Source organism: Oreochromis niloticus, linkage group LG20, assembly GCF_001858045.2.
Source record: "Oreochromis niloticus isolate F11D_XX linkage group LG20, O_niloticus_UMD_NMBU, whole genome shotgun sequence".
Taxonomy (NCBI): domain Eukaryota; kingdom Metazoa; phylum Chordata; class Actinopteri; order Cichliformes; family Cichlidae; genus Oreochromis; species Oreochromis niloticus.
Window position 1 is genome coordinate 1,801,737 of NC_031984.2, and position 116,847 is coordinate 1,918,583.

The following is a 116,847-nucleotide window of genomic DNA, read 5'->3' on the forward strand; positions in this document are numbered from 1 at the left end:
ACCTTGGACAAATATGACACATCAATAGTTTATTAGTGTTGTCACATCACATCCTGTAAGCATCTTCTGTCTGTGTCTTTTCTCTGGAAATGAATATTTCCAGCCAACATAGGCAATCCATCAACATGGCTGGAGAGTTGGTAGTTATATACAGTCTGTATAAGTGTGGTTAATCTAATGAACATTTGTCACAGATGACACATTTGGCGTTTTTTTTTTTGCTGGTTTGTCGGTAGCAGCTCCTGAAACGCAAGACTGCCACACATCTGTTCAACCAACGCCAGTTGATCTAAACGCCAGTTGATCTGGAACACCGGTGCTTAAAGAATGGAGAACACAAACTTTGTCCAAAAACCTCTCATGTTCAGCTGTTTTTTTTGTAAAAAGATAACAATGTTAGCCTTTTCTGCAGCTATAGGGCATATATGGTCTCACTCTTGGCTGGAAGCAGTGCTTAAACAATGGATAAAACACAAACTTTGTCCAAAAACCTCTCATGTTTAACTGTTTTCCACTTTTTCTTTGGTCATTTTAGCCTTTTTGGCCAGGGTGAAGGGAGCATCTGCCATCAAACAAGAAGACAGCCGCATGTAACTACGACGGTGTTTGCTAGTTCACCTTACATGCATTAATGTAATAATGTGGTTAGCCTACTCAAGGTTAATTACACACGAACAACATGAAGCTACTCACGCAGAGGAGAACGGCTGCTGCTGCCATCATCATCCTCATCATTCTGCTACGCTGACAGGGCTAGGGGCCAGGACTCTACTCTTCGGGTTTTTGGGGGATGTTGCTAACTCCGGGTCCGATAACAGGCACCACACCCGCAGTAGATGTGCTCGGTGTGAGGTCTCGCAGCAAGCTATCAAATACGGTGCATTTCTCGGCTTTTAAAAAACCGCTATGCGTCGCCAGGTGTTTCATCAGATTTGAGGTGTTACCTCCTTTGACAGCATCACAGTATCAGCTTAAAGCACTTGTTGCAGGCTGCTGAGTTTGCATCTTTTGCTGTGAAGTACAGCCAGACTTTTGATCGCTTCGCCTTGGGCATTTTTAATCCGTAGCTCTGCTCTAAAAGAACGCACGTACCTGGCCCCGCCTACTATCCTCGGAAACGTAAAATGATTGGCTAGAATTGGCTCAGGAAAAAAAAAGCACCGAAATAAAGCACCGAAATGTGCGCTGCTTTTCGGTCTGGTTACTACCGTTTATGTCAGATGGCACCGGACACGGTACCCATCCCTAGTCGTGGCTAACTGACTCACATTTTTTTTTTTTTTTTTCATAAATTTGTTAAATTTATGCACACATTTACAATCTCTCGTTGGGAGACAATATTGGTGCAACAACATCTTGAAAAAGTTGAATAAGAAACCAAACGAAATAGGAGCAGACTAAAAGAAAAAAACAACAACAAAAAAAGACAAACAAGAACAAAAACAAAAAATATATATATAAATATATGAAGGCCATTCTTATGACATTTAACAGTTTCCTTTCTGTGAACACTTTAACATACATGTGGCTTACTTAGTACACCAAAACAAAAAAACACATTCATTAAAAGGATAGAAATTGAGTCCCATTGTCACATATCAAAGCAGCCTCTTTACATGAATCCCTCAGTAATTCTAAAGATGACAAAAAAGATTTTAATTCAATCTTCAATGCAGTTAGGGAAGGTCTTTTACTTTGCCATTTACATTTGTGTATGTGGTATTTGCCCATAATTATCACCACCTTGTGGAGCATGGATAGTTCCTTAGATGAATCACCATTATTATATAAAACTTGTGTTAGAGTCAGTGGGGTCATCCCATCTATTCTTATACTCAACCAGTCTACCAAATCCTGCCAAAAGTCAGTTGTTACTGAGCAGGAAAAAAACAAATGATCAATACTTTCCACATTTTGTGAACAAAATCCACATGGCTCCACCTCAAACCCAAACCTTTTTTTAAGCATTTCAGCTGCTGGGTAATATCCATTAATTATTTTAAATTGCATTTCTTTGACCTTGGGGGGGATAGGCCATTTTAAAAAGTGTGTATATTTGTTCATTATTTTAACATTACTCCCTTTTAATTTTGTGTTACTGTTAAAGTCGTGAAATAATTTGTTTTTAAATATTTTGTTTATGGTTTTATTATTACAATTTTTATCAGTCAAAGGAATCTGATTTAGATGTAAAGAAGGTAAACTAATTTGTGCCTTAGAGTAATATAAATAGCCTTGAATCAAACTCAACAGAGGTAAGGGGATTGCCTTACAAACCTTGTCATATTCTCTAAGGGAACACTGAATGTTAAACTTAGCATTAAAAACACCCACTGAGAGAAAGTGACCCCTTTCATCAAGTACGTCTGTTATAAAGATTATGTTTTTTTCATAAACAATGACTTCTTATTAATTGTAATTGTCCTGTTATTCCACAAGGTGGAGCAATGTGGCGTAAAGTTATGGGCAAAAACCATCTTCCAATAAGACAAGACCTGCTTATGATATTCTGACAGTTTCACAGGCAACTTTAATATATCAAAATCACATTTCAGGAGAAAATCCAACCCTCCCACCTTTTTGAAAATATTTTTAGGGATATGGAACCATATGGAGTCAGGTTTCAAGAGGAAGGCTTTTATCCAGTTTATTTTAAATACTCCAACCACTGATTGAAAATCAATTGTCTTTATACCACCTTTAGCGTAATCTTTGACAAGTTGTGATTTTTTAATGTAATGCGTTTTATTGCGCCAAATGAATTGACAGATTATAGAGTTAATCTTTTTAATACTTTTCGGGGTAATGTATAATGAGTAAGCTGGATAAACCATCTTTGAGACGCCCTCTGATTTGGATAATAGATTGCGTCCAAAAATTGTGATATCTCTCGTTAACCAATGATTTAGTGTTTTGGACATGCCATCAATTTTGTCTTTTAGGTTTTTTGATTCTCTAGTGTTGATGTCTTTGTTTAAATAGATGCCTAGATACTTGACTTCATTTTTCACTGGAATCGTCCTCATGCTGTTTTCCAAACAATCATAAAGTGGCAAAAGTTCACACTTCTTTAGATTCAGACACAAGCCTGAAGCTTTAGAAAAAATTGAAATGACATTCAATGCTTTCTCAAGTATTGATTTATCCTTTAAAAATATTACTGTGTCATCTGCAAACTGACTTATTTTCAGTTCAATATCAAAAATATTTATTCCTTCGATGTCTGAATGGTTCACAATGAGGTAGGCCATTAATTGAGTGCAAAGAATAAATAATTTTGGAGAAATTGGGCAACCCTGTCGAATTCCACGAAATACGTCTATCCTAGATGTTATGCCTGGATTGAGCGAAACATAACTATAAATCTGCTTGTAGAACAGTTTGATCACTTTGCAAAATTTGTTTCCAAATCCAAAAAGTTCTAAAGATCTAAATAAAAAATTATGGTCTATTGAATCAAATGCTTTAAAAAAGTCAATAAATAGTATTAAACTTTCTGAATTAATAAAGGATCGATAGTCAATCATATCTAATATTAATCTTATGTTATTATGAATCTGCCTTCCTTTAATAAATGCTGATTGGCACTCATCAATCAATTTGGTTAAGACGCTCTTAATCCTATTTGCATATACTAAGGCTAATAATTTGTAATCGTTACATAAAAGTGTTATGGGTCTCCAATTGTCTAGCACTTGTAAATTTTTGTTTGGTTTGGGTAATAAGGTTATTAATCCTGTTTTCATTGTTGGGGATAGTTCTTCATTTTTTAAACAATCCAAAAAGCCATTAAATAACAAATCTTTAATGTCTTGCCAAAAGGTTTTATAAAACTCAATCGTTAGACCGTCAATTCCAGGCGATTTTCCATTTTTCATTTGTTTTAGAGCTGTATCTAATTCAGATATATTCAAATCTTCTTCTAACCATGTTTTATCATCCTCTTCCAATTTTTTTGTGGAGCATTGGACTGCCATTACCTCATACACTCAAAAAAATGAAACGTTGACTTTAATTAAAAGTATTTTGTCAACAGGTTCCACGAAATTGTATTGTGTTAGTTTAAAGCAAAATCTTTAGGTCATCTAATTTAATAAACTTGCATTAAAGTAACACAATCCTTTTGAAGTGAGCCAATTTTATAAATTATTTAGGATTAATTAACAAGCAATATTTAAGACCACCTAAATCAAGTTATGTTGTATGGACATAAATTATGTATTTACAGGTTAGATAGATTAGATTCGTTTTGTGAACACATTTCTTGTTTGTGGTATTTAAATGTTAAATTTAAGTTAGATTAACTAAAATATTATATTTTCAGCAAACTTGTGCTTTACTAATTAGTTTTACACAAATCTATTTTGTCAACAGGTTCCACACAAATGAATTTAGTACAAGCCACTTATTTTCTTTAATTTCCTTTATTGCCAAGACATTTATTGAACATTTCTTTAACAAAACAGCTGCACCACACATTATTAGCCCATTAAGGTTAGTAACTAATAGTATGCACACAGATGCAGCATAAAAGTAATGATTTTAAATTAAATGTCTCTGCCAGAAACAGAAGAAAAAACATTTAAGATCACATAATAGGTTGACCACAAAACTTTTAACAATGCAAAATGAACTGTTCACCTTAACAGCCACAATCCTGGACGGCATCCCATGACAAATTTGTGAAGAATAGAATAAACAGGTTCCAGTCACCAGGTTAGATTAAAAAAAAAAGTAATAATAACAATAATAATAATAATAACAATAATAAAAATAAAAAACAAATAGTCTACTAATATTCCCAAAATGATATCACCATCCCAAATAAAACTTTAATAAAATATGCAAACATTATGATCTGACAATAAAACAGCTTGCCAGTTTTCAGTTTTTTTGCAGCAGCTTAACAGAACTCATTTAACACTTGCCACTGTCAGCATTTATTTTACCACTGTATAGGGAAAAAACTCAAGTGGCAAACATTTTAACATGGAAAGAATTGTTCTTTTTTAAAAGGCGGCAAAATACACATTCATCCTGTATCCTCTCTCAATGAAATCCTTTAAATCTCAATACTTTGAATAATCTTTTAGTAGGCCCTAAACCCCCCCCCCGCCCCCCAAAAAGAGTAAAATCTCTGTAATTGCAATTGTTTACAAACAAATGTTTTAAATCGCTCTCAAATTTAGGTTCCCCCCTCAAATACCATTTTCAACCAAATTACCATTTTATTCGCCTCCCAAAAACTTCTGTCCATCTGACAGAACATTCATCATCCAAATAAAGGGTTGGATTATTCATACAATTTATTCTTGAGCATCTGTACCTTTGTTGAGAGTCTGCTGGCATCCAGATGAAGGAAGAGCTTCTGAAGTACTTCAAAGAAAGCTTTCAGTTCCCGAGGATAACTGAGATTCAGTGCATATATCACACCCATTAAGAGTGCACATGCAGAGGCCATGTCTCCCAGGTCATGCAGAACTTCAACACCCTCGATGGTTATACCCACATCAGCTGGAGGAGTGCTGGCATCACCTCCTTCAACACTGATGGTGAAGATACCAAGGGTAATTTGTTCCAGCTCCCTTTGAACAGCTGCAGCATCAGAATCCTTTACAACAGAGAGTAAAAAAACCCCATCACATTGGGAATTAGACACAAAAACACAGAAAAATGCATCCTTAAAAAAAAAATAAAAAAATGCCAAAGTCACTGTTTAATGAAATAAACACAATATCAGGAAGACTAATGATTCTGCACTCTAGTGCGCCACTATTTTCGACTACAGTTTTAACAAAAAATGTTAAATAAATAAATACTAAATAGAATCACCATTATATATATAAGCATCCTCCGCTAACTTTTTGTATTGGATTGCATTACATTGCATAACTCTTCCTGAAATGTGTGTATACATAAAGATTCCCCAAAGCATTTAAACAGATTCCATGCAAATTATAACAATGTGACAACATTAGTTATTCAAGATTTGGTTTAATACAGATAAAGACTACGCTAAAATTACCAACCAGGTATTCTTTGAAGAGGATGCTTGGGTCTTCATTCAGGTAAAAAGGTAGTGCCCTGAGGACACACTCCCTCCTCTTTTCAATAGTTTCATTCTGGAGAGAGTGACAGAGGTACAGAAAGAGAAAACAGAAATACTTTAGAATGACACAAACTGACAGTATATGCAAAATGAATGACATATCCACTGCAGAGATAGACATGTAAACAGACCAATTAATGATCACATGGACATGAATATTTAACATGTGGGCAGGGTTTCCACCACATTATATATATCCATATTAAGCAACGGAGGGAAAGACAAACTAATACACCATCTTTTTTTGCATTCCAAAATTGAACTTACAGCTACTATACACTAGCTGTTTAAATTTGAAAGTGATTTTATTAGCCATAACATTTTGCTACGAACAGAAAAACGCACCTGTGTGGCTGGGGCCAAAATTTGTCTCATTTTCCTCCCTGCAGCGCCTCCTTTTTTCTTGAAGACTTTTATGAGTTGGTCAGTGTATTGGTCAAGTTGTGCAAGAAACCTCGGAACAAGTGGAGCAGTAGTAATCCTCACAAATTCTGCTTCCACCTAAAAACATGTCAACAAACACAACATACTGTACTGTAAATATATTTATATATACTATACGTACACATATACATACTACTGGCTACTGGAGCCATTACAGCTTTTATTGTTATTTATAAAGATTCATACCTCAGCCACACTAAATAGTCCTGGCCATCTGATCTTGAAGTCGGCGATCATGGGATTGTTTTTGACAAGTTCCTGCCTCCTGTATGCAAAGGTCCTGGCCATCTTCTCTTTGATAACTATCTCATTATGCTTCTTCTTGACCTCAGTTAGCAATGCCAATCTCTCACTTTCAAGGCTGTCCTGGGTCTCTCCAGCCGGATAAGGAGGACAAAAATTTACCTCTGCCTTTCTAGGTTTTTTGACAGCATATGCTGGGTGACATCGATCAGTTGGTTTGTGCTTGAGGGAATTAATGCTCAGTTCTGGGCACCCCAAGTTTCTAAGCTTTGTCCTATAATTTGCCATCTTGTACTTGAGGCTAATCTTCCATCCATAGAAACCACTGAAAGATCCTTGTTCTCTTAAGCATGGATGTGCTTTGATTAAAGCTTCAGCAACAGATTCTATTTCCAAGTTTGAAGGATATGCCTTAAACGTCATGATTTTCTCAGCTAGAGCTTCTAAAATGTCTGACTTAAGTTTGTGTCCTGGGTTCAGAGGAATTCCATTTGATATGAAAGCCTGGTTTGCACTTTGAAGTTGCATCTCCACGTCATACGGAAACTTTGGCATTTGGAATTCTGCAGGCCACTGAGATCGAGCAGTTTCTGAGTCAGAGGATGAAAGTAATAGTGTGTCAGAAGATGATAGTGATGTTTCTTCCCCACTTTGGTTCATCCCAACTTCACCAAAGTCTGAAGCATCAGTCAGACGGATGACTTTCACTGTGCTCTTGTCCTGAATATCAGCCATTCGTTTAAGGTTGATAAACTCATTATCAAAGTCACTATCCATGTACTGGAGTCTAATGTCCCCCTGAATATCAAATTGACGTTTGATCTCATCTGAAAGATCCTCCACAGACTTTGGCATGCCCGATGCTATCGTCAGTTTTTCAGTATTGTTGGAACCAAGGATGATCCGCAGTTTTACTGGTTCAGCCATCATTCGATTCCGTGCTTCAGTCTAGAAAAGAAAAAAATATATACATGAACATAAATCCAGTAACTATGTACAAAATTCAAAGCATTAAAATTGAGATGTCAACATGTTTCACAACGGTACTTAGCAGAGAACTGAGAAAAATTCTGGCTAATCTCAACAAAAACACAGATTAAAGGTTTTCTTGTCTAGAAGATGTACGGATGGGCCTAACAGACTGTTAGATTCAACAAGTCACAAGGAGTTAGTGGCTGAACATCACAATAAAACCAGATGCTACTTTAGGTGCTTATGCCAGTGAGATTAAAGTGCATATTGAGTAAGCTATTAATTACAGCTGTTTACTCACATATTTATTGTGTGCTTTTGATGTAAGGATATCTTTTCAATGTAACCATTCGAAGGGGACCAATGAAGTAGTCATTTAATGGGTACTTCTCTGCCAGTTCATCATATGTTATCAGGGACATTTTGCCACTTGTACATGGTTGCAGTTCAAAGGCTCCCTAAACCAAGACAAAAACTTGCTGACAATGAAATTCAGTGTACCCTGAACAACACATATTCTTATTATCTCTCCAAATTCAGGCAGCCCATCAGTAAAACCACAGATAACTATCATTCTATTTCTGTAGTTGATCCCTCTATAGTCTGCACTTTTAGTCATGTTTACTTCTGTCATGTCAGGATACATCTGTTTGATAGGCAGAGAAATGTCATCTTTCAGAACCTCAAGAGGAACTCTTGATGCACTTGACACTTCAACTCCAGCTTTCTGTGGATGTAATGAGTGTAAGTGATAGGCAATCAGCAGTTGATGTTTCCTTGATAGTGTTAGAGCAACATTCTTGAAACACTTGGTATGATGAGCCACTTCCTTGAAAAAACTGTGTTTTCCCTCAAATCGCATTGTCCATAATCCAACAAGAGGACCAAAACATCGGATCATCTGAGGGTAATGTTCCAAGTAGTGATGCTTTGGCAGAAGTTTTTTGTTGGGAAATGCTTCTTGATATTTCTCTCTGTGATCAGAAATTTTGAACTGAAGATATCCAATTGATTCTTCTGTATGGATCTGGGCAACAGCAAGTTCCACTATCTCCTTTAAATCCAAAATGATTGCCCACACTGGATCACCGTCAGGTATAACATCTCCAATCAAGAAGGGCAGCAGTCTTAACAGAGTCCAATTTTCAGCTGCATTGCCACCTATTGTATTTTTTCTTAAAAATGTTCGTGGAACAATATGTGGACGGTTTGTTTTATCTTTTCCCTTATAGGGAAAACTGACAATCACTTTATTTAAAGAGTCCAAAGTGATGTATTTTTTGGATATGAACATACCCAGACACTGTGCAAGTTCCACTGGAACAACACCTTCCAAAAGATCGTGGAGTATGTCAGGTGGATATCCAGTTGTCACATGAAAATGAGAAAGATTTTCCGTCAGCACACATGGCCTTTTTACTCCAACACAATGCTTTCCACTCTCTACTGCATGTTTGACATGTTCTTTGTGCAGGTCTTTGGATCGAAGAGTAAACTCTCCAGAAAGTACCGGTTTGGTCTGAAAGTCGCTGAAACGTCCTGTGCAAAATCGACAAACATACTCTCCTGAAAAGCTCTCCACAAAACCTGCAATCCCATGAGCACCTAGATTGTCTGCAGCTACACACTGTACTGTGCCTTTAATATTTTTTCCAATCTGTGGGACAAATACCCCATGCTCCTCCAAGACAGCCAAATCACACAAAAGAGGTTCAAGCACTTTTTCATACCCATATTCCTTGACGTAGCTGCTTTTACACAGTATTGCCAAGTAGATGGATGACAAAGAGGAGTGTTGGTCTTGGGATAAGTTGCTTAATATCCAGTACACTGCACAAAGTTTGTGCTTCTTTTTTGAAGTACCGAGAGGGTTGCATACTTCAAACTCATCAATGTAAAGCATCACGGTAATTCTCAATTCATCAGCAGACAGGAACTGATTTTGTTTGAAAAATTCTCCATCTTGAAATGATCTGTATTCTTGTTGCATAGTTTCAGTTTCCTTGGATTGAGCATTGTAGTTTTCTACTATGTCATCTACTATACCATTCTTTGTTAGGAGCTGTTGTAGGGTCTGCAGTAATGGTATATATTGGTAGGTATGGTTGCTCTCCTTATCCAAAATATATTCAATTGGTTCAACGACATGGAACTTTTTGCTGAAGTACTGTTTCCGCTTAAAAGCAGTTCCAAGTGTACCCATATGTCCAAGTGTTTTTGTCAGCGGGTTATAGATGCAGACTGCAGAGGCCAAATCCTCAATTTCTTTCATATTAAGATTACTATGACTTTGCTTTGTACAAAAATCTGTAACTATGGCATTTATTGCAGTCAGGGATGCAGAACTCATCAGGAAGTGCAAGTCCTGCAAAAACTCATCCACTGCACTGCTTGGAACATGGAGTACATTTTCCAGCTTAAGCAACATCGCTGCAAATTTCTCTTCTATCATCCTCTCATCACTTTTAGAGATCCCTGCCTGAGACAAATCTTGCGCTTCCACCTGGCCTTCATCAAATACTTCACTGTCTTCATGTTCCCCTTCAGGAGCTGGCCTGTTAAAACTGTCTCTTACTGTTACTATTCCACCTTTAAAGTCACTGTAAGAATAACCAAGATGTTTTCTATTTTTATGTGATTTGAATGTTCCATAGATGTTTGTCATAAATGTACAACCCTTGAACACGCATGGGACCGTTTCATTTGCTTTCAGATGCAAATTTATGTGAGTAAAATACTCCTTTTCAGAGGTAACTTCAGAGAATCCACAAACATGGCAGCTGAATGTGGCCAGTGACAATGTTTGCTGTGATTTCTCTCTGTTATGAACCCTACAAAAATGGGACCTGAGTGCATTCCATGACTTAAATGTGCATGGACAACTAATATATGGGCAAGGATATGGGCGCCAGTGCCCATAATCTGGATGTTTTAATCTATAATGTTTAAGTAACTGGCCCCTAGTTGAGGTCTTTGCACTGCAACCTTTACACTGCCACATTCAGATCTGGAGAAGACATAAAAGGGGTGGGTCAGTAAAGAAAGCTTAACTCGTAAAACAGTTTTCTTTTGAAAAAGTATGACAGTTCACATACCACATGCAAGCTCAGGAATACTACATACACCACATCAGTATAAGAGGGAGCAAGTAAATGCCAGGATCTGAAATTTATAAAGCAAAATAAGAAATTACAAAAACTTAAAAATTATTGGTTGAATTACAAGTAAATAAATTCTTACTTAGAAGAAAAGCAAGAGATCAACACTGCCATGTGCCAACTTTCTATAGAAAAAAATTATCATCAGGTCTGTTGACCTTCTGTCTGGCCAGTTATTTTTCATCAATAATTTCATTTAAAAAAAAAAATGTAGTGTTTATTTAACAAAATGTGATTTCTAACTATGTTGATATGTATAACTCTGCTAGGAAACATGCTGTCTTTACAGACCATTTTCATATAATACAGATGACTGATCGAGCACAACAATGGTGTCACAGTGGCTTTTCGCCCTCAATTTTTGGATTTTAAAATGTCACAACTTCATGCTATCATTGTTATGCTATTAGATATTTGTGTGATTCTCAAATTACAATAAAGCAATCTCAATAAAGTAAGTGGAAAAATATCCTAGAACCCCTTTAGCTAATCACTTTAACAAGCAAAAAAAACATTAAAAATGTGTCTTACACATTCCGCAAAGTAAGGATATTAACATGTTAGCAGTTAATATAGTTGTTTACAATAACCTGGGATAAACAGGCACACTAAATTTTATCATTTGTACTATTATATCTCATCTTAAAACCCAGGTTTGCTCTATGAGGGACATACTTCATCTGTGCCTCTATTCTGAGTGCACGTAAAAAAAAAATTGCAAGCGCAAATGTTGCATTTTGTGGAGAAAATTATTTTGATTGTAGAAAAGTTTAATTTGAGCGAACAAATTTCATTTCTCCATGCAAGAAATGTATTTCAGTGTTTGCTATTATCCATATACACACACAATAACAGCCCCTCTCGCTCAGTTGTTTGCATTTGCTCTTGCTCAGATCCGCTCAACTCTGTTTTAAATGTGCCACAAAACCAACCAATCACAGACTTGGATGCTAAAATTCTGATTGGCTGCTACAGTCTCCAATCAGCTTGCTAGCTACTACTTTCCAGAAACACGGTCCAGAATCTAGCTAAATCTAGTTTGGAGAGCAGAGATCTGAGCAAGAGCAAATGCCAACAACTGAGTGAGAGGGGGTGTTATTGTGTGTATATGGATAACTGCAAACAGAATACATTTCTTGCACGCAGCAATGAATTTGGTTCGCTCAAATTAACATTTTCTTCACGCAAGAAAATTTTCTCCTCAAAATGCAACATTTGCGCTTGCAAATTTTTACATTTTTTTTTTTTACGTGCGCTCAGAATAGAGGCACAAAAATACTGCCCTAGATGTATACCTATACACACCAACTTTCCAATGGTCTCTCGGTTCCCTTGTTTGGATGGCAGGATGAAATATCTGACATATCTAACTTGTCTAAGACCTAGTAAAACTAACGCAGCACAAGCATAGACAACATATTTAACATGTCTTGTACGACAAACACAACATATAACCATGCTCAATATGTAGATACTAGACTACATAGTCAAAGAAAGAAGTGGTCTTACCTCTCAAAAATGAAAATCCAACTGCAGCTTGCCGCCAAAACAACGTTTTTTTGGTAAATTTCAAGTCTTGCGCATGAGCAGGCCCAAGCCTGTTATTCTTTGGTTTTTTATGACCTCTGTTGTTGCATTACTGCCACCTTGTGGATATATGAAGTATACCAATCCTAATTAACTTAAATTAAATGTTATGTCTTCAAGTAACACAATAGTCTTCTGTACAGACAATAATCGACACAATTATGTAGACTTTATTAGAAAAACATATTCTAACTCAACAAAGACATATATTTTAAGTAAAATGAAAATAAATAATTATTTTAAACTGAACAATTCATCCTGTTCATTTTTTTGAGTGTAAGACTTTGTTGTTACACTATCTCCTACCGTACATTACTAAATCTCCATTTGCACTATTTGCCTATTTGCACTACTTGCCTGGTTTACACTCAATGTCATTTACCCTTACTTGAATATTGTATATTGTATATTGTATAGCTTTTTTTGTTATACGTAAAATTGTATTGTATTTATTTAAATTTTTACTTTTTAATTATTTTACTTGCATTTTTTAATCACTCTCTTATATTTAAATGTTCATTTGTTATTTCATCTAGGGTTTGAGAGTAACGAAATTTCTATTCTCTGTATGTCCTGTACATGTGGCAGAATTGACAAATAAAGCTGACTTTGACTTTTGACTTTGACTTTGACTTTTACCTGGTCTTTAATCATATCAAAAAAGATGTCTGCATTTTCTTTTTCAGTTCTTGGTTTATACAGATTACTATAGAATATGTTAATTTCCTCACTAATTTGGTTTGGTTCCTCTATCATAGCGCCATCCTTACTCAATTTAGTTATTTTTTTCTTTGTTTGTCTGCGCTTCTCTAGACTATAGAAATAAGATGAATTTTTTTCCCCATGCTCAATCCACTTGGCTCTAGACCTTACATATGCTCCTTTAGCCTTAATCAAGTACACCTCATCTAGCTGATTTTGTAAAGATTGTAAGTGTTCTGACTCTTCTGCAGTCATACAAGGCTTACCACATAATAAATGAATTTGTTCAATTAGATTTTTTCTGTTCACGTATGCGTAGGGCAGACACTTGCTTTCCGTTTTGTCAAGAGGAGAAATATTTTACTGCTATTATTTGCTGCTATTTTTATAATCATCATTACCATTTCATTATTAATAGTGATGTTGCATTCAGATGCATTCAGATGTTCAAATATATTGGTATCATATCAGTCTTTATTACAGGTGCAGTTATAACCACTTTAAACTGTTGAGTTGAATCTATAACCCGAAATGCTTTTGAATTTATAATCTTAAATGTTTGTATGCAGACTGCATTGTGAAAGAAAAGGCCCCACGTAGAGTAACTGTGCCAAAATGAGACAGGAAACACTTCTGCAAGGCATGCTTCTGCAGAAGTGAAACCGAAACCAGAGTCTAAGTGCAAGTTAAGAGTAGGGTGTCTTTTATGCATTTATCTTTGATTAAGCTTTGATTAAGCTTTAAGTAGTTGTATTAGATTGAAACATTTGTTTTATATATTTTACATGTAAGTCAAGATCATTACACACAGGATGGCCTTAGCCTGGTTGCCTAAGTTGAGGTCAACTAAGGTTCAGAGAGCACATGCAAACTCTGCACGCACAGACAGACGAGACATACACACACAGAGTTTCAGTTGTGCTGGCCTTCGCTCTAGTGGAAAGGTTACAAGGTGTAGCTGATGAAGTGAAGGGTGAAACAGAGGGCAGCAGAAGCTGACACACATACACATACATATAAGTAGACTCATTTAGTAGGTAAGAGTTTAATTATGTTTTGCTTGCGACTGCAAAGTTGGGGTGCGTACGTGTTAGTCTGTTCCAGGAAGTACACCAGATGTCCCAGAGATAAGCGACAGCAGAGGCGAGCGTCCGAGGATGGAGACAGGAAGCACCTGGCTTCGACGCGAAGATGATGTTCTGTTTAAAACTGTGTTCAAAGTTAACTGAACGTTTGTGGTTTTGGAGTGACGTATGCTTTGTTTGAGTCTGCCTGGCAACAGGAAGAGTGCCAACCCTATAAAGCCTTTGTTTGACTATTGTACGATAGTTCGACGCTGAAATCTGCACAGCATTCGGACTCCGCGCGCGTGTATTCATTAAAATGTCGTCTAATTGCACCAGGCTGGATCTGTGGTTATTTTTGAATTCCTCCTCAATATCTGAACCTTAACAGTTTCTATAGCTAATTGTTTAACACTATATTTAAACCATTCCCATTTACTGACATTAGTCATGCTCATATTGTTAATTTCTGATTTAAGTTTTTTAACTTGTGTACAGAAGTCTTTGTTTTGTAATAAACTATTGTTAAACTTCCATATGTTTTCAGATCTTTGTTGTTTACGTAGAGATAATAAGAGACTTATCAGACAATGATCAGTAAGTGGGGTTGACTGGGTCTCACATTTCGTAACATATGATGATACTGTTTGGGAGACAAGCCAATAATCTAATCTTGAACATACGTTTTTATTTGATGGACTAAACCAAGTGTATTTCTTCATATTTGGGTTTGTCATCCTCCAATAATCGATCATATTAGTTGTTGTACAAAAGTCACAAATAATGCTATCGTGTTCTGGTTGTTTCCCTCTCTGTGGTTGCCTGTCAAGCCATGAGTTAGGAGCCAGGTTAAAATCGCCTCCAGTTATTACCTGGGTAGAACCATATGTAGTACTCCAATTTGCAATTAATTTACTTAAGTTTGACATCATGTTTCTATTTAGAGACCTGTTATTGTATCCATACACGTTAATAAGAATAATTTTCTGTTCACAGACTTCTACCAACACCATGATCCAATGTCCCATTCCATCGCTTTTATGATCAATAACTCTCCCTGCAAATTTGTTAAATAAGATCATCACTCCTGCTGAGTGAGCAGTACCATGTGAATAAAGAATACTATCTCCCCATTGATGTTTCCAAAATGTTTCCTCTTCCTTACCAGAATGCGTTTCTTGTAAAAACAAAATGTTTGCCTTAATTTCCTTGCAGAATAGAAACATGGCCTTACGTTTGACATTGTTTTTTAAACCTCGAACATTTAAGGAACTTAATAGAACAGCCATATATAAGATAAACAAAAACAAAAACAAAAACGCAAGAACAAAATACAAAACAAGAACAGTAACGGCTTCTTTGGCACTTACTAGAAGAAAAAAAGTGCTTGAAGCAGGAATAAGCCTAGTGTCCTACCTATGTAATCATAACAGTACTCCGAGCCTATCACAGTACTACCCCTTATATATGTGGCAATTTTAGCTCTGCATAGCTCACATTTAACTACGACTTTGCTTTTTGACCCTCTCATATTTTTTATTTATGTATTTTTAATAAATATGTATATATAAACATATATATATACACACATACATACATACCCACATTTTTTAGTTAACTTGTAGTGACTTCTTCAAGTGCATCTCACGGATCAATCCTTTTACCGTCTATTATTGCATAACCCTCCTTTAGGAATGCTCTTCTGCCGTTGTTTCGAGCTTCCTGCACCTTGGGCCACAGCTTGATCCGAGCTTCACGGTCTTCTTTGGAGAAGTCCTCTTTAAATTTTATGTTCAGTTCTTTGCAGACCCTGGCCTCTTTGGATTTCCTCCATACTTCATCCCTTGCCGTCCTCATGCTGAACTGTATGATGATTGGTCTTGGCACCTTGTTGCTCACCGCATTGTCTTTCTTCCCCAGTCGGTGTACTGTATCAACCATGAGCTGCAGTTTTTCCACTGACACAGGAACCACTCTTGTTAGAATGCCGATCACTGTTTCACGTGTATTCTCGTTTTCTTTCTCTGTCAGACCCAAAATTCTGAGGTCCCATCTTCTGCGGTACCGTGCACTCTCCAGACAGCTCTCCTTTAATTCTTTGTTTTCCTTTATCAGCGACTCCACCTTCGACTTCAGCTTGTCAATTTCCTCTCTATTTTTTTGGGTCGCCTGTGTGTTTACTTCAATGCGTTGTTCGAAGGCTTCCAACTTCTTTTCAAGCGAATCAAACCTTTCCTCGCATCTCTTTGTGAAGCCAAGTAAAACTTCATATATATTCTCGATGCTCACCTGCTTCCCGGTAGTTTTGCTTTTCATTTTTTTGGGATTGGGACTTGGTAACGGAGTGTGGTCACCCATGGGTCTTTCGATCTCTTTCTGAAGTTCCATCTCTTCTATATCTTCCTCCTCACATGCTTCTTGCATAGCAGCAAGGTTGTAATCGTGGTCGGAAAGGCTACCTGCTAGCTTGGGGTTAGCCATTTTTATCGCTCTAAGTTTATCTTTGTGTCTGTCTGAGGGTCTGTCAAAGTAACTTCCAGGGGGTTTCGCTTCAATTCAATTCAATTCAATTCAATTTTATTTATATAGCGCCAAATCACAACAAAAGTCGCCTCAAGGCGCTTTATATTGTACAGTAGATAGCACAATAATAAATACAGAGAAAAACCCAACAATCATATGACCCCCTATGAGCAAGCACTTTGGCGACAGTGGGAAGGAAAAACTCCCTTTTAACAGGAAGAAACCTCCGGCAGAACCAGGCTCAGGGAGGGGCGGCCATCTGCTGCGACCGGTTGGGGTGAAAGAAGGAAAACAGGATGAAAGACATGCTGTGGAAGAGAGACAGAGATTAATAACAGATATGATTCGATGCAGAGAGGTCTATTAGCACATAGTGAGTGAGAAAGGTGACTGGAAGGGAAAAACTCAATGCATCATGGGAATCCCCGGCAGCCTACGTCTATTGCAGCATAACTAAGGGAGGATTCAGGGTCACCTGGTCCAGCCCTAACTATATGCTTTAGCAAAAAGGAAAGTTTTAAGCCTAATCTTGAAAGTAGAGATAGTGTCTGTCTCCCGAATCCAAACTGGAAGTTGGTTCCACAGAAGAGGGGCCTGAAAACTGAAGGCTCTGCCTCCCATTCTACTTTTAAATACTCTAGGAACAACAAGTAGGCCTGCAGTGCAAGAGCGAAGTGCTCTAATAGGGTGATATGGTACTACAAGGTCATTAAGATAAGATGGGGCCTGATTATTTAAGACCTTGTATGTGAGGAGCAGGATTTTGAAATCAATTCTGGATTTAACAGGAAGCCAATGAAGGGAAGCCAAAACAGGAGAAATATGCTCTCTCTTTCTAGTCCCTGTCAGTACTCTTGCTGCAGCATTTTGGATTAGCTGAAGGCTTCTCAGCGAGTTTTTAGGACTTCCTGATAATAGTGAATTACAGTAGTCCAGCCTGGAAGTAATAAATGCATGAACTAGTTTTTCAGCATCACTCTGAGACAGGATATTTCTAATTTTAGAGATATTGCGCAAATGGAAGAAAGCAGTCTTACATATTTGTTTAATATGTGCATTGAAGGACATGTCCTGGTCAAAAATGACTCCAAGGTTTCTCACAGTGTTACTGGAGGCCAAGGTAATGCCATCCAGAGTAAGAATCTGCTTAGATACCATATTTCTAAGATTTTCAGGGCCGAGTACAATAACCTCAGTTTTATCTGAATTAAGAAGCAGAAAGTTAGCGGCCATCCAGGTCTTTATGTCTTTAAGACATTCCTGCAGTTTAACTAATTGGTGTGTGTTACCTGGCTTCATGGATAGATAGAGCTGCGTGTCATCTGCATAGCAGTGAAAATTTATGCTATGTCTTCTAATGATGTTACCTAGGGGAAGCATGTATAATGTAAATAGAATTGGTCCTAGCACTGAACCCTGTGGAACACCATAATTGACCTTAGTGTGTGAAGAGGACTCTCCATTTACATGTACAAACTGGAGTCTATTAGATAGATATGATACAAACCACTGCAGTGCAGTACCTGTAATACCTACAGCATGTTCTAATCGCTCTAATAGGATATTATGGTCAACAGTATCGAACGCAGCACTGAGGTCTAGCAGGACAAGCACAGAGATGAGTCCACTGTCAGAGGCCATAAGAAGATCATTTGTAACCTTCACTAAAGCTGTTTCTGTGCTGTGATGAGCTCTGAAACCTGACTGAAACTCTTCAAATAAGCCATTCCTCTGCAGATGGTCTGTTAGCTGTTTGACAACTACTCTTTCAAGGATTTTTGATATGAAAGGAAGGTTGGAGATTGGCCTATAATTAGCTAAGACAGCTGGGTCTAGAGATGGCTTTTTAAGTAAAGGTTTAACTACAGCCAGCTTGAAGGCCTGTGGTACATAGCCGATTATTAGAGATAGGTTGATCATATTTAAGATCGAAGAATTAATTAATGGCAGGACTTCTTTGAGCAGTTTTGTAGGAATGGGGTCTAAAAGACACGTTGATGGTTTGGAGGAATTAATTATTGCGTTCTACTTCCTTTTGGAGTAACTGTTTGTCAGTAAAGTATTTTTCAGGACATCAAAATCACATTTCTTAATCAGACCCGCAGATTGTACAACCGCTTATTCCGCCATCTTGGCCCCCCCTCCCAAACTCCGGACTCACATGTAAACATAGGTTTTCATCTGATCCGGGCCGACAGAGCAGCGGAGAGTGGTAAGAAGAGAGGAGGGGGTCTGGCTGTGTTTGTGAAGGATAGATGGTGTAACTCTGGGCATTTATCTATCAAAGAGACGCTATGCTGTAAGGACATTGTGCTGCTAGCGGTTAGCATAAGACCGTATTATCTACCGTGAGAGTTTACACACGTGATTATGATAGCTGTGTATGTCCCGCCCTCTGCTAACGCTGCAGCAGCCTGTGAGGTCCTGCATAGGGCTGGGTATCGTCACAGATTTCTAGAATCAATTCGTTTCCGATTCGATTCGATTCGATTCAATTAAATTCGATTTGAATCTGGGAAATTTTGACAGTCAGAAATATTATAATTCAGATCAGTACATTTACATATTTTTGTATCTATAAAAAGGAAGCTGACACATGCAAGACTTTATCAAAGGTGTGAGGTCACAGCAGAGGCCTTTGTGTCAAAGTAGCTGAAGATAAAACAGAAAAACATGAAGGTGGTTTTCCTGGCCTGGGATTTTATAAAAATATTCTGCAGTACATCAAAAACGAAAGAAAACCATTAATCAACATATGAACGTTACCTCTGACGTTACAGCGGTTTTATTAGAGACACTAAGCGTTTTACATTTTGCATAATTTTAAAAAGTTTAAATTTGTTCAGTATTGAACGGCAGAAATTAGGTTTTCTTTTCGGAAGTAAGTAAAAGGGGAAAAAAAGACAGCGTCCGACAGCGCTGTAAACAACAGTAGACTTGTGCGTAACAAGCAAGCGAATAATGCAGAAAACAGATTTTTAGACGGGAAACTGTTCTTGAAGTACAGAGAGAGAGAGAGAGAGAGAGAGAGAGAGCTGTGCATGAAGTGTGATTTTTATCCTGGTGGAAGCAAAACAGTAAAAGTCAGAGTGAATTCATGACGATGTTTATGTGAAGCGTAGTTTGGATCTTCTTTTGCTGCTAGTTCGGTCAATATTGTTCGGAGAGAGATCAAACTAACAGCTTTAGAATCAGCGCAAAAAGGGCGTGAACACAAAGCGCGGACCCGCCGAAACATCAGAATCAGCAGCTGTCGGCTTTCAGCCCCGACCGTGTCCGTGCAGTTGTTGTGCCAGAAAGTGATTGTCTGCCAGAAAGTGATTGCCGTCCGCGGGAGCGCGCGCAGCCGCTTAAAGCTGCAGCGCCCGTCGGGTGAGAAAGGCGACATCTCACTGATTCTGATCCGCGGGTCCGCGCTGTGTGTTTACGTCCTTGTGCAGAATCCGTGTTCCTGCTCTCATTTACTGTCTTAGCTGTTTGGTGGTTGTTGAAATTTTGTGAGGTTTCACCTGAGATTCTGGCGTTTCGGGCAAAATAAATTTATATTAAAAAATCTATTCAGGATTTTAATGAATCGATTTCACGTTATCCAAGACAGAATCGATTTTAATCGATGAATCGATTACTAAAACCCACCCCTAGTCCTGCACACTGTAACCAGCAGACTCCAAACACAGCACCCTCAGGCCCTTTTCCTGATCTCTGGGGACTTTAATCACATCTCCCTGTCCTCCACTCTCCCCACCTTCACCCAGTATGTTACCTGCCACACCAGAGACAATAAAACATTGGACTTATTGTATGCCAACACCAAGGAGGCATACAGCTCATCACCTCTTCCTCCCCTGGGGGGCTCAGATCACAATCTGGTTCATCTCCAGCCTGTGTATAAACCTCTAGTACACAGAGAACCAGTAGTGAAACGCACAGTAAGGAAATGGTCGGCAGAGACTGAAGAGGCCCTGAGAGACTGTTTCCGTTCTACTGTGTGGGACAACCTCTGCAGCCCCCTGGAGGATGACCTCAACAGCATCACAGACTGCATTAAGGATTACATGAACTTCTGTGTGGACAACACCGTACCCAGCATCATCAGAGTCTTTAGATCTGGAGACAAACAGGAGCTGAGAGTTGTCCAGAAGAAGCTGAAATGGAAGATAAGGCAAGGAAAGGAAAACTACAGGAGGAAGATGGAAGAGCAGCTGCAACAGGACAACATCAGAGGGGTTTGGAACAGCCTGAAGACAATCTCAGGACAAAAACCAACCCCCCAGGCTGCAGGAGACTTGGGGTGGGTGAATGACCTAAATAAATATTTTAATAGGTTTGATCAACCACCCACCCCTCCCCCAGCATCGTCCCCCCTGCTGCAATCTCCCTCATCTTCAGGGCCTGCCTGTCTTTTATATCAGGACTTCACACCTCCCAGCTCCCAGTCATTACACCCACCCCCAGTTTCTGTGGACTCCAACTTACACCCCTGTCCCCCAAAATCCACTTTTTCTATCTCAGCACTTCAAGTGAGGAACAAGCTTCGCAAGATCAAGGTGCAGAAGGCTGCAGGTCCAGATGGCCTCAGCTCCAGGCTCCTGAGGTGCTGTGCAGATGAACTGTGTGGCATCCTAGGATTTCTGTTTGTTACGCCCCGGCTCTGCTAGGTGACAGGGGAGGTAACATAAATGAGCTCAGAGACAGGGTCAGCTTAAAAACCCCCCCCACAAGATTTATTACCACAACTGACCAGGCCAGGGGCCGTAACGCTGTTCAACCTGAGCCTGTCACTGGGGAAAGTACCACAGCTGTGGAAGACCTCCTGTGTGGTACCGGTACCAAAGACCTCCCATCCCAAGGACCTCAGCAGCTACAGGCCGGTAGCCCTGACATCGCATCTGATGAAGACCCTCGAGAGGTTGGTTCTAAACCATCTGCGCCCCCTGGTGAGGTCTTCATTGGATCCACTACAGTTTGCTTACCAGCCTGGCATTGGGGTGGAGGACGCCATCATCTACCTCCTGCACCGAGCTCTGACTCACCTGGAGAAGCCTGGAAGCACTGTGAGGATCATGTTCTTTGATTTCTCCAGTGCTTTCAACACCATCCAGCCACGACTTCTGAGAGACAAGCTGGAGCTATCGGGAGTGGACCACCACATGTCCCAGTGGATACTGGACTACCTCACAGAACGTCCACAGTATGTGAGGTCACAGGGCTGTGTCTCTGATACGCTGGTCTGCAGTACGGGGGCCCCACAGGGAACTGTGCTGGCACCGTTCCTCTTCACCCTCTACACTGCAGACTTCTCCATCAACTCCCCACGCTGTCACCTACAGAAGTTCTCTGACGACTCTGCCATTGTCGGCCTCATCACAGGTGAGGACGACTCAGAGTACAGACAGTGGACTCTGGACTTTGTTGACTGGTGTCAGCTGAACCACCTGCTGATCAACGCCGGGGAAACCAAGGAGTTGGTGGTGGACTTCCGGAGACGCAGACCCACCACACTGACACCGGTGAACATCCAGGGAGTGGACATTGAGATAGTGGACTCTTATAGGTACCTGGGTGTTCACCTGAATAATAAACTGGACTGGAGCCACAACACTGATGCTCTTTACAGGAAGGGTCAGAGCAGATTCTACCTGCTGAGGCGGCTGAGGTCATTTGGAGTCCAGGGAGCGCTTTTAAAGACCTTCTATGACTCTGTGGTGGCATCTGTCACTTTTTACAGTGTGGTATGTTAGAGCAGCAGTTTATCGGCAGCTGAGAGGAAGAGGTTGGACAAACTCATCAGGAAGGCCAGCTCTGTTCTGGGATGCACCCTGGACCCAGTGCAGGTGGTGGGAGACAGAAGGACTCTGGCCAAAATAACATCTCTGATGGACAGAGTCTCCCACCCCATGCATGGAAATGTTGCTGAACTGCAGAGCTCCTTCAGTGACAGACTGCTGCATCCTAGATGCATGAAGCAGCATTTCCGCAGGTCCTTCCTCCCTGCAGCTGTCAGACTGTACAATCAGAACTGCTCCCAACAATCATAGATGTTTACATCTGCGCTGTAACAACTTCTACTGTTATAACTGCACATTACTTTTCTCAGCTTAACTCATTGGAAGTTACATGTCTATTTTTTTATGCACAGGTACAATACACAATCTGCACTTTTCTAATTATCCTAAATATTAACTATTTAAACATCTTTCAGTATCCTGCTCTGTTTGCACACTACAACCTGGGTTTGCCACTTACCTGTACTCTATTTTTAATAACTATACTGTGAAAAGATTTTGTTTATTATTCAAATATGCTTTGCTTGTGATTGTGTAAACTCTGAATGACGATTCACCCTGATAAAACATGAAACCTTGCCTATGCTTATCAAATGCATGTGAAGACAAGTTCCTGTGTAAAGAAGAACGGAAAATGCCACTTAAGCAGACGTTTAGTATAGTACGGACAGAATGTTTAGTAAGATATGCATTTGTCAGTCAAGCAATATATTCTGAGAACAGGCGGAGACTGCCTCCGTCTGCTGTGTAAACTACGTGCCTATATAACCTGCAATAAAGAAGAGTACTGTGTGACTCTCCCGAGAGTTCACCCATTGTACATATGATTTTTTATATTGTCTCATTGTGTCTCTGTTTTACTTTGGCAGCCTTCTATTTGGGAATTTTCCCCTGACATATACAGTACTCTGTTTTGGTAACTAAAACACTAAAAATTGTGTTTCTCTTCTGTGTCCTGTTCTGTTTGTATATGTGTGGGGTTTTTGTTTGGGTTTTTTTTGCTGCTGATACAACCAAATTTCTCCTTGTGGGACAATTCCAGGATTATTCTATTCTATTGTATTATTGAATTAGGAACCAGCAAATTGGGACAAGGTTATCTGAATCATGCTATAAACACAGATACACTGAAAAGTGTTTAAGTTTCCAAATAGCTTCATAAATGAACTGTTGTTTGTTTGCTCTGATTTTCTTTCCCTAAAACCAGACTGCCTGTTTTCTGTTTGATGTAATCAGAGGACCACCTGCTCGGTGTTTGTGGGCAATTGTCCCAGTTTCATGTTTCATGGTAAAAAAAGTTTCAACCATAGTTCAGTATGATTGAAACTGAATTGATAATGACAGGAGACCTACAGTTTAATGTTGTTTAAGCATATTTATTATGAATTTTATGAATCAACAGATGAAGAAACAAATCAAACTCATTCTAAATATTCTACAAGCTCTCGCATTTCTCACCATTGTTACCTTCAGACTAATGTACTAGACTAGCTATTAGCTCGTGCAGTCTAATGTTGATATTGGTTAAAGCAGTTACTTAGAATTTATCACCCAGCTGGTGTAGCCTTAACACACAAGTTAGAAAAAAACAACCAGACAGTGAACTGAGAAAAAACACATCTGTTAATGTCTAAAAGAAAGAAGACAAACTCTGATTTGTCATCAGTTAACTCACCTCCTCAACAGAGAAACCACTGACAGGCTGCAGAAAGATGGAAAGCTGCAGCATCTCACTGGTCTGAGTGAAAATAAAGCTCTTTCTCAGTTTGAGACAAATTTCCCAGACAGGTCTGGCCCACTGTTCTTACTCTTATTTCAGGACAACTATTATGGAATCAAAAACTTCAGAGTGCTGACTGGTGCTAAATACATCTGTAAAATCTGTCATAGGACCTCTAATTTCTTTTATTTGCATCAGTGTGAAGGGAACTTCTCTGCATGTAATGAGCCTGTCTGTAGCCAGCAGCCCGGCTTAGCGCCTGTTTACTGTGTGATGAATCACTCCACCCTGTCTTTCTGTAGCCCTGCTTGTGTGGCAGGTCTAATGTGCAGGTACTGGAGGGCTGGTGCAGCTCGATTTCCACCAGTGATACTGACACCACCTGGCTGGTTCCCCTCCCTGAGACACTTTTTGGGTTTTGGTTTGGGTTCTTGAATCAAACAGCACTGTGTGCAGCGTTTCTTCACCCACACACTCATTTACTGCTGATTATACTGCCCTGACTCACCATGGCTACTTTACATTTTCTCCTTTTTCTTTCACTCAAAATAAAGGATAGTAGAACTCAACATTCCTTTATCCTCAGAGAATAACCCAGAGCACCCGCTTCAGATGTTATCAGTCTATCCAGTGGCTGTTATTAGCAGTTATCACTCCCAAGTATGGCTCAGATTGGCCCTCCTGTTCTGCAGCCTCATCCCAGTACAGTCTATCCTCCAGTTCCTGGGGCCTCTCCTGAACCTGCTCCTTCACCCATCCCTTCTCCCAGGGTGAGGGCGACCAGGGCCCGGCCTGTCCCTGTACCCGCGCCAGTTCCTCTGGTGGGGACAGCTGTAGGGCTGCAGCTATTGATTATTTTAGTAATCGAGTAATTATTTTTTAAATGTGCTGTTCAAATAAAGCTGACTTGACTTGAATAATAATACTGAGTTGACAGAATCCATGTGTATTGCATAAAGACACATAAAAAGTCATAGACTTTACAAATATACATGTATCTGATAACAGAAGTTCTAAACTAAAACTCCTCCAGGTGACGGTGTGACGGCAGCTGGCCTGGAGTAAAACACAAAATACAAGATTAGAGCCTGACGTTGGGGCGGTGAGGTGATGTAAGCACTGCTGCCCAGATTCAAGTCTCCAGGTTCAAGGGTCTTGGTCAGCTGGGGTCTTTCTGTGACATTAACATGTTCTCCCACGGTCCAATGAGACGCTTCTTAGGTTATGCCCAAAAACATATAGGTGTGTAACTGAGAGAGTGGGGTTTCTGTCACTTGGCCCTGTGAAAGACTGGCTACCTGTGCAGGTGGACCCGCCTCCCTCCCTGTGACAGCTGGGACAGACTCCAGCCCTGTGACCCTCAGCTGAATAAGCAGTTAACAAAAATGATCCACAGATGATCAGAAATTCCCCCGTTTACAGTTGAGTGGGTAACGTGCTGATCACATCCACTGACTGTGTTGTTGTTGTAAGTTAGGGTAACTGGAACAGCTGTTCTTTCACAGACTGGACACCACATCAGCTCCCTGCTCCATCCTGTTGTACAAACTGGTGTGACACTAAAGTCTGTTCCATACAAATAATCTGATTCAATACAAACACCAACATTGTGCTGACCTAAAGAACACAAAAGTCACAGGAACGATCTGGAAATGTGGGATTTGCAGCAGGACTGATGTGGATCACACAGTGAAGGCAGATTTATTATGTTTCAACCACTGTAATAATGATAGAATCTGAGTGTTTAATGAGGGGATTAATGACATACTTTGATATATGGAGTAATGCCCAGATGTCTGTTTTGCATGTGCTGGTCTTTACTGGCTCTCAGTCTCCACTGATGGATGTTTCTGGACTCTGGTGCTGCAGACATGGGGGGAGCGATGAGAGCTGAAGGAAACAACCAGCTGACACTTTGATGACGTCCCTCCTAAAGTTCACCAGATGAGATCCAAAGACAAAAGCAGCAGGAAGCAACGCTCTGCCATCGTGCTGATGAGCAAGCTACATAAACCCTACTGAATCCCTCTCTGTGTGGATCTCACAGAGAGGTGGAGCACAGGTGCAGCAATGCTAAGTGACGTGCACTACGTAGCAACTCCCACTACTCACACAGCACAAATACATCGACAACACATGTGTGAGCTGGATGGAACGAGATTCACTGAACATGTTTCTGTAATACTGACATCTGAAATAGTGAAGCTGCTGATTTCATTTTGTGTAAATCTAAATATTCTTGTAACCATATCACACACCATCCTTGTAGCTGCTGCGTGCTACGTATGCTAAGGTTTTATATGGTTTGCTGTTAGCTCTGTGCAGCTAACCAGCTGATTAACTTCAGTTATGTCTGATGTAGATTCATCATTGATTCCAAATTAACATTTACTGCAATTGATGAACACTAAAATAAAATAAAAGAATCCAAAGCTACGATCGTCTCTGTGTAAGGATTAGTAAAATATGAAATTCATAACATTTAATCATTTTTCTAAATGTACAAAAAACAGACTGATCAGGAGAGTTAATGTTTTTTGTTGTTTTTAATCACATATATTGGCCGTTTCATGATACAGAGGGGAGCGACTCAGAAAGTGTCTGTCCAGGGTGGGAGGGGTCACTCTCAGGGTCCTGGAGGTGTCCAGGTGTTGGAAAGAAGGGAGACTGCAAACACCTTCTCAGCCAAATGGATGACACACTGCAGCAGAAAGACTTCACAGTCTCCACTCATGTAGGATGATGGAGGCTGGTGGGGCTGGTTCCTCCTGCAGACGTTCCAACAGCTGCAGTTCCTCTAACGGCCACTTGAAGCTGACTCCAAATGTGAGTGAATATTTACAGTTTTCAGGGTCTGTGTTCAAACTTTAAACCTGAAGCACTGAAATAAACCCTGGTGTGAATCCAGAGAGTCTCATGTGTGGTGTGTGAGTGTGGAGTAGGTCTGGTCCTGGTCCCTGGCGGCTGGATGGAGGCTCTGGTAGGTCGAGTCTTCACGTGTAGAACCTGGAGTACAGTTCTCGTAGTGGACGTCCTAAAACAGAGACAAACTGTCTTCTTCACATAACAAGAACAGACTCTGACTTGGTGAAATCATTTGTGCTGGTAAATATTTCCATGTTGCCTCGTTGAACCTCTCAGACAACAGTGTCTCTGTTTGTTGTTGGAGTCTCCGTCTGGGCGGCCATTTTTGTCACCTACCTGTTTGAATTCACCTTCTTGGATTGTAATTTCTGGAACAGTCTACAAACTGAACCATCACACTGTGACTGCTTTATTTCTTTGTTACAGTAGCAGTCTGTCAGCAGTGAGAGGAAACAAAGAGAAAGAAAGTCACCTCCATGTTTGTGCCCTCTGAGTTTCCTCTGGTCCTCAAACCTGTGGAACAAACAGGATGTTCCTCTGTTAGAAGGACCAACCATTCAAAGTGCACATGAGGCTGGAAGATCACGGCTGCCCCTCCTGTTCTTTCATTCTGCTTAGTTGGACTTTATCAAACTTTTTTACAATTTTCATGGGTCTTGTAGTCGGTATATTTTTTTCTGTTTCATACTTTGTAACGTATTACTTCACATGTGAAAGGTAACCTTCCTTGTCCCTTTGTTACGCGTGGGATTGTGGATGGAATCCAACAAAAAGACGTAACACATATTCCAGCCCTAACCCTAACCATAACCTTTATCGAGTTAGTGTTTTCCAATGCGATTATTGATTAGAAAGTAAAATAAATGTACATCAGGGTAGATGTACATTGTAGATCCAGTCCAATCGGTTGTCATATTTCCTCCTGTTTCTGAACGTGTATTGTGTACCGATAATTTGTCACATAGTGCAATATGTTACGCTTTGGAAGTCAGAACATGTTGGTTCAACATCATCTCTACAAGTCACTCCACTCTCCTCTTAGAGCCCAAAGCGAAGCGTGCAGGATGAAATATTTTGATGTTTGACTGCAGCTGTTTGACAGACTTCAAGTGAAGTGAAAATTTCCTCTGAGTTTTTGGTTATAAATGAGACGCTCTGTGTGTTTCTGTGTCTCTGTTATCTTACCTCTGTTGCTCTTCCTCTTAATGCAGATTATTAGAACAGCCAGTGATGAGAGGATGATGATGATGAGCAGAGAGATGATCACATACAGCAGCACAGCTGTGACAGCAGAACAAGCTTGTTTTACTCTGATTTACTGATTGATGAGTTGCACGTGTCGTGTAATAACAGACATGAAATGAATAAATAAACAGATAAATGTTCTACATGAACACGAGGAGCTCACAGAGAATTTAGAAAAAGCAAATGTGTTTGGCACAACATCACATTCACATCATAATTCTGATTAGAAAAGCTGCCACACAGGACAGGCTGATTAAAATCATACTGTCTCCTCTCAGACTCACAGATGGATGTACCTGATGCTGCTCCTTCAGGCTGCTCAGTGCTTCCAGTCCAAGTTAATGAAGGTGTGGAGCTTCCTGTAGTTGTGGCTGATGGTCCAGCTGCTGAACAAGAGCAGAGAGGAAAGTTTGACTTATAAATGTTTGGAGCTGTGAACAAGAAAAACACAAAGATAAAGAAAAATGACGGAGAAATCAAACGAGCCTTAAATGGATCCACTGACTGAAGAAACAAATGATTGGCTAATTTAGTTTTAGATAAAAATGCACTAAAATAGTTTAAAAAATGAAATAAAACATGAATGTATGTTGAGATATCAGGTTCTTTGAAACAGCTGCAGTGACCAGTAAAGACATTTAGGGACATTAATGGTCACCAGTTCAGCTCATTTCCAGCTCCATGTTCTTATTCCTGCTCTCGATCACAGTAACTTTACTTCAGAATAATTCTTGTTTCTAAATAATTCTGTTTATATGTTGAGATAAACTGAGTGCTGAGAGCAGTCTGCAGTCTGAGCTGTTGGCTCACAGGGATTACTGTACATACACTCAGCTCAGTATTAGAAGCTTTGCTCATGTTTAATATGAACATCCACCACTGGAACAGGAGATATATGACAGGAAATAAGGAACAGCTGAACAGCTCCACTCTGACAACATTTGATTAATGTCAGTAAAAACTCACCATCTGTGACAGTGACCTCAAACTCTCTGGATGAGCTGCTGGAAGATCCAATCAGTAAACATCTGTACCGTCCTGAGTCAGACTTGGTCAGCTGTGTGATGCTCACACACAGAACTCCTGATTCTGAAACATATCCAATGTTGTATCTGTCTCTCTGAGCTTTGACGTCATTTGTGTCAACAAGAATGTTGTGTCCTCTACATCCTCCCCTGCAGAACATCTTTCTGTATCCAGCTTGTTTAAAGGAACATGCGACTGTGAGAGAGCTTCCAGTTTCTTTATTGAAGTGTTTCAGCTGAGCAGGATCATCGTTTCCATCCAGCAGTGCTGTTAAAGAGACAAACAATCAATAGTTACTATCTGTGCTGAAAATGATGCAGTCTGATCACAATAACTCCAGTTTGATCCACAGTTACACTGGGAGCTGCCCAGTTCAACCAGTCTGACAGAGGAACTGTTGAACTAACTGAGATTTAAACGGCTTCATAATCAGACTGATGGATTCATGAAAAATCAGCTTTTATGATAAGTATAGACTCTAAAATGTGAACACTTCATGGTTTTTAGACTTTTGTGTTATGAATGTTTTTTTCACATATTCATTGAGGAATAAAACATTTAGTTGTGACGGGAACTCTTGGAAAGATCAAACTGATGACACAGAAGCAAAAACTCATGAAAGAAAATCAAAGTTACATCAGAAAATCTTCCTTCATTCATCAGCGTCTGTTTCTGACATCAACATTTCATTCACATCATTATCAGCTGACTCACTGATATTCACACACACTTGTGTCCCAGCTGCAGTTCATCGGTTACTTAGAGGAGTCCAAATGTAATGAAGAGTTTACAGAAGAACAAACTTCAGCTTCTTTAAACCATCAGCAGCTGTCAGTGAAAACTCAAACTTTGCTTCACAAACAGAAACTAAACATTTCCACAGCTGAAACAGAAACTCACCTTCAGCAACAACGATCACAAACGGTGTGAATGGAGCTGATGATGGAGATCCACCCAAACCACAGCTGTACTGTCCAGAGTCAGACTCAGTCAGCTTTGAGATGCTCACAGATAAAACATTGTTTTCATATTCAATGCTGTATCTGCCTGTTTGAGCTCTGACATCAGTTGTTTTAATTAGAATATTTTCTCCTTCACATTTTTCTCTGCAGAACATCTTCCATGTTCCTGGAGAATTAAAGGTGAATCCAGCTTTAAAATCTCCTCCAATGACTCCATAGTGAAGAATCTGAGCATTGGTGACTTCAGGGTTTCCATCCTGCAGAGCTGTTGGAAACATGAACCATCAATAGTTACTGTTTGTACTTCCTGTAAGAAGCTGCAGTCTGATCACAGCATCCACACACAGACACACTGAGACTAAAGTCTGAATAACAATAATGATTCATGTCAAATACATTTTATTGTCTACAATGGTGGAAAATCTTCTTTCAGTCGACGTGACTCAAAATATATCTGAACATGTTTCCTGTGCATGAATAAAATTACAATCAAAGATGAAGATAAACAAAATATGACATGTAAATGACTCAGAACTCCTCTGTGTGGTACTCGTAGGAATTATATGTTGAGAGATTGAAGCAACAGCTCAACATGCAAGTTTTTCATGTGTTTTATCCACAGGAAGTGATGTCATCATTTAGTTTAAATGTACTGCTGGTGTCAAAGTTCATGAAGCAACAACAAAAACAGTGATGAAGTTTTTCTTTGCTGTAACTTTGTTTTACTGAATAAATGAATGAATCTGATGATTGAAAGCAGCAGTTTGTTCCCTTTATTTCACCGACTGCAGTTTGTTTGAGGAAGTAACAAATACTTGCAATGAACAACATGTTATTGAGTAATTTATGACTATTTTAAAGCTCTAAAGCCAAACTCAGCAGCTGCTGTGTGTCAGTTACTTTGTGTAAATGATTTCAGTTCATTCCAGCATTTAAACTCTGTGCAGTCGTATTTCTGTTCAGCTCTAACAGGACAAACAGGAAGAATTAGGAAATAACTTTTCACAGAACTCTGGGTTTGAAAATGCTGACAGATTTAACTCACGTGACTCACAGGTTTATATTTGTCTGCAGGAAGTGATGTCATTTTGTCAAATCTATATGCACTGTGGGAGTGAACTGTGAAGAGTCACAGTGAAGAAACATCAACATGTAACAGGAAAAGCAACAAAATGTGTTTTTGTCTTTCAAATAAAAATTCATTGACTTGATCAACAAGTTTGTGTTTTCAAATAATAACTGAAAGTATCAGGTGGAGTTTTTACTTTTATATTACAGGTTATTCTGAGGAAGTAACAAATACTTGTAAGAAACCGTCTTTGAAAGGACGAATCCTAAAGCCAAAGTGAGCAGCTGACATGTCCATGAATGTGCTCACTGTGATGGTTTCTTCTGTCCATACTGGCCACAAACAGATCCATGAAATCATGAATAAAAGCAGTTTGAATGGAAGAAGCGTCCATGAAAGTGACTCATAGCTGACTCTGATCATCATGTTTAACAATAGAAAGAAACATGTTGGAAGAATGAGAGCGACAGAAAGAAAAAGTGAATGTACTCACAAAGGAAGAAGAAGCAGATCAGAGTGTGATGGACTTTCATGATGAGGCTCTGATGGTTTACTGCTGCCTCTCTTCTTCTTCACTGGAAACCAGGAACTTGTGACGCCTCACTTCTCTAACTGAAGGAGTCCCTCCTCCAAACACACAGCACACACCTCCACACTCCTCCCCTCTGCATCCGTCTGTGAGTCTGCTGCAGGGCCTCAGGCTTCCTCCTTATATTTATAGTATTATGTGCAAAGTGCTGCAGGAAACACAGTGATGACACTTGACTCTGCTAAATTCAGCACAGTGACCAAAACCTCCAACAATGATCATCATTCATCATGAAATCATTTCTCTTACTGTGTCTGAAGATAATGAGCTGAAGTTTGGGATCATTTAGACAAACAGTTTGGGTCAAATGTTAGAAAAGAGTCAGACTTTGTTTCTTCTCACAGTTTGTTTAACATGAGTAGGGATGGGTATCGTTTAGGTTTTATCCGATACCGGTGCCAAACCGGTACTTTTGAAACAGTGCCAGTGTTCCAGATCAACTGGCGTTGGTCGAACAGATGTGTGGCAGTCTTGCGTTTCAGGAGCTGCTACCGACAAACCAGCAAAAAAAACGCCAGATGTGTCATCTGTGACACTTGTGAGGTTATCTCAAACACACTCCGTCAGTCTTGATGCCGTCGAACAACAAAATGTTTAAAAATGTCACGAGTTTACCTGGTGATATCCTCATGCGCCACGCGATCGCAAAAACGGCAAACAATTAACACCACGTCGGTGTTGTTCACAGGACAGGAAGAGTAAACGATCGGGAGACTCTTGTCGTCGTTATCGTTCCCCTCGCACGTTTTATTTCTCCGGTTTCAGCGTTTTTGCTTCACAACTAAAGCGTGCAGTTTACTTTGTGCACTAACATGGACTCGAGTCAACCAGCGCCACCTCTGGCCAAGTGCCACAGCCTACAGCCAGATCAACTTGTGACACACATCTGCACCACGTTTGAATTCGTTTCATGCACAATTGTACCTTTCAATTGTGTCTGTTTGTGCGTCATGCAAATAAACCTTTGAAAAGAATGAAATGATATCATATATTTATTGTGGCCTACATTTGTACAAAATTCCAAATTATATACACAAAGTCATAGAAATCACCACTCCAATTGATCATCATGATTTTAATATTCTCTTTTTCCATAACAATGAAATACGCCTTGGACAAATATGACACATCAATAGTTCATTGGTGTTGTCACATCACATCCTGTAAGCATCTTCTGTCTGTGTCTTTTCTCTGGAAATGAATATTTCCAGCCAATATAGGCAATCCAACAACATGGCTGGAGAGTTGGTAGTTATATACAGTCTGTATAAGTGTGGTTAATCTAATGAACATTTGTCACAGATGACACATTTGGCGGGTTTTTTTTGCTGGTTTGTCGGTAGCAGCTCCTGAAACGCAAGACTGCCACACATCTGTTCGACCAACGCCAGTTGATCTAAACGCCAGTTGATCTGGAACACCGGTGCTTAAAGAATGGAGAACACAAAATTGGTCCAAAAACCTCTCATGTTCAGCTGTTTTTTTTGTAAAAAGATAACAATGTTAGCCTTTTCTGCAGCTATAGGGCATATATGGTCTCACTCTTGGCTGGAAGCAGTGCTTAAACAATGGAAAAAACACAAACTTTGTCCAAAAACCTCTCATGTTTAACTGTTTTCCACTTTTTCTTTGGTCATTTTAGCCTTTTTGGCCAGGGTGAAGGGAGCATCTGCCATCAAACAAGAAGACAGCCGCATGTAACTACGACGGTGTTTGCTAGTTCACCTTACATGCATTAATGTAATAATGTGGTTAGCCTACTCAACGTTAATTACACACGAACAACATGAAGCTACTCACGCAGAGGAGAACGGCTGCTGCTGCCATCATCATCCTCATCATTTCTGCTACACTGGCAGGGCTAGGGGCCAGGACTCTACTCTTCGGGTTTTTGGGGGTTGTTGCTAACTCCGGGTCCGATAACAGGCACCACACCCGCAGTAGATGTGCTCGGTGTGAGGTCTCGCAGCAAGCTATCAAACACGGTGCATTTCTCGGCTTTAAAAAAACCCGCTATGCGTCGCCAGGTGTTTCATCAGATTTGAGGTGTTACCTCCTTTGACAGTATCACAGTATCAGCTTAAAGCACTTGTTGCAGGCTGCTGAGTTTGCATCTTTTGCTGTGAAGTACAGCCAGACTTTGATCGCTTCGCCTTGGGCATTTTTAATCTGTAGCTCTGGTCTAAAAGGACGTACGTACCTGGCCCCGCCTACTATCCTCGGAAATGATTGGCTAGAATTGGCTCAGGAAAAAAAAAAAGCACCGAAATAATGCACGGAAATGTGCGCTGCTTTTCGGTCTGGTTACTACCGTTTATGTCAGATGGCACCGGACACCGGTACCCATCCCTAGTCGTGGCTAACTGCGCTAACTCCGACTCACATGTAAACATAGGTTTTCATCTGATCCGGGCCGACAGAACAGCGGAGAGTGGTAAGAAGAGAGGAGGGGGTCTGGCTGTGTTTGTGAAGGATAGATGGTGTAACTCTGGGCATTTATCTATCAAAGAGACGCTATGCTGTAAGGACATTGAGCTGCTAGCGGTTAGCATAAGACCGTATTAGCTACCGCAAGAGTTTACGCACGTGATTATGATAGCTGTGTATGTCCCGCCCTCTGCTAACGCTGCAGCAGCCTGTGAGGTCCTGCATAGGGCTGGGTATCGTCACAGATTTCTAGAATCAATTCGTTTCCGATTCGATTCGATTCAATTCGATTCGATTTGATTCAATTAAATTCGATTTGAATCTGGGAAATTTTGACAGTCAGAAATATTATAATTCAGATCAGTACATTTACATATTTTTTTATCAATAAAAAGGAAGCTGACACACGCAAGACTTTATCAAAGGTGTGAGGTCACAGCAGAGGCCTTTGTGTCAAAGTAGCTGAAGATAAAACGCAGAAAAACATGAAGGTGATTTTCCTGGCCTGGGATTTTATAAAAATATTCTGCAGTACATCAAAAACGAAAGAAAACCATTAATCAACATATGAACGTTACCTCTGACGTTACAGCGGTTTTATTAGAGACACTAAGCGTTTTGCATTTTGCATAATTTTAAAAAGTTTAAATTTGTTCAGTATTGAACGGCAGAAATTAGGTTTTCCTTTCGGAAGTATGTAAAACGAAAAAAAAAAAAACAGCGGCCGACAGCGCTGTAAACAACAGTAGACTTGTGCGTAACAAGCAAGCGAATAATGCAGAAAACAGATTTTTAGACGGGAAACTGTTCTTGAAGTACAGAGAGAGAGAGAGAGAGAGAGAGAGAGAGCTGTGCATGAAGTGTGATTTTATTGTGGTGGAAGCAAAACAGTAAAAGTCAGAGTGATTTCATGACGATGTTTATGTGAAGCGTAGTTTGGATCTTCTTTTGCTGCTAGTTCGGTCAATATTGTTCGGAGAGAGATCAAACTAACAGCTTTAGAATCAGCGCAAAAAGGGCGTGAACACAAAGCGCGGACCTGCCGAAACATCAGAATCAGCAGCTGTCGGCTTTCAGCCCCGACCGTGTCCGTGCAGTTGTTGTGCCAAAAAGTGATTGTCTGCCGCTTAAAGCTGCAGCGCCCTCAGGTGAGAAAGGCGACATCTCACTGATTCTGATCCGCGCTGTGTGTTTACGTCCTTGTGCAGAATCCGTGTTCCTGCTCTCATTTACTGTCTTAGCTGTTTGGTGGTTGTTGAAATTTTGTGAGGTTTCACCTGAGATTCTGGCGTTTCGGGCAAAATAAATTTATATTAAAAAATCGATTCAGGATTTTAATGAATCGATTTCACGTTATCCAAGCCAGAATCGATTTTAATCGATGAATCGATTACTAAAACCCACCCCTAGTCCTGCACACTGTAACCAGCAGACTCCAAACACAGCACCCTCAGGCCCTTTTCCTGATCTCTGGGGACTTTAATCACATCTCCCTGTCCTCCACTCTCCCCACCTTCACCCAGTATGTTACCTGCCACACCAGAGACAATAAAACATTGGACTTATTGTATGCCAACACCAAGGAGGCATACAGCTCATCACCTCTCCCTCCCCTTGGGGGCTCAGATCACAATCTGGTTCATCTCCAGCCTGTGTATAAACCTTTGGTACACAGAGAACCAGTAGTGAAACGCACAGTAAGGAAATGGTCGGCAGAGACTGAAGAGGCCCTGAGAGACTGTTTCCGTTCTACTGTGTGGGACGACCTCTGCAGCCCCCTGGAGGATGACCTCAACAGCATCACAGACTGCATTACGGATTACATGAACTTCTGTGTGGACAACACCGTACCCATCATAAAGGCACGTTGTTTTTCTAACAACAAGCCATGGATAAATCCTGAAATTAAGGCTCTCCTCAAGGAGAAGAAGAGAGTCTTTAGATCTGGAGACGAACAGGAGCTGAGAGCTGTCCAGAAGAAGCTGAAATGGAAGATAAGGCAAGGAAAGGAAAACTACAGGAGGAAGATGGAAGAGCAGCTGCAACAGGACAACATCAGAGGGGTTTGGAACAGCCTGAAGACAATCTCAGGACAAAAACCAACCCCCAGGCTGCAGGAGACTTGGGGTGGGTGAATGACCTAAATAAATATTTTAATAGGTTTGATCAACCACCCACCCTCCCCAGCATCGTCCCCCCTGCTGCAATCTCCCTCATCTTCAGGGCCTGCCTGTCTTTTATATCAGGACTTCACACCTCCCAGCTCCCAGTCATTACACCCACCCCAGTTTCTGTGGACTCCAACTTACACCCCCGTCCCCCAAAATCCACTTTTTCTATCTCAGCACTTCAAGTGAGGAACAAGCTTCGCAAGATCAAGGTGCAGAAGGCTGCAGGTCCAGATGGCCTCAGCTCCAGGCTCCTGAGGTGCTGTGCAGATGAACTGTGTGGCATCCTAGGATTTCTGTTTGTTACGCCCCGGCTCTGCTAGGTGACAGGGGAGGTAACATAAATGAGCTCAGAGACAGGGTCAGCTTAACCCCCCCCCCCCCCCCCAAGGTTTATTACCACATCTGACCAGGCCAGGGGCCGTAACACTGTTCAACCTGAGCCTGTCACTGGGGAAAGTACCACAGCTGTGGAAGACCTCCTGTGTGGTACCGGTACCAACGACCTCCCATCCCAAGGACCTCAGCAGCTACAGGCCGGTAGCCCTGACATCGCATCTGATGAAGACCCTCGAGAGGTTGGTTCTAAACCATCTGCGCCCCCTGGTGAGGTCTTCATTGGATCTGCTGCAGTTTGCTTACCAGCCTGGCATTGGGGTGGAGGACGCCATCATCTACCTCCTGCACCGAGCTCTGACTCACCTGGAGAAGCCTGGAAGCACTGTGAGGATCATGTTCTTTGATTTCTCCAGTGCTTTCAACACCATCCAGCCACGACTTCTGAGAGACAAGCTGGAGCTATCGGGAGTGGACCACCACATGTCCCAGTGGATACTGGACTACCTCACAGAACGTCCACAGTATGTGAGGTCACAGGGCTGTGTCTCTGACACGCTGGTCTGCAGTACGGGGGCCCCACAGGGAACTGTGCTGGCACCGTTCCTCTTCACCCTCTACACTGCAGACTTCTCCATCAACTCCCCACGCTGCCACCTACAGAAGTTCTCTGACGACTCTGCCATAGTCGGCCTCATCACAGGTGAGGACGACTCAGAGTACAGACAGTGGACTCTGGACTTCGTGGACTGGTGTCAGCAGAACCACCTGCTGATCAACGCCGGGAAAACCAAGGAGTTGGTGGTGGACTTCCGGAGATGCAGACCCACCACACTGACACCGGTGAACATCCAGGGAGTGGACATTGAGATAGTGGACTCTTATAGGTACCTGGGTGTTCACCTGAATAATAAACTGGACTGGAGCCACAACACTGATGCTCTTTACAGGAAGGGTCAGAGCAGATTCTACCTGCTGAGGAGGCTGAGGTCATTTGGAGTACAGGGAGCGCTTTTAAAGCCCTTCTATGACTCTGTGGTGGCATCTGTCATTTTTTACAGTGTTGTATGTTGGAGCAGCAGTTTATCGGCAGCTGAGAGGAAGAGGTTGGATAAACTCATCAGGAAGGCCAGCTCTGTTCTGGGATGCACCCTGGACCCAGTGCAGGTGGTGGGAGACAGAAGGACTCTGGCCAAAATAACATCTCTGATGGACAGAGTCTCCCACCCCATGCATGGAAATGTTGCTGAACTGCAGAGCTCCTTCAGTGACAGACTGCTGCATCCTCGATGCATGAAGGAGCGTTTCTGCAGGTCCTTCCTCCCTGCAGCTGTCAGACTGTACAATCAGAACTGCTCCCAACAAACATAGATGTTTACATCTGCGCTGTAACAACTTCTACTGTTATAACTGTACATTACTTTTCTCAGCTTAACTCATTGGAAGTTACATGTCTACTTGTTAATGCACAGGTACAATACACAATCTGCACTTTTCTAATTATCCTAAATATTAACTATTTAAACATCCTGCTCTGTTTGCACACTACAACCTGGGTTTGCCACTTACTCTATTTTTAATAACTGTACAGTACTCTGTTTTGGTAACTAAAACACTAAACACTAAAAAATTGTGTTTCTCTTCTGTGTCCTGTTCTGTTTGTATATGTGTGTGGGGGGTTTTTGTTTGGGTTTTTTTTTGCTGCTGATACAACCAAATTTCTCCTTGTGGGACAATTCCAGGATTATTCTATTCTATTGTATTATTGAATTAGGAACCAGCAAATTGGGACAAGGTTATCTGAATCATGCTATAAACACAGATACACTGAAAAGTGTTTAAGTTTCCAAATAGCTTCATAAATGAACTGTTGTTTGTTTGCTCTGATTTTCTTTCCCTAAAACCAGACTGCCTGTTTTCTGTTTGATGTAATCAGAGGACCACCTGCTCGGTGTTTGTGGGCAATTGTCCCAGTTTCATGTTTCATGGTAAAAAAAGTTTCAACCATAGTTCAGTATGATTGAAACTGAATTGATAATGACAGGAGACCTACAGTTTAATGTTGTTTAAGCATATTTATTATGAATTTTATGAATCAACAGATGAAGAAACAAATCAAACTCATTCTAAATATTCTACAAGCTCTCGCATTTCTCACCATTGTTACCTTCAGACTAATGTACTAGACTAGCTATTAGCTCGTGCAGTCTAATGTTGATATTGGTTAAAGCAGTTACTTAGAATTTATCACCCAGCTGGTGTAGCCTTAACACACAAGTTAGAAAAAAACAACCAGACAGTGAACTGAGAAAAAACACATCTGTTAATGTCTAAAAGAAAGAAGACAAACTCTGATTTGTCATCAGTTAACTCACCTCCTCAACAGAGAAACCACTGACAGGCTGCAGAAAGATGGAAAGCTGCAGCATCTCACTGGTCTGAGTGAAAATAAAGCTCTTTCTCAGTTTGAGACAAATTTCCCAGACAGGTCTGGCCCACTGTTCTTACTCTTATTTCAGGACAACTATTATGGAATCAAAAACTTCAGAGTGCTGACTGGTGCTAAATACATCTGTAAAATCTGTCATAGGACCTCTAATTTCTTTTATTTGCATCAGTGTGAAGGGAACTTCTCTGCATGTAATGAGCCTGTCTGTAGCCAGCAGCCCGGCTTAGCGCCTGTTTACTGTGTGATGAATCACTCCACCCTGTCTTTCTGTAGCCCTGCTTGTGTGGCAGGTCTAATGTGCAGGTACTGGAGGGCTGGTGCAGCTCGATTTCCACCAGTGATACTGACACCACCTGGCTGGTTCCCCTCCCTGAGACACTTTTTGGGTTTTGGTTTGGGTTCTTGAATCAAACAGCACTGTGTGCAGCGTTTCTTCACCCACACACTCATTTACTGCTGATTATACTGCCCTGACTCACCATGGCTACTTTACATTTTCTCCTTTTTCTTTCACTCAAAATAAAGGATAGTAGAACTCAACATTCCTTTATCCTCAGAGAATAACCCAGAGCACCCGCTTCAGATGTTATCAGTCTATCCAGTGGCTGTTATTAGCAGTTATCACTCCCAAGTATGGCTCAGATTGGCCCTCCTGTTCTGCAGCCTCATCCCAGTACAGTCTATCCTCCAGTTCCTGGGGCCTCTCCTGAACCTGCTCCTTCACCCATCCCTTCTCCCAGGGTGAGGGCGACCAGGGCCCGGCCTGTCCCTGTACCCGCGCCAGTTCCTCTGGTGGGGACAGCTGTAGGGCTGCAGCTATTGATTATTTTAGTAATCGAGTAATTATTTTTTAAATGTGCTGTTCAAATAAAGCTGACTTGACTTGAATAATAATACTGAGTTGACAGAATCCATGTGTATTGCATAAAGACACATAAAAAGTCATAGACTTTACAAATATACATGTATCTGATAACAGAAGTTCTAAACTAAAACTCCTCCAGGTGACGGTGTGACGGCAGCTGGCCTGGAGTAAAACACAAAATACAAGATTAGAGCCTGACGTTGGGGCGGTGAGGTGATGTAAGCACTGCTGCCCAGATTCAAGTCTCCAGGTTCAAGGGTCTTGGTCAGCTGGGGTCTTTCTGTGACATTAACATGTTCTCCCACGGTCCAATGAGACGCTTCTTAGGTTATGCCCAAAAACATATAGGTGTGTAACTGAGAGAGTGGGGTTTCTGTCACTTGGCCCTGTGAAAGACTGGCTACCTGTGCAGGTGGACCCGCCTCCCTCCCTGTGACAGCTGGGACAGACTCCAGCCCTGTGACCCTCAGCTGAATAAGCAGTTAACAAAAATGATCCACAGATGATCAGAAATTCCCCCGTTTACAGTTGAGTGGGTAACGTGCTGATCACATCCACTGACTGTGTTGTTGTTGTAAGTTAGGGTAACTGGAACAGCTGTTCTTTCACAGACTGGACACCACATCAGCTCCCTGCTCCATCCTGTTGTACAAACTGGTGTGACACTAAAGTCTGTTCCATACAAATAATCTGATTCAATACAAACACCAACATTGTGCTGACCTAAAGAACACAAAAGTCACAGGAACGATCTGGAAATGTGGGATTTGCAGCAGGACTGATGTGGATCACACAGTGAAGGCAGACTTATTATGTTTCAACCACTGTAATAATGATAGAATCTGAGTGTTTAATGAGGGGATTAATGACATACTTTGGTATATGGAGTAATGCCCAGATGTCTGTTTTGCATGTGCTGGTCTTTACTGGCTCTCAGTCTCCACTGATGGATGTTTCTGGACTCTGGTGCTGCAGACACGGGGGGAGCGATGAGAGCTGAAGGAGACAACCAGCTGACACTTTGATGACGTCCCTCCTAAAGTTCACCAGATGAGATCCAAAGACAAAAGCAGCAGGAAGCAACGCTCTGCCATCGTGCTGATGAGCAAGCTACATCAACCCTACTGAATCCCTCTCTGTGTGGATCTCACAGAGAGGTGGAGCACAGGTGCAGCAAGTGACGTGCGCTACGTAGCGACTCCCACTACTCACACAGCACAAATACATCGACAACACATGTGTGAGCTGGATGGAACGAGATTCACTGAACATGTTTCTGTAATACTGACATCTGAAATAGTGAAGCTGCTGATTTCATTTTGTGTAAATCTAAATATTCTTGTAACCATATCACACACCATCCTTGTAGCTGCTGCGTGCTACGTATGCTAAGGTTTTATATGGTTTGCTGTTAGCTCTGTGCAGCTAACCAGCTGATTAACTTCAGTTATGTCTGATGTAGATTCATCATTGATTCAAAATTAACATTTACTGCAATTGATGAACTTAAAACACTAAAATAAAATAAAAGAATCCAAAGCTACGATTGTCTCTCTTTAAGGATTAGTAAAATATGAAATTCATAACATTTAATCATTTTTCTAAATGTAGAAAAAACAGACTGACCAGGAGAGTTAATGTTTTTTGTTGTTTTTAATCACATATATTGGCCGTTTCATGATACAGAGGGGAGCGACTCAGAAAGTGTCTGTCCAGGGTGGGAGGGGTCACTCTCAGGGTCCTGGAGGTGTCCAGGTGTTGGAGAGAAGGGAGACTGCAAACACCTTCTCAGCCAAATGGATGACACACTGCAGCAGAAAGACTTCAGTCTCCACTCATGTAGGATGATGGAGGCTGGTGGGGCTGGTTCCTCCTGCAGACGTTCCAACAGCTGCAGTTCCTCTAACGGCCACTTGAAGCTGACTCCAAAAGCGAGTTAATATTTACAGTTTTCAGGGTCTGTGTTCAAACTTTAAACCTGATGCACTGAAATAAACCCTGGTGTGAATCCAGAGAGTCTCATGTGTGGTGTGTGAGTGTGGAGTAGGTCTGGTCCTGGTCCCTGGCGGCTGGATGGAGGCTCTGGTAGGTCGAGTCTTCACGTGTAGAACCTGGAGTACAGTTCTCGTAGTGGACGTCCTAAAACAGAGACACACTGTCTTCTTCACATAACAAGAACAGACTCTGACTTGGTGAAATCATTTGTGCTGGTAAATATTTCCATGTTGCCTCGTTGAACCTCTCAGACAACAGTGTCTCTGTTTGTTGTTGGAGTCTCCGTCTGGGCGGCCATTTTTGTCACCTACCTGTTTGAATTCACCTTCTTGGATTGTAATTTCTGGAACAGTCTACAAACTGAACCATCACACTGTGACTGCTTTATTTCTTTGTTACAGTAGCAGTCTGTCAGCAGTGAGAGGAAACAAAGAGAAAGAAAGTCACCTCCATGTTTGTGCCCTCTGAGTTTCCTCTGGTCCTCAAACCTGTGGAACAAACAGGATGTTCCTCTGTTAGAAGGACCAACCATTCAAAGTGCACCTGAGGCTGGAAGATCACGGCTGCCCCTCCTGTTCTTTCATTCTGCTTAGTTGGACTTTATCAAACTTTTTTACAATTTTCATGGGTCTTGTAGTCGGTATATTTTTTCTGTTTCATACTTTGTAACGTATTACTTCACATGTGAAAGGTAACCTTCCTTGTCCCTTTGTTACGCGTGGGATTGTGGATGGAATCCAACAAAAAGACGTAACACATATTCCAGCCCTAACCCTAACCATAACCTTTATCGAGTTAGTGTTTTCCAATGCGATTATTGATTAGAAAGTAAAATAAATGTACATCAGGGTAGATGTACATTGTAGATCCAGTCCAATCGGTTGTCATATTTCCTCCTGTTTCTGAACGTGTATTGTGTACCGATAATTTGTCACATAGTGCAATATGTTACGCTTTGGAAGTCAGAACATGTTGGTTCAACATCATCTCTACAAGTCACTCCACTCTCCTCTTAGAGCCCAAAGCGAAGCGTGCAGGATGAAATATTTTGATGTTTGACTGCAGCTGTTTGACAGACTTCAAGTGAAGTGAAAATTTCCTCTGAGTTTTTGGTTATAAATGAGACGCTCTGTGTGTTTCTGTGTCTCTGTTATCTTACCTCTGTTGCTCTTCCTCTTAATGCAGATTATTAGAACAGCCAGTGATGAGAGGATGATGATGATGAGCAGAGAGATGATCACATACAGCAGCACAGCTGTGACAGCAGAACAAGCTTGTTTTACTCTGATTTCCTGATTGATGAGTTGCACGTGTCGTGTAATAACAGACATGAAATGAATAAATAAACAGATAAATGTTCTACATGAACACGAGGAGCTCACAGAGAATTTAGAAAAAGCAAATGTGTTTGGCACAACATCACATTCACATCATAATTCTGATTAGAAAAGCTGCCACACAGGACAGGCTGATTAAAATCATACTGTCTCCTCTCAGACTCACAGATGGATGTACCTGATGCTGCTCCTTCAGGCTGCTCAGTGCTTCCAGTCCAAGTTAATGAAGGTGTGGAGCTTCCTGTAGTTGTGGCTGATGGTCCAGCTGCTGAACAAGAGCAGAGAGGAAAGTTTGACTTATAAATGTTTGGAGCTGTGAACAAGAAAAACACAAAGATAAAGAAAAATGACTGAGAAATCAAACGAGCCTTAAATGGATCCACTGACTGAAGAAACAAATGATTGGCTAATTTAGTTTTAGATAAAAATGCACTAAAATAGCTTAAAAAATGAAATAAAACATGAATGTATGTTGAGATATCAGGTTCTTTGAAACAGCTGCAGTGACCAGTAAAGACATTTAGGGACATTAATGGTCACCAGTTCAGCTCATTTCCAGCTCCATGTTCTTATTCCTGCTCTCGATCACAGTAACTTTACTTCAGAATAATTCTTGTTTCTAAATAATTCTGTTTATATGTTGAGATAAACTGAGTGCTGAGAGCAGTCTGCAGTCTGAGCTGTTGGCTCACAGGGATTACTGTACATACACTCAGCTCAGTATTAGAAGCTTTGCTCATGTTTAATATGAACATCCACCACTGGAACAGGAGATATATGACAGGAAATAAGGAACAGCTGAACAGCTCCACTCTGACAACATTTGATTAATGTCAGTAAAAACTCACCATCTGTGACAGTGACCTCAAACTCTCTGGATGAGCTGCTGGAAGATCCAATCAGTAAACATCTGTACCGTCCTGAGTCAGACTTGGTCAGCTGTGTGATGCTCACACACAGAACTCCTGACTCATATCCAATGTTGTATCTGTCTCTCTGAGCACTAACATCATCTGTATGAACAAGAATCTTCTCTCCTCCACATTCTCCTCTGCAGAACAACTTTCTGTATCCAGCTTGTTTAAAGGAACATGCGACTGTGAGAGAGCTTCCAGTTTCTTTATCGAAGTGTTTCAGCTGAGCAGGATCATCGTTTCCATCCAGCAGTGCTGTTAAAGAGACAAACAATCAATAGTTACTATCTGTGCTGAAAATGATGCAGTCTGATCACAATAACTCCAGTTTGATCCACAGTTACACTGGGAGCTGCCCAGTTCAACCAGTCTGACAGAGGAACTGTTGAACTAACTGAGATTTAAACGGCTTCATAATCAGACTGATGGATTCATGAAAAATCAGCTTTTATGATAAGTATAGACTCTAAAATGTGAACACTTCATGGTTTTTAGACTTTTGTGTTCTGAATGTTTTTTTCACATATTCATTGAGGAATAAAACATTTAGTTGTGACGGGAACTCTTGGAAAGATCAAACTGATGACACAGAAGCAAAAACTCATGAAAGAAAATCAAAGTTACATCAGAAAATCTTCTTTCATTCATCAGCGTCTGTTTCTGACATCAACATTTCATTCACATCATTATCAGCTGACTCACTGATATTCACACACACTTGTGTCCCAGCTGCAGTTCATCGGTTACTTAGAGGAGTCCAAATGTAATGAAGAGTTTACAGAAGAACAAACTTCAGCTTCTTTAAACCATCAGCAGCTGTCAGTGAAAACTCAAACTTTGCTTCATGAACAGAAACTAAACATTTCCACAGCTGAAACAGAAACTCACCTTCAGCAACAACGATCACAAACGGTGTGAATGGAGCTGATGATGGAGATCCACCCAAACCACAGCTGTACTGTCCAGAGTCAGACTCAGTCAGCTTTGAGATGCTCACAGATAAAACATTGTTTTCATATTCAATGCTGTATCTGCCTGTTTGAGCTCTGACATCAGTTGTTTTAATAAGAATGTTTTCTCCTTCACATTGTTCTCTGCAGAACATCTTCCATGTTCCTGGAGAATTAAAGGTGAATCCAGCTTTAAAATCTCCTCCAATGACTCCATAGTGAAGAATCTGAGCATTGGTGACTTCAGGGTTTCCATCCTGCAGAGCTGTTGGAAACATGAACCATCAATAGTTACTGTTTGTACTTCCTGTAAGAAGCTGCAGTCTGATCACAGCATCCACACACAGACACACTGAGACTAAAGTCTGAATAACAATAATGATTCGTGTCAAATACATTTTATTGTCTACTGATAGGTTTGTAGCTTGAACCTATTCGCTGGAACGTTGAAGGCAATGTGATCACACAGCAAGCAAGACACGAGTAGGCAACATTCTTTATGTTTCACGTGCACGGGAGAGAACTGGACAGGCGCCGTTCCTTCGCTTGACCCCAGTTGCTCTCGTCCATTCCCCCGTAACACTGCTCTTTTATTGTGGTTACATGAATATGCATAGGTTCATTAACATATGACATCTTATAGGTATACATGTGAACAAAGAATACCTTGTGTGTGTGTGTGTGTGTGTGTGTGTATATGTGTATCTGTGTGTGGGGGTCAAACTGTGACCCCAGGAAGACTCCCCAGAGCCGTCCATCTAAACAAAAGGCACTTAGCCTAGAACAGATATAGATACGTTTATCCTACCATAAAACAATAAGACAAGGTACGACCTCCCATGCTCCTAAAATGTGGGTGTGAAAGTCAGAGAGCTCTGGAATGCACACAAAGCTTGCAGACTATTAAGGATCAAACCTCCTATCACTACACAATCAATTATATACTTCTAAGCATATATGAGTAAATATTTGCTAAGCATAAATGGCAATAAACAATACAAATCTAACATCTACAATGGTGGAAAATCTTCTTTCAGTCGACGTGACTCAAAATATATCTGAACATGTTTCCTGTGCATGAATAAAATTACAATCAAAGATGAAGATAAACAAAATATGACATGTAAATGACTCAGAACTCCTCTGTGTGGTACTCGTAGGAATTATATGTTGAGAGATTGAAGCAACAGCTCAACATGCAAGTTTTTCATGTGTTTTATCCACAGGAAGTGATGTCATCATTTAGTTTAAATGTACTGCTGGTGTCAAAGTTCATGAAGTAACAACAAAAACAGTGATGAATTTTTTCTTTGCTGTAACTTTGTTTTACTGAATAAATGAATGAATCTGATGATTGAAAGCAGCAGTTTGTTTCCTTTATTTCACCGACTGCAGTTTGTTTGAGGAAGTAACAAATACTTGCAATGAACAACATGTTATTGAGTAATTTATGACTATTTTAAAGCTCTAAAGCCAAACTCAGCAGCTGCTGTGTGTCAGTTACTTTGTGTAAATGATTTCAGTTCATTCCAGCATTTAAACTCTGTGCAGTCGTATTTCTGTTCAGCTCTAACAGGACAAACAGGAAGAATTAGGAAATAACTTTTCACAGAACTCTGGGTTTGAAAATGCTGACAGATTTAACTCACGTGACTCACAGGTTTATATTTGTCTGCAGGAAGTGATGTCATTTTGTCAAATCTATATGCACTGTGGGAGTGAACTGTGAAGAGTCACAGTGAAGAAACATCAACATGTAACAGTAAAAGCAACAAAATGTGTTTTTGTCTTTCAAAGAAAAATTCATTTACTTGATCAACAAGTTTGTGTTTTCAAATAATAACTGAAAGTATCAGGTGGAGTTTTTACTTTTATATTACAGGTTATTCTGAGGAAGTAACAAATACTTGTAAGAAACCGTCTTTGAAAGGACGAATCCTAAAGCCAAAGTGAGCAGCTGACATGTCCATGAATGTGCTCACTGTGATGGTTTCTTCTGTCCATACTGGCCACAAACAGATCCATGAAATCATGAATAAAAGCAGTTTGAATGGAAGAAGCGTCCATGAAAGTGACTCATAGCTGACTCTGATCATCATGTTTAACAATAGAAAGAAACATGTTGGAAGAATGAGAGTGACAGAAAGAAAAAGTGAATGTACTCACAAAGGAAGAAGAAGCAGATCAGAGTGTGATGGACTTTCATGATGAGGCTCTGATGGTTTACTGCTGCCTCTCTTCTTCTTCACTGGAAACCAGGAACTTGTGACGCCTCACTTCTCTAACTGAAGGAGTCCCTCCTCCAAACACACAGCACACACCTCGACACTCCTCCCCTCTGCATCCGTCTGTGAGTCTGCTGCAGGGCCTCAGGCTTCCTCCTTATATTTATAGTATTATGTGCAAAGTGCTGCAGGAAACACGGTGATGACACTTGACTCTGTTAAATTCAACACAGTGACCAAAACCTCCAACAATGATCATCATTCATCATGAAATCATTTCTCTGTGTCTGAAGATAATGAGCTGAAGTTTGGGATCATTTAGACAAACAGTTTGGGTCAAATGTTAGAAAAGAGTCAGACTTTGTTTCTTCCCACAGTTTGTTTAACATGAGTTGTACAAGTTAAGTTCAGGAGGAGCTATGTTCATGGTCTCTGTCTTGGTTGTGTTTAATACAAGATAGTTGCTAGAAAGCCAATCAGAAACCTGAGTCAAGCACTGGACCAAGGTGGACAGCCTATCCAGCGGATGAGGCTTAAAGGACATATGCAGCTAAATGTCATTGGCATAGAAATGATAAGAAATGTCACTAAACGATTGAATAATGCTAGCTAAAGGAAGCATGTAGAAAGAAAATAATAATGGACCCAAAACTGAACCCTGTGGAACACCGCAGTTTAGCGCAGCAATGTTAGAGGTAAACCTTTCAGTCCTAACAGATAATTTCTGTCTGATTATTAGGAGGAAAACCAGTCTAGGGCAGAGCCAGATATACCAGCCAAAACCTTCAGCCTGTTGAGTAGGATTTTGTGATCGATGGTGTCAAAGGCAGCACTAAGATCAAGCAAGATGATCACAGAACAATTCCCTGCATCAGAAGCATTTAATGAATCATTATAGACCCTTAAGAGAGCCGTCTCAGTGGAGTGCTGCTTTTGAAAGCCAGACTGAAAAGGGTCAAAAATCTGTAATCTGCATAGTAAGGACTTGAACTGATTGTCTACAATCAGTAATATACTTAAAAATGGCAATTTTTAAATAGGCCAATAATTACTACTAGAGCTAGGATCTAGATTCTTTAAGTGGAGTTACCTCAGCATGTTTATAATAAGATGGAACACAACCTTGCCTCAGTGAACTGTTGTTGATGGATAACATTGTGGGACCAATGATGGTGAAAGTACCAGACAGGACAGAGGGAGGTGATATATCTAAAGAGCACGATGAGGATTTCATTTTACCTAATACTGTAATTAAGTCATTAAGTGTGATTGGAGAAAAAGAAGTAAATGACCTGGGACAACAAGGGGCATCTTCATAAGGGGAGGCACTTGAGGAGATTTTGGATCTTAGGTCCATCACTTTGTTTAGAAAGTGGTTGAGGAAAGTATTACAGTCTTCATCAGAAAGTAACACAGCATGCTGGGTTGGAGGAGAAACAATACTGTTGATGGTATCAAATAGAATTCTTGGGTTATTTTTATTATGGTTTATAAGATTATTGAAATAAGAGGATCTGGCCTCTTTGGCTGACTCATTATATAAGTGAAGAAGATCTTTGAAGTGCTCACGATGAAGAACCAGACCAGTGGACTTCCAGAGACACTCTGCTTTTCGACAGGAGCGTTGAAGACCATGAGTTTAATTGTTTAACCAGGGTGTGCACTAGTGATGGGATTTCCGGCTCTTTTTAGAGAACCGGCTCTTTCAGCTCGGCTCACTAAAAAGAGCCGGCTCTTTCGGCTCCGAACCGGCTCTTCAGGTTGTTTTGTTGCTTTAATTAATTTATTATTAACAATAATATAAAATTATGCACAAAAGGAATTACTAATGTAAAAAAAAGTGGTTTTATTTATATGTGTTTATATATAAATATATGCGGTGGCCCCTAGAGACAAAGCATGTAGAAACTCCAAAACACATTTCTAGCATTAACTGAACTTCCAAAACAGAGCTACCTACATCACTTAAATTACACGATTGAAAGCATATGTGTAAGTTTGTGCATTTATACACAAGCACTCATATATATTCAAATAATTAAAAAAATGTTCATTTACCTGTTACTACCACACACCAAATCCGGTCGTTGGTACTTCCTGGCTGGTGTAGCCACTAGGTAACAAAAGCTCAACACTGCGCCGAGCATCCTGGAGCACTTCTGTTGGGTTTTTACGTGTTTTGGAGTTCAACGTGTTTCGGAGTTTGTACGTGCTTTGTCTCTTGGGGCCACCGTAAATATACTTTTATTTATTCACTCCACATAAAATGTAATAAATAAATAATATAATACAAAAACCAACTATTTACATTTCAACTTTAACTATTTAAATTTTCAGCTTTTCCCTTTTACAAATTTAAAGTGAAACAACACAAAACACTGTAAATCAAATCAAATCAAATCACTTTTATTGTCACGTCACATGTGCAGGTACACTGGTACAGTACATGTGAGTGAAATTCTTGTGTGCGAGCTTCACAAGCAACAGAGTTGTGCAAAAATACAATAACGTAAAACAAGCAAAATATAAAAATGGTTAATCTAAAAAGTTATAAATATATGTACAATATATAAAGGTATATACATTACTGAACGTGTGTACTAAATATGTTTTTCTACGTGTGTGTGTGTGTGTGTGAGAGTGTGTATATAGTGTGTATATACATGTTTTACAAATGAAATAAAGTAAACAATAAAATAAGATATATAAAATATACAGAGGTTGGTATGTGCAAAACAGTGGCATTAATGTACAGTATGGAGTGCATAATGTTGAAGTTCCAGTAGTGAGGGTGAGGTGTCTATGACGTGTTCAGCAGTCTGATGGCCTGGTGGAAAAAGCTGTCTCTCAGTCTGCTGGTACGGGACCGGATGCTGCAGAACCTCCTTCCTGATGGAAGTAGTCTGAAGAGTTTGTGGCTGGGGTGACTGGAGTCCTTGATGATCCTCCCCGCTTTCCTCAGGCACCGCTTCCTGTAGATGTCTTGGAGGGAGGGAAGCTCACCTCCAATTATCCGTTCAGCACACCGCACCACTCTCTGGAGAGCTTTGCGGTTGTAAGCAGTGCTGTTGCCGTACCAGGTGGTGATGCATCCAGTGAGGATGCTCTCAATGGCACAGCAATAGAAGGTCCTGAGGATGCGGGGGCTCATGCCAAATCTTTTCAGTCTCCTGAGAAAGAAGAGGCGCTGCTGCACCTTCTTCACTGTTTTGTTCATGTGTACTGACCACGTAAGATCCTCAGCCAGATGTACACCGAGGAAGCGGAAGCTGCTCACTCTCTCCACAGCGGCGCCGTTGATGGTGATGGGGGTGTGTACTCCTCTGCACCTCCGGAAGTCCACTATCAGCTCCTTTGTCTTTGTGACGTTGAGGGTGAGATGGTTGTCTTGACACCAGTGGGTCAGAGCGCTGACCACAACACAATTAAATATAAATTAAAATATGAAAACAAAAAGAAGATGCACATTCTCTGTCATATGGGCCTGCATGAATAAACTTTCTGAATCCTTTATCATCTGCAACTGAAAATAGTTGTGGATGATTACTATACCTTTCTAATGTGACGTTGTTGTCCCTGGCTCTCTTTCTCTCTCTCTCCCTCCCGCTCTGTTACTGTGCTACTGCGAGTGTAACTATTGCCCCTCCCCCCTCTGCCCAGCGCAAAGCACAAGGCTGGCGTGCGGAGTGAAGTGGAAAAAAGTGCAAGAGAGAGGGTGACTGAAAAAACAAACAAACCACGGCTCCCAATAAGGAGCCGTCTCGCGTTGTTCACTTCAAAGAGTCGGCTCTAAGAGCCGTTTCGTTCACGACTGACACATCACCAGTGTGCAGGAACTAACAGAGCAATGACTGGTTTTGAAAGGAGCAAGATTAAGAATGGCAAGACAGTGTTTGTTAAAAGAATTAGTAGGGAGGAGGAGGTTTTAAAATCAAAAAGAGAAGAAAACTTATAAAAGATAGAGTGATCAATAAAGTGCCTGCGCCTAATAAAACCTCGGGAAGGAGACTGAGCTGACAGATACATTAAAAGAGACTGACTTATGGTCGCTAAAAATGATGTCATTTAAGTTTAAGTGGTCAAGGGACACAATAGGTGAAGACCAAGTCCAGAGTGTGCTCAGTAGTGATGGGTCGTTCGCGAACGAAATGGCAGTAAAGAAAATGAGTGAAGCAACCAAGAAAAGAAGCAAAATTTGGAACCACTTCAATTTTATTGACAGTACAAAGGCAGAGAGTAGAGTCTGCAAGAAAAGAGAAATGCCCAGAGAAATGAACAGTCTGCGAGACATCGCTCTAAAAGATGTGAGACTTCATTCTCACGCTGCCACATCTCAGGAATAAACACAAAATCAAGCTTCTCTGCGCAGAACAAGCAAGACTTGTTGGCAATTGAGCGGGCATTAATTAACATCATTCTAATGTTGCGACCCACCGGGAGAGGTGTGGAGTAGCCTGGAACAGAGACTGCACAATGCGGTAAGGCGCACAGCAAATCAGGGTTCCTGCTGCTTCCATGCGTTCAGATGACAGCTCGGGTGGTAAACATCGGGGGTTGTGGGGATTAATCCAGCTCTGACAAATCTCAGGCGTATCTTACGGGCAGCAGCCAGGGAATAAAGCCCCCGAGGATCCGCTTCTCTTCAAAGCCGACAAAGCCGCACAGGAAAGCCTGCTCTCTTTCCCCGCTTCCTCCGATGAGGCCTCTGAAGCAAAAGGGTGCTGCGCCGCACTCAAGCGGTGGTGGGAAAACAACCTCATTTCGTTGACTCTGAAAGTTATCCATGGCAGACTTGATCGCGAGTAACGCATGACGATCATAAATCTGAATGGAGATGACGCCGGACAAAACTGTAGCAAAAATACATACACAACATGTAAAGTAAACAAACACAAGGGCAATGGCAGCATCACAGCCAAACACAGGCGCCATCTTGCCTCTCCAATCACATGGAAAGTGACCAATGTAGCAGCTTTACAGTTTACAGTATGAGTGAATTAAAGTGACCAGCATGAGCAGGATTGTCCATAGAGCAACATCTGTATTTACAAAGGCAGAGGTATGTGGAGTGCAATAGAATCAGTTAATGGTTTGTGTGGGTGTGTGTGGAGGTGGGGGGGAGTGTGGGAGCTGGTAGTGAGTTCAGGAGTCTGACGGCTTGCGGAAAAATGCTATCTCGCAGTCTGGAGGATCAGGCCCGATCCTGTGGTAGCGTTTGCCGGATGGGAGGAGGGAGAAAAGTCCATGTGAGGGGTGTGAGGGGTCAAGCACGATGCAGGAGGCCTTACTGATGCAGCGCTTGTGAAAGATATCCTGTAGCAGAGGGAGCGATGTTCCGATGTAGCTGGCTGATTTTTCCAGTGAAGAAGAAGAGAGGCAGCAGTAAACCATCAGAGCCTCATCATGAAAGTCCATCACACTCTGATCTGCTTCTATTTAGATTTTTTTAAAAGATAATTTAAGTTTTGTGGTTGGAAGAAACATGTTGCCTAACTTGTTTAGATCGGGGGTCTATTCCAAAATCATGTTCAAACAACTCTGAGTTCAAAAATAAAGTCTGACTTCATTCACTCTGAGAGTGGCAATCTTTGCTGTTCCAGAATAGCTGATCAGAGTTCGTTCAATCAACTCTGAGTTAAACACATGCATGAATAGAGAAAGAAGGAGAACATCAGTGGAGCCCTGATACTATGATTCACCATGGCAACAGATAAATACAAAGCAGGGGTTCCATTTTAATAACATGGCCCAAGGAATATGAACACATGTCAGTGCTGACCAAGTTACAAAAACAAGAGGAAAGAAGAGTCATTTAAATCAGTTTTGGCCACTCTATCATCATCCGAGAGAAAAACAAGTTTAATATTAAATACATCATTTTATTTTTTTTATTTTTTTTTGTCCATGCTCATCAGTTATCCAGTTGATTTTACAGTTTATTGTAAATCCAATGATCAGCTGTAACCTGACAGGACAAAATGTTTACTGCTACCAGATTAGTTCCTCAGACAGCAACAGACTCAAGAGTGGATCTGCTCTCAACTCAAACATAAAAATGTTTAAAGACAGAAAACTTTGCATTAATGTTCTTGTTGTATTTATAATTTGATCTCATAACAGCTTCACTTATAAGTGATGGTTTCCTGACAGTCACTGTTTCACATTATGGTAAAAACTGCAAGGCAGCTTTTGAAGTTATTAACAATATAAACTTCCATCCATCCATTTTCTTCCGCTTATCTGGGGCCGGGTTGTGGGGGCAGTGGCCCAAGCAGAGAAGCCCAGACCTCCCTCTCCCCAGCCACCTCCTCCAGCTTGTCCGGGGGAACACCAAGGCGTTCCCAGGCCAGCCGAGAGGTATAATCTCTCCAGAGTGTCTTGGGTCTGCCCCGGGGCCTCCTCCCGGTGGGACATGCCCGGGAAACCCAGGAGGCGCCCAGAGGGCATCCTTGTCAGATGCCTGAACCACCTGAGCTGGCTCCTTTCGATGTGGAGGAGCAGTGGCTCTACTCTGAGCCCCTCCCAAACTTCTCACCCTATCTCTAAGGGAGAGGCCAGCCACCCTTCGGAGGAAACCCATTTCCGCCGCTTGTTCTTTCGGTCACTACCCACAGCTCGGGACCATAGGTGAGGGTACGGGCGTAGATTGACCGGTAAATTGAGAGCTTCGCTTTTACACTCAGCTCTCTCTTCACCACAACAGACCGGTGCAGCGTCTGCATCACTGCGGCCGCAGCACCAATCCGTCTGTCGATCTCCTGCTCCCTTCTCCCATCACTTGTGAACAAGACCCCGAGATACTTGAACTCCTCCACTTGGGGCAGGAACTCATCCCCGACCCGGAGTGGGCACTCCACCCTTTTCCGGCTGAGGACCATGGCCTCAGATTTGGAGGTGCTGATTCTCACTCCCACCGCTTCACACTCGGCTGTGAACCGTTCCAAGGCGAGCTGGAGGCCATCACCCGATGAAGCCAACAGAACCACATCATCTGCAAAAAGCAGAGATGAGATTCTGAGACCACCGAAGTGAAAGCCTTCTGCCACTTGGCTACGCCTAGAATTTCTGTCCATAAAAATTATGAACAGAATCGGTGACAAAGGGCAGCCCTGGTGGAGTCCATCACCCACCAGGAACAAGTCCGACTTATTGCCGGCTATGTGGGACCAAGCTCTTGCAACAGTCGTATAAGGACTGAATGGCCCGTAGCAATGGGCCAGACACCCCATACTTTAATCATACATAAAATACAAATCATACATAAAATGTTAGAGATGTCTGAGCTTTTATGGATCTGTGTTGTGAGATTTTACAGATTTCACTGTTGTTTTGGAAGAATGAGACATTTTAAATAAGGAGCACAAATCATGTCAATAAGCTGCTTTGAAAGGATCCAGATGGTATTAAATGAGAAATGAGTGGAGCTGAACTGGATCCTGATCTGGTCTGAATCTGTGATCAGTGTGTGTTTTGGATCCGTCCTGTCATGTTAGTGGACTCAGACACTGTGTGCTGATCCATTAAGGAGCCTGTGATATCTTAAAGTGAGTCTGGTTCTGAGTCGACCCAGTATGTCTGATTTCTCAGGTGATTTTAACTCTTTAGGTGATTTTGAGTGAGAAATGTGTTAAACTTTTGGTTGTTTGACATCATTTAATGACTGAATCTTAATCTGTCAACACATTTCAACATGAAGTGTAATCAGATTACAATCAGACTGTTTGCAGCTGCTTTTAAAAGGTCACTTTAAATCATTTTTCCCTTCTCAGAGTCTTTACCATTACAGCCTCATCTTTACTGAAGTACTCACATCCAGCTGTGGCAGACATTTTTCCATCATATCACCAGTCAGTTGCATGTGGGATGTTACAGCTTTGATAGTTAGATCGAGGGTGGGGGGCAGTTATACGTGACCCTAGTAAGACTGAGAACGAGCAACGTCTGTTTTTGGACATATCTGCCATATTTTGAAGTGTTGCTGGATTCCAGTGTTAGGATGAGGGCTTATCTGTTCTGTTTATCCTCATCTGTGTTCGCATTATTTATCAAGCTTGACATACCTGATGTTTGTCCCAGAACCACACCCACTGTTATGCACCCTTAATGAGACAATAAAGTGACCAAGCGTATGATCTGATCCCTCAGGACATGTGACACTGCTGCTTCTAATCCAACGCTCTGTAGCGATCCAGCCTTTCACACCAGGGGAATTGATGATGTGACTAAATCATTATTTTAAAATGAAACTTCTCACAGTCTTGATTTGTTTTGTTTTTTTCCATTCTTTGCACCTAAACCTTCTTACCCTGCTTGCTCTGATATGAAAAAATCTGAGTGGCCTTGCAGGTCGAGACTCATCCGTCTGATCTTGTGACTTGGGGTTTGCTGTGGCTCACCTCTTAGGTCTGTGATTGAAGAAATGGTGCATACGGTGTTTTTTGGTGGAAGAACCCAAACCAAAACCCAGAAAGGTGTTTTCTTTTTTTTTTTTTTTTTTTTTTTTTTTTTTTTTTTTTTTTTTTTAAACCTGTCCCGTTTGGTTCTTTTGCCATCAGAATTATTGTCTAAAGGCGAAGAAAGATGCCCAACGGATTTACTTTACCAAATGGACCATCCCAGCCTTGCCGTAATGGTCCATTTGATTCACCTTTTATTGTTTATTTTATTTTGACTTGCTGAATACGGGACAGACTTGACTGGTGGAAAGAAAGGGGAGAAAGAAAGAGGGAAAGAAAAACAGCTGAGAAGAGGGACGGGGGAGAAGGGCAAAAACCAAAAACCAACAGAATAAGCAGACAAAAAATACATATATCGATCACCTGGATCACCTGTTGAGAAAGAAAAAAAGAAAGCAAGCAGAAGAAAACGAGAGTAATAAACAACATCACAATGATATATGGGAATATGACAGTAAATACTAAATATTAAACATTATTGTGCAGCACGTAGGATCGACAGCGCACAGTGTGCTTTGAGGTAGGAGCCAAAAAGGGTGTAGTTTGTGTGTGTGATCACCCGTGTGTGCACCTGTGAGCATGAACGCGCTTGTTTTTAAAAGGTTCCTTCATGTAATGATCTGCTAGAGGGTGTGGGGGGCCACTGCCCCGTCCTCCAGGGCATGAAGCAGGTATGGAGGAGATCAAAACTCCAGACATCCAGAGGCCCCCAGAACACAAGAGACCAAGGAAGACCAACAGAGGGGCAGCCGCGCCACTATCCCAGAAAGAGCTGAGGAGAGTCCCAGATGAGGGGTCACTCAGCAGCCGCGGAGCAGAAGCCGGGGGGGTTGCAGTGACGTGCCCGTGAGCTCCGCCGGCAGCCAGCTGTGCCTGAGTGACCGAGCCCCGGGCTGAGAGGCCGAGGGCACCCCATCCCCGAAGTGGCCCGAGCGAGCCCCAGGCTCCAGGCCCCGATAAGCAGCCGCCAAGGAGTGAGCCGGTGGGTACCTGGGCGCCCACCCCCGGACACAAAGAACCACCAACGCACCGATGTCTGAGGGCGTCTGCCACCGGCAGGGGAAGTGGTGGGGGAGATGGGCCTCCAAACCTTGGAGGGCCTGAGATGTCCCCAGAGAGGTGGCGTCTGATACCCAACCTGACATAAAGACACAGACAAACAGGCACACACAGATACAAACATCTATTCCCACCCTCATGCTCTCATATACAATTACTCAACACTCACCCAACGTGGAGACGGACATAAAGAGACGCTGTACACACAATCACACTCCCCAAGCGTACTCTAAGCCCCGGGTCTAGGTACCCTTGCCCCTGGAGGGGGAAACTGCGCCCAGACCCAGGTGATGTTACCCTTTTCCCTGCGGTGGGGAGAAGCAGACTGCCCCGACTCCGCAGAAAGGTGTTTTCAATGTCACTGATGAAAAACAGCCCTCAATACCAACAAATGAGTTCATCATTTATACCTGCAGAGTTTGTCTTCTTTATTTTCTTCAATAAACAGATTATTTTTATCAGATAACTGTCTGCTGTTCTTTCTAACTGGTGTTTTATGGTTACACCAGCTGCGTGATGAATTCTACGTCAGTGCTTTGAGCAATATCAGCACTGGACTGCACGAGCTACTCCACCAAGCCCTCAAAGCAGGTGATATCTCATCATCATCATCTTGAATGGTGAAGGTGTATGAAATTATATCAAAATAAATGACTTGTCCATAAATTCAACAATCTGTTCGTGTTAAATTCAGCATCCACAAGCACAAACAAGTCATCATGCATGTGTATGTGCTTTAGCAGCACTGTGGCAGATTCACACTGTTGCAGGTATTTGTGCTCCCTCGAGTCATCCTGGCTTTGAGAGTCTGGAGGGTGGAGCCCAAAAGAAGAAGCATTCAAATGCGATTGGTCCCTTTCAAAGCAGTGATGCACACAGCCTCTCTGTGATGGACAGGCTCAGTTTACTGCATTAAAGTGAGTTACAGTGGCTGCAGTGCTCCACTCATTGTGGCTTCATGCAGTTCTCTGAACAGGCAGGCTGTGGCATGCACAGAAGAAGAAGATGTGACATGCTGTATTTTTACAACACCTGATAACAGTCAGATAAAAGTCATAGGCTTCACAAGTATACATGCATCTCATAACAGTACAACGGGTTTACTCAGATTCTACTTAAACTGTGGATAACATCAGGGACATGTGATCATCCAAGACTGGGAATTCATCTAGGCTGAAGAGTGACTCCTCCACAGAATCCAGTTTATTTATTGTATTATTCTTTTATTTCATATGAATTTTACCACCAACACTGAGGTAAAGTTAACGGAAGTAATTGTAATCAGAATGCACAAAGTTCAGCTGAAACAAACAACCTTCTGTCATGATTCGGCTCCGTAACGGAGGCAGGTGACGACCCAAATGCAAACTCATGGACACACGAGGAATTAACTGAAAAGCACTGCTTTATTGCAGTACATGGAAAACAGAGAACTAAACTAAACTAAACTGGGACATGATTAAACTGAGACATGACGAAACACAGGGAAATACAGCCATGAACACGACACAGAATGGAGGGAGACGTGGACATGAATACACAGAAGGATAACGAGGGACATGGGAACACACGGGGAACACAGCTGACACAGATAATCATAACGAGACAGGGCAGGAGCAAACGCAACATGACGCATACTGACGGGAGACTATCAAAGTAAGACAGGAAGTACACAGAGGCGCAGACAGGAGGGGAGGAGAGAACACGGGGAGAGCACAGACATAACGGGCTGGGAAAACATGGAACAAAACGCAAGGAGAAGCGAGGCATGGGGACTCACAGATACTTGGAGGGAGACACGGGGTAAAGACACGAGGGGAAATCTAATAAACTAAACTGAACAAGCTAGGAACCATGGAATAAATAAAGACCAAAATACAAAAACACAAGAAAACTAAGAACGCTGGGTCAAAATGACCCAGGACCATGACACATTCATACAGAATACAACATGTAGTGAAATGCTTGTCTCCTAGCTGCAGCTGTGCCATTCCAGGGTTTTAGCATATGGGGGTCTAGCCACAACCTTTACTGGACACCAGTGGCAATCAAACTTGCAACTCCCACTGGATAGTGCAGTAGTCTTACCACTGCACTATCCAGCTGCACCACTTCTCCAGGTGTTGGTGTCACAGCAGCTGCCCTGGAGTATAAAACAAAATGCAGTCTGACGTCGGGGCGGTGAGGTGATGTAAGGCATTGTTGGACATCATGAAGTCTCCGGGATCAAGGGTCTTGGTCAGCTGAGGTCTTTCTGTGACATTCATATTCTCTCCCACAATCCAATGAGACGCTTATTCGGTTATGACCAAAACATATAAGTGTGTATATGTGAGAGTGTGGTTTCTGTCATTTTTGACTGGCTACCTGTGCAGGTGGACCCGCCTCCCTCCCTGTGACAGCTGGGACAGACTCCAGCCCTGTGACCCTCAGCTGAATAAGCAGTTAACAAAAATGATCCACAGATTTATTGTGCTATCTACTGTACAATATAAAGCGCCTTGAGGCGACTTTTGTTGTGATTTGGCGCTATATAAATAAAATTGAATTGAATTGAATTGAATAGATGATCAGAAATTCCCCCGTTTACAGTTGAGTGGGTAACGTGCTGATCACATCCACTGACTGTGTTGTTGTTGTAAGTTAGGGTAACTGGAACAGCTGTTTTTTCACAGACTGGACACCACATCAGCTCCCTGCTCCATCCTGTTGTACAAACTGGTGTGACACTAAAGTCTGTTCCATACAAATAATCTGATTCAATACAAACACCAACATTGTGCTGACCTAAAGAACACAAAAGTCACAGGAACGATCTGGAAATGTGGGATTTGCAGCAGGACTGATGTGGATCACAAAGTGAAGGTAGATTTATTATGTTTCAACCACTGTAATAATGATAGAATAAGAACACCATCCGTGTAGCTGCTGCGTGCTACGTATGCTAAAGTTTTATATGGTTTGCTGTTAGCTCTGTGCAGCTAACCAGCTGATTAACTTCAGTTATGTCTGATGTAGATCCATCATTGATTCAAAATTAACATTTACTGCAGCTGATTAACTTAAAACACTAAAATAAAATAGAAGAATCCAAAGCTACGATCGTCTCTGTTTAAGGATTAGTAAAATATGAAATTTATAACATTTAATCATTTTTCTAAATGTAGAAAAAACAGACTGACCAGGAGAGTTAATGTTTTTTGTTGTTTTTAATCACATGTACATAATATTGGCAGTTTCATGATACAGAGGAGAGCGACTCAGAAAGTGTCTGTCCAGGGTGGGAGGGGTCACTCTCAGGGTCCTGGAGGTGTCCAGGTGTTGGAAAGAAGGGAGACTGCAGACAGTCTCCTTCTCAGCCAAATGGATGACACACTGCAGCAGAAAGACTTCACAGTCTCCACTCATGTAGGATGATGGAGGCTGGTGGGGCTGGTTCCTCCTGCAGACGTTCCAACAGCTGCAGTTCCTCTAACGGCCACTTGAAGCTGACTCCAAAAGCGAGTTAATATTTACAGTTTTCAGGGTCTGTGTTCAAACTTTAAACCTGATGCACTGAAATAAACCCAGGTGTGAATCCAGAGAGTCTCATGTGTGGTGTGTGAGTGTGGAGTAGGTCTGGTCCTGGTCCCTGGCGGCTGGATGGAGGCTCTGGTAGGTCGAGTCTTCACGTGTAGAACCTGGAGTACAGTTCTCGTAGTGGACGTCCTAAAACAGAGACACACTGTCTTCTTCACATAACAAGAACAGACTCTGACTTGGTGAAATCATTTGTGCTGGTAAATATTTCCATGTTGCCTCGTTGAACCTCTCAGACAACAGTGTCTCTGTTTGTTGTTGGAGTCTCCGTCTGGGCGGCCATTTTTGTCACCTACCTGTTTGAATTCACCTTCTTGGATTGTAATTTCTGGAACAGTCTACAAACTGAACCATCACACTGTGACTGCTTTATTTCTTTGTTACGGTAGCAGTCTGTCAGCAGTGAGAGGAAACAAAGAGAAAGAAAGTCACCTCCATGTTTGTGCCCTCTGAGTTTCCTCTGGTCCTCAAACCTGTGGAACAAACAGGATGTTCCTCTGTTAGAAGGACCAACCATTCAAAGTGCACATGAGGAAGAAACACGAGAGATCATTCAGAATTATTCACTTTGGTTATGAGCAGTCTGATATCTGGATTTTTATATATCTGTTTATTTATTGTTTCTCCCACTCTCTGCTCCTCTGCTCTGTTTCCATTTTCCTCTCTGACTTTGCTCCGTGTATATTTTGTTCTTTTCTGCAAGTTTCCAGCAATGAAGCTGAAGTGATTTCACATCCTGACTCCTGAATATTGGAGCCAGAACCTGCCTCAGTGCAGAATCACATGACATGTATTTGCTAACACACAAGCCTGAATCAGTCAGTTTTCACTCTGTCAGCTCAGTGGTAAAAAGCATAGCCTGTATATTAAAGATGGAATTATCTGCTGTAATGTCAGCTGTTGCTTAGTGCACTCCTATTATAAAAGACACAGTTCAGCTTGTTGGCTGCAGCAGGAAAGTGTTTACTGAGGTCACAGTGAGCAGTCAGCTCATAGATACAAGCAGCCATAACCAGGTCACTGTTTCAGCTCGTTTAGTCGTCTGTGGTGAACGCCTGTGTTTAACTGAATGAGCTGAATGTCAGATCCTGTTTGTCTTCCTGTTTTCTCTGTGATGTTTCTTTGACCTTGAAGTTTCCCAGATATGTACTAATCATGTTGACCTCTTTCTTCTTCACCTCTCTGCTTTACTAATTCCTGAGTCAATATCTTATTTTAAACTCATGAAAACTGTGCACGGTCTCCTCTTCTATAGGAAAAGACGAATACATGATGCATTCTTAAAGGGATTTTTCATTTTTGTATTTTTTGTGCTTTCTAACATGTTTCTTAACATCATTGGACCATAACATAATTCATTTATATAGCACAGTAAAAACAACACATGGTCGACCAAAGTGCTGTACATCAGTGCAGCAGATCTGCCTGAGAAATATTCTGCTATTGTGTTTCTCTCTTTCCTTTCTCTCCCTCTGTCACCTGGGCAGAGTTCACTGTGGGCTCCCACCTTTGGCCTACATACCTGGGAGACGAGTAACACCTGCGTCTCATTAACTGGCCTCTACTTGAGTGAGACTGCTCTTCACTGGATTGTTGCTTGACTTGTGTCAGTGAAATCCTGTCTAGGACACTGCTAATCTAGTTCCCTTGTGTACAGACCTTCCCTTGTTCCTTACGGAGATTCTGGTGTGAGAGAGGAGTGAGAGTGTTCCCCTGCTTTCCCCTGCAGATTCCCTGGAGCCCTGATCCCTGATCCCTGCACTCTTGTATAGCACTTTGTCACTGTGGCACATTTCACCTGGTGTTAGTGAATAAAGCCTCTGTTCTTCCTTTGAGCAAAGGAGTCCTGTGTTTGAGTCCCTCCAGTTACCGTAACAATAAGTATCAATAAAATAACAGAGTCAGTTACGCACCGAGTCAAAAGCCTGTTAATAGAAATGAGTTTTTAACCTGGATTTAAAGGCCAACACTGAAGCAGATTGCAGTTCAAAGCTTCGGGGCCACGATGGAGAACGCTCGGTCTCCTCTCAGCTGTTATTTAGGGACTGAGAGCAACAGCTGAGCAACTGACCGGAGTGATTGGGGAGAGAAGGAGCAGATCTGACAAATATACAGGCGCCAGACCAGTTAAGGATTTAAAAACCAGTAAAAGGATTTTAAATTAGATCCTAAATTCAACTGGAAACCAGTGTAAGGACGTCAGAACCAGAGTACTATACTCAAATGTTCTTTTACCAGTTAAAACTGTGCTGCAGCATGTAAATGAAGGGCAGTCTGTTAATATTTTTTTACATTTAAATCAATGAATTAACAAAGCAGTGAATCGTGTCCTTCCTCCTGAATGCTCCACCTCTCACTAAGCCAATCAGAGTACTGAGCAGTAAGAGCTGAAACAGAGACTCAGTCTGATCCTCCTGAAATCACCCACGCTGCATGTGTGTTTGGTTACCTCAGGTTTTGAGCCTAACATCTATCCGTGTCCTCAAACCAAAGCGTGCAGATGAGTCACAAAGAAAAAGTCAGAGAAAATATTTTTGTTTCACTGCAGCTTTGACAAGTGACATAAAGTTAGTTTCAGATTTTGATCATAAATGGAAAATTCTGTTGTTGCTGTGTCTTTGTTGTCTTACCTCTGTTGCTCTTCCTCTTAATGCAGATTATTAGAACAGCCAGTGATGAGAGGACGATGATGATGATGATGATGACAGCCACAGTCAGACCCACAGGCAGCGAAACACCTGCAGCAGATTCAGAAGATGTTAGTTTACGCTCACATGTCCTGATACAGCATGTAATCAGTATTTTCTCTGTCATGTTAGTAACATGAGGCCCCTGAGGTGAGTATTTACCTGTATGCACCTAAATTCAGACTCAGGGTAAGTTGGAGATATTTTGCATGACTGTGTTAAACAGTCTCATTCTCCAGTTAATACCAAACGTGTTTGGACATCTTTATGTAAGTTTATATCTGTAGACCACAGCAGTGGATTTTAAATCAAACCATCAACATTTGAGTTTTTATTAAAAGTTTTAAATTATCTAAATTGTTTGATATAAATTCCACAGTGGTCGTGTACAGAGGAGGATCTTTAAAAACCTGTGGACACAATTGTACCTTCAGATGTTTTCTCAGGCTGCTCCGTGGTTACACTGGAGGTGAGTGAAGGTGAGAAGGCTGATTGGACGACTGCTGAAAGGTCAGAGAGTGAAGTTTGGTTTAGATGTGGTTCTTATTTAAAAGCAGAGATCTGAGAAAAAGCAGCCCGCTCACACACTCAGAGTGACACATCACTGTGTGTCACACGACTGCTGCAGTGTCACTGTGAGTAAGGATGTTTGTAACATCACATCTTTGACATCACAGTAGGCAGGTATCATTGTTCAACATGCTGGGTGTATTTTAACTGACATATTATTCTTTCTGAATATAGCCAAACATTAATATGTGTCCAAACCAGTGCATGAAACCAAGACACAAACACAAAATCCCTCAGAGTGGACACAGACTGCTGTCTTCAAACTTTGTGACCTTTCCCACCACCTGATGTTGTAGCACTTTAACAAAAAGGACAGCTCAGTCCTCCTGCAGCCAGTTTGGAAATGACCGAAGTTAAAGAACACCTCTTTCTTAAAGGTGAGACACCAGCAGCGTCTGATAGATCAGCAGCGTCTGATAGATCAGCAGTATCTGACATCTGGGATAAAAGTGTAAAGAAAGATTCTGAAATTCAGATTTTATAATAGCATCAAGTTTTGATAGTGCTCCAGAAAAACTGTCAAATTAGATTTTAGTTGCAGAAAAAGTGCAAATCATTATCTACAGTGTGGCTGTTAGATAATATGTCTGGTTATCTGAAACACCAGCAGCTATCAATGACTAAATTAGCAACATTAAAAACATTTTCAGGGAAAACTCACCATCTGTGACGTTGATCTCAAAGACTCTGAATGAAGCTTGACCAGAAGATGGATTCAGAGAACATCTGTACTGTCCTGAGTCAGACTCAGTCAGCTGTGTGATTGTCACATACACAATTCCTCCTCCTCCATATGTCTCCTCTGAAGTTCCTCTAAATCCAATTCTGTATCTGTCTTTGGAAGCATCTTCATCATCTGTTTGAAGAAGAACCTCGCCCTCTCCACATTCTCCCCTGCAGAAGAACTTTTGTCCTCCAGACGGATTAAAGGAACATCCGACTGTGAGAGAGCTTCCAGTTTCTTTATAGAAGTGTTTCAGCTGAGCAGGATCGTCTCCATCCAGCAGTGCTGTTAAAGAGACAAACGATCAATAGTTACTATCTGTGCTGAAGATGATGCAGTCTGATCACAATAACTCCAGTTTGAGCCACAGTTACACTGGGAGCTGCCCAGTTCAACCAGTCTGTGGCTGGAACAGTGAATTCAACAGTGATTTGAAGTGAATTCTTCTGATTCAGTCCGACCTCCTCGTGCCATCATCATAACATCATCATAACACAGTGGACACATACAGACACTCTGCTAGTGTCACTCTGGAGGTTTTACTGTGTTTACTGTACAAAGCAGGATTTAATCTTGTCCACGTAACTCCAGGGTTAATCATGCTTTTTAATATGAAGCTGGTTCACTTATTACCCGTTTATATTTCATATATATGCTAAGCTAATCTGCTCCAGAGCAGGTTATGTTCCAGATCACAGATCACCAGGTATGAAACCAAAACCTACTGTCCAATCAGATCTCTGGAAAACCCCGAGACCTCTGAGAGCAGATAGTAGGAGGGTCTAAAATTTTCCAGTGGTGTTTAATGTCTTTGCTTTTCCCTGATGATCCCTGAAAAAATATTAATTCTTAAATACAAATTTATCCCCTGATTCTTTTTGTTCCTGTTGCAGTTTTTTGTTTTATAATCAAAAGTATCTGATCCTAAAACAAGCAGCTGTTTGTACCTGCTGACCTCACATCAGATTTGCACACAGTCTAAGCCCACAACTCTAGTGAGACTGCATTTGAAAGAATAAAAACTAAAACCTTTCTTTTAAACATGAATTTAATGAAATATTGATTATAAATTGTAATCCATCAGATTCTCTGTGTTTTAAAACCTAAACTTCATTAAGCTCGTTCACAGTCTTACTGATCGCAGCGTTCATGCAGCCTTTAACACAGATGACTTCAGTCTGTGTTACTGTATGTGTTTAACCTCTTTATAGTTTTATCTTACTTTGTAAAATCAGCTGCTCTGATGTCAGCACGTCTCCATGTTTCTGATTGGTCAGATGTTGCTCCCGCCTTTCATGTGAACACACTGGCAACGAATGGGTTAACTTAGCGAGCTGGTAAAAAGCTTCATGTTAAATGTTGGTGTCAGGTTCAGTGAGTCCACACAGGACCGTGGTTTAGGAAACTCAGACTTTAACCCTGAACGCTTCACTTCCTGTGCAGGTGATCAGAGGAAATCCAATCAAAAACCCAACATCATTACTGAAACCATGAACCGTGACTCGCTGTGGCATCAGATAAAGAGCAGAGCCTCAAATTTAATCCAGTAACGTGAGAATAATGTGATGTTAAAAACTCCTCAGTGAATACTGTGCAATACAAATATGGATCAAACAGATAAATTCTAATTTACACACAAACCTTTGATTTTAAAACACAGTTTAGTTCTTGCTCATGAAGTCCAGCTCAACCACAAAAAACAGATCAGCTGATCACTTAGACGATACCTCAGATATCATATTAGCCAATCTCATACAGAGCGTGTTATTGTCTCCTGCCCACACAGCTCCACCACAGCTTCTCCTTTTCATGCTGTGTCTGATGTTCTGTGCAGCACGATTCACTCACATCATCCTGACATGATGGAGATTATGGCAGGAATGTTCTTTTCCATAGTTATATACATAACTAGAGTTTAAAAAACACAGTTTGGTAAAGAGAAGTTTGTTCAGAGTCATTGACTCTGAAAACTGATAAAAAGATGAAGTAAAGTAAAAATCTCAGAGTTTCCAAAGTTTTATAAAACTTTCTTCAGACTTTCAGAGACAAAAGACAAAACAGAGAAATCAACATTTGCACAGTTTAAACTGAAACTCACCTTCAGCAACAACAACTTCAAACTGTCTGTATGAAACTGATGATGGAGATTCACCCACACCACAGCTGTACTGTCCAGCATCAGACATGATCAGCTGTGTGATGCTCACAGAGAAATGAGGAGCACTTTCTACAATTACATATCCAGTGCTGTATCTGTAACTTTGATGCTTCTCATCTGTTGTATTAATAAGAATGTTTCCTCCTTTACATTCTCCTCTGCACAACATTTTCCATGTTCCAGCAGGAAAGGAGAATTCAGCTGTTAGATTTCTTCCAACGACTCCAAAGGAAATGTTTTTGTCGGTGTTGACTTCAGCGTTTCCATCCTGCAGAGCTGCTGGAAACAAGAACCATCAATAGTTACTGTTTGTACTTCCTGTAAGAAGCTGCAGTCTGATCACAGCATCCACACACAGACACACTAAAGTCTGAATGTGAAACACTGAGAGCTCAGAGTTTAAACATCATCTTAGTTTCACTCTTCTCTCCTCATTGATCAGAACAAAGATCCACATCCAGTCCTGTTAGAGCTCTGACACTAAGCTGTTTGTGATCAGGAGGAAACTAAAAGTTTCACATGTCAGTTTTTCTTCATATTTTGGTTTCAGGCGATGACTCACAGTTTTATATTTGGCTGCAGGATGTGAGGCAGTTTATTCTGTTTAATCTGAGTTATCAGGAACAAAATGTTTGCAGGCAGATTTTCTTAGTTTAGTCAAATTAAAGTTCAGCTAAGTCGATAAACTCTGAAGGCAGCAGGCTGAGTTTGTTCCCTTTATTTTACTGACTGTTCAGTTTATTCTGAGGAAGTAAGAAACACTTGTAATGAGCTGTGTTTGAAATGATGGTTTCACATGTGATCAAGTCCTAAAGCCAAAGTGAGCAGCTGACATGTCCATGAATGTGCTCACTGTGATGGTTTCTTCTGTCCATACTGGCCACAAACAGATCCATGAAATCATGAATAAAAGCAGTTTGAATGGAAGAAGCGTCCATGAAAGTGACTCATAGCTGACTCTGATCATCATGTTTAACAATAGAAAGAAACATGTTGGAAGAATGAGAGTGACAGAAAGAAAAAGTGAATGTACTCACAAAGGAAGAAGAAGCAGATCAGAGTGTGATGGACTTTCATGATGAGGCTCTGATGGTTTACTGCTGCCTCTCTTCTTCTTCACTGGAAACCAGGAACTTGTGACGCCTCACTTCTCTAACTGAAGGAGTCCCTCCTCCAAACACACAGCACACACCTCCACACTCCTCCCCTCTGCATCCGTCTGTGAGTCTGCTGCAGGGCTTCCTGCTCATTCATGCAAATCTTTACATTTACATTTAAATCTGAAACCAGAATTCACAGCACGAATTATAAATGTGATGATGTGTCCAGCTGATTCTTCCAACTCAGCTAAAATTCATTTAGTCTTCTTCTAATATTAAAACTCTTAAATGATCATAAGTGTCATTGTTATATGTACATATTGTTCTTGAGACTTCACAGTATTTCAGTATCTGCTGACTCTCAGGTTGTAAATCTGTCCGACCTTCATTAAAGATCTGAGCTTTCCAGTAAGATCTTTTGAATCTTGTGTTCATTTTTTTATTAGATAATTCCTTATTTATTTAACTTAGTTTCATTTTGACTGGACATAATAATGAAACTTAAATATTACATCACAACTAACATGACATCGAGCACAAAGACCCAGAAAAGAGGATCATTCGTGTCCATTTTAAAAAGTTGCATTAAGGCTGTTTTTGTCTATAACAGCTGCAACAGCTCGACTTCCTGTTAATGCTATCTCTCTGAGTCTGAGGTCAGCTCGTGCAGAACAGGAAGCTGAACGTCAACACTGACCAAGTTTGACAAACTTATTGCTCAACAGCACTGAGTGAACATTTAATATCTTTCACGGTTTTAAGATGGAAAATTATTTTATTCTCACAAAGAACAAAGAGGAAACATCTCCAATAACCATGAACTGCTGAGACTTTGAAGACATTAAATTTTAGACTTTCAGGTTTCTTTGGTAAATATGAAGTTTAGTGTCTCGGGGTTGCTCTCATTAATGCAGCTTTACTGTCCACTAATGTGCACCACATGAAAAGAATTTGAATTTCTTTTAATAAAATTTTGTCCTGTTAAATATTAGTTTTAAACGGTGGAGTGACTCGTTTCACAATAAAATTAAGGAAACTGAACTTCGTAAACTGAGTTCTGCTAATTCACCCCAAGCAAAGGTGTGAAATCTGTGATGACTCTGCACACTGAAAAGTTCCCCATTTTCTGTGCCTGTGCCACAAACTCTGAAGTTTAGGTAAGGTTGTTGGTAGTGTTTGCATATGTGCATGTCATTCTGTGTGTGAGCACAGCCCAATGCCACGTCTCCTCTCTCTCCTGTGCTTTACTGTCACTTTTCACTGTATCTTTTAAAATAAAGCTGTAAAGGGGCAAAAAAAAAGGCTATATGAAGATTTAAAATATCATGTCACGTCTGACCTCTGACCTCTCCTTCAAGGTCAGGATTGGTATATTAATCTGAAAGTCAGAATGATAGGAATGCTGTTCAAAAATAAGGTTCCTGGAAAACCCCCTCGGATATCCAAGGCTCATCTTCAAAAAAATACTTCCAGTGGTGGGGTTGGGTCTCCCTGTGTTTAGAGATTATTACTGGTCGGCAAATTAAAGAGCTGTATTGCACTGGCAGTGGGGTTCGCCTACTGACTATTGTTATGATAAGCTTCCGATCTGGCTCCAGGTAGAGGCAGCAACAGTATCTGAAGCCTCATTACCGGTCTTATTGTTTTCTAACACGGGTTCTTCTAATAATTCGATCAGTCGTAATCTTGTTGTTAAACAGTCCTTAAAGATATTAAGTCAAATTAGGAAATCTCTTGAACTACCCGACTTTTCAGTTAGAATGCCAATAATACATAACTACTTGTTTAAACCAGGTAAAATGGATAGTGTGTTTTTAGAATGGGGGGGAAAGGGACTGAAATGCATTGAGGACTTATATATAGATGACAAATTTGTGTCTTTCCTTCAACTTCAACAAAAGTTTCAGTTACCTCAATCACATTTTTTTCGTTATCTTAAAATAAGGAATTTTGTTCAACGAAACTTTTTAGACTTTCCACCGAAGCCACTAAGTCATACTTACTTTGATATAATTTGGAAAGCAGATTTTAAACATCTGATATCTCAGTTTGTCAAGTGCTTTACAATCCCAGTTGATTCTGATCGAATTAAGAATACATGGGCTGAAGACCTCGGTGTTCCTCTGTCTGAGGACCAATGGTCAAATTGTTTGTCCAACATTCAGAAAGGCTCAATAAACGCCAGATATAAATTAATCCAGTTTAAAGTCATTCACAGATTATCTCCAAAAGTTGAATCTGTTCATCTGGATGTAGCGTTTTGTGGGAGAAACGTTTCGTCACTCATCCAAGTGACTTCTTCAGTCTCAGCTGACTGCAGGTTTCCCCAAACCTTATAAACAGTACATTTGCATAATGACTGAAACCAGCCCACTGAAGGAACAATGGGCTGTGAGGTCAGTTCCTTAATCATAATTATGCAAATTCCCATGACCATTGATCAACAATCACTGATCAAAACCCACTGATCAAAGAACACTGATCAATGGCCATGAGTACCATTCACAGAGAGTTGGGGAATGGCTGCAATCACAGCATTGTAAGATGGTGACAGATGTACTGTTTACAAAAAATCGTCCCGGGCATTTTGACTAGAGACCGGCCCACCATTATAGGAAAAATCATAAAGCCTTTGAATGAAAATAAACACTGTTGTGACAGTGATGTACACTGTTCTGATGGTATATATGTATCAATCTATCAATTGTTTGTTGTAAGACTCAGATAATTATTTTTTTAAAAGCGAGACATTTTAAATGAGAATAATAAAGAAAAGTATTTCCTTGTGCCCCCCTTTCCCTGTTAATGCCCTACCTGGCCCCCTGGCAACACTTTGCTAGACCCGCCCCTGCACAGTTACCAGCTGTCAGCTACTAGAAAAGGATCCTGGTGTTATTTGTCTCTCAGAAACAGCTCATAACTTTAAGTCATTCATGTCACCTAAAAGGTAAACCTGTTTCTCCATCACCTGTTCAGCTCTGATGATTCAGTAAGGACATCTCCTGGTTTCATCTTCATGTTTCCCTCTCACCACATATCCAAACCGACATCATGACCAGCAGCTTTACAGCTGTGGCTCCAGCAAACATCAGCTGATACTAGAAAGTGATATTAAATAAATTCTAACAACAGCTGATCAAGCTTAAACGTGCTGCTGTTGTTTAGCGCGACATCCGCTGGTTTCCTCTTTCTGGCGCAAAGTGGGCGATAAATAAACAAGAGAGAAAAGCCGATCAGCTGATCATTGATCAGTTTCATGATTGAAGTAGAAACTGAGAGAAGAAGAGGCAGCTGCAGCGTAACGACAGAATAACTCCAGCTTTGTGTCTTTTTCATTGTAGCTGAAGTCCGGGACAAACTGTGTTCCTTTTCACCTCAGTACGAAACGCGTAATATTTTCTCTGAATACCAGATGATTCTGTTTTTTACGGGACGGTTGGCAACTCTAATAATTAATCTTATGAACAAAATAAAGTTCAACATCAGTAACATCATAGCACTTATGGCTTTTCCTATAATAACTGGTGGGCCGGTCTCTAGTCAAAATGCCTGGGCCGATTATTTATTTATTTATTTATTTATTTATTTTTCGGTCCCGTCCCAGTCCAGCCCTGGCTGGACCCATCACTAGTTGAAGGTGATGGCAAAGGAGGTCCAGGAAATCTGAAGCACAGGAAACCAAGGTTAAGCGCTATCAGCCATTTCCACCTCCGCTAGAATACCCTGCACCTGCCGCCTTCTTAACCCTGTTCTCTTTTCTTCCCAGACGCACCTGCTCAGTCCCCGCCGCAACCTGCTAAATCCCCGTTCACCCCCACTGACCCACGGCTACATCATTAGCAACACCTTGTCACGAATTCACCTGTTGACTTAATAATAAACACGGCAAAACGTTTGAGCCGTCTCTGTTTGTGGTTTTCTGCAATTGAGTCCAATTTAGCTATCGGCCCGTGGCCATTGTGACAGTTCCCTGAAAAGGAAATGCTTCCCTGAGCGTGAGCAGCCTTACTGGAAGTTTAATCCAAAAGTTCAATGTTGCAGTAAAACAAGGATATATACTGATCCATATCAGTTTATATCAATAATCAAACTGAATACAGGCTGTTGGAAAGACAGGTAACATCATTTTGACTTGCTGTCACTTGGATCTGCAGCTGTGCTGTAAACAAACACTGAAGCCCAGTTCGACCAGAATAAAATAATAAAGTACATCAGCTCCTCAGCTGGAAGCTCATGATGTCCCAGCAGACTCGTGGATCAGAAGGTTACAATGTTGTTGATGCTATTTAGAGAACAAATATAAATAAGCAGACACTTTATAAGTCCCAGTGATGTCCCTGCATTCTTACTGAGACTATTAATGACAAACAGCCTCTGTGTGAGACGCTGTGACATCAACAACACTGGACATAAACCTGTTCTTTGTTCTGTCCTGTACTGTTGTCAGTAGAAAAGTTATATGTAATATTTGAAGATAATTTCAGAAAATAATTCTGCTAATAATAATAATATAGTTATTTTTAAAGGTGCCTTGGTGAGATTTGGGGGTGCTTGGTCCTCCCCCAAAAAGGTCTGAACTCGCCTATACAAGAGATGCCAGAATAACACAGAAAAAGACAAACAAACTCTAAACAAGAAACAGACACATGGCATAAATATGAACGGCTCTGACATGTTTTCCTTCATTTATTTCAATTGTTCTTTTAAATTTTATTAATATGGCACAAATAACAGCAGTTTTTTATAGTAAGGTATGTTGTAAGAACAACTCTATTCTAACAGGAGGACGCATCAGGCAGATCCAACCCCTGATGGAATTTACCGGATCAAACATAAAAACTTCTAAACTTTTGATATGATGAGAGTCAGTCGAGGACCTGACATGTTAAACCGTCCGAATCACAAAGTCTTTGAATTAGCGTTTCATCAACAATGTTGAAGGCAGCAGTGAGAAGCTCTAAAACTGAGACTCTCTGTGGGTCACTGTGGATCTTCAGGTCACTGATGTCTTTAGTAAGAGCTGTTTCTGTGCTGTGATTGGTTTTGATCATTATTAAATTTACATAAAGAAGCAAATTCATTATGATAGAAATTACGCAATTCAGTGTTCGTAATTTTGAAAGGATTATGTAGTTTATCGATTCTCAGTTTTCAGCATCTGTGAACAAACTTCAGTCTGAGGCTGGAAAATGATCAAATCCAGAGAGTCTCCTGTGATATGAGTGCAGCGCAGGTTTGGTCCAAGTCTCTGCTGATTGGATCCATGTTCTGGTAGGTTGAGTCTTTACATTGCACAAGTTGGAGTCCAGTTCTCATAGTGGGCTTCCTGGAAAAAAGAGAAAAGAGTTCTCCACTGAAGGAGTACATCTTTCAGAAACATCACATCCTTATAACCCTTCCTCACCATCAGCCTTTGCGTCTGTTACCTGCTCAGGTACATAAACTGTTCTATTCATGCCGCTGACTGAAGCTACTTTTTTTTTTTCCACCAGTTGCCCTTCCTGAGATTTATCTGCCTGGAATCACCTGCAAGCCAAATGTGTAACCCACTACATGATGGAGCCACAATGTTCAGATCAGGAGTAAAAAGCACTAATAGAATAATAATAATGTCCAGTCATTGTTGGGATTAAGGCTGTAATTTCTACTGTGAATGGAAGGAGAGGAGACTGTCGCGCTGACCTAGTAGGTGTGGCTGTTACTCTTCTCTTCCTCCTCCTGCCCACTACCTGCTCTGTGCTGCTGCTTGCGCGTGGCCGCTAATTAGACCTTGTGTGCAATCTACAACTAAGCGCGGCCTGGTGCGCGCCGCTCCGCCAGGTGAGCTGAATTAGAGCAATCAAGGGCTGGCGTGCCTAGTAGACCTTAAAATGCATGCAGCAGTCATTTGACCTGAGTGCGACATACTGAGAGGACAGCAAACAAAGCACAATCCACCTTCCACTGTGAGGAAGACTTTGAGCTAGATGGGCTATCGGTAAGCTCTTGGACTCATATTTGCTGCTTATATGTTTGGGAACTGTGGAAATGTATTTATGCTTTGGGAAATAGTTACTGCATTTAAGTTTAAAAAATTATATTGATATTAAAATGAATGTTTAAGTTTGAATAAATTGTTTATGTAGGTAGGTAGTGTTTCTCACATTTATGTTAATTAATACTAAAAGCTACCCCAAATCCTTGGTTAAAGTCTGTATTAAAATATTTGCAAGCTTTAAAATGTATACTTTAAAAATGTTTAAAAATTGAGTGAAATTCAAAGTCTGGTCTTTTTCAAGTGTGGGCACCTCACAGACAGAACACTTGACAGAGACTTTCTATTTATTTCTTTAAATAGAGTTGTATGCATGGTTAAAGCTACGACTTCACAGTAAGTTAAGTTAATATGTTGTACGAACACCAACACGGTGAGATCTGATTATTATGACTTCTCTGCTATCGGCGCTCACATGTACCCGAGGTACAGAGTAGATGACTTCATTGGTGTGACTATAGGGGGCGCTGTTCAGAAAGCCGAAGGCCTTGTCGGAAACATTCATCACAGTCCTGGAGTTGTCTTCATCCTGAAAAAGAAAACAGAGGCACAACTGATCATCAGCTGTCACATTTTCATTAATATTTCTGCTCATCAACACAAACCGGGTCAAAGAATAGACGAGTAAAGAGTCCACGCAGGCGAGTAAGGCCTCAGTCACAAAGGCCTTACAGGAAGGAAAGTGTCTGTAATTAAAAACAATGGAGCCACTTTGCTGTGTTTCGTTGTCATTTATGGTTCTTTGTGTCTGTGTTCAGCTTTCTGTGTCGTAGCTTCACTCACAGGCAGTGTATTCATTAAAGATGCACTAGTGCTCTGACTCTGATCGGCTCTGACACTCAGATTTCTGTTTAATGTTCACTGTCACAACTACAGCCAATCCGATGTAGAGAGCTGGACTTTGCAAAGTGGAGTGAGAGTTAGACTAATTTAGAATCATTTAAAAATCTAATTAGATTTTTGTTTCCATCCATCCGGTGAAACTTAACAATAGATTTGGTGACAGACCCACCATGATCCTACCATCACCTGACTGAGGCCTCAGCTGAAGTCAGCATCTTCATTGTACACAGTGTGAGTGGAACTCTTCCCACACCTGAGCTGTTGCTGTGGTTACAGCAGGAGCTGCACTTTGCTTGGCCTGCCGGTACCTGTCAGCTCAGTGTCTCTAACGTCCCTCAGAAAGCTCTTAACATTCTTCTGGAGAAAAAGACGATGTGACTGATTAGAGTCTCTGTCAGATGCCACAGATCTGAAACAACTACAACATTCACCTGAGTTGGCATGTCCTGGCCAAATGTCCACTCACGAACAGCCTTATGCTCAAACATGGTGTTTGTTATGGACAAGCTGTGATTAACACAGAGGCCCAATCAAGTTCAGATCAGGCAGGCACATGACCCCTGACAGCATAGGTTCTGGGTGCAGAGGGTGGTGGAGGTTTATGTAATGATGTGAGTAGAAGAGCTTCACACTTACATCTGTGATCGCAGTATGTAATATTTCAACAAAAGGGTCTGAAAAATACCACAGAGTGTAAACTGTTAGATTTTTTTTTTTTTAAGAATTGTATTAACATTCAGCAATAAACCAACAAATAAAACATTTCTTTCACTGTTAGCTGTGGGAAATGTCATCATTGTAGCTCTGTGTGTGTGTTTCCTGTTTCCTCACTCTTTACTTTAGAAGATCTTTTCTTGCAGGAAATCAGCACAGCCACTGAAATGATGATGATGGTGACAGCCAGAGTCAGGCCCACAGACAGGAGAACATCTGCAGCAGTTTGGGAAGATGTTTGTGTCCCGCTGACACCTCCTGAGGACACGTAGACAGCATACACACATATGGATAAGGATGTGTCATGTACTTTGAAAACTGAGATTGTTTGAGATCAAGATACCTGATTGGCTGGCATCATCTAACACAAGGGTGATAAGATAATTAAGTGACCATTCTAATTGGCTGCTGTGTAGGAAAGTTTTACCAGTCTGTAATATTTTATCTCTCACACACAGTGGGTGGATGTACCTGTAGATGTTCTCTCAGACTGACTCTGTCCAGACTGCTCTGTGGTTCCAGTGGAAGCTGGTGAAGGTGTGAAGCTTCTGGAAATGGAGGTGAAACTTTGTGCTGTTGTTGAGACGACCGCTGAAAAAGGTCAGAGAGTCGAGTTAGATTTGTGTTGTTGGAACTGTGACCAACAAAAAGCAAAGAAACAGCAAATCAAGACTCAACTTATGAAGGGAGAATCTAAAAGAGATTCTTTTTGAGATTACCAAAGAGCACCACTGAACGACACAGGAAGTCATTCTCTGTGCAACTCCTCCATCTAACACACTGTAAACATTGTAATAGTTACATCCTTTTGCACACACTCTTACTCGTTAACGTTGCTGTCTATTTTTTTGATATTTATTTATAACCACATCTGTCACCTCTGGATATGTATTATTGCCACGGGGCGATCGTGGCTCAAAGGTTGACAGTTTGTCTTGTAATCGGAAGGTTGCTGGTTGGAGCCCCGACTCCGACAGTCTCAGAATCAGAATACTTTATTGATCCCTAGGGGAAATTATTTTTCATTACAGTGCTCCATTATAAACAAACATTAACAGAGACAGACAATACACTAACTAAGAATAGCACAATATATACGGACATATATATACATAAAAGTCACTTATTAATAAATGGTGGTGGTCAGAGGACCCGGTGGCGCCAGTGTTCAGCAGCCTCGCCTCTGTCAGTGCGCCCCAGGGCAGCTGTGGCTACAATGTAGCTGCCATCACCAATGTGTGAATGTGTGGATGACTGAACGTGCAAAGCACTTTGGGGTCCTTAGGGACTAAGTGAAGCGCTATACAAATACAGGCCATTTACCATTATTATTGCATATATTGTGCTATTGCTTATATCTTAACATATTCTATTGCTCATAGTCTAGTCTGTTTTTGTTTTGTTTTTGTGTCTATTAATGTTATTGTCCTGGAGCAACCATAACCCACACAATTTCCATAGGGATTAATAAAGTATGCTGATTCTGATTAAATGTAAAAACAAATAAACACTGTGACTAAACTATTTTGATTTTCTTTGCAAAGAGTATTAAAATAAAAATGATAATTAGTTGGTGTAGCCTCTTCACCCTCTGTCCAAAAGCAGCTCATTCAGCTCCTTTCCTTTAAGAAAACTAAATCCTGATTGGCTGCCTCTCACTAACAGAGTGTTTGGACAGCAGATAAGGTTTCTGTGCTCAAACCTATTTGTCTGAATTGAGCACACACTACATACACTGATGTATCGTGTCACCAACATGTTACACCCACAGCTTTTATGCCATCACATTTTAAATCAATCCTCTCTTTGCAGCTTTAACAGCTTCCACATTTCAATGAAGGATTTCAGAGTGTGGCTGTGGAAATCTTTGCCTATTCATCCACAACAGCATTTTGAAACTGTGATTGAGGGGTGTGGCCAAAACCTTTTGTCTATGCAGTACAGTGTGTAACCATAACTCCAGATACTGATATCATAAAGATCAAGAAGTAAAAGAAATGAATAAGAAGACAAACTTAGAAACGGAGTGCTGAGAGCAGTCTGCAGTCTGAGCTGTTGGCTCACAGGGATTACTGTACATACACTCAGCTCAGTATTAGAAGCTTTGCTCATGTTTAATATGAACATCCACCACTGGAACAGGAGATATATGACAGGAAATAAGGAACAGCTGAACAGCTCCACTCTGACAACATTTGATTAATGTCAGTAAAAACTCACAGTCTGTGACAGTGACCTCAAACTCTCTGAATGAACCACTCAGGTAACATCTGTACCGTCCTGAGTCAGACTTGGTCAGCTGTGTGATGCTCACATACAGAACTCCTGAACCATATCTAATGTTGTATCTGTCTCTCTGAGCTTTGACTTTACGGGTTTCAACAAGAATGTTGTCTCCTCCACATCCTCCTCTGCAGAACATCTTTCTGTTTCCAGGCTGTTTAAAGTAACATGCGACTGTGAGAGAGCTTCCAGTTTCTTTATTGAAGCGTTTCAGCTGAGCAGGATCATCGTTTCCATCCAGCAGTGCTGTTAAAGAGAAAAACAATCAACACTTACTATCTGTGCTGCAGAAGCCACTGATGCTGCTTCATAATCTCATAATCTGCACATTATTAGATTTTATTGGATTACATTATAGGCTTTATTATTCATTACTGAATAGTCAGCACAATAAACAATGAGAAAAACAATCCTTAAATATTGCACTACCAAAGTGTCCAAATTGTCAGATTGTTTTGCAGATTTGACAGTTTTATGAAGAACAAACTTCAACTTTTTTAAACCCTCAGCGGATGCCAGTGAAAACTCAAACTTTTCTTCAGAAACTAAAACTGTCAGAATTAATAATTTAAGATTCTCATTTATGCTTAGAAATATTTAATCATTTGTATGCTGATAAAAATCATATCCTTATGAGGTCTGAGAAGATTCTGTGTGCACTTGTGTACCATGAGATGAGAAGAAGCAGCCTTGACGTTATAATTTCCATTAAAGCTGTAGAGACCCGACTGTCTTGTTCGTTATCTCAAAGTGTAAGACTTCACACCTTTAAATGTTCGACTGAGACGTGACCTGTTGCAAGTTCCTGTTCTTATCGTTTAGCAAGACATTTACTTCTGCTTGTCTGCATACAGTTTAAGTTCATTGAAAGGTCGTGTGTCTATGTATGGTATAGCTGGAAACACAGACACACACACACACACACAGAATACAGACACTGATGTTGTTCAGAGATGCCTGCTTAAGGATGCCACGTGTAATTGTAATTGCATATTTACGAATGATTGCTTGCCGATAATAAAAAGGGCTGTAGCAGAGGAATCAGTCGAAGTTGGTTGAGTTCAGGTGAAGGAATCTTTTCCTCAACTTTGACTGACTTCCCTCGCGAGCCACAAAGACAAAGAGCTCTGTCTTGTTCTGTTTTGTCGTGCAGTTTGTTGGTCTTGTGTTCCAGCGGGGTTTGTGCCTAGATAAACCCAACAGAAACTAAACATTTCCACAGCTGAAACAGAAACTCACCTTCAGCAACAAAGACTCCAAACCGTTCGTATGAAGCTGATGATGAAGATCCACCCAAACCACAGCTGTACTGTCCAGAGTCAGACTCAGTCAGCTTTGAGATGCTCACAGATAAAACATAAACTGTTGATTCTCTTTTATATTCAATGCTGTATCTGCCTGTTTGAGCTCTGACATCAGTTGTTTTAATGAGAATGTTTTCTCCTTCACAATCTTCTCTGCAGAACATCTTCCATGTTCCAGATGATTGAAAAACAAGAGGAACTGTAACATTTCCTCCAATGACTCCGTAGGAAAGAATCTGAGCATTGGTGACTTCAGGGTTTCCATCCTGCAGAGCTGTTGGAAACATGAACCATCAATAGTTACTGTTTGTACTTCCTGTAAGAAGCTGCAGTCTGATCACAGCATCCACACACAGACATAGAAGTTGTGAAGAAACAAAGTTTTAGTTTTTAGTTTTTTAAGGATGAATCATCTTACAGACGAACCAAAAGTTAAGAAAAATGTTTTTGTTTTATTTCAACAATTTACTGAAAATAGAAAGTATAGAGATGACCCTGATGAAGACTTTGCCTCGATACACATTGGCCCGTTTTGCTCGTTTAACTGCTTTAACCTTTGACAGAGTGCCTCAGCAGTTTCACTTTTTCTTTAACATTTTACACACACACACACACACACACACACACACACACACACACACACACACACATTCAGCCTCGTCCGTCACTGTGGTCGAGTGAGCCCTCATCTAGGAAGTTGTGGTTAAAACCGCAGCAGCTTGAATTTTGTTATTCCTCTATTACTGGTATTATGGGATGGATGCTTAGCAATGAAAAATGCATTGGAAGAAATTTTACTGTCAAAAAATTAGAAGCTACTTTTTTTGATAAGATGAAACCATTACTTTATTTACTCATAACACTTTGTTTTACTTATAGCATGATATCAGTAGTAAATCTCCACACTTCTCTACACATGATAGAAAAATCTGACGTTAAGGGCGATCAAATTAAAGGAAAGAAAGAGAAACAGAGGAAGATTATAATAAAAAGTCCTAAATCTTAAAGGTTAAAGGCAATCTTAAAACAGGCCAGTTAAAAAGCAGGAGTGCCTGCTGACAAGCACATAGAAACCATCATGTAGCTGACAAATACGACTTTAGTTTTTTATTTTTTTGTCAGGGATCAGTTACAGTCACATGAGATGTCGGCATCTGCCCGGCTAATGTTTTTCTCACCAAAGTTTCCCACTAAAATATTTTAGCTGTCAACTTAAGAAAGCAGAATAAATTTGGACCTGAACAAAGACGAAAATAACAAACTGGAACAGGGATGCTAAGCTTTAGTCTACAGGTCAATAAAAATCTAAACACAGGCAAGAAGTCAAATAACTCAACAAGAACTGAAAATACTCTAAAATACTAGAATGAAGCTGAACCAAAAAAAAAAACAACTAACAATAATTAAAACAAACCGTAGAATAACAATAAAAACCTAAACAGAAATCCAAATTCACACACTGAATAAGAATTAAACCTCAAACTTAACACAAACTCTGAGGATTGTAATAAAAGAAAGAAAAAGTTTTTTGGTTGTTGGCAGCAGAAGGTTTGTGTCTGAGCAGTTTGCAACCAGAGTCAGAAATGAAGAAGCGTCCATGAAAGTGACTCATAGCTGACTCTGATCATCATGTTTAACAATAGAAAGAAACATGTTGGAAGAATGAGAGCGACAGAAAGAAAAAGTGAATGTACTCACAAAGGAAGAAGAAGCAGATCAGAGTGTGATGGACTTTCATGATGAGGCTCTGATGGTTTACTGCTGCCTCTCTTCTTCTTCACTGGAAACCAGGAACTTGTGACGCCTCACTTCTCTAACTGAAGGAGTCCCTCCTCCAAACACACAGCACACACCTCCACACTCCTCCCCTCTGCATCACGCTTTTTTCTTTTCTTCCTTTGTTTCCTGCTTCCTTGGGTCCTCTGTGTGAAGGAATTCTCATTAAACTGTGATCAAACTTTCTGTGTGCAAACAAAAGAAATACGACACGTTCTTGTTGCACTGGTGTGAATTATATTTAACAGTCCTGAATATTAAAGTAACCATAGACACTGTTATGATCATCCAACATCTGAGATCATTACATACAGAGTACAGTGTAACAAAGCACTTTATGAAGCAGCTCGACTCCTCTCTCCTCATGTGTCTCCCTCAGCTTATCGCTTATCGCTGATAGGAGGAAATAAGACCCAAAATGAGGATGTGATTAAAACTATCAACCATGTTGAAACTGAGAAATGAGAAAGCGGTTTGAGCAGCAGGACCCGAGGCCTAATGTAAATCCTGGTTTTCACAGAGCATCCTGCGTTATAAAAGGTTGTAAAAGGTTCTCACTGACAAAATTCGGTAAAAACTCAGTGGAATTGTTTTTTTGGAGTTTATTTTTTGCAGAATAAGTCATTTTTTTCATATTTCATAATGAATTTGCCAACAGTGAGTGTGAGTTTTAGGAGGTATTCCATACCACCTTAAAGGTTGTTGGCAGCTGCTGGTTGCCTTTGAGTGAAATTAGCTTCTTTTTTCTCAGTAAGGTCTTTCTCTGCAGTTATTTTTCTGACCTGTAAGATTCACATTGTGTTACTTTGTGACTTTAAAAAAAAATTCTTACAGCTTTTAAACAATCAGCAACAACTACACAAAAACCAACTACACACTGACAGTAAAAATGAACAGTAAACACACACACACACACACACACACACACACACACACACACTCTGCCTGTGTGTAAAGTATTAGCAGACGGTTTCATGCTTTCAGGTGTTTGTTGTGTTCGTCAGGGCTGCACAGTTAATCAGATTTGATTCTCAGTGATTTATCTTTCCACGATTAAATGAGCACGACTGAACGATACTAAACCCTCCACCAATAACACTGCAGAGCAAAACAAAATCAAGCGCTCCCCGACGTCATCGCCAACCAATAGGGCTTTGGAGTTGACGTCACTGGAGGTGGGCCACGCCCCCTTTCCGCCATGACAGTAGGCTAGACACAGGATACAGCTTCAGCTATGGTTCATACGTGTTGTGTTATCAGTTGCAACGTTTGATCACACGATCGTGAAGGCAAGAAGCTGGATAATGGGCTCTCTTTTCATCGTTTTTCAACCTGGAGGCAACGTGAGGGATCCCATGTATCCGATATTACTAAACAAAGACGTCAGGCTTGCATTGCAGCGGTGAGACGAGCGGATCGAGTTCTGTGCAATCCCCAGCTTTTTGTTGGTTTGGTCTCTGCATCTTCTTTCCGGTGAGTTCTAAATTAATTCATATCACTATTAAAATGCTTTTAGTGTTATTTTCAAGGTGCTGAGGTCATAGATAATGAGATAAAACATGCTAATGTGTGATGCTGCAGAACCACGTCATGTCATCATGTCGACTGAGTAGCTTATGATTTAGCATTATTGCAGGCAAACCAGTATATGAAATGGATGTAACAAATCCAGACTGGGCACCAACACTGCTCATGGGCCTCTAAAAACATACTAAATTGCTCTCATTGTACACTAATCCGCACATAACTTCCAGATGAATCACACACCTGTCATGTGCACTAATTTTATCTTACAGGCTTTTATGCAGCTGCAGAGTCTGAAGGTGTGCCCCGTGCAGAAGTAATCGATGAAGATCTGACAGAAGAACAACAACAAAATTACAATGTCATAGCTGTGGACAGCAGTTGTGTTGGACAAGTGGAGGTTGAGGTACCACCTGTAAATGTGGACAGTGGCGATCGGACACCATCACGGAAGCTAAAGGGCAGACGAAGCATTGTGTGTGCAATGAACAGGGCAGAGCAGAGATAAACACAACACTGCTTGATAAGATTGTTAAGGTTTGCTGTGTTTTGGTGAATATGTGCCCCAGTGTGGTTGTCAAACCAGCGCCAAATGAAACTTGCTCTTGTTGAGTATTCATAAAGCTGTTGTGTTGCATGTGTAGTTCATTGTAAATAATTGTACTTTGTGTGAAGTAGTTTCAATAAAACAGAAAAGAATAGTATACATGTTTTTTTTTTTTTTATTCTTGATCTTATCACATGTACTTAGCAAGAACATAAAAATGAAATGCAAACTATTTACATGGCAACACACAGCTGGCATCAATCTTGAACCACAAAATGAAACATTACAGGCTATTTAGAGCAGCACGTTGTTTGGAGAAGTATTTCCCAACAAGTTCAGGAAGACACACTTTAAGAAAGAAGTCTTGTGCTTGCTTTAAACGTGGGTCCCAGAAATCCACATCAGGGAAGATGCGTATGACAGAAGGTCTCTCTGTGTCCACACAACGAGGTCACAGTGCAGTTTCATTCAGTCATTGTGAGTGCAGTACCTGAAACACACAAAAACCACTTTTAATAAAAGGTCTGTAATGAACCAAGGCTAATATAGATGGGTTGGCTGTACGTGCAAATCAAAAACTGTAACAAGGAAGTTGTTTAGAAAGTTATCATGTTCAAACCGACTTACCTTTGTCTTAACAACAACGTACAGTTGTCGCAGCGTGGAGGCATAAAGATGGACAAATCTTGCACCCAGCCGTTCGTGAATTGGATGTGGGCCTCCAGGGATTTATAATTCTTAAACTGGTTTGCTGTGTATGCGCTGACTCCACAGACAAGGTATGCAAAGATCGGGATAGGACAAAGGCGGTAGGTCGTCTGGGTTTCCACTCCACTTCCTTATTTCATACGGGTCCACATTACCGATGCACGCAATTTTTTTGAAAGTACCGTCTCTTGGCGTCTGGGCGCAATCGGTCGCGATACAGCCCTTTGTCTGTGGAGTCAGCGCATACACAGCAAACCAGTTTAAGAATTATACTTATTATTATTAATAAGAACCTTCAGACTCTGCAGCTGCATAATAAAAGCCTGTAAGATAAAATTAGTGCACATGACAGGTGTGTGATACATCTGGAAGTTATGTGCGGATTAGTGTACAATGAGAGCAATTTAGTATGTTTTTAGAGGCCCATGAGCAGTGTTGGTGCCCAGTCTGGATTTGTTACATCCATTTCATATGCTGGTTTGCCTGCAATAATGCTAAATCATAAGCTACTCAGTCGACATGATGACATGACGTGGTTCTGCAGCATCACACATTAACATGTTTTATCTCATTATCTATGACCTCAGCACATTGAAAATAACACTAAAAGCATTTTAATAGTGATATGAATTAATTTAGAACTCACCGGAAAGAAGATGCAGAGACCAAACCAACAAAAAGCTGGGGATTGCACAGAACTCGATCCGCTCGTCTCACCGCTGCAATGCAAGCCTGACGTCTTTGTTTAGTAATATCGGTACATGGGATCCCTCACGTTGCCTCCAGGTTGAAAAACGATGAAAAGAGAGCCCATTATCCAGCTTCTTGCCTTCACGATCGTGTGATCAAACGTTGCAACTGATAACACAACACGTACGAACCATAGCTGAAGCTGTATCCTGTGTCTAGCCTACTGTCATGGCGGAAGGGGGCGTGGCCCACCTCCAGTGACATCACGCTCCAAAGCCCTATGACATGCCTACATGAGCCAGCTGTTCCTGGACTAGTCTCGATGAGTGACACTGTGTTAAAGATGTAATGTACAACAAAGAAGAGCGAGCATTGCTGAGCAGCAGACTAAATGGTAAATGGACTGATTCTCATAGAGCGCTTTCTACTCTCCCGGAGAAAGCGCTCTATGCAACATACCACATTCACCCAATCTCACAAGCACTGTCTCTAAACCGAGTGTTTTTCTAGTGACATTCACACTCTGATGGATGCATCGGAGAGCAACTTGGGGTTAGCATCTTGCCATCTTGTTCAAAGAAGAGGAGACGCTGCTCAGCGAGGAACACGGCCTGTGTCTGCCATCAAATTCAAAATGAGCTCACAGTTTTCTTAAAATGGTTCATTTTCTCAGTTTAAACATTTTATATGTTTTCTATGTTCTATTCTGAATAAAAATACAGAACAAAATAAATAAAACAGAATTATTTGATATAATGAATAAAATATGTGTTTATGACGTTTACAAATCATTAAATTCTGTTTTAATTCAGACTTTATGAATAAGACCGTCACCGCTCAATGAATCAGGATACTTTATTAATGCCTGGGATTCTGTAAATATAACATATTTACTATAAGAAAGACAGAAGAAAAATGCAGACTCATTTCAGCACATGGAAGCTGAAGGCTGGTTTCTCTTGTGTAACTACAATTTACACAACACTGTGGTTAAGGAATCCCATGGTGTTGAAGCTCAGTGTGGGTTTCAGATGAAATGAAAATAGCAGAAGCATCAAAGTTCCTTTTACACGATTATGAGGGAAAAAAATGTTTCTGAGTTCCCCTCAGAGCAGGGAGCTCAAACACTGGCAGCCCAGATATTGACCTGATGAAATATAACACAGTTTGGCCCCCGAAGTGACTTTTTTGTTCGTTTTTGAGTGAAATGTTAAAATAAGTTCTATAAAAAGCCAAAAATGTTTTAATATGAGCAGAGAGCACAAACATGCTGAGTTTAGTTCAGTGAGAGTCACAAACTCATGTGAACACTTTTTTATTTTGTTACATATGAACAAAATTGCAGCAGGAGTGCTGCCACGTGTCTGGACAGAAAGAGAGGAGCGATGTGTTTATTTGGTAGCTCAGTGAAAGATTTCAGTTATGAGTGAGAGAAAAATGTGAAGTTTGCAGTTTTGTCTTGTTATACAATATTTGAAATGAAAAAAAATAAAACACCAAATTTTCTGAAATATTAGTGGGTGTTTTCTTGTTTTTTTGTTTGTCTTGTCCTACTTGAACACTAACGTGGCCGTCCAATGAGAGGAGAGCTCATTTACATTTGAGACCCAGGATCAGCAGGATCGGTCCCATCACAGCAACAGGGAAGCTCCCCATGAAAATATTAGTGATCTAGAAACAGGCAGATTAGTAACATAAAGCATAATACAGTTCTACAGATATGATTTCATTGTTATATCATCATAAATATCATGTTGTGGCTAAACTACCTGGATAACATCAATTCTTTATTTGTCCTGCTAAAGCATCTCATTCAGATTAAAATCTCTTTGACAACAAATAAAAACACAAGTGAAGAAACAAATTCAGCAACACGCAAACAAATGAACACAACATCCAGATTCTATTCAATAACATATCAAGAACGAGAGCAAAAGCAGTCACACTGACAAAGACAAGAAATTCCTTTATTCATGTTCCTGCTGTTAAACTCCGTCAGAGGAACCTCACAGTGTCGGCTCCTGTACATTATTCCAGGAAAATGGGAGAGCATATTCACAAGCCTTCATACTTCTGTTCCGACTCTGGAGGCGAGTATTTGTAAATGACAGTTTATTGTTTTACAAAAAAACTGCTTGTTTTGCTGATTAGGATGTACAGTTATTGACTTGGATCTTTGTGAGTGGTTGAACATTATGTTTGATTCATTTAATCTCGACACTCCTCCCTTAGACATCTACAGCTGTAGATGTAGGGAGAGTCTTTTTATTGAGTAAGTAACTTAAGTTATTAAGTTCTAAAGTTGTTTCTAATCCTACTTGATGTTTAGTAAAAGGAGTTTTTCAGAAGATCAACCACCCATAAAATGTATTGGACTTCAGAAAGTTTCAGCACCACAATCTTCTCTGTACTTTTAAATGATTTTGTTTTGCTACCTTGAAAGGTGACTCATTAATTTCATGTTTCTGATCATTGTTTAAATTCCTGTACAGTCTGGGATCATCTAGGAAAAACAAACCCCAATATGTCTGCTAATATGACAGCTACATGAATTCTTCACAAATGTGCAAAAACTAGCTTGGCCAGCTTTATGACTGGACGCTAGTCTGACTCACTGCGTCATCTTTTTAGAGGTCATCTTTTTTTGGCTTGGCCTTTAACACAGAATAGAAATATTAATTTTATTTGATTTTTATTGTCTTTTTGATGTTCATGTTCAGCTCTGAATCTGGAGAGTCTGGTCAGTGATTTGTGAGTGTGGAGTAGATTTGGTCCAGGTCTCTGGTGGCTCCATTAAGGTTCTGGTAGTTTGAGGCTTTACATGTAGAAACTGGAGTAAAGTTCTTAAAGTGCACTTTCTAAAAAAACAGACAAATATTTATTATTAATTATACAATCTGAATCTTTTCCAGAACATTTACACAGACGCTGAAAGCAGCTTCATTTAATCTATTTAGAGAGTCGTGGCAGCAACAGTGAAGATGACCTGCAGTTAAGGACAGCAGATGATCTCTGGCATCCTACGTACTCGAGACACGGAGGAGACAACTTCATCGGTGTTACTACAGGAGGCGTTCTTGGGAGAGACACGGGCCTTGTTAAGAAAACTCAGTGCACTATGGGTGGGTTTGTTTGAGTTGTCTGTAGCCTGAAAAAAGAGAAAAGAAGCCAAAGAACAGAAGTCAAAACAGGAGAAATATGCTCTCTCTTTCTAGTCCCTGTCAGGACTCTTGCTGCAGCATTTTGGATCAGCTGAAGGCTTTCAGGGAGTTTTTAGGACATCCTGATAATAATGAATTACAATTACAGTAGTCCAGCCTGGAAGTAATAAATGCATGAACTAGTTTTTCAGTGTCACTCTGAGACAGGATATTTCTAATGTGTGTGTGTGTGTGTGTGTGTGTGTGTGTGTGTGTGTGTGTGTGTGTGTGTGTGTGTGTGTGCATGCATATGTGTGAAAGCCCTGAAACACCAGCAAAGTGCAGCATGATGAAACCCGGAAACCAAACATTCAAACAACGGTTCACACACTAGTGTTGATCACAGCAGGCAGTGTGGACAATTGTCCTGAGAGAACAGCTGGACCCCCATCAAGATCACCTGAATCACAGGAATTCAAACATCATAGAAAACAAAGAGGGTTGATGAGATGATGAGAACTCATGAGACCCAGTTTCTTGCAAAAATAGCCAAGACCAAGAAGCTGAGAACACCAGTGTGCTGTGTGAGAAACATGGATGAAAGTCTGCACCAGTGTCCAGAGCCTCCCACTACCACCACCACCAGCCACCAGCGGCCCAAAACCAAAGGTGCACTACAACCAGTCACACAAGCCGCCCACCCAGGCTCCACACCCCTAGACCCCCATCAGCTCCGGAGGCGAGAGACACGCACCCCAAACCAGAGGGCCATGCACAGCGATAGGGCAGTGGGCCTGCAGGAAGGACCCCAGGACTGCACTACGCAGGGGGGGCAGATCAAGTGAAAGAGAAGGGAAGAGAGCGAAGCCAGAAAGAACCAGCAGGATCAGCCCGCTCTCGCTCCTCTCCATGTCCAACTGCTCCACATATCCAGGGCCACTTCCACCCCACCCACAGCCAAGAGCCAATGCACGACAGAGAAAAACAACCCCCTGCATGACTGCCAAGGTATCCACCCCTAACATGGCAAACCACCCCTCATACATACACCAAGGGCGACACACAGGGCCAACCCACACCTCTGACAACCACTGCAGGCCAGACACCCCGAGTATGATATTCAAACTGAGTGAATATCACCCATAGATCTTTTTTTTTTTTTTGAAGAAAAAAATAATTAATTGGATAAATAATTATACATTATATATACAGACACCATGTAGATGTAAAGGAGGGTTGGAGATTGGCCTATGATTAATTTGGACAGTAGGGTCAAGAAATAGCTTTTTAAGTAAAGGTTTAACTACAGCCAGCTTGAAGGCCTGTGGTACATAGCCGATTATTAGAGAGAGGTTGATCATATTTAAGATTGAAGCATTAATTAATGGCAGGACTTCTTTGAGCAGTTTTGTAGGAATGGGGTCTAAAAGACACGTTGATGGTTTGGAGGAAGTAATTATTGAAGTTAACTCAGAAAGATCAATTGGAGAAAAAGAGTCTAACTTAACATCGATGGTACTAAAAGTAGCTGTAGATAATATTACATCTGTGGGATGATTATTGGTAATTTTTTCTTTAATGGTTAAAATTTTATTTGTGAAGAAATTCGTGATGTTAACGTTAAAACCTTTCTTGTTTTGAGTTTTCTTCACTGGACTCTTGAACAGTTTAAAAGATTAAAAGTTCCTTAAACTCACCTCTGTGACATCAGCATACTGTGTTTCCACAGGAACATCTGAAAAAAGCACAAAGGTGAGTTTAAACTATTACAGGTGAAAGGACAGGTGCAACTGGTCACTGCAAACAAATCCTGATGTCTGGAAATGTTCATCTGCTCACAAAGACAGTGAACAGCAGCATTTCGGACAGTCATTAAGAGGACAAACCACATATGTGTCAGAAAAGCTCAAAAATGAAAACACTTCAAGAACCCAGGTTGTTTAAACGCTTGAAGTTGCTGCTGGTACTGCCAGTGTGGGATTATTAAATTCTATAACTTAACCTGAATTCTTAACAGAATTAGTGTTCAGTTTGTATCTCTGTTCTTCAACGAGTAACTGTCAGACCCAGGGTCCCTGACAGTTATGGACATGTGTACTTTTGGTGTTGCTGTCTCTCGTCTTCCTGGTTTCTGGGTTTGTGTGTGTGTGGGGGGGGTGGCACTGGCCACACCTTAGGACCTCACACACCTGCTGCTGATCAGGCTCGTCGGGGGAGCTACTTAAGAGAATGATGGAGCGCCCACCGGTGCAGGATTGTTGCGTGAGATTCCACGTTAGTGTTGTTAGTGTCAAGTCCAGCGAGTGTATTCCTGCAGTATTTTAGTCTCCTGACAGCTGCCTCTATTGCTTCCTGCAGGAAGAGCGTGGAAAGCCAGAGAGCAGCGAGCATGGGGAGTGCAGACACATGGGGGCGGAGAGCACGAGGCAAGGACTTATTGAGGAGGAAGACACAACATGGGAGTCAGGGGAATCCACGGGGATTATTTATGTGAATATTTACTGCACTGTAAATAAATGCACTGTTCAGCACACAGAGTCCAGCATTTGGGTCCTCCTTTCCCCACATCCCCACGGCTGGCCAGCGCTAACCGTGACAGAAACACACAGCATTTTCAAATCTTCTATGGGAAAATACTCTAAATACAAAAAATGTGTGTTTCCAAAACTTTATTTAACTGTAAAGAGACGCCAACAACTAAAATGTTCATTACTGTGAGAAATGGAACATGTCACCCGTGCTCCTGTTGTCTCACCTTTTCGTTTAGAGGATCTTTTCTTGTAGAATATCAGCACAGACACTGAGACCAGGATGATGGTGACAGTCAGAGTCAGACCCACATACAGCCCATACTGGTTCTGTCCAGTTAATGATGGGATGACTGGTGAAAAAGATCAGAGAGCTTAATTTAGGCGTGGTTGGATATGTGAACAAAAGAAATAAAAATAAATAAAAATCTAGACAGAAACCCCAGACGAGAAAATAAAGGAAAAAATGTGAACAACTTGATTTTAATTTTCTTTGCAAAGATTGTCAAAGTAATAAATTAAATAGAGGTGTTATTTATCTTTTATATACAGATACTTGAAACACTAACAACTGCAATGATCAATAAAAATATTATTTAGCTACCAGAGACATTAAAGTGGACCTATTCTGCTCATTACAGCTTGAATATATTTTTATTCTTGGGCTGTACTACAGTAACTTTGTGTTTTTACAGTTGAGCCTTGTGTGTTGGATCAGCCCCTCAGAGCATTCTCTGTCTGAAACAAGCTTCATCAGTTCTCATCTTCACGTCTTCCTTTGAGGATGATCCTCAAAAACAGGAGATTTGAAAGCAGGTAGACGGGGCTTCTGTGATCACAGCAAGAGCTCCCCATGAGGGTTATCCACTTTATTTTACATTGTACAAAGTAGAAAAACTCCAAAAGGTTGATTCTGTTCATCTGCATGTAGGTTTTTCAGTGGGAGAAACAGTCTAACAGTCAGAGCAGTCTGCAGTGTGAGCTGCTGGCTCACAGGGATTACTGTACATACACTCAGCTCAGTATTAGAAACTTTGCTCATGTTTAATATGAACATCCACCACTGGAACAGGAGATATATGACAGGAAATAAGGAACAGCTGAACAGCTCCACTCTGACAACATTTGATTAATGTCAGTAAAAACTCACCATCTGTGACAGTGACCTCAAACTCTCTGAATGAGCTGCTGGAAGATCCACTCAGTAAACATCTGTACCGTCCTGAGTCAGACTTGGTCAGCTGTGTGATGCTCACATACAGAACTCCTGGATCTGTATGTGAAGCATATCCAATGTTGTATTTGCCTCTTTGAGCTTTGACATCATCTGTTTGAACAAGAGTATTGTTTCCTCCACATTCTCCCCTGCAGAACAACGCTCTGTTTCCAGGTTGTTTAAAGGAACATCCGACTGTGAGAGAGCTTCCAGTTTCTTTATCGAAGTGTTTCAGCTGAGCAGAATCGTTTCCGTCCAGCAGTGCTGTTAAAGAGACAAACAATCAATAGTTACTATTAGGGATGCACCGATCCCGATACTGGTATCGGGTATCGGTGCCGATACTGTAAAATGTGTGCGTACTCGTACTCGTAAAAGTCAACCGATACCATGAACCGATACTAATGTAGCCCGGATGGGAATTTGGGAGTAGATACTCATAATTCCCATGGACTTGAACGCCACATAAGGTGTTCACAGTTCACAGAAGAGAACGGCATGGAGAGATGCACGAGGTTAGCTGAACCAAAGTGAGAGACTCGGCTAGTTTTACTGAGGTTAACTAGCACAAAAGAGTGTGTGACTAGAAAGCTAACCGTGTGAGAGCTTCGCAACAGAGTGTGGGTGAAGTGACTTTTTGTTTCAATGGTGGCACCACCGTCCGTGGAAAACTGTGTTTCCAGCTACGATCGCCGAGGCTAAAGGCTAGCCCGGACTGCTTGGCTGCGCCACGGAGGCAGCCGCTATGGACTGTCGGAGAGCTGGACAGTGACAGGCTAACGTGCTGTAGCAGAGACAGCATCGGGTACGCAGGGAGTGGATTTAGTGTGGGACTGGTGAACGGCGATCTACCGAGCAACGGAACTGTAAGTCAGACTTTTGTGCTCTTACTGGGGAGAAGAGGATTTTTCTCCATCGTCCGGCGTGAGCAGCAAACAGGCCTGCAACAAGTGTGAATGTGAGTGTGTGTGGGGCCCATGTGTGAATATTGTATGTTTAGTGGATTTATATAACGTGTTTTGGAGTGTATATTAGTGAGTCACTTACCAAAAGGTGATAACATAAGTTGGGTTGTTTAATATAATTTGAAAGGGAATTATTTCATTTATACAGTGTATTTCATTAAGGAATTGGAATATCATTTGAGTTTAAAAAAGGGATGTGTTGTACAGTATCTGTCTCTGCCCTTACGTTCAGTAAATGTTTCGTTTGTGTTAAAGAGTTGTGTGGGGTCGTTTCTTTACTACCAGTTAAGTTTAACTTGTGTGTGGCAGAAGTATCGGTTTTTGTACTCGGTATCGGCAAGTACTCAGATCCAAGTATCGGTATCGGATCGGTTTGAAAAAATTGGTATCGTTGCATCCCTAGTTACTATCTGTACTGCAGAAGCCACTGATGCTGCTTCATAATCTCATAATCTGCACATTATTAGATTTTAATAGATTAGATTACAGTCTTATTTATTACTGAATTATCAGCTTTAAGCACAATGAGAAAAAAATCCTTATTTACGACAGATGTGTTCCTTCAAAATATTGCACTACCAAAGTGTCCAAACTGTCAGATCATTTTCCAGATTTGACAGTTTTATGAAGAACAAACTTCAGCTTCTTTAAACCGTCAGTGAAAACTCTGCTTCAGAAACAGAAACTAAACATTTCCACAGCTGAAACAGAAACTCACCTTCAGCAACAACGATTCCAAACCGTTCGTATGAAGCTGATGATGAAGATCCACCCAAACCACAGCTGTACTGTCCAGAGTCAGACTCAGTCAGCTTTGAGATGCTCACAGATAAAACATAAACTGTTGATTCTCTTTTATATTCAATGCTGTATCTGCCTGTTTGAGCTCTGACATCAGTTGTTTTAATGAGAATGTTTTCTCCTTCACAATCTTCTCTGCAGAACATCTTCCATGTTCCAGATGATTGAAAAACAAGAGGAACTGTAACATTTCCTCCAATGACTCCATAGGAAAGAATCTGAGCATTGGTGACTTCAGTGTTTCCATCCTGCAGAGCTGTTGGAAACATGAACCATCAATAGTTACTGTTTGTACTTCCTGTAAGAAGCTGCAGTCTGATCACAACATCCACACACAGACACACTGAGAGCAGAGCTGACTCTTGGGCAAAGGCTATGTCAGCAGCCGCCTCAAGCGCCACCTGCTGTAACGGGCTCTGCTGCAAGTTTAAGAACAAAACAAACAAAAAATGAGAGCGCACCAACATCAGTGAGCAGAGAGAGGTGGAGCTATTTTATCAGCTGTGACCAAACTATAATCTAAAGTGCCAAACAGCTGGACTGTTAATAAGGTTTTTATTACAATATTAGTATCTACAATGAAGGGGAACTTTGTACATTTTGTAAAAAAGATTTAAAATACGATATTTTATAATTAAAGTGACAAAATATTTTAAATGACCAGTCTGTTAAGTCAGGAGTTCAATTCAATTCAATTTAATTTTATTTATATAGCGCCAAATCACAACAACAGTCGCCTCACAGTGCTTTATATTGCACAGTAGATCCTATAATAATAAATACAGAGAAAAACCCAACAATCATATGACCCCCTATGAGCAAGCACTTTGGCGACAGTGGGAAGGAAAAACTCCCTTTTAACAGGAAGAAACCTCCGGCAGAACCAGGCTCAGGGAGGGGCGGGGCCATCTGCTGCGACCGGTTGGGGTGAGAGAAGGAAGACAGGATAAAGACATGCTGTGGAAGAGAGACAGAGATTAATAACAGATATGATTCGATGCAGAGAGGTCTATTAACACATCGTGAGTGAGAAAGGTGACTGGAAAGGAAAAACTCAATGCATCATGGGAATCCCCGGCAGCCTACGTCTATTGCAGCATAACTAAGGGAGGATTCAGGGTCACCTGGTCCAGCCCTAACTATATGCTTTAGCAAAAAGGAAAGTGTGAAGCCTAATCTTGAAAGTAGAGATAGTGTCTGTCTCCTGAATCCAAACTGGAAGCTGGTTCCAGAGAAGAGGGGCCTGAAAACTGAAGGCTCTGCCTCCCATTCTACTTTTAAATACTCTAGGAACAGCAAGTAGGCCTGCAGTGTGAGAGCGAAGTGCTCTAATAGGGTGATATGGTACTACAAGGTCATTAAGATAAGATGGGGCCTGATTATTTAAGACCTTGTATGTGAGGAGCAGGATTTTGAATTCTGGATTTAACAGGGAGCCAATGAAGGGAAGCCAATACAGGAGAAATCTGCTCTCTCTTTCTAGTCCCTGTCAGGACTCTTGCTGCAGCATTTTGGATTAACTGAAGGCTTTTCAGGGAGTTTTTAGGACATCCTGATAATAAAGAATTACAGTATTCCAGCCTGGAAGTAATAAATGCATGAACTAGTTTTTCAGCATCACTCTGAGACAGGATATTTCTAATTTTAGAGATGTTGCACAAATGGAAGAAAGCAGTCTTACATATTTGTTTAATATGTGCATTGAAGGACATGTCCTGGTCAAAAATGACTCCAAGGTTCCTCACAGCATTACTGGAGGCCAAGGTAATGCCATCCAGAGTAAGAATCTGCTTAGATACCATATTTCTAAGATTTTCAGGGCCGAGTACAATAACCTCAGTTTGATCTGAATTAAGAAGCAGAAAGTTAGCGGCCATCCAGCTCTTTATGTCTTTAAGACATTCCTGCAGTTTAACTAATTGGTGTGTGTTACCTGGCTTCATGGATAGATAGAGCTGCGTGTCATCTGCATAGCAGTGAAAATGTATGCTATGTCTTCTAATGATGCTGCCTAAGGGAAGCATGTATAATGTAAATAGAATTGGTCCTAGCACTGAACCCTGTGGAACTCCATAATTGACCTTAGTGTGTGAAGAGGACTCTCCATTTACATGTACAAATTGGAGTCTATTAGATAGATATGATACAAACCACTGCAGTGCAGTACCTGTAATACCTACAGCATGTTCTGTAGGTACGAGCCTCACATGTCGGAAGGAGGAGACGGGGTCGGCGCACCGGAAAGCTTGGATTCTGAACGCGAGGAAGCCAGGGATCCACACGTCACGATGGCGACTACGGTACAAATAACACCCCCAGAAACATTTGACTTCTCTCATCCTGCCGAATGGCCAAAGTGGATCAGAAGGTTCGAAAGATTTCGCATTGCAACCGCTCTTGATAACAAATCAGACGAGTATCAAGTTAACGCACTCCTGTACGCTATGGGAGATGCTGCTGATGACGTTTTGGCAGTTTTACCACTGTGCGATGCAGATAAAAAGAAATATGCAACCGTCAAAGAGGCATTTGACAAACATTATGTAGGAAAACACAACGTAATTTTTGAAAGAGCACAGTTTAACTCCAGACGGCAACAGGATGGGGAAAGTACAGAGTCGTTCATCACTGCTGTGCACAAACTTGCAGAAAATTGTGCATTTGGAGCACTCAAAGACGAACTCATAAGGGACAGAATTGTGGTTGGCAAAAGACTGTCCGAGCAGCTGCAAATGGACTCAGAGTTGACTCTTGCTAAAGCCATTGAGAAAGTTAGGCAGAGCGAAACGGTAAAGAAACAACAATCAATACTTCACAGCAGCGCGGCAGTGGAGAAAATACTGAACATGGACACAATATGGACAAATACAAAACGCGGGAAAACGCAGACGTGGCAGAAGAAAGAACAAAAGCCAATCAAGCAAAGTGAAAAGGAATGTGGCCACTGTGGTCGCAAGAACAAACACTCATGGAAAGAATGTCCAGCCAAAGAGGTACAGTGTCGAAAATGTCAGAAAAAAGGACACTTTGCTGCGGTCTGTCGCAGTAGTGAAGCTGCAGCGCTACGCGAAGTGACAGAAAAACAAAAAGACACAGAGAGCGAGGATTGTGTGTTGTTGGGAGAAATAGAGACTGAGAGGTCACAGCCCCGGGTGCAAAAGGTCAAGTTAAATGGGGAAAATGTATATTTTAAACTCGACACAGGGGCGGATGTTACGTCTATTCCAGAGGGTTTGTACAGTCCAGACAGAGATGGTAAGCTGCAGAGACCCAGAAAGAAGTTACTAGGTCCAGGCAGTAGCCCACTCAATGTTATAGGCTGCTTCGAGGCACAGCTAGCAGTGAAAGGGCGCAGTGTTTCTCAAGATGTCTACCTTGTGTCAGGTCTAGTTCAGCCACTATTAAGCAGGCCAGCGTGTGAGGCTCTGGGTCTTGTGTATAGAGTAAGCACAATAACGGAATCGGTCAGATTTCAGGGCAGCATACCCAGATGTTTTTAAAGGTTTAGGCATGTTGAAAGAGCCTTACCACATTGAGCTAGAGCAAGGAGCTGTACCAATAGCCCTATCTGCCCCAAGACGTGTTCCTCTTCCCCTCAGAGATGCAGTGAGAAACGAGCTGCACAGAATGGAAAAAATGGGAGTTATCTCCAAAGTCCCTGAGCCTACAGAGTGGTGTTCAGGCATGGTAGTGATCCCCAGACCAGCAGGAAAGCCCCCCAGAATATGTGTGGACCTCACACCCCTGAACACAGTAGTCAAAAGAGAAAGGCACATCCTCCCAGCAGTAGATCAAACACTCGCGATGATGAAAGATGCTAAAGTGTTCACAAAGCTCGACGCCCGGTCTGGATTCTGGCAAATTCCGCTCACGCCAGAGTCAAGGCCACTCACTACCTTCATCACGCCTTTTGGAATGTTTCAGTTCAACCGCCTTCCTTTTGGCATTGCATCGGTGCCGGAACATTTCCAAAGGCTAATGTCACAGACGCTGGAAGATTTGGAAGGGGTGATTTGTCATGCCGATGATGTGCTTGTATATGGCAGAGACAGGCAGGAGCACGACCAGAGGTTGCACTGTGTTCTCCAAAAGTTTCAGAAGGAGGGTCTCACTCTGAATGAGAAGTGTGAGTTTGCTAAAAGTCAAATAATCTTTGTTGGACACAAAGTGTCAGCAAAAGGCATTGAGGCTGATCCCAACAAGGTAACAGCAATCCAGCAGCTGCCGCAGCCTCAGAGTGTGGAACATGTGCGCCGTCTCTTGGGCATGGCCAACTATCTTGCCAAGTTCATGCCACAACTAGCCACAATCACCACACCATTAAAAGAACTGCTAAAAGACAGAAACGAGTGGATGTGGGCGGAGCCACAGGAAACAGCGTTTCAGAGACTAAAAGGCATATTAAGCTCTCCAGAAGTGCTTGCTCAGTACTCCAACTCAACAGATACACGAGTCGCTCCAGATGCATCGCCATATGGTATCGGGGCTGTTCTCACTCAGAAACAGTCTGACAACTCCTGGCGACCAGTCACATATATCTCAAGAGGTCTCACAGACACAGAGAAATGCTACGCGCAGATAGAAAAGGAAGCGCTCGCTGTAACGTGGACGTGTGAACGACTGTCCTCTTACCTCATGGGCCTACAGTTCACTACAGATCACAAACCCCTGGTCCCTCTTCTGAGCACAAGAGGCCTGGATGACCTGCCTCCACGCATCCTGAGATTCCGCCTCAGGCTGCTGCGCTTTACTTTCACCATTGTCCATGTTCCAGGGAAGAACCTCGTCACTGCTGATGCCCTCTCACGAGCACCGCTGGCGGGGCCTCCTTCTGCTGGGGATCTTCAGCTGGAAAAAGAGGTGGAGGTTTTCGTGGACTGTGTGGTTTCCCATCTCCCAGCCACAGATAAAAGGCTGGAGGAGATTAAGTTGGCGCAGGAAATGGATGACTTGTGTATAAAGGTGGTGTATCAATGTGGGACAGGCTGGCCAGAAAAAGGTAAACTAGATCCCGAGTTAAACGGGTACTGGCAATACAGAATGGACTTCAATGTAGTTCATGGTCTTCTTATGAAAGGGGAGAGACTTGTGATACCACCTCAAATGAGAGCAGAGTTTTTGTCACGTTTGCATGAAGGCCACCAGGGCGTTTCAAAATGCAGGGCCAGAGCAAAAGAGTCGGTGTGGTGGCCGGGCATCTCAACTCAAATACGTCAGATTGTAGACAGGTGCGAAACATGTCAAAAACATAGGTTACAGTGCCGTGAACCAATGCTGGCAACTCCTGTTCCCGACCGCCCATGGCAAAAAGTCGGCATGGATCTGTTCGAGTGGTCAAAGAAACACTTCCTGCTGATTATTGATTTTTTCTCAAGGTACATTGAGATAGCTGAACTGAGACACACAACAGCAGAGGTCACTATTAATGCTATAAAAGAGGCCTTTGCAAGACATGGAGTTGCCGAGACTGTGGTATCGGATAACGGGCTGCAATTTTCATCAGAACAGTTCAAGCACTTTGCCAAAGAGTACCAGTTCACACATGAAATGAGCAGCCCTAGGTACCCTCAAGCCAATGGGGAGGCAGAACGCGCTGTTCGTACAATTAAAGACTTGTGGAAAAAGGACTGTGAGTACAACAGAGCACTGCTAGCGTACAGGGCCACCCCACTGGAACATGGGCTCTCGCCGGCGCAGTTGCTTATGGGGAGACACCTGCGTACCTCGTTGCCACAAGCTGTGGCAAAGCTGGTGCCAAAGTGGCCTGACCTACAGGCTTTTCGCAAAAAAGATGAGGAGGGGAGGCGTGAGCAGGCAAAACACTACAACTGCAGACAGAGTCAGACCGCTTCCGGAACTGTCATCAGGACAGAAAGTGTGGATTACCACTGAAGGAACTACTGGAGGAGTAGTTGGACCTGCCAATGCTGCCAGATCTTATGTGGTAGAGACAGACAGGGGTTTTCTGAGGAGAAATAGGAGCCACCTCAGACCAACAGGGACTATTACCAGATCTGGTCGAGTGGTGAGACCTCCTGAAAGACTGGATGTGTAATTCTCTGAAGTTATCCCTTCGTGCTCTATTCAAAGAAGGGTTAGGCTGTTAGAGATGTTTACAATAATGTGTTTTGTTTAAATGTAAGTGAAGAAATGAGGGACGTGTATAATTTTCACGTTTGATGATGCTCCGCATTTCTGTTCTTGTGAGCTGTTTGAGTCTTTATGAAGTATGTCTTTAGCTAAAAGGAGGAGGTGTAGCGGTAGACTACTGTTCCCATAAGGCTGTGTGCCGGGGAACTTCCGGTTTACGAGTAAAGTTGGTAAACATCACCCGAACGTGCTGCGTCCAGTGTCATCATTTATACGGGTGGTATGGCCATAAGCTGCTTACCTCCCAGCCCATTATTCCCTCAGTGGGCTGGTTTCAGTCATTATGCAAATGTACTGTTTATAAGGTTGGGGAATCCTGCAGTCAGCTGAGACTGAAGAAGTCACCTGGATGAGTGACAAAATGTTTCTCCCACTGAAAACGCTACATCTACATGAACAGAATCAACTGTTTGGGATTTCCTTACCTGGATGATTGAGCATACATCAAGATATTTATTCACTAAATTAATTGGTAGGTTAATCACTGATTATGTTTTAAGGCTACGCCTATTTACCATCAGTTGCAGCCCTCAAATAAAGAAAGCTTTAAAAATCAATGAAAAAGAAGCAGAACGATAACCACAGTGGCACAGAATGAGCTTTGTGTCCCAGCAGTTACCAAGAAGGGAAGAAGCTGCCCATTAAAGCAACTCACAGCTGACTGAGATGACCATGTTTAACAATAAGAAAAGTAAGAAACATAAGTGCCACAAAAATATGCCAATATACTCACAAACGAAGAAGAAGTAGATCAAACTGTGAAGGATGTTCATAACGAGGCTGTGATGGTTTACTGTTTCATTAGAGCTCTGTTAAAAATCTCTTGCTTTGACTCCTCTCTCTTTCCGTTCCTCTGAACCCGTACGTGGTGGGAGGGACTGTGAAGGACCCAAGAAGAGGATGTGAAGAAACAAACCGACTACGCAGAAACAGAAATGAGTAAGAGGTTTATGCATCTGGGCTTGAGGTTCACTGCTCATTCATGTACCACTTTGCAATTACACAGTTACTGAAAGTGGACTGAAGGGTGGAAACTTCTGCAGTGACAACTTAAAGAGTGAGCATGGGTCCAGCTTGTTCTGCTGTGCAGCACTGGTGTCATGTATAACCAATGCAAAAGCTGTTAGAGAAGGTACCAAGGCCTGTATTCATAAAGCTGCCTGTACTTAAACTAGCTCTCAAGGTTGAAAATCTTACAAAACTCTTAAAATTATCATGTTTTCCATGAATTTCAACTTTAAGTTTAGCCTCAATTCTGTAAAAGGTGAATCCTTGTAGATATTTGCACCCAATAAAGTTAATTAATCATTTTAGATTTCTAGAATCAATCAGAACTAATTTAATCATCAAGACTAATTGAATTGTTAAAGCAGTCATATCAGTATTTATGGTTCTTAATGTTAAGTCTTTTATGGATTGTCTTTATGCATCCAGGTAAGTAAATCCCAAAAGGTTGATTCTGTTCATCTGGATGTAGCGTTTTCCCGCTGAAAACAGATCGATCAGGTCTGTGTCCCGAAATGTTGTGTGCACAAAAACGAGGTCAGCTGAGAAGCGGAGTGACCATCGAGTATGGGATTTTTCTTCCACTGGAATGCTCCAACCTGCTGCTTTCATAGAGGTGTCCCCACTTGCTGATAAGTAGACAATCAAATGCATTTGATTAGCAGTACCAGGCTCCTACTTATACATTTAATTCCTATGGAAACAGTAATGGTGTAAGGTTTCATACATCTGAATTTTGACTTTATTTTTCTCAGATAAGTAATGGGTTGGTGTAATATGTGATGTTTTGGCGTTGATTTGTGGTTGTATATTAACCTAATTTCAGATCAGCTAAAAAACTGAGCGTTTTCAGTTTGCAGTCAGGAGTCAGAGGACTGATGTTTTCTCATGGACTATTTAATTTAAAATACAGGAGAAAGGGGGGGGGTCAGCAGCTGCATATGAATATCAGCATGTGAAACTGATTCATGGTTAGAACAAAGAGGAACGGAGCTTATTTTTCGCAGCAATGTTCTCATTTATGTTGTGGTTATTCTTCTGAATTGTAACTTCTCTAGAAGAGGTTGCTGGCATTCATTGAACTTCCAGAATGTTACTTCCTTCATTTTTATTGGGTTTGTAACTTTTTATTTTCTTACAACTTTGAAACTGTTGGCTGTTTTTGAAAGCTACCAAACATTATATCAAGTGTGCTAAAAAATACAACTCCACAAATAACGTGTATCAGACCATAAGATTTTAGTTTGTTCAGTGCTGCAGCACACACAGTGTTCAGGTGATTGTTGTGTTGTCTCTGTCATCAGTGCTTTGAGTTCTACACCTCCGCCACTTCCTCCCTCTTCTGAAGGAGCAGCTGCCAACGCCACTGAGAAGCCTATAAAACTGGGGCGGCTACCCAAAGCCCGACATCACTGCCCCTATTGTCCTCTACATCCCACTCCTCAGACCCCTCCCATTTCCAGCTTGAGGTAACGTTTCACCTGAAACACCAACAGTTCTCCTCTTGAGGCTCTCCGGGACCAAGGGGCAGCTCAAAACTTAATCGACCAGAACTTCGCTTCTCTACTCCACATCCAACTAAGCCTACCCCATTCAGTTCCAGACACAGCATGTCCATCGGGGACCACCAGGAGGAGATCCAGTTTCTCATAGTCTCTGCCACTTCCTCTCCTCTCATTCTGTGCTATTCCTGGCTCTGTTGGCATGACTCCCATATCTCCTCGTCATTGTGTCAGATCTTGGGCTGGGGTCTCCAGTGTCTACATTGTTGCCTCTTTCCTCTTCCAGAGCCCATTGATCTGGACAAGATCCCTCAGGTCTATCACGATCTCTCTGAGATCTTCAGTAAGAAGCGACCCTCTACCTTACCCCCGCATCATTCCTACGACATGGCCATCAAGCTCCTCCCTGGAGCAGTGTGCGTCAGCTTCCGCTCACCTCAGGTGCTGTAAGTGTTTCTTCACTTTGTTCATTCTCTCATCTGTGATCAGTGCACTGGATGTTACTAAAGTAACTGCGTTCCTCTTCCAACCCATCGCTAGCCTTTTTCACATTTGGCTCTAGCCAGCACACTACACGGGCGGGCCAATTTATAAAAAATCATCCATGCATTTTTCCCAGATCGTGACATTTATGTGCAATGAATATAATTCGATTTTGTTTCATTACTTAAAAACAATCAAACTGATTTGTTATAAGTGACTTGATTAAAACTTAAGGAACATTTTCACTGTTTAACACACAAACATGACAACACAAACCAGACTGGACCTTCCCTGCTGGCCTCTGCATTGTGCTGGGACATCTTCAACTCTCTGAACTCTTTATACTGAAGCCCTGTGGAGGTTTCAGGTGGAATGAAAATACATTAAAGTTCCTTTAATAACCAATGAGAGAGAAAAATAAAGAACCTGCTTCCTCTATTCTCCTTAAAGCATTAAAGCACCTATCAGTAAGATTTAAACACCAGATTTAGTCTGAAAAATTGTTTATTAAGGTGTCCTGATGCATGCTCGATCATCCATCTAAGGATCTGTGTTCTTTGGGCTGTTGTGTTCTCAGTGGGGGAAACATTTTGTCACTCAAAGTCTCTTCTTCAGTCTCAGCTGACTTCTCGGAGTGTTCATTCACAGGTCACCATAAACTTAAAATTAATTATAATTAACAGAGTGTTTCAACAAATATAAATTCATCATCACATCTGTTTCTGAGTTCAGATGTTTGGAGAAAATAATATATATATTGTTAAGGGATTTCTTAGGATTTTAGGATTTTTATTATGTTATGCTTAAAAGTACATTTCATTATCTAAATGTGTTTGCTCTTTCTTATTCAGCTTAACCTCTGCAACTCTGTGCAGACTCCTAAATGGGGAAGTTACACAGGAAGCCTGCAGTTCTATTTTCTCTCTTCCTGTATGTGCTCTCTGAATAAAGACTCTTCCTTTTTACTGCAGCGGTGCGAGTCTCCCTCGACCGTGTACACGTAAACCTGTCTGAGCCTTTTTATTCCGACCTGGGTTGCAATTCAGGAAAACTCCTGACATTTCTTGGTCCTTCGAGCCGGATGGGATACAGCATTTTTGTGAGATCCCACAGGAAAGCCTCATCGAGTCCTGACGTCGTGAGAAGCCCGCGCTGAAGTCTGTCGACAGCTCCTGTCCAGGTACAGGATAAAGTCCAGAGACGTGAATTCGGGTTCTGGCCAGCGTTCTTATAAGTGGTCCACGGCGGTGGGGGTCGATGAGGTAAACCTGAGAGACCGGCAGCAACCAGGTGAATATTAACACTCAGACACCTCGCGTAAAACGTCTAGGCTCGCCCAGAGGGGTTGGTAGCATTCCTAAATGTAAACGCTCGCCTGAAAAAGTGGCTGGAAGCTATTTTAGTAGGGTTTCTAGAAGTAAACGCTCGCCTGGAAGGGGCTGGAAGCTATTTTAGATAAACCTGGTCCGTAAGACGTAGTGCGCGTTGAAAAGGTGTTGTCGTTGTTTTATTTTTGTTGGTGGAATAAGTTGATTTTACAGCACAATAAGGAGGCTGAACTATTCCACTATTTTGTTTGCTGTTGGCCACCCAAGTACTGGTGAAAAGAGAGAAACAGGTTGTGTTGACACCGCTTTCAAGAATAGCTTGAAAGTAGAAGGCCGTGTCAACTACCACTCTCTATTCTCGTGCCAGAGAAGGTGCCGCAGTTGTGTAGTTGTAAAGTATTAAAATTAAAAGGATTAAAATGGGTAATGAAGCTTCAAAACTCACTGCTGACGAGCAGTGGTTAGAGAAAAATGTCCAGGTGCCGGACAAATTAGTGCATATAGATGGAGAAATCCAAAGAAAACCTAAATGTCCCACGTGGGAGGGAAAATGCATTAACTAAATTATAAGAAACCCTCCAAGCAGAAATAAATACTGAAAAGGAAGCTAAAAAGAAAACAAAGAGTACACAAGAGTTGTAATATTTCAAAGCATGGAAAGTGGAATGAAGTGGAATAAACAAAAGGTTAAATTAAGGTTAAATTAAAGTAGAGCTTATCTGCGATGAGCATGATAATAGGAGATAATAGGAAGGTTAACAACCTGTAAACTGGTATTAACAATGAAACATAGTTGGCATGATGACCGTGCCTAGAATGCATGAAACCAGATAATTCACAAAAAAGATATATCAAATAAAAAGAGAGATGCATAAGGTATACTAAGGCTGTGTCATTGTTCAGCCAAGGAAAAGCAAATGTCTCCAGCTTGGGAAGGTGTGAAGCTGCAGATTCACACAGGCCTTTGATGGATACATAATAAAATATAAACTAATATACTATTGTATATTAGTAGTAAAGTAGTGTATTGTAATATACTATTGCTGTTATAAAAAAGGAAAAACAATACTATGATAACATTAACAATGACATACTATTAATAAGAAGAGGCACCTCAGTCAGTTATGATGTGAGGTGGAAGATTGCTAAAAGTAGTCTGAGTCAAGCTTAAGGTTTGCTCAAACTCAGTACAATGATATATGAGATGAAGAAAATAAGGAATTAACTACACTAATCAGGTGCATAGAGACACTTGACCTGCTTGTAAACCTGTCATCTTAGATGAGATTTCGTTAGGATGAAGAGCAAACCTATACTAACAACTAATGAGAAGCTGAATTAAATATGTGGACACTACCAAGCTAATGAGGAGCGGTGACGCGCATGGAGATGCTGGTTTTGCTCACTACAATGTATAAATAGAGTTTGAATTCATTACTGTGGATGTACAGTGAGTGACCTCTATATATCTTGAAAAGCATGTCTGAAATACTCGTATGAAAGCATATTTTGAGTGATTCTAACTGTGTGAATGCTGTGAGTAGTAGGTTTTGGGTGATTTGTACAAAAATAATGAAACATAGGTAATAATAACACTACAAAGGTTCATAGTGGAGTGAGTGAACGAGTGGAAGTTTGAGAGAAAAGGCAGTGTGTGATGATTCCTGATGTCTGAAAGAGCTCAATTTAAAAGTGTGTGTGAAATAAAGGTGTATTGTTTTTAGCTCAAGATTTAGCAGAATTAAAGATGGTTTATAGACTATGAATACAAAGAGAAACAAAAGAGTTCGATTAGTCTGCAGAAACAGGAAATATGTATATAAATATATATGTGTGCCTGTGGTGTGTCAAGACAGCTCGCAGAGAGAAACAGAACTCTATGAATAGAATGAACAGACAACACACACTCAAATTGTTATATGCGAAATTATTTCTGGAAAGGGTCAGAAGAGATAATTTGAACTTAGAACTCAGTGATATGATGCATGAATTAAACCTTACGGCAATAAACACTTGCAATGAAGAAAGCAGCTTACACTCAATTAATATGAACGCAAAGCCTTGATGCCATAGGCAATTTGTTTTTGTTTTTGTTTGTTTGTTTTGTAAGTTTGGAAAACAAATTTGTGATCATACTTGTGGATCACAGTGACATATAATGATTAGGCACATGATTTAACAGTGACAAGTTTTAGAGCTGTGAGCTATGAGCTATAAGCAATGCAAAGTTTTTCCTAACTTAAAAGTTTGAAATATGTAAGATGTATGAATTCTTTGAGAAATAGGAATTGCCTAAAATGCCTTAAGTCAAAACGTAGTGTTGCATTTACAAAGAAGAAAGCGGAAGAAGCATTCAGTAACTTAAGAATAGCCTAGGACGAAACTGTGTAGGCTATGCAGTAACCACAGCAGATAGAGTTGTAGAAGCGAAACCGTTGACATCCTCATACACGCAGGCCAAGATATAAATATATACACTGACCGACAGTATGTTTTTTCAACTGTGCAACACTTTGAGATCTTCTAAAGACACTATTAGAAGTAATTTTATTGCCAAAACGGTTAGCATTTTGTAGTTAGCATTTTGTAAATGTGCTGCACACCAGAAAGGCTGCTCAGAGGTCACTAAAGGCAATAACTTGGCAGACCAGAGCCACAAAAGCAACAAACTATAGACACATTAATGTCTGACTCCTCAATGCAAATACCACTTGATGTGCTTATAAACGAACAGAGAGCTGCACCAACTACAGAACAAAGGAAATGGTTAAAAGGTGGAGCACAGCCAGAAAGTGGTTTGATGACTTGTAATAGCAAACCAATACTACCAAAGTCCCTACACATATCAGCAGCATTATTGTCAACAGGAGGGAGGGGTAGGAGTGGTAGATAAAATTTCGGAAATTTATCGGAACATGCATGATTTGCCAAAAACATAATGCACATAATGCACACCACCTCCTCCTTTTCATACAATCCACATGGGATTTATTGAGCTAAATGAATGCCAAGGCTCAGAATACGCTCTAGTGATCATAGACGTGATCTCAAAATAAAATAGAAATCTATCCAGTAAAAAAGCAGACGCCATTTCAGTAGCAAAATGTTTGTGCAACCATTTTATTTCAATATGTGGCATCCCCACTCTGATAAGATCAGACAATGGGACACATTTTGTTAATGAAGTAATCAGTAAGGTCTCTGAAGCACTAGGAAATACAACAGAGACTGAGAAAATGCATGGAAGAAACAGGGAGACCATGGCCTGAGTGTATAGGCCTGGTAAAAATGTGGATGAGACTGACACAAAGTTCTCAGAAACTCACACCTTTTAAAATCATTCACGGTAGACTATTTCCACTAGCAGTCACAAGTGAACCTATAGATAAACCTATAGATAAGTCAATAGAAAAACTACACTAGCCGAATGGATGACTACATTACTTGAAAATAAAGAGATTGTTCTAAACAACTCTCCAGTATCTTGCAGGTTGAAACCAGGTGATCGGATCCTGATCAAAGTACTCCAAAGGAAAAATTGGAGTTCACCAAGGTGGGAAGGTCCTTATCAAGTGCTACTCACCACACCTACTGCCTGCAAAATAGCAGAAAGACTGTCTTGGATCCATCAAAGCCACTGCAAAAAAGTGAGTGACAACCTAAACGTTTAGACGCCGACACCCCTAACTCCTGTATGGTGATCTATTGGTGGAGGGAGGGCTGATCGGGTATACCCCGCCTTCTTCTTCTTGCCAGTAGTCTACTCATCAGAGGTGACAGGTGTGTCTGGTCATCATGAAGACACTTGTCCTCCTAGTGGCTAATGTTACACTCCTGGTGAGTTTCTTAACACTCACCCGAAAGAAAGAAGATGAACAACGCATGGTATCGATATATACATGACAGCACACCCAGAAAAGACTGCTATGTTTGCTCCTATATGCCCCCAACGACACAGTACGCCACCTTGTACGCGAAGGGAATGGACATAATTCAAGCAAAGTGTGCCGCAAGCTACGCCAGCCGTGGGCATCAATTCCAGGGAATCGAGGTCAGCCATGAGGAACCTCTCCAGATAGGACTACGAAATGGCACATGTGACGAATGGTTCTGGGTTGACCTGAGAGTGAAGCACAGAAGTGAGGCTAAATCATTCACAGTCTTTCTTGGAAACAATGGGAATTTGAGCCACAGCCTATGCTACCGCCAAGAGAACGGATCCACGCCAATGGGAAACACCACCACCAACTGCAAAGCAGTACAGACACACGCTCCTGGAGGGCCCGTGAAGAGCAGCAACATCTCAAATGGCACCTTCTGGGTGCAAGGGATGGCCTGGGATATCCTTCCTGGGAATTGGACAGGTCAGTGCGCTTCCATTTTCATATCTGACCACACTTTCAAGATAACCATGGACGCCACGTCAACATCAACGTCAACAACAAGGAAAAGATGAAGCACCCCAGACCTCAAGCAGCATGATTCCATATGGGGTTCCGATGTCCCAGAGGAAACTTTGGACTGAAAGACAAAAGGTTCTGAATGCTTCATGTAAATTCAACGACGAACGGGATCAAGAGATTGACGCTCTGCGCATTGCAGTAATGCAACACAGGGTAGCATTGGACATAATTCTCGCCGAGAAAGGAGAAAGGTGTCCTCTTTAACAACACATGTTGCACATACATTCCAGATAATGTGCACTCACCGAACATGACTGATGCTCTGAAAATACTCAGACAACTTCAGGATGCACAACAACAAGACTGGCTTACGTGGCTCTTGGAAGTCCCTGCTGATTAAAGGACTTGTTTTGTTGGTGTTATAATACTGTTATTGTGTCTTTTCACTTCATGTGTCATACCTTGTTTGAAGAACATGGTATCAAAAACAGTAACTGCTTCAATTCATGCTTACATCACCCTATCACAGAATGATGAAGATGATAATGAGACAGACACTTGGATATAACATACTCACAGAACCCACTATTTTATGATGTCTTGGCTAAAGATGTCTGCAAGTGGCCATAGACTGATGCACTGTTAGTGGTTGCTATGTACATATAGGAAGGAAAGATCAAACAACAGGAGGGAATGTTAAGGGATTTCTTAGGATTTTAGGATTTTTATTATGTTATGCTTAAAAGTACATTTCATTATCTAAATGTGTTTGCTCTTTCTTATTCAGCTTAACCTCTGCAACTCTGTGCAGACTCCTAAATGGGGAAGTTACACAGGAAGCCTGCAGTTCTATTTTCTCTCTTCCTGTATGTGCTCTCTGAATAAAGACTCTTCCTTTTTACTGCAGCGGTGCGAGTCTCCCTCGACCGTGTACACGTAAACCTGTCTGAGCCTTTTTATTCCGACCTGGGTTGCAATTCAGGAAAACTCCTGACATATATATATATATGTGTATATATGTGTGTGTATATGTATGTGTATGTGTATATATATGTATGTGTATGTGTATATATATGTATGTGTATGTGTATATATATATATATATATACACACACATACACATATATATATACACATATACACACATATATATATATATGTATATGTATGTATGTCACCGAGCTACTTCAGCTTATCAGACAGAGTGGAGGCGATGGAGTGGTAGAAGCTGTTCTGCTGAAGTGCTCGATCATTTTTATCCAGCAGGATTAATTCCACTAATTTCCAGTCTTTTGTTTTCAGGTGATTAATACTGCAGCACATTTGAAACATCTGTTATTCATCTACATATCTGATATTCTGTTTAGTTTTTGTTTATTAGATTCCACCTTGTGTGTTTTCCCTCTGTGTGTCTGTGTTTATGTGCTTGTGTGAGTCCTTGTGCCTTCTTTCCCCTCCTTGTGTTTTATCCCATCATGTCTGCTCTCTCTCCCTGTGATCCCTCTTTCCCTGTCGTCTGCCTCTCCTCCACTCCTGCATCATGTTCCTCCATTTCCTGTTTTATTGTGAAGGTCTCATGTTTCCATGCTCATTCTGTTCAGCCTTGTTATGTTTGTGTATGTATGTTATGTTTATTTGTGGCAGCTGTGTTCCTCGTGTGTTCTCACTTCCCTCGTTATTCTTCTGTGTATTTCTGAACAACGTCTCCATCGGTCCTATGTTACAATCTCTCTCATCCATGGCTGTGTAGTTCCCCGTGTGTCTGTTTTTACGATTAGATTCCAGAATTCTGGTTTAGGTTATTTTCCTTGTATCACCTATATACCAATAAAGCTTTTTTTTTTAGCTTGCTTTTCACCTCCGTGAGTCTGTGTTTGGGTCCTTTCCTGCCTGCTCCACACACCTATTATGACATATTCTCACTACAGATAAAATTAGACAAGTGCTACTTATCTAACTTCATCAGTAACAAAACTAATCACTGGGCATGCAGAAATATTACTGAATATGGTCCCTAATCTCATCTTTTCCAGAGTGATAAAATGCATGGAGCTGGGTCTCTCATCAGGCCGAGAGAAGCGCACATGAAATAATAAATAAATCTAACTCTCAGAAATCATTAGATTTAATTTGAAGGATTAAAACTGGTGCTGAATGTTAAGTGTAGCAGTCCCCAGGACCAAGGATGAAATAGAGAGAACCTCAACGGGTGCAGTGATTTTTACTTCAAGATTCATTCAGAATTTGCCAATGCACCGTGAAAACTAAACAGAAACACAAAATACATCTTCTAGATACTTATTACTAATATAAACTCAAATAAAGTAGAAAATACAACAAAATATCAACTAAGAAATCAAATACAACTTAAAACGTACCTCGCTCCGCATTCCAAGGGCTGCAATTTGTTAATTTCGTGTGGTATCACGCTGCTTCACACTTCACTGAGAGGTTCCTACTGGCACAGGTGCGCTACTAAATCCGGTCTGAGCTGGAAGTGCAACTTGCCGCTAACTAAGCGACAGAGCCCTCTACTGGACACTACCTGTAGCTGTACAGGCTTATATCAATAAACAAAAAAACGGGCCTTTACACTCCCACCAAATCATGTATAACAAACAACAATCTATACATGATTTCCGGTTTCAACATATGGACATTACCACAAGAATAAACACAATTTCAAGTACATCATCAATAAACCTTTGCAAAAATACTCCTGATGTGAAAGTATTGATTGAAACATCACTTATTGATTTTCTAATAGAACTACAAACTTTTGAACAGGTCGCTCAACTATGTGAGGTTTGTGTGCTGTTCCCTGCTTCTTCGTTAAGCTTCAGTCACCAACTTGAAACTTGACTCTTGACTCTGGGCACTGAAGATGAACTCACACTGTTTATTGGCAAGGAGTGCTTCTAAGGCATCTGTGTCACATTGTTTAAGAGACTCTCTTAGATCATTTTTGGCTCCAATTAAGTTTGTACCCTGGTCACTGTACAACCTACAAACAGCTCCTCTTAAGCTGATGAAACATCTTAGAGCATTGATGAAAGAGTCAGCAGAAAGATCCTCGAACATCTCAATGTGGACTGCACATGAGGAAAGACATGTAAAGAGTCTGTATCTTTTATGCTCTCTACGACCTTGTTTTGTGACAAATGGTCTAAAACAGTCCATTCCACAATACATGAAAGGATGTGAGACTTCAACTCGTTCCTCTGGAAGTTAAGACATGCGTTGTTCTTCTGGTGAACGCCTTAGTGTTCGACATTAAACACATTTGCTTATTAGTTTTGCATCTTCCTTGTTCCCACCAATCACCCAAAATCCATTTGATCTGATCTCCATGAGAGTTTGGCTTCTATCTTGATGACAAATCTGTGCATGAAAATAAGAAATGATCAACTTTGTAATGTGATGGTCTTTCGGGAAGATGATGGGTTGTTTAAGTCCCTGGCAGACTGTTGATTTCTTCAGTCTTCCTCCAACACGGAGAAGTCCTTGATCTAATCCTGGATCTACTCTAAAGAGGGGACTTGAACTCGGAAGTTTATCTCCCACCTTCAACACTTCCATCTCTCGAGAAAAGGCCTTCTGCTGAAGGAGCTTTATTATTGTGTCAGCAGCTGTTTTTCGTTCATCTACTGTTACAAAGTTGCCATACTGAGCTTTGCTGGATTTCAATCGTTTTATCCTTGCAACCACTTTAAGGAGCATTGACCAGCTTGAAAACCTTGACAAACGGCTGAGGATATTGTCTTGTTCACTTGTTTGAGTTGCGAGAGCTTTGACTGCTTTGACTTCTGGATCCCCTACTAACAACACAGCTGAGGGGCTGTGTCAATGTAGTGCCACTGTTTGGGATCTGTAGTTTGCCTAATTAACTGCACACAGTTAGCAACAAAGATGTGGAACCGTTGTGCCTCATTATTAATAAAAGCTAAAACTACTTGGGAGTCAGTCCAAAAGAACTCCTCATCAATGTGCACCTGAAGCTCTGCTTTTAGCATGCTGCTCATTCTGGCTGATGTGACGTAGTCCTGAGAGTTCTAATCGTGGGATACTTGTGACCTTGGTAGGTGCGACTCTTGCCTTAGCTATACCAAGACTACAGTGGACCTTGTCGTTGCTGAGGTACCTAATATAGGAGCATGCACCATATCCTAAATCACTAGCATCACAAAAGTGGTGCAGTTCCACCTTTACAATATCTGTTAGTTTTGGTGGGTGGTAACATCTAGGTACTGCAACCGATTTTAGTCTTTCCAAACCATCTTTCGCACCGTGAACGTAACTTGTCTGAAAGGGGGTCATCCCATTCAAGTATTACAGACTGAAAATAGCATATCCAGGGGATGAACTGGCATCGAATAGATGTACAGCCATTCTGTATTCTCTGGGTTCTGTGTTTAATTGTCCATCCTGCCACCACAGAAATCTCAGATAGTTGTGCATGTCTGGACAAACATAACTGGTGGAACATTCTCTCGATATCACAGATAATGGCTACATTTTCCTTTCTGAAATGACAGAGTACCCCCACCAATGAGTTGATCATATCTGGGCCTGTGGGAAGAGTGTTGTTTAATGAGACACTGAGAAATTTTGCTGAACAGTGAAATATGACTCTTAGCTTGTATCAAATTCGGTTCTTTTTTAATCCTTTTACGGACAGAGAAAGACCCTGGACTCAGTGTGGTCAAGCTCAAAAAATCATCTTTATTGTACATTTCCGGAAAAGGAGAGCTGTAGACGCGAGCACGCACCCACAGGTCTAAAAACATTACAGGCTAAAAGGCGTATATATAGTTCTGCTATACGTCACACACAGTGTCAGCCGGTGATCAGCTGATCACGGGGCCGGGTTTAAAAGAGAGACGCCACCCACCTGTTCGCCGCTCAGACATCGTTCTCTTCATGTCAGGAGCTCCGAAACCTTGCCTACGTCAGTCTCCGCCTGATTCCGCAACTGTGAGTGTTTTTCCTCTCGATTCTTTTTCTCATCCCGGCTCCGCTCGCTCTCCGTCTGTAACGCCAGTTCCGAAGCCACGCTTCATGCACTGATCGTTACTAGAGTAACTGCGTGTCTGTTCCAACCCACCGCTAGCCTTCGCCGCGTTTGGGTCTAGCCAGCACGCCACACGGGCACGCCGAATTACTGTGTGTAATCCGCCCGATCGTGACAGGATGTCTGAGCCGCGTATAGACCCAGCGGAATTCGAACAGCTGAAAGCCGAAGTACTATATCTTCGCGGTGTGGTAGATCGGATGAGCACAAAAATGGAGTCTCTCACCGAAACTGTCCTCCAACTTTCCACTTCCGTCACCTCGCTGCAACGCCAGCCGGCGCCGGTGAGCGCGGAGCCCTGGATCGGACTACCAGATAAGTGGAACGGAGTTGATGGCCGACCTGATGGTTTGCTTGCCACTTTAGACAAGCTGTTTGAATGTCAGCCCACTAAATACGCCACCGCCCGTGCAAAAGTTGCAATGCACAGGAATGGGCCGCGGCTCTTTACAACAATAAATCTGCAGCTTGCAATGACTATGCCCTGTTTGTGGAGGAATTAAAAAAGACATTTGTTCCCCCGAGCAGTGAAGTGGAGGTGGAGTCACAGCTGCTTCATTTACGCCAGGGCAGTCGACCCGTCTGTCACTTTGCCTCTCAATTTCGTACCCTGGCCGCTAAGCTAAAGTGGGGAGATGCTTCTCTACGCTCCATTTTTCTGGAAGGGCTGGCTGATTATATCCGAGATGAGATGACCGGCCGTGAGGCCCCTAAAACCCTGGATGAGGCCGTGGACCTCGCCCTGAAGATCGACCAACGAGTGATGTCGCGGCCTCGCCACACCCCTCGGGCCTTCAAATCCTTCCAGCCTCAGAGGGCCACGTCTTCGCAGCCTCCTCCCCCCTCTGAAGGAGCCGCTGCTAGCCCAAGCAGTACATCCAGCGAGGAGCCCATGCAGCTGGGCAGACTCTCCAAAGAGGAGAGAGAGAGACGCTGGCGTGAAGGTCTCTGCGCCTACTGTGGGTCAGCTCGACACCGTCGTCCCCAGTGCCCGCTACGTCCGGGAAACGACGACGCCAGGTAGACTGCGGGGGTGTCCCACCTGGCCTTTCGCCCTCCTCTGACCCCTCCCGCTTTCTGTTACCAGTAATATTTCACCTGAAATGCCAACAGTTCTCATCTGAAGCCCTCCTGGACACCGGAGCCGCTGAGAACTTCATCGACCAAAAACTAGCCTCCCGACTTCGCATTCCGTTAACTCCTGTGGATCGATTCCTCCCAGTGACCTCAGTAGATGGGCGACCCCTCCAACCCTACCCGATCCAGTTCCAGACCCAGCCGGTTCGCATGTCTATCGGGGATCATCAGGAGGAGATCCGGTTTCTAGTAGTCTCGGCCACTTCCTCACCTCTCATCCTTGGGTACCCCTGGTTCCGTCAACACGACCCCCACATCTCCTGGTCTTCCTGCCAAATCCTGGGTTGGGGTCCCCAGTGTCCACGCCGCTGCCTTCTCTCTCGGACCCAAAAGAACTCGAAGTCATAAGAGGCCTCTCCCCCGGAGCCCATTGATCTGGATAAGATCCCTCCGGCTTATCACGACCTATCTGAGGTCTTTAGTAAGAGGCGAGCCTCTACTCTACCTCCTCATCGCTCCTACGACATGGCCATTGAGCTCCTCCCGGGAGCGGTCCCTCCTCGTGGTCGCCTGTTTTCTCTGTCTCCCGCAGAGAATAAGGCCATGGAGGAGTATGTTGCTGAGGCTCTCCAACAGGGCTTCATTCGCCCCTCTACCTCTCCTGCTGCTGCTGGATTCTTCTTTGTCAAGAAGAAAGACGGCGGGCTCCGCCCTGTATAGACTATCGGGGCTTGAACAAAGTCACTATCAAGAGCCGCCATCCTCTTCCTCTGCTGTCCACCGCACTCGATTCCCTCTCCCAGGCCTGCATCTTCACCAAACTAGACCTACGCAGCGCCTATAATTTGGTGCGCATTAGGGAAGGGGATGAATGGAAGACGGCCTTCATCACCCCTAACGGGCACTGGGAGTACCTGGTGATGCCCTTCGGCCTCTGCAACAGCCCTGCCGTCTTCCAACATCTGATCAACGATGTCTTGCAGGATATGCTAGGCCGGTGGGTGTTTGCTTATCTCAACGACATCTTGATCTACTCCCGCACCGAAGTGGACCATGTTCACCATGTGAGGGCCGTGCTGAGCAGGCTGCTCGAGTACCAGCTGTTCTGCAAACTGGAGAAGTGTGCTTTCCATCAGCGGTCCACCACCTTCCTGGGCTTCACCATCTCCTCCGATGGCCTGACCATGGATCCGCAAAAGGTCCAAGCGGTGACCCAGTGGCCTCAGCCCTCCAGCCTTAAGCAGCTACAGAGCTTCCTGGGCTTTGCCAATTTCTATCGGCGTTTTATCCGTAATTTCAGCTCTGTTGTCGCCCCACTGACATCTCTCACCAAACCAGCTAACCTGCCTAAGCCCTTCTGCCTCTCCCCGGGTGCAAAACAGGCATTCCGAGACCTTATCCACCGGTTCACTACGGCCCCCGTCCTGCTCCACCCTGATCCTTCCAGAGACTTTGTAGTGGAGGTGGATGCCTCCGATGTTGGTGCTGGCGCCATCCTTTCTCAACACGGCCCGGATGGAAAACTTCACCCATGCTGCTATTTCTCAAGGAAATTTTCTCCCACGCAGCAACGGTATGGTGTCGGAGACCGAGAACTCCTGGCCATTAAGTGGGCCTTAGAAGAGTGGCGGCATTGGCTCCTGGGAGCGAAAGACCCTTTTCTGATCTGGACTGATCATCAGAACCTGATCCATATTCGCTCTGCCAAGCAACTCAACCCAAGGCAGGCCCGTTGGGCCTTATTCTTTGAGCCTTACAACTTCCACCTCGCCTACCGCCCTGGTTCCATGAACGCTAAGGCAGACGCTCTCTCCAGACAGTTCGCCCAGGACGACCTCACGTCAGACCCTGAACCTATCCTACCTTCTCGTTGCTTCGCTGCCCCCCTTCGGTGGCCCCTGGAGGACTCTATCCGGGATGCCCTGACCGCCGAACCACCTCCGCCTGACACCCCTGCTGGGAGACTCTATGTACCATCCCGGTGCCATCAGGAGGCCTTGCTCTGGGCTCACTCCTCCCCGCTCTCTGGTCACCCGGGGCCTGACAGGACCCTCCAGCTCCTCCGTCGTGCCTTCTGGTGGCCCTCCATGACTCGGGACGTCCGTGAATTCGTTTCCGCCTGTGACACCTGTGCTCGGGCTAAGTCCTCCACTCAGCCTCCCGCTGGCGACCTTTGCCCTCTCCCTGTGCCGGGACGTCCCTGGTCCCATGTCGGCCTTGACTTTGTTACCGGCCTCCCATCCGTGGACGGTCTTGACACCATCCTCACCTTTGTAGACCGGTTTTCTAAGGCGGTGCACCTGGTCGCCCTGGCCGGCCTCCCTTCCGCCAAACGGACAGCTGAGCTCTTCTTAGACCATGTCGTCCGGCTTCACGGGTTCCCCAAGGACATAGTCTCCGACAGGGGGCCCCAGTTCACCGCCAGGTTCTGGAAAGCCTTTTGCCGCCTGATTGGAGCATCTCCCAGCCTCTCATCCGGCTATCACCCTCAGACCAATGGGCAGGTTGAACGGACCAATCAGCAACTGGGGCGCTTCTTGAGGTGCTTCGTCTCCGCCCAACCGTCGCTTTGGCCTCGTTACCTGTTGTGGGCTGAGCTGTCTCATAACCTTCACGTCTCTTCTGCCACCGGTCTCTCGCCCTTTGAAGTCTGTCATGGCTTTCATCCTCCTATCTTCAGCCACCAGGAGGC

The 116,847-nt window shown here is 41.8% G+C and overlaps 4 protein-coding genes and 4 long non-coding RNA genes across 32 annotated transcripts; 1 reads left to right on the top strand and 7 right to left on the bottom strand.

The window, feature by feature from the left end:
* Positions 1-4,825: 4,825 nt before the first annotated feature.
* LOC109196135 (uncharacterized) lies at positions 4,826-8,167 on the bottom strand. Of its 2 annotated transcripts, XM_019349436.2 has the most exons (5): positions 8,070-8,167; positions 6,740-7,744; positions 6,455-6,610; positions 6,030-6,122; positions 4,826-5,611 (listed from the first exon to the last, which is right to left on the bottom strand). In XM_019349436.2, exons 2-5 carry the CDS (start codon positions 7,724-7,726, stop codon positions 5,294-5,296), a joined length of 1,554 nt encoding a protein of 517 aa, XP_019204981.1. In that variant the 5' UTR covers positions 7,727-7,744; positions 8,070-8,167; the 3' UTR covers positions 4,826-5,293. The 2 variants fall into 2 exon arrangements, with proteins under 2 accessions (XP_019204981.1, XP_025757740.1); XM_025901955.1 differs by having other exon boundaries at positions 6,740-8,167.
* A 13-nt stretch (positions 8,168-8,180) lies between these two features.
* Positions 8,181-12,709, bottom strand: LOC109196086 (uncharacterized). The gene is made up of 3 exons (XM_019349295.2): positions 12,436-12,709; positions 10,864-10,930; positions 8,181-10,775 (listed from the first exon to the last, which is right to left on the bottom strand). Exon 3 carries the CDS (start codon positions 10,767-10,769, stop codon positions 8,181-8,183), a length of 2,589 nt encoding a protein of 862 aa, XP_019204840.1. The 5' UTR covers positions 10,770-10,775; positions 10,864-10,930; positions 12,436-12,709.
* A 14,110-nt stretch (positions 12,710-26,819) lies between these two features.
* Positions 26,820-33,915, bottom strand: LOC109196136 (uncharacterized). 3 transcript variants are annotated; one of them, XM_019349448.2, is made up of 8 exons: positions 33,865-33,915; positions 31,969-32,212; positions 30,345-30,671; positions 29,385-29,711; positions 28,703-28,804; positions 28,359-28,454; positions 27,646-27,686; positions 26,820-27,342 (listed from the first exon to the last, which is right to left on the bottom strand). In XM_019349448.2, the coding sequence occupies exons 2-8, from the start codon at positions 32,006-32,008 to the stop codon at positions 27,223-27,225; spliced, it is 1,053 nt and encodes a 350-aa protein (XP_019204993.1). In that variant the 5' UTR covers positions 32,009-32,212; positions 33,865-33,915; the 3' UTR covers positions 26,820-27,222. The 3 variants fall into 3 exon arrangements, with proteins under 3 accessions (XP_019204993.1, XP_025757742.1, XP_025757741.1); XM_025901957.1 differs by lacking the exon at positions 33,865-33,915 and adding an exon at positions 32,680-32,776; XM_025901956.1 differs by lacking the exon at positions 33,865-33,915 and having other exon boundaries at positions 31,969-32,424.
* A 467-nt stretch (positions 33,916-34,382) lies between these two features.
* Positions 34,383-60,900, top strand: LOC109196137 (uncharacterized). The gene is made up of 3 exons (XR_002057597.1): positions 34,383-34,498; positions 41,247-41,477; positions 60,482-60,900. It is a non-coding gene; the product is annotated as an uncharacterized LOC109196137 (long non-coding RNA).
* Positions 41,489-48,071, bottom strand: LOC102075571 (polymeric immunoglobulin receptor). Of its 12 annotated transcripts, XR_003215676.1 has the most exons (8): positions 47,672-48,071; positions 47,164-47,228; positions 45,444-45,770; positions 44,490-44,810; positions 43,808-43,909; positions 43,464-43,559; positions 42,752-42,792; positions 41,489-42,448 (listed from the first exon to the last, which is right to left on the bottom strand). It is a non-coding gene; the product is annotated as a polymeric immunoglobulin receptor (long non-coding RNA). The 12 variants fall into 12 exon arrangements; XR_003215667.1 differs by lacking the exon at positions 47,164-47,228 and having other exon boundaries at positions 41,492-42,448; positions 43,808-43,906; positions 47,672-48,070; XR_003215670.1 differs by lacking the exon at positions 47,164-47,228 and having other exon boundaries at positions 41,492-42,448; positions 43,464-43,564; positions 43,822-43,906; positions 47,672-48,069.
* Positions 60,436-68,239, bottom strand: LOC109194460 (polymeric immunoglobulin receptor). 5 transcript variants are annotated; one of them, XM_019349439.1, is made up of 7 exons: positions 68,001-68,239; positions 66,904-67,239; positions 64,743-65,090; positions 63,940-64,014; positions 63,455-63,562; positions 61,257-61,297; positions 60,436-60,953 (listed from the first exon to the last, which is right to left on the bottom strand). In XM_019349439.1, the coding sequence occupies exons 1-7, from the start codon at positions 68,038-68,040 to the stop codon at positions 60,834-60,836; spliced, it is 1,068 nt and encodes a 355-aa protein (XP_019204984.1). In that variant the 5' UTR covers positions 68,041-68,239; the 3' UTR covers positions 60,436-60,833. The 5 variants fall into 5 exon arrangements, with proteins under 5 accessions (XP_019204984.1, XP_019204985.1, XP_019204982.1 ...); XM_019349440.1 differs by having other exon boundaries at positions 63,940-64,011; positions 66,904-67,242; XM_019349437.1 differs by having other exon boundaries at positions 66,904-67,242.
* A 4,315-nt stretch (positions 68,240-72,554) lies between these two features.
* LOC102076308 (polymeric immunoglobulin receptor) lies at positions 72,555-81,127 on the bottom strand. Of its 7 annotated transcripts, XR_002057592.2 has the most exons (8): positions 80,940-81,127; positions 79,177-79,518; positions 77,875-78,183; positions 76,126-76,245; positions 75,772-75,912; positions 75,577-75,614; positions 74,519-74,626; positions 72,555-73,389 (listed from the first exon to the last, which is right to left on the bottom strand). It is a non-coding gene; the product is annotated as a polymeric immunoglobulin receptor (long non-coding RNA). The 7 variants fall into 7 exon arrangements; XR_002057591.2 differs by lacking the exon at positions 72,555-73,389 and having other exon boundaries at positions 74,301-74,626; positions 79,177-79,515; XR_002057590.2 differs by lacking the exon at positions 72,555-73,389 and having other exon boundaries at positions 74,301-74,626.
* A 5,128-nt stretch (positions 81,128-86,255) lies between these two features.
* On the bottom strand, positions 86,256-95,475 carry LOC102076411 (uncharacterized). The gene is made up of 6 exons (XR_003215439.1): positions 95,304-95,475; positions 91,305-91,634; positions 90,382-90,507; positions 89,324-89,361; positions 87,515-87,634; positions 86,256-87,344 (listed from the first exon to the last, which is right to left on the bottom strand). It is a non-coding gene; the product is annotated as an uncharacterized LOC102076411 (long non-coding RNA).
* Between the last annotated feature and the right edge of the window lie 21,372 nt (positions 95,476-116,847).

Excerpts from the sequence above, each read along its gene's own strand:
- LOC109196135 (XM_019349436.2), bottom strand. The coding sequence starts at position 7,726 with ATGATGGCTGAACCAGTAAAACTGCGGATCATCCTTGGTTCCAACAAT. Across the intron at positions 6,611-6,739 it reads GACTATTTAGTGTGGCTGAG|GTGGAAGCAGAATTTGTGAG; the intron begins GTATGAATCTTT and ends ACATGTTTTTAG. Across the intron at positions 6,123-6,454 it reads TTTTGGCCCCAGCCACACAG|AATGAAACTATTGAAAAGAG; the intron begins GTGCGTTTTTCT and ends CACTCTCTCCAG.
- LOC109196086 (XM_019349295.2), bottom strand. The coding sequence starts at position 10,769 with ATGTGGCAGTGTAAAGGTTGCAGTGCAAAGACCTCAACTAGGGGCCAG.
- LOC109196136 (XM_019349448.2), bottom strand. The coding sequence starts at position 32,008 with ATGAAAGTCCATCACACTCTGATCTGCTTCTTCTTCCTTT. Across the intron at positions 29,712-30,344 it reads TGTGATCGTTGTTGCTGAAG|CACTGCTGGATGGAAACGAT; the intron begins GTGAGTTTCTGT and ends TCTCTTTAACAG. Across the intron at positions 28,805-29,384 it reads TGAGGTCACTGTCACAGATG|CAGCTGGACCATCAGCCACA; the intron begins GTGAGTTTTTAC and ends GCTCTTGTTCAG.
- LOC109194460 (XM_019349437.1), bottom strand. The coding sequence starts at position 68,040 with ATGAAAGTCCATCACACTCTGATCTGCTTCTTCTTCCTTT. Across the intron at positions 67,243-68,000 it reads GATCTGCTTCTTCTTCCTTT|CAGCTCTGCAGGATGGAAAC; the intron begins GTGAGTACATTC and ends TCTTGTTTCCAG. Across the intron at positions 64,015-64,742 it reads TGAGATCAACGTCACAGATG|CAGTCGTCCAATCAGCCTTC; the intron begins GTGAGTTTTCCC and ends CTGACCTTTCAG.